The sequence below is a fragment of the Watersipora subatra genome, chromosome 9 (assembly GCF_963576615.1).
Source record: "Watersipora subatra chromosome 9, tzWatSuba1.1, whole genome shotgun sequence".
Taxonomy (NCBI): Eukaryota; Metazoa; Bryozoa; class Gymnolaemata; order Cheilostomatida; family Watersiporidae; genus Watersipora; species Watersipora subatra.
Genome location: NC_088716.1, coordinates 49133948 through 49255744, shown reverse-complemented (window position 1 = coordinate 49255744; position 121797 = coordinate 49133948). Strand labels below are relative to the sequence as shown.

Here is a 121797-nt window from a genome sequence, read left to right as displayed (position 1 = left end):
TAGGTATACCTCTATACATGTATATGTGTATAATGTATATGTGTATGTATATATGTATAGAGGTATACCTCTATACATGTATATGTGTATAATGTACATGTATATGTGTATATGTATAGAGGTATACCTCTATACATATACATATGTACACATATAGAGGTATGCCTGTCATGTGTATATGCTCATCTATGTTTATATCTGTATATATTTGTGATTTGAGCAGCTAAACCTATGACTGCTACTCTGCTCAAGTGAGGCTCCAATTCAAACTTGTACAAAATTTTAGTAGATTTTATCAGAAAGTATCAGTTTTTTTCCATCATTGGTGATTGTTTTTGATGTTTGCGGTGGTTTGACTGCCAGGATGTTTCAAGATTAATCTCGACAACAAAAATTGATCATGGTTCAAACGGTCAGAAGAAAAATACATGTGAAATGACATCATTAGTTGCTATATTTAATATCAACAATTGCGTTCAAGCTGCAGTGTTATACGTTTTTATTCTGTTGGTCTCTTTGCAACTATAGACATCATAATCACACTTTTGCTTGATCTGAGCATTCTAATAGCGATCAAGTTTTGTTGATTATAACCTTGGAATATCTTGGAACAGTCAGATCACCTCAAACATCAAAAACAATCACAGTTCATGGATAAATACCAATACATGTATTTTTCATCAAATTCAGTAAGATTTTGTGCAGGTTCATCTTAGAGGTTGTTGTAATGGAACTGACCAAGTTTCGCTACTTGCTACACAAGGAAACAAATTGCTTGAGTGCAAAGCAATAGGTGTATGTTTCTCAAACACCGTAATAATTGAACGCCATGTCGCTCTATTTTTCAACTTTTCCTCTATAGTGGGGGTCAATTAGAGGCGGCGTTCAATTAGAAGCTGGCGGTGTATTTTTCAAATGGCTCGTCAGCATTTTCGAAAGATAAATTTAGCTTCATTACAGGCGAAGCGAGTGTAGCCTATATTTTGCTCTCTTTTCTCGGTAGAGCAATATTAAACTTTTAGTGTGCAATAAATCTGTTAACTTCAAAGTTGTCAAAGATTTCTTAATAAATGTGGATCGAAAAGCATAAAATAATCGAGAAATATTTCTCTCTGCCAGTTGATATCTATTGCTTGCAATTGACCTGCGATGATATTATAGCCTGTGTCCTTCTTTGGAATTTGTTGGAATTTTCAAATTATATTTCGTTCTAAATTTGAAGACGTTTTTTTTATATCTGTATTCAGCATTGTTGAATAAAATCTCATTGCACTCACTGATATGTTTGCTACAGTTTGCAGCTAAAACTAGCTTTTTATGCACAATAGAAGTGGAGTTATGAACATCGATACATTATAAGCTGTGTTAAGATAGCCGCAAGGATGCTATTAAATAACATGCCATAAATCTGCATATTTAATTTATTTATAAGTTATACAATAATAATCTATCAAATGATACTAATCTATACATATGCATGAACAAGTGGCATAAACGAACCATACTTAAATTACATGCAGAAACAAAACTAATATTTTTAAAACAAAAATATTTCCACCGTTTGTTCGGATAGCTGCGTTCTGATGGTTGCTTTTGGCGGAACGAACATCTTCTAGTTGTCCAATACCTTCCACAAAATCTTCTGGCTTCAACTCTTTTTCTGCACTGCTCAACTAGTCGATATTGGCGCCCAAACAATTTTTTGGCACAGCTTTTTGGCAAACTTTCACTTGCTGCTTTTAGCATCATTGCAACAGGTTAAAGTTTGCTCGCTAAACCTAACCTTTGGTCCAAAACTTGCAAACCGGTTTTTATATGCATGTCCTTCAAAGTATTAAGACCGTGTTAAATAAAGAACTACCATCAGCCTGAGACAATAGTGATTTCTGTGGCATTGCTTTCAAAGTTCCATCTACTATCAGAAATTTAAACTGTTTTTATATGCATGTACTTCAAAGTATTAGGACCGCGTTAAACAAGAAGCCACTATTATCCTGAGACAATAATTATTTCTATAGCGTTGCTTTGAAAGATCATTTACCATCGTAAAGTTAAGCCGGGTTTTTTAGACTACTTCGAAGTAGAAAGACTGTGTTAAACAGATAACTACTACCAGCCTGAGACCCTTATTAATTATTTCTATTGTGTTGCTTTCAAATTTTTTACGAGAAAAATGAAAAACTTTGGAATTGAACCACGAGATAATTGATTGTTATTGATATAAACGATTTATTAACAAAACAATTTTGCAGACACTTTTCTACTAATCAGTGAATATTATGGGCTCGTAAAGATCAAATAATGTCAATGTGGTGGTCAAATGAATGTGGCCTTCAATTGGAGAGTGGCGGTATATTTTTCAACGCTTCTCTCAGGATGGCGGTCAATTGGAGGTGGTGTTCAAAATGAGGTGGCATTCAATTAGAGGTTTTACTGTACATAACAATACAGTTAAGAGCGCTGATACAATTAATTGCATAGAATGAGAGTTCCACGCACTCTACTTTCCTCTGCTTATCTGAAATCCCTATATAAGCTTTATACGCATAGAACAAGGCATAGAATATCAAAAGAGATGAGAGGCCAAGCAGAAGAATTCTTGAAACCCAAACCTTTCATCATATCCCACTGTAGTCTATGTATATATAGTAACCTATGCGTACATGTATTATTTTATAAGCCTACATCATTTACTCTTGTGTACTGCATGTAATAGTATTACTCATTTCTGTGTACAAGTATTGCTGTCTCATGGATTGCTGTCCCTGTGTTTATTACCTAGTTGTTATGTCATTCATTATGTCATACCTATTATTGTTTCGTTGTTCGAATACAAGCGGTCTTGGTGTTAAATTAGCTGGTGGACTATACGAGGATAAAAGTACTTATTACACCCGCTATTTACTATAACATTATTATATTAATGACCTGGTAGCAACAAAAGTATGAAGCCATAAAATAGTGATTAACTCTGGCAGAAAGGTTGTACCGGTATTTACGTAAGTAGCATAGTTTGATTTTGTTTTCAAATTGTACTAATCAGCTCTGTGTGTGTTTTGGCTTATGATAGACTACAGCAAAATATTTCGTTGAAGTTTGCTTACATTTTATTACACAATTTATATAACAAAATTTTATTACAAGTGCTAAGTTTAAAAAGTTAGTAGAAAATTTAAAATCGGCCTTTTACATGTGTATAACCTTAAACATTTTTTAAACTTGAAAAAATTGTAAACCGACTTTTCTCACTGGTGCTTTCAAGATTTGGTTTGCTGCTCTTTTGTCTTTTTAAACTGATGTTATGTTGACAGAAAGTAATTAAATCTCTTCTCTTGCTAACGTCTTTTTAACTTTAACGATGAAGACTCGCTGCCATGATGGGTAAGAGAGGTTATGGGCGAGCGAGCGACTCCAAGCAAGTCTGAAGTAAAACCTACGAGTCTTAATTAGCATAAGCAATAGTTTTGATTAAATAAAAGCAAAAGTATTATCATTGAACTAATAATTTCTTGTGCTATTCTTCAATGCCACTATTTGCTATTGTTCTTATTCGAGCTAACATGAAAATTAATCTTGAGTGGTCTTTTAATGTGGAGACGATTCTAATTATTGCCAAAGTGTGTGTGTGTGTGTGTGTGTGCGTGCGTGCGTGCGTGCGTGCGCGCGCGTGCGTGCGTGCGTGCGTGCGTGTGTGTGTGTGTGTGTGTGTGGTAGAAGAAGCCAGAGTTGTAAAAATCATTACAAATTACAAACACCTGTATTTTTACTGGTTAAGCTTATTTATCATTTGTGCTGATGTGCTACTTTGAAGTCCAAAAAAATTTGCATGTCAAATGTAGCCTTAAACCCTTAACCCTGAACCTTTGCCTGGCACAACCTTATCGACCGTATCCATTTCCAAAAGATCTCAACAAAGCCTTCAGCTTTGCTAGAAATCATGAAAACCAAAAAGTGATAACAAATGGAGTTAGTCAGCTCAAAAAGAATAGATGTCACTAACTATTGTAAATAGTTACACTGTTTAGTTTGTCGAGGCAGGCAACACATATCTTTGAGAATTTGCTTGTCATATTTTTACAATATAGATACAGATAAGGATCAGCAAAAAACATTCAGGAATGTAAGACTGTCTAACTATCGCTTTAAACTATTCTAATTAGCAAAATTGGTAAATGATGGTGATCAGTACAGCCAGTCGGCTGCCACCCTGCAGAGACAAAGACCGACCTGCGACCAACCTGGCTGATGAACCATCGACCTGCTTTCGAGTGATCTCTGAAAGGACGAACCTATTACCGAGCCAGTCTTCTCGACAGAGGGAAGAGCTTATTAATTCGCTTCATATATAAGGAGCCTAGATGAGCCAACCAAGGCAGAGATCTTAGAAGTCTCATTCGATGCAGTTCATTTGTATGAGCACTCTTGGCTGCATTCATATATATTTGTCAAATATGTATGTATGCAGATTAGATAGATAGGTATCTTATAGAGTTGCCTTATATACTCAGTGGTAGTTTATTGTGGGTAGCAAAGGGATGCAGTGATTTCCTTTACAATACTAAACTCTATTATTTATGAACTTTTAAGCTTATAAATTAGTTTTAAAATTAATCAAAAAAATAATTTTGTCATGTTTAGAATCAGTTCACTAGTTCTCTAGAACTTAAACAGTCACAATATAAACACCTGATGATTCTAATTTTGAAAAAAATAACTGTGATTGTTTTTAGATTTCTGTTAAATTATTAAGCAGATTTGTGGTTGAAAATTTTTTACAAGAACTAGAAAAGTTGAAATCTTTGATTTTTTTAAACAAAGGATAGCTCAGAAAACTGTCACTTGTATCCAGGCTTGTTTGAAAAAGCAGTTTCTGACAAGCATTGAGGGCAGTATACAATAACTGACAACTCCAATAAGCTGCCAGTTACACAGACCACACTCAGACAAACAACATAACAAAATTATTTCTAGTACCAGGCTTATGATTAAAATAAGTAAAACAGTAAAACAATGCTTATGAAATGATGGGAGTTACTTTACCTTCACAAAAACCTTCTGTCATGGTAAATTGCTATTACTGTCGACCAAATGTTTTCAGTATGAGCTTTTGAAATGAACAATCAATCCAAGTTCTTTTGCCTTCCGGGGCCCGGCAATCCAGACAACTGTTCGATGCAGCCATGTCTGCTCGAAGAATTACAATTTTGATCAATAGGTCGTTTTCAGCAAGTTTCCTTGCTGCCTTGCCAGTATTTACAAGTCAAGGTTTCTTTTTATATATGCTCTAAAAAGACCTACTTAGGAAGCATTTCGGGTGAATAAAACTTTCTCAGACTTATTCTCATCTAATCAAGCAATGAACCAATTATTGATTTGAAGCAGCAAAGTTCACCTGATATTATCAACTTTATTCATACCATTTTATACCACCTGCAGCACTCTGTCATACTACTTTATTACTACAACTTGATTCACTTTCCTTCATTAAATGGCCCTGCTCAAAAATATAAACTCAAGTCAAGAGTAATCTTCTCTCGTAATTTTTAGGCTTACAAATGATTACTGAATTCAATTGACAGGTATAAAACTAAGGGTGACTATACATCAGCGAATATCTAAAGACAAACATGATTGGTAAATGCAGAAATATTTGCTCTCGAAGAATTAATGTTGTGTTTCTATTATATTTATTATCGTTACATTATTGTTAAAGATAGATTAATTATTAATTTGTTTGAAAATAAGCAATGGTTTTATACACGGGTAGCGTTTTTAATTTGTTCAACTAAAATTTACAGCTTATTAGTTTATCATTTAAAACCAAATTTTTTAAAGAGTGAATTATGAGCAAATTTAATCTGTTCCAAAATTTTAATGTGAATATAACTATAATAATAAGGACAATATATATGTGTCTTCTTAAAACCAAACATTTTAAGTTGAACTTGGATGCAGAACATGATAGTAATTAGTCTGTTACTGAGCAAACAAATCCTGTAGTCTTATATAGTATGTATAGTGTGTACCGTGGCCTACCGTGTATATTACAGTATAGTAGTATATAGTATGTGTAGTGTGTATAGTGTTTACAGCATAGTCGCAATATGTATCACGAAAAACAGATAAAGAAGATGGCTATGCTACTAACCAAAACTTGTTTTAAAGACAGCTTTAACTTGTAGGGTGGCAGGTTATTATACTTGGACTTCTACCAAAACGAATGAGATTGTACTATGAAAAATGCTTCAAATTTTAAGACTATATGTCATTATGTGTAGGTAAATTTAGGTTTATACGGCTGTAGGTGACTGTACACAGTTGTATATACCGGTAGTGTTTGAGACACCACTTTAAAAACTCTTCTAGTAGAAGTCAATTTCTGTTGGAAATTACTCTCCCTATTCGGTAGATTGTAGCATCGTTCGCTCAGGCGTGACGGCACGCCACAAACAATATGACGTCTGAGAGAGCAACAATCGTAACAATAGCCTTGGTGATAGATGTAATGGAAGAAGGCTCGAGCATTTCTGTTTACTAGTAAGCGTACTCATTTGAGCTTCTAAAAGATGGCTGAATAACTGCATCGTTAGAGAGATAGTAAGTAGTACATGTCCTTTATTTACTATAATGGTTTGTATTTTGACTATAATTGATACTGCTAATGCCTTCTAACTAGCTACATTCTGAATATAACTAGTAGAATTGTATCTTTTCCAACTGAAAACATGAAAAATGAAATGGCAGAAAATCAAAGTCAAGCTGAAAAGGAACAGGATCTAAGCAGAGTTAGAAAGGAGTCAGCAAAACCTCGCTGTCATTTATGGAGCGAAAGAAAAATAGCATAATAGGCAAATCAGCTAGTACATAAACAGTTTACTAGTTAGGGAGTAAATAAGCTATTTACATAGTTTATTGATTCCTAGGCTAAACACTATTATTTCTGATCTATGTGATATCACAATAAATCTGAATAGTAGAAAGGTAAAACTGGTCTTACAGAAGTTGAAACTGATATTGATAGAGAGAGGAAAGCGGAGAAAGACAATGGGTTGGATACTAGACTCCATCAAGCATATAACTGTGGAGCCTATAATTCTTCTCTTCTACTGGTCCATACCTTACCTAGATCATGGTAACGGTGTTCTCCTCTTCAACTACTTCTGTAGAGTTGATTTCAATGAAACGTTCTGCAAATATAACATCACTTCTGATATGTATCTTGATGGACCCGAGAATCATGAAATACAAGGTCAAGTATCCAGGTAATGATGACCTACTACGTTACTAGTACTAAGTTACTAACCTTACTACGAGCACTAAGGTTGTTTGATTTCATGATATTTCAGCTCGAAGCACCTGGTGTGAGAAACTTGGAAGAGAAGAGGTGCTAGGTGCTGGTGTAGATACTACTGTAGGTGCTGGTGTAGATACTACTGTAGGTGCTAGTGTAGATACTACTGTAGGTGCTGGTGTAGATACTACTGTAGGTGCTAGTGTAGATACTACTGTAGGTACTAGTGTAGATACTACTGCAGGTGCTATTGTAGATACTACTGTAGGGGCTATTGTAGATACTACTGTAGGTACTAGTGTAGATACTACTGCAGGTGCTATTGTAGATACTACTGTAGGGGCTATTGTAGATACTACTGTAGGTGCTAGTGTAGATACTACTGTAGGTGCTAGTGTAGATACTACTGTAGGTGCTAGTGTAGATACTACTGTAGGTGCTGGTGTAGATACTACTGTAGGTGCTAGTGTAGATACTACTGTAGGTGCTATTGTAGATACTACTGTAGGTGCTATTGTAGATACTACTGTAGGTGCTATTGTAGATACTACTGTAGGGGCTATTGTAGATACTACTGTAGGTGCTAGTGTAGATACTACTGTAGGTGCTAGTGTAGATACTACTGTAGGTGCTAGTGTAGATACTACTGTAAGTGTTGGTGTATATATTATTGTAGGTGCTAGTGGAGTTATTAATGTAGGCGTTAGTGTAAATACTTACGTGGGAGCCAGTAAAACCCTGGGTAGAAAACCCTAATATAAACCCTTTACAATACTTCTTTCACAACTCATTTATAATAATGTAATACCTGACTGTTCAAGTTCTTTAGTAACAGCTGAAAATGAAGCTTCACCTTTAATGCATGGCTTAATCTAAATGTATTGGCATCTTTCAGTCAGAGGACCCAGTTTATAATATGCTTTCGATTACTTTGGCTTGATGGATTAGGATTTGGTAGATTCGGTCGCATTGCCTCATATAATGATAGATTCTCTATCACTGAACCCGTCACTTTTAAGCACTTTCAGCGTCTAATACCCCATAATCTCAGTTGGAGCTGCTTAACTGGTTAAGGAATATTTTATTGTGATTTACAGTTCATGGCTTTGCTTGTTTTCGGAATACTTTTGTTAGAGTTTTGGTGCTTTTATTTGATTTAAAGTGAAAATCAAGTAAAATTATTTGAGTTAAAATACCATTAACAAAGAGCTTTTTGAAAATCGGACAGATATGTCCAAATATTTATACTGCTAATAATACATTACTTTCTTTTCAAACTTGCAACTTTTACTTTTGTTAGAAAGAATGCGCAAATTTTATTTTTTGAGCTCTTTGATTGTCATAGTGTAATTGTTTAGAGGCATCAGATTCATCTATAACAGACTATGAAAGTGTCACAACTCAGTTTTCTATAAAATGTTTTTAACCATATGGAAGACAATAGAATAAACTGCAAAGTTCTCAAAATTAAGACCTTGAATCACTAAAATGATTACAAAGCTCTTGAAGCTCTAATCTTTTGTGATTGGCTGTAATCATTAGTGATTTTTTGCGATTGGCAGCGATTGGCTGTGAATATTTATCGCTGTTTATGATTGGCTGTGATTGCGCTAGTTCTCCCTTAACACTTTTTCAATAAAATATTCACCTTGAACTATGTCTGCTTTTATTCAGGAAACCAATAAACATTAGTTTGACACTCAGTAATATTTGTAGGCTTCTTTCAGTAAAACATCTCTGAGCTTTTCTTGGATTTTCTCTAAAAAATAGAATAGCATGCTTGCATTTTTTTAAAAAACCTAATAATTGTAAGGATATACAGTATAAAATGATCATCTACATATCTATACTTATAATAGTCTATTGAGAGATATACAGTATATACAGTATAATAGGATCATCTACATATCTATACTTATAATAGTCTATGGTAAGATATACATTATATACAGTATAATAGGATCATCTACATATCTATAGTTATAATAGTCTATTGAGAGATATACAGTATATACAGTATAAAATGATCATCTACATATCTATACTGGTAATAGTCTATTAAGAGATATACAGTATATACAGTATAATAGGATCATCTACATATCTATACTTATAATAGTCTATTGTAAGATATACAGTATATACAGTATAATATGATCATCTACATATCTATACTTATAATAGTCTATTGTAAGATATACATTATATACAGTATAATAGGATCATCTACATATCTATACTTATAATAGTCTATGGTAAGATATACAGTATATACATTATAATAGGATCATCTACATATCTATACTTATAATAGTCTATGGTAAGATATACAGTATATACAGTATAATAGGATCATCTACATATCTATACTTATAATAGTCTATTGTAAGATATACAGTATATACAGCATAATAGGATCATCTACATATCTATACTTATAATAGTCTATTGTAAGATATACAGTATATACAGTATAATAGGATCATCTACATATCTATACTTATAATAGTCTATTGTAAGATGTGCAGTATATACAGTATAATAGGATCATCTACATATCTATACTTATAATAGTCTATTGTAAGATATACAGTATATACAGTATAATAGGATCATCTACATATCTATACTGGTAATAGTCTATTGAGAGATATACAGTATATACAGTATAATAGGATCATCTACATATCTTTACTTATAATAGTCTATTGTAAGATATACAGTATATACAGTATAATAGGATCAGTTTAGGATCTTTTCCTAAACAGGATCTAAAAAGAATCTACTAATGTATACTAAAACTCTACAGAAGAGATTGCATGTAAGTTAGAGTGCAAGCGTCTAAGAATAAAACTAAAAATCACCTGTTACAACTTGGCAAGTGGTTGATTCAGAGTTTTAGCGTCATTACAAAAACCAATATGTTTGAATATTTAGTATAGAATAGTGCAGGGTTAATGTATAATTGATGTTTGCGGCAAAACGCTCTTACCACAATAATCAATATGCTGGCTTCGCTCGGGAGCATTAGTTATGCTGGCATTACATAACTATCTAATATCCATATGCCAACGTACGAAGATAAAAATTACAATAACAACTACTATTATAGTAGTTGTTATTGTAATTTTTATCTTGTAGGATTGTAGGATTATAATAATCCTTTAACTTACTCATTTTAATTGATTATGTAAAACATTTATTTACAATACATGCGTTCTTGTTTCATATGGCTATTTGATCTAGGCAGCGTCAACAACTAGGCATTATTAAATATGCCTCGGCAGCTAATGCTAGTAATCAGCTCTGATAACCTGACAAAAATTGATGCAATCAGTAATTTCAAAACGTCATTTGGTATACAAACTGCTGCTCAGTCAGATCATGCTAGGATGAAATGGCAAGATTTCAAACTAAGCTATAAGAAATATAGTCGCTATCAAAAGTTTATATTTATTGGTTTTTAAAATTTGTTAAAGTGAATATCTAATCAGTTTTAATTTTGTTCTTAATTTGCAAGCTAAAGTTTGTGTTTAGGCGTTGAGTAGTAAATTGTGCGAGTACAGCTAAAGACATGGTTACAATCCTTCATTTTTTCGTGACGTCATTTTATCGTTGTCGGCCATCTTTATAGACAATTTTTTCATTAGAAACACGAAGCTTTTGCAATGATAATTTGAAAACGACGTTTTTGTTTGCAATTTTTTATTATAGTATCAAAACAACACTTAAAAGTACTAATAAATCAAAGAAAAACGATCGTTTTCTACAAAAATGGCGACTTTTTCGTGAACGAGCGCATGTGCAAACGACTTGATGACGTCAAAAAAAACGATGGATAGGAAACTCAAGCCTAACTCAAACTAAACCTCTAACTAACTCAAACTAAACCTCTAACTAACTCAAACTAAACCTCTAACTAACTCAAACAAAACCTCTAACTAACTCAAACTAAACCTCTAACTAACTCAAACTAACCTCTAACTAACTCAAACTAACCTAAACTCAACTAATAAATTTCAGATGAGTCATGCAAGTTTGCAATATCGAATTGATATCGTGTGAATCATCTATGTATAGACAATTCGCGATATTAATATTGATATTATGTAAAAATTACTTAAAATTTTTTGTTAAGATTTATTTGTTAAGTTTATCTTAAAAAGAAACTGTTTTGTGTTCGTGATAATCAGAAACATTTATTTCATGAATAAATGTTTCTCCGTGTGTGTGGAAGGTCATGGAATGAGCTTATTATAAGACACTCATGCATTTTAGTTCCAGTATTACTCACTCTGAAAATTGTCAGGTGTGAAATAAATCGCCATTATAAAATTATATTGTTTAAACGATTGGCGATATCTCTTTAAATGGTAGCGACTTTCAAATTGTCTACCTTAAAAATCGCCTCCAAACTCTTAAATCGCCATATCATGAAGCTCCATATATAAATTAGTGTGTAGCACCACTGACCACTTTTTCTCCCACAAAAGGTTTGCTCGTGTATTCTTGATTTGGATGCTGGCTCACTCTAGGTACATTCTAGGAAACTTCCATTCTCCGATGGTAACGTCATCGGCTTGCCCTTCATCCTGCCATTTCAGGGCTATGTGACACAAAGCAATTATAACTCAGTAATCGCCTGCACAGGTGAATCAGTTGTCCAACCTCTAGAGACATTGATTTCGTGTAGGCATAATAACGTCATGACATTCACATGACCTACAAAACAGAAATATGGCTTAGCTTGAGTTTAGAGTTGTGAAGCCTTTCTAGAGAGTCAGCCACGTAAACTTCGCTTTTACCATACCTCCAGTAATTCAAAACTTGACTACTAACTAGGCAGGCCACTATTTAGTTCAAAACAAAATTGGCTTTGAGTTGAAATTGTTTAAGTTGGGTTGAATAGTACAGACCGGCTTTAATGAAGCTATCCTACCTCCATATTGATCTTACACTCCAGTACAATGATCTCCAAGTACTGATTGAGCCCTCTTCATTCCACCTGGTAGCATCATCCATCACTTCCCTTCCCTATTCATGCACGCTGAGTGAGCTGATCTCTCTGTTGCGATAAGCTTCATTGCTTACCTGAACATTGGCCATGGAATACATACATCTCTTCTAAAACCATAACATTTCTTGCTCTAATTTGACGAACTTACACAGAATTTTAGTAAATTGTATTAAAAAGTATCCTTTTTTTCTATCATTTGCAATTGTTTTCAATGTTTGATAGGGTCTGACTGACAAGATGTTTCAAGATCGACAAAACTTGACTGCGGTTATCTAACTTAGGCAACTAACAATAAGTGAAGCCAAAGCCATGCTTTGCCAAGCGTGATCAATAGATGAAGTTTCTTTTGGCGTTGTGACAATCTCATTGAGAGCCATTGAGATTGTTATGTGAGATGAGATTGTGGTGGACTAGCGTTCAGGCTCAGCCTCGGAATAGGCAAATATTGTGGGATTCACAGCATATAAAAAGTGTGCTCTTCTGCTTTTTAGGCAATAATAAGCTTTTGTCACTGCTCGCTCGCATGCTACTTTTCAGTTGTAATCATAGTTAAAAATGTTGATTTCCGGTCACCGAAAGGAATGACAAAAGAATGACTCCCATCAAAGACCAGTTTGGTAAAAATACTTCAATGTATGAACCTTCTCTTTGTACTTTTTCGCAACATTTGCTCCAATTCAGTAGTCATATGTGCGTCAGTCACATTTTAAACTATACTTTGATCTGGATTGAAGGTTCCTTGTCTATGAGAACTTTTTAATATCAACGAAATTGTGTTTTAACATTTAGAGAGCTTGTATCATAAATAAAAAACCTATATTTTATTCATTTGCAAGCATTTAGAAAAATATAAAAAATTCATTAACCAGAAGTTAAACACGACGCAAGCTTTGATTTTGCGTGTGACAATCCCTATTTGGGCATCTGGCTTTTAGAATACCAAGTACTCAGGGTACCAGCAGGTCGCTGTCAAGCCAGTCAGCATTGAAAATCTAGGTCACATGGCGTGTGTAGACCGCTATTATCTCACTATAAAAAAAAAATTTACAACTAGCACTAAGCCCAGCATTGCCTGGAACATCAGATAGCGTCAGTGAGGGGTTATGAACCCGGTTTTCAGAAAACAGGCCGAGTTTTAAAATGAAGTATTTTGATGACCTGGCAGAAGGCTCGAAGGATATGCGTGTTAATTTTGGACGAAACTGCCCAAAACTGTGGTTACGCAGACTAACACAGAATGTAAGATCTATTAATATAGATAATGAAAGTTATACTATAGGTTTGATTAGGTTATAGTTCTACCAGCTAGTAACATTAGTGATAAGGCATCAAGTCATACTCTTCTATTTATAATAATGGATATGCCGCTTCTCACATGTAATTAGTTAGAAAAAGGGGAAAATTAATTTCGGTTGGTGCCTAATCAGCGATGAATGCAGATTATTTCTTATTATTAATTAGCTCTAAGTAACTGATTAATTATAATTGATTAACCAGATTATTACTTACTTAAACTCATTATTATTAGTTTCTAGTACTCTGGCAGTCTGTTGCGCAGTGAAAGATCGTCAGTCGTTTAAATAAAGTACAGAGAATAAACATGTGCACAATAACTCTAACATGGTAGAAGGTGAATGAGTGGTACAGGTAGTAAAGTGCTAGGTTGCACAGCTGAATGGTGCTGGTTCAAATCCTGCATGATGCAATTTTTTTTCCAAACACCAGTTGACTGTCAACTTGTCTAAATGAAAACTTCTTTCTTTACCTTTCTTCTCTCTGTACCTAGCGATCGATTATTGCTCTACCATTCTTTATATCCAGAGTTTTTGGAAAACCTTTATGAAGATAACTCCGTATTAAATTACCTTTTGGCTGTTCGAAGACCCAGTTGCATAAAAGTATATTTTCTGCTCCTTTTTCTAACTTCAGGCAAATTATAATATCTGGAAAGTCGGCAATATTTTGCTGAGTAAATGATTTAATTCAAACTTCCTTAAATATTATGAAAGCAAAATATGCATTGATTTTTTAAAGTTGCTTGGCCTAAAAATGTCTGTTTCAATTGCTCTAAATGCTTGTAATGGCCATAGTTGGTCATACTTTTACCAGCTATGACCAACTATTCTGTTTGACCAATTCTATCAGCTGCTACAGAATTCAGGGTAGAAACGGCTGTCCTGGTCTGTTTATAGGTGGATAATGTATTCCAAGTTCACTATGGTGGTGCCAATGCTCTACAGCACCACAATTCTTGGAGCCATATCTGATAGGTTTCAAAGAAAGCTGCCAATGATAATGCCTGCTGCCGGAATAGGGGTTGGAGCTTTCTGGCTGATGGCATTGGCTCTTATTCCAAACATTAATGTTACATCGTAAGTGCTGCCTGTTACTCTATAGCACAATTTACACACAAGTGACGGGTGTTACACAGTGTAACAACATTACTGGTCTTTGAATTCTCTCTCCTTCTTTTATTTAGTTTTAAACTATTTGTGTTTAGCATTGCTGTTAAAATTCATTGTATTATTAGCTATACTGTTGTTTTAGTTTTAGAAAATACTTGAACAGTTGCATCCCTTTAGGTAGTTTCCAATTGGAATGTATTTTTGTATCATAATATTAATAATTATTGTTTAAAATTGGTTATGTAACTGTAATTTAAGTTATTAAACATCATACAAAAGCATTCTTTAGCTTTTGGCTGCTATTTCACCAATAGTATCATCATAACTCTCTGGCATGTTAAATAAACAATTTTGTGTCGTTTAAAGTCCAACACTCAAGTATGATAACCAAGCAGAAAGAGAAATGCTTTGGAGACATGTCAACCAAAGCCTGTTAAGGTACGGCCACACGTGACAATTTTATGGTTGATTCTGACTGAAATCACGAAATGAATGAAAAACACAGAATTATTCAGCCGAAATTCACAGAATTGTCAGAGCTGTACATGCACACCGAAATCGTCGACAAAATGCTTTTAATCTGTTTAACAAGTTATTAGTGATCACGATTTTAGCAGATTTTGCGATTGGAATAGTCCAAGACATTTATTACGACATGCAATAAAAGTACAAGTGCAATTCAACATAAAACATAGGATGCAACTGCCTAAATTGCACTATTGTTGGTTTTTTATTGTTCGGACACTATGGCTACAAATCGTTTATTTTTTAATAATAGCAGTTTTTTTATCAGCAAAAGTTCCGTTGTAAAAAGAGTTGCCATCTTTATCGCGATCAAGTCAATTGCATCGTATTTACTATGGCAAATCACATTAGGAGTTTGCTTGCGTGTAGCGTTATGTGTCTTGGACTATATAAATTGCGGAAGCTACTAGAATCATGTTCGCTAATAATTTGTTTAGCTAGTTAAAAGCATTTCGTCGACGATTTCGGTGTGCATGCACAGCTCTGACAATTCTGTGAATTTTGGCCAAATAATTCTGTGTATTTTGTTCATTTTGTGAATTCGGCCAGAACCATCGATAAAATCGTATCCTGTAGCCGTACCTTTAGACTGTAGACTAAACACAGCCTGGTAGTCTGTCTAAACATGGCAGCCTCTCTTATCCTCATCATCTTTCTACGCAAACATCCTCCTCTGCCTCACTTTCAACTTTTCATAGCCTGTTAAACTTTTCATAACCTAGTTTAACAGGCCATACTTTCAGGGCTGGTTAAGTACCATAGAGCCTCCCCTCCCAGTTCATACTCCAAGAAGAATCTGGCCTACTCGTAATAAGCCAAGCGGCTTTCCTTTCGGTCCTTCACCTCAAAATTGTTACATCACTCACTATCTCTTCCTTTGCCTATTCTTTCACCTTGCCTCAAACTCGATACTTGTTTAGGGCCAGCAATTCAGACTAGACTCAATTTTAGTAAATATTTGGACAAAACTATATCAAATGTAAAAACTTTGGTTGAGATGCTGATTTCAAAAGGCTTGCATTGATATCCAGTACTATCAAGCACCTTATGCCTATAAATAAATAAATGCTAATCTTCGAAATCAGAGCATAATAGCTTTATTTTTTATGAAAACTATTTTTGTCTATTTTATTCTTAGGTACTTCCTCGTCTCTTCATTTATATTTGGAATCACAGGCTATTTTGGTACAGCTCTGATGTCCACATCAGCATATTTAGGGGTGGGTCCATACATCTTCTACTGTATTTATATAGTCTTATTGTGGAGTCATCCCTGAACTAGACACTGCCGGTTTAGTCTTTCTTCCTACAAAACTAATAAAGATGAACTTATGCATATTTTAGTAGATTTTATCAGAAAGCGTTAGTATTTTTTGATCATTTGCGATTGTTTTCGATGTTTGAGGTGATCTGACTGCCAGGATGTTTCAAGATTAAAATTGACAAAGTTTTTGCAAATTTCAAATCCAGCCCAACTGCAGGCTCTCCATAGCACGATAATCAACGAGCTATAACTCTAAGCCGAACTATTGTGATTAAAACACATTTATAAGGTACAGAGGCAGAATAGCTTTATTCTATAAACTTTGCTATTTATAGATGAACTTGCAAAAAATCTCCGTGAATTCGATTAGAAAGTATCAGTATTTCTCTATGGGCTGCGATTGTTTTTGGTGTTTGAGCTGATCTGACTCTCAGGAGATTTCAAGATTAAAATTGACAAAACTAAATTTCAGTTGGAATACTCAAATCAAGTGAAACTGTATCTATGACGTCTATAGTTGCAAAGAGACTGATAGAATAGAGACACAAAATTCTGCAACCTGAACACAATAGCTGATATTAACTTAACTATAGCAATGATAGCAACTAGAGATGTTATTTTGCACATTTTTTTCTAACCGTTTTAACCGCGGTCAAGTTTGGTCTATTTTAATCTTGAAACATCCAGGCAATCAAATCACCTCAAACATCAAAAATAATCGCAAATAATAGAAAAATACGGATACTTTCTGATAAAATCTACTAAAATATTGTGTAAGTTCATTTTTAAACACAGTATGAATTAGTATGTTAATTCACTTATGAGGTGTCTTTAATGCGTCAGACATAGCAAGCAGTTGAAACTTGGTTCACTTGGAATGCTGTTAATACTGTATTCAAGTCACAATGCTGCCTATGCATTTGAGAAGTTATCTTTACCTACACAGCATTTTTCTTAAAATTTTCGTATCTTTACACTAATCTAGCCTCTGCCTAATCCATCAGATTTTGCATCAGCTTTATGTGGGTGAAGGTCATCACAACAAGTTGTTTGCTAAATTTAATAATTTTATTATATGTTCCAACATTTACAGTTCGTAGATTGCGGATGCTGTTCTATAATAAAACTAGTAGGTTAGCAGCCACGTGCGCCGTGTGAGATCATCATGTGTAATCACTATATCCATAATCATTTCTTACCGCAGCAAGGTGGCCGAGTGGTGTAGTAGTAGCTTTCTTGCCTTTGCATGTGAATCCCCAGGTTTGATTCGCATGTGAGGCAATCTTTGAACAGACAGACATCGTTCTTATTATAGTAAAGACTAAATGAATTCTCGGCGTTGCCCGCGTATTAAAAATCAGCTTATAAACAGTGATAGCAATGCCACACTTATAAACTCAGCTTATAAACAATGCCACTTGCCATTAGCCTGGCACATTGCCAATGGCTAATTTTAGTAAGCTAGTAATCTGCAGCTCTTACTAATACATACAATGATATATAACGATTCACCCACATACCGACATATATCGCCCAATTAATCCATCAATCCTGGGTAGCTCAATTGTTCAGCTTATCGTCTGGGGAATGGGAGATTCCGAGATTATATCTTAGGCCAAAAGGTATTTTATCTCAATCTCACAAGCATTAGAAGGAAATTGTCTTGAAAATTGCGCCATTCTGAGATCATTTGTCTACTAAATGCTTGTCTATGTTGAAGTATCAACCAAGTCTAGGAAAGCCTTTAGTAAACTTTAATGGATGGATAATTTTCTCCTGGCACAGGAGTAGCACAGGAGGATAATTTTTATCCTGGCACAACAATAACCTCTTTCAACAGCTGTAGCTGTGAAAGAAGTTATTGTTAAATCTATATATAAATTTAAGTTTTTTGTCATCAGTTGGTCTGTCATGTGTATGTCCAGTTACAGCAATGAAGTCATAGGAACAAAAAGTCGCTTCCAGCTGGCATTGAACTAAAAAAAAGGTTCTTCAGACAAGCATACTATTCACTACTCTTACAGCTTACTTGTGACACTATAGAATAACTAACACACTTGAACATTTTTAGTAGGCTTGAAGATCATGATTGCATGAGTGATCATGACATGTACTGATTATAAGTACCATTATTCATGGCTGTGGCAGTCTAGCTGTGTGGCTTAAGGGTAGTGTGTATCACTTCACACCCGTGCATCTGCAGAATGTAGGGGTTTGATTCCTGTTAGGTGTAATTTATCTAGTAACAGATATACAGCAAAAGCACAAAATAAGCACAGGACTTTAGATAATTCTTGCAGTCCGTACTCCTATGAACTTCTTGACAAAAGGTTTCAAACATACTGTAAAACCTCTAATTGAATGTCATTATGCTCTATTCTTAACCCTTCCTCTAAATAGTGGCATTCAATTAGAGGTGGCATTCAATTAGAGGTTTTACAGTAGACTCTATTCACTCTTTATTAGACATGGGTTTATCTGGTTCTGAGCACTTTGGATTAACTTAATCAAGATTAAACAGGATTACGAGTGCTAGTGGAGATTAGACAGAGTTATCGCAGGGTGACAACCGCACAAGAAACGCTGATTGGCAAACTACTAAACAACTGTCATAATTATTTCCCTACTTGCGCAATGACACAGTCATGGTAGTCAACCTATTGATGTGTGCAGGTTATAAGCTAGAGATATCGATCTCAGAAGTTTTCCCCTGTAGTTGCCAGTAACTCGACCATGTAACGTCACTCAATATTATTCAAACTAATGCCCTGCAATCCGTGCGCCGTGAGAGATCACCATAGAAATACATTGTCATAGATCGTCATATGTACGAAATATCTGCACAATTACTCTGCATTGCAGCAGGTGGTTGAATGGCTCAGTTGGTAATGCGCTTCAAGGGGAAACTGAATTTTTTGGCTCAATTTCAGTGAGATGCAATCTTTTTTCTCCAATGCTCTTAGCGCGGTTTCGGAAAGACAAACAGACAGATACAGTTCGTATTATGGTAAAGATTACTTCAGTTTTAACGTGTTTAGTTGGCCTAAAATTTGAGTTTTCAGCAAAAGTTAGAAAGTTTTAACACTTTTTGGATTCATTACAAGTTGCACCATTAAGGATTCCTCAGGTTTTTTAATTCTACTTGTGTACTCCTTACAAATTTAAGAGAATAATGATGGTTTTGGACTTGGTGTGGGTCTACAATAAACGTGATAACCAACTACATCAGGTTCCATTTACAGGAGAAAAGTTCACGCATAAGCAAAAGCTACGGTATGAAATGTACTATAATAAGGGTTGTGGCCATCCATCTTTCCAAAGCTGTGGTTAGAGATTGCTTGGTAAACCGACACTCTAACACATGGGCTAATCATCTATCTTACAGCTTGCTAGAATAATTGTGCACATAGTTATTCTCTGAGCTTTATCGGCACACCTGACGATCTCTCACAGCTCACTAGACTGCCAAGTTACTAGTCTTTTTTATAACTTTCAATGTTTTAAGTAACAATAATGAAGCGATAGATTTATAACTAGTGTGTGTGGTCTATGCTAAAACTGTTCTGTAGAATTTGTTTGCAAGAAATCGATATTACATCGATTGCTTATCGCTGAAAATGGTAAATGGAAAATTGCTCCAATTTTATGAACAGTCGTAGGGCTTCAAGAGAACTTGTGCACAAATGTTTACTAGAATTTATCAGAAAGTATCAGTATTTTCCTATCATTTACGGTTCTTTTCCATGTTTGAAGTAGTCTGATTGTGAGAGGGTTTTAATGTTAAAATTAAAAAAACTGGATCGGAGTTCAAACTTTCAGAAAAAAATATATGTGAAATTACGCCACTAGTTGTTATCGTTGCTATAGTTGATATCAGCTATTACATTCAGCTTGCAGCATGATGTGTCACTATTCTGTCGATGTTTTCGCAACTGTAGGTGTCATAATCGAACTTTTGCTTGATCTGAGCATTTTAATCGCGATCAAGCTTTATCAATTTTAATCTTGAAACATCCTGGCAGTCAGATTACTTCAAACATCAAAAACAATCGCAAATGATAGAAAAATACCTGATAAATCTGATATAATTTACTGAAATTTTATGCAAGTTTATTTTCAATGAATGCAATACTGTTCACACGTAACTTCTCCTAGGGAGACAATAGGACTTCCAACTTACAATCTTATACTACACAAACGGATTCTCGGCAACATCACGGGCAACAACTCACTTGATAGAATTCACTTGATACAATTCACTTGATAAAGCTTCTGTTGGTGTTTGGTTCAAAATGCTTCCACATTGTTCAAACTATAATGGCAAAATAGTGAAAAGTTACTGTAACATTTTCACTACTATTAGAATTCTGATAACATTGGAGATGTTATTTCATTGAGCAATTTATAGCTAGTTTGAGTATTACTGAAAATAGCAAAAGGGTACAAACTATCGCAATAAAAATATTGGCATGATTTCCTACCTTATCTAGGTACCAAAGCCTTTGTATGCCTTCTGCTCTACAACATTAGCCGGTCTACTAACTCTTTAAGGAAGCCGTCGAGACATTGATTGATGGCTATTCATTTCTACAGTTTTCTTAGCTTATAGTTCCGAGCCTGTGGCTTATTTTTCGTTTCAATGGTCAGTGCTTGTAGATAATCAACATGTCATTATAGTTGTCAGGATAGCTGTGGTCTAAATTGTTATTCTTCATAAACCCAAGTACAACGCAAGCAACTGCCACTAAAGACAAAGTATTTAAAGAAGGTTCAGATGTTAACAGAGGTGGTACTGAAATGATTTAGATATGTAACTTAATGTTCCATAAAAGTTGTTTAATAAAAATTTCCAATAACATAAAAACATTCCCTCAACAAAATGTGTAATTTTTTCCAAAACAGTCGGTGTTCCAGTCAAATACACAACAGTCACTGAGTATGTCGTGTAAGAAAAGCTATGTTGTGAAATTATTTTCCAGCAAACTACCATCTTACCAGTTATTGGCTACTCCACGTGAAAGAGTAGTGTGAGATGCTGCCCGTTTATTTCTCAATGGCCATGCCATTTTCATTGGTCATCGAAATAGAAAAGCTAAAAATTGAGTCGTCAAAAATAGTAAACATAGCAAGACAGAAAGAAAATTAACGAGTATCAGCCTCTACAGCCTTAGCTCCATGCCTTCATACGGGCTCTTATAGAGTTTATTAGAGGCTTCCAATTTGTAAGATTCTTAATTGGCTAAGTGGCTTGGCTAAAGATCTGCAAGGTGGTACAGCCTAACTAGTGTCTTCGAAACGGTATTAGGGACTAATGGCGCAAGCATAATCCTGTGATCTATCAAGATTCACTTTTAGACAGAAAGGTTGCCGTCGATTGCAAGCTTGCATACAAAACACTTGCAAGTGTTAAAACCTCTTTGATACATTGAAGGATGTTCAAGCAGACAATCAGCAAGACTTTTGGTACCATTGACCTTCTACTTGTGTCGGTAGTGCAAGAAGAAGAGGTCATTGCTCTTGTAGCATTTTTAATCAATATTATGTATACTTACTTCATGTTCTATATATTTTACTGTACTTTAAAATAGTCTCTCTGATATCGCTTAGTCGCCCCTACCAAAACAATCCCTCCAGTACATTGTTAAGTGTAGGTTTTAACTTTTCTTCATTTATTCACAGGCACACACCGCTGCAAAATCGCGCACTTGGAGAATAAGTGTATTCGAAGCTGCCTTAACATTAGGAATTGTTGCGGGAGCTTCCACGTCTGGGCTTATTATAGATCACCTTGGAGTGGCAGCGCTCTACGGCATCACAGCAGGTGTGGATACAGATACTTTTTTTAGGTTTTAATTTAAACCATTGATGTTAGTAGTCATTTTCAGTATTTATACCTGAAGCCTTCAAAGCAGGGTTGGAAAATCCCATGATTTTTTTTAGAAAAAACTTAATAAACCATGTTTTTTTAAACCGATTTTTATGACTTAAACTGGTTTTTGTGGTTTATAAAAACAAAGTGCTTCTTGCACTTTGTTTAATTAATTAGTTTGCATTAATTAAATAATTAGACAATAATTAAATAAATAATTACATTAATTTAATTACATTAATTAAATAATATATTATACAGCATGATTATATATTATATTTATGTGGTTATTTAATTACACATGGACATAAACGTTGAATGACAAAAGATAAATAAAGGAACGGATACAGAATGATGTCGTATTTACTATCTTTGAGACAATATGCTATTACAATTTGAAACCCTCTCCTTCAGCTGTTCACAAAAGTTTTTGAGGCATAGTGAGATCCAAAACTCTTGCAATGCATGTAGATGTAGATATGTTGCTAGTTACCTGATAAATGAGGAACGTATCATGGATCTCTCGATAGTAATACTTTAATTTTGTTTGATGTTTGTTAGCGGCTTAGCGCAAACCAATGATATACAGCCACCCAAAGGATAGGCGACGGCTATCATATGTGCGGGTTTAATGATTGTGCTCTGTTAGGATTGTGCTAGCCTGAGTTTCGGAGCTAACACAGTTCTCACGGGGCGGTAGCGTTGCTTTGTTAGGTTTTGGGAAACACGACTCGCTGTTATCGTGTCATTAGCTCATTCAGTCAGTAGGCCCCGCGGTGCACAATAGCAAACCTTGAATTTCTACAATGTAGGGGTAACACCTAACTAAAAAGGGTGTATATCATTGGCCCAAACTGAGCAAGAGGTTTAGGGTTTGTTGTAACTGAAGACGAGCATTGAAAATCTCGAATCATTCTTCTAATGAAAGCGGAAAGAGATGTTAACTTCAAAGCCTTGATATTGAATTGAGTAAATACTAAATCCTTTAATTTGAGGCCTATATTTGTATTAAACGAATTATGTAACACATAATATTGTAACACGTAATTTAATATTTGTCTAACATAAATATTGCCTACCATTGCCAAAAAAATTTTTAAAAAATTTATTTTTTAAAACGTAAAAACCATAAAATGTTGGGTTTTTTGACCTGATTTAAACCGTTAGTTTAAACCTAGCCAACCCTGCTTCAATAAATATGTAATCTTAAAACAAAGGCATTTTAGTGTCATTTGCTTTTAAGAGAAGGAAATTAAAAGGTATTACAATGATCTATTTTGGGAATCCAACTTCATTCCCATTTATTTATAAACAGTGACAATTTAAGTACATTCACGCATAACTAGATACCCTGTAGAGGTTGTGTAGCATTTGTTTTACCCTATTGAATATCATTGTTATTAATCTTTGTAGCAGTTGAAGAAGTGGTAATAGTGGTTGCAGTAATAGTATTATATTGGTAGTAGTGGTGGCAATAGTAGTAGTAGTAGCAATACTAGTAAAAGGTGTGACATAGTAGTAGTAGTAGTAGTAGTAGTAGTAGTAGTTATAGTGATATTAGTAGTAGTAGTAGTTATAGTGATACTAGTAGTTGTAGCAGCAGTAACAGTGGTAGTAACAGTAGTGTAATGCTAGTAGTAGTAGTAGTAGTATTACTACATGTAATTAGCTAAAGCAGTAGAAGTAGTAGCCGTGCTATACGTTTAGTAAATACCAAATGTGCTCAATCTTGTAGTCATTATTCCTAAAAAGCCTCATAACATGTTTTCAGTCTAAAAGGTTTGAATTAGCAGATAATAAAAGTAAGCTAAAACAAAAACCAAAACATTTTTAGTTTGCTTTTTGAAGTGCTATTTTATGGATCAATTAAAGCTTGATAAAAATTTTTGGAGCTGTCAGTCTTTTTATGTAGTATTCACAACTCCAAAATAGTTATTTTATATAGACTTTCATTTTTCGACTTCAATGTTTCAGTACATTAAAAATTCAGGTGATCTATGGTTAAAAAAATGTTTTTAGAACCAAAATTATATAATGTTTATTTAGTATATTTTTGATTAATTCTATAATTGAGATGTAAAATAAAAACCTCTGAAGATTTTATCAGTATTGAGAAACACTTGCATAGTTTTTTGATAAACTATGCAAGCGTAGAGAGCTCAAGTAAAGATTTAAAAAACCCAGATCATTATGCTTCGTTAATTGCTTCTTCCAATCAGTAACAACAAGCTGCCTGCCTCATAAATCTTAAAATAGTGTTTGTAGAACGGAAAAAATGAATTTTACTATACAGCTGGTAAAACTGTAGTTCTTCTTAGATTTCTTGTACACTATGATAAACACTTACCAGATAAAACGTAAAAATGAGACTTACTCTCGATTTCAAAATATTCTCGAATGCAAAACCTCAACTGATTGTGCCAACATGTAGATCTTAATACTGTTGAGTTCGCATTTCTATTTTTACTTTCACTTTTCCCAGTCCCATGCAGCGTGGGAGATTATCATGTGTAGTGAGTATGTGCATAACTATTCCATGGTGCAGCAACATTATCGACACAGTCTTCAGGGTTTCATGAGTGGGGAGCTGTTAGCAGCTGGAGTCTCCACCACCATTTTAGACCACATTATTTAATGTATGCATTGTTTTTGTGTGGTCTAGTGGGTTGTTTCTGTTGTAGGCCTGAGCATACTAGCTGTGCTGTACACAGTTATTCGTATAGTAGAGACACACACGGTTAAATACGAGCGACCTTTATGGCACGAGGCATGCGAGTTCTCACATGTCAAAGAATATATAAAAACAGTTTATAAACCGAGAGCGCAATCTCGCAGGCTCTACATTCATATCATATTTTCATCATTTGTTATCGGCACTTGCGCAGGTCAAGGTTAGTGTCTATCATTGTACTCGCTAGTCTTACTCTATGCTAGACTAGATGAATGCCCGGCGTTGCTCTGGAAATAAAAAGTTTATGCACAGAAAATCTATTTTTAATCAGCATATACAACATCTACTACTGCAACTTTTAAATAAAGGTGTTTATTTCTGTGTACGCTATAAGTTTATGCTAAATATATATATATATTTAGTTTAAATATATATATATTTATAGCATTTTGGAAAAGTCTGGGCACATATTTTTCTTATGGTACACTAGCAGTCAGTGCACTAATAAAGATTGGTAGGTGTAATAAGTATGTCCTCAATTATTCCATAGTATGACAAGTTGGCTACGTGGTGTCATGGTTAGCACACCTGTCTGCAAAACTGGTGTTTTTGAGTTTAATTTTTGTGTGAAATGATTTTTTCGTTTTTAGCATACATGTATGTATGTTAATCTCTATAACTGGACATACAACAGACAAACAAGCAATTAGATCTTTGTATATAAATTTAGGTCATATATGTATGATATTCTTTAAAATATTAGTTCCTTTTAAACTCTACAGGCTTGTATTAAATGGTGGTCACATGAGAGCCGAAACAAACTAAACGACGCAAAAAGATGTTGCTGTCAGTTGTAAACTGTTCGGCCAAAGACATTTCTGGCCGAAACGCATCATTTCAGTCCTGCTCGAAATTTTGTGGCGAACCCTTCCTCTTATTGGCTGATTAAAATCCTAGCGAGCGCACGTCACATTTCTCCTTAAGGGCATGTGAGCAAAGTTAAAAAAGAAATGGGACGATACTTTTATTTTGTTAATTAAACAACATGAAGCAATTTACAATTTACGACAAGGCTCACCCGGACTTGTGATTGTGTTGCATAAATGTAAGATGCTGCACTTAGGTTTTGCATAAATGTAAGAGAATGGTTGTGATTTTCTTTAATGTAGAATATAAGTAATGTGTCATACCCATCCTGATGAAGTATCGTTGACTGATTTATTTATGTAAAACCACAGTACTATGATAAAGACTGTTTTTGTTTGTTATGTATTCAGCATAGAAAAACATTCATATGTTAATAAAAATATAATTATGTTGATGGGAAGGGCTAGCAAAACCTTTGTATCGAGTGATTTATTTTGAGCAGCTGAACGATCTTCTAATAGATTGCTGTGTAGTTATATTTAATAATTGTTCCTCAAAGATCTTTGTTTACAATAGAAATATTTAGCTCAAATACATAAAAAGAACTACCAATGAAACACTGTCCTGTCTCTATACGTATGGTATCTAGGAAGCGAAGTGACATCGGATGCCGTGTGAAATGTGGCTCAACCGAACCGAAATAAAACAACTTCTGAACCAAACCTAAGTCGGTTCGGCGCTCGTGTGACCACGCCTTTAGGCTATTCATGATTGATCAATAATCAAATCAAAAAGTGGTTTCAGAGTACTAAGTTAACAGATGGTTAAAGGTTCACATTATTTTTTTCTTTGTCTTACCATAAAAGTATATCTGCGAGTCTGACACCTGCTGTAAGAATAACTTTCTTAGCCTTATGACTTTCTGTAAAAGATTATTGCCAATTTTATAAATAAAATTTTTTAAAAAGTTCTACACGCATATTAGGAATATTTGCTTCGATGCACAGCAAAAGACAATTCTTAAGTAGACCAGTCTGTCATACAGATATTGTAGTCTGTTAATACTTTCCTGTATACTATATAAATTGTTTGTCATATTCGGTTTAATCAAACAAATTTCTGTACTACTATATTAAACATGCAAACATAAAAATTTGTTTAAAAAGTTTAAACATGTTATCAACATTTTTGCACCCTATAAAAATATGTAGATGTTTAATTATTTGTTACATACTATACATAGTTTTTCAAAAGAAGTAAATATACAGAACTTGAGTCTGCAGGTTCTATGACACCAAATTATTTAACAAGACACAGTAAACATTTTATGTTGGCCTTCCTGATTGGCCGTTTAAAGAGAACTTCCTACCAGCTCTATTGAACCTCGGTCAATGTTTGTTTATTTATTTCTTCATTCATCTGTTTATTTGGCTATTAAATATTTCCATTTTCTTATGTTGTTTCTATCAACTCATAGTATCTAGTTTGAGAATTTGCTGCCCATTATTGGCCAACAGGTCTTTGGATAGTTTAATATGAGAATTGAAGCAAAATTGGAGTTGTCTGCTGTGTGAAAGAATTTCAATAAGCATTTGAGCTCATAGTCTGTAAAGGGTGCACAATTATCATGTAGTAATTCTATTAGAAGGGTGTTAACGATTAGTTGAGCCTGCGTTATAAATTATACACTCTCATTTCTTGCAATTGATTGATTTGGATAACAAATTAACTGGGTGGCGTCATTTCTATGTTAAAATTGCTAATACTTTTCTGAGTAAGGTAATTGGAAAACAATCTATATTTAAAAGATCTTTGTTTGAATAAAACATGCTAATGTCATGACTTTTTGTATATGTAGCAAACTGGTACATATACAAAATGTCGATATATATATATAACTATTGTATGTATATAATTATTGTATATATATAAATATATATATATCTAAAAGTCTGTGTGTAGTTCAACTTGTCCAGCTATAGCTATTAAAATATTGGAACAAAGAAAAAGTATCACAGAAGATTTGATCTCAGCTCCGTTTGCCAGGCAAATGCTTTACCATTTTAGCTACACGAGATCGATGAATTCTTTGGGAGATATATCTCGCTATGTCGGTGAAATTACGTTACCGCTCTCCATTACAGCGCAACATAATTTTATGCTTGCACTCTCGTAAGAGTGAGTAGTTAGCTCTTATTTGTAAGCTTACTCAAGTTAGCCGCTCAAATTTTAACCGAAGTAATAAATGTCATCACAATCATTCATCGCCATAGTCAATTGAACGATTGTAGTGTAGTGGTTTAGATGGCTGGTCTTGGACTTAGACAGTCCAAAATCAAAACCTCTGCAAAAAACTTGATAGCATGATTTTAATCACTATAACTGGACATATGGACAGAAAGACAAACAAACAAAAAAAACACTAGGAATTAAATATATAGGTATATATATAACTATGTGCGGTATAGAACTATAGATAACTTACATAGTTATATTTGTATACTTATATACATGTATAACTATGTATATGATTATACCTACATACTATATATGACTTTTTGTTAAAGGTTGACTTGCAACAAAATTCACATTACAATTACAGTATCTAATATCAAAAGATTCACCGTGTTTTACTCTTCTGTGTTGTAAGTGCAAAATATGTGGAAATGTGATTACAAGCTCTCAAAAGCTCAAAAACGAACAGTTGATCGCAGCCATCACAAAACCGCCGTAGATCGGAATCTGTTTATTTCTCTGACATAGTCATGAAATTTGGTTATTGTCTTGTCACGTGATGTTCTCACATGAATTAAAAGGCCAGTAAAAAGCTCAATATAAACTTATCGTAGCACTAGTTCATGACAAACATTTCGGGTTTTACCAAAGACCGCGTATCAAATATGGATGCTCGCTGCTTTACAGTTTTGTTTCAGCTTGGTCTAATCGTTTAGTCGTAATCTGATCATGTGACCCAATACTTCGCGAATAATTTCTGCAGCATTTTTCGATTATCACAGGTGACCAACAAGCTCGTCATGTTCATCAGACAATGATATGTACTCATTCGAGCTAAGGTTAAAGAATTAAACAAATTTTCACGGTAGATTAGCAGACTATATCATTGCTGAAAGTGACAGCATTACAATGACGATAAAATAGACGCGTAAGAACAATAGACATGGTTTTATTGAATGCGTGAAGTATATTTGTGAAAATATTTCGACGAATGGGGTTGCGTGAAAGTGTAAACAGAAGCCTTTTTGTACAACTACGTCCCATTTGAGCCGTTTTGGAAAAAGATTCTAATCTACAGCGGTTTCGTGATGGATGCGATTAACTGTTTGTTTTTGAGCTTTTCAGAGCTTGTAATCACATTTCCACATATTTTGCATCTACAACACAACAGAGTAAGACATGGTGAATCTTTTCATATCAAATAACGATAATGTGAATTTTGTTGCAAGTCAACCTTTAAGGGATGTTTAATATGCAGACAACGCTGATCTACTGCTGAATAACTATGTATATCTAGGTATAGCTATGTATATAGTTATACCTAGATACTATATATGACAACGCTGATCCATGAAAACATAGTGATTATGTATTTACTTGATTAGCTAGCATTATGGTAATCATCACTTTATTCAATGACTAGACAGAATCATTAGGGAGAAGTAAACAAAAGCCTTTTGAAAAATATTAAAACTATTTAAATTTCCTTTTAGAACGAAGTTCACAAAAGTTAATTTTTATTATACTCAACTGCTTTCAAAAATACTTTTTGCCATTTATCTTTTCATGTGTGTTTTAGGGTTGTATGATGTGCTCTTCCTCTATCTTACAAAGACAAGAAATTTTACCAACAGTTTATTCAGCTTATTCACTGGATCTCAGGCTCTGATCGCTTGTATAGGAAATATTGGAGTGATGTACCTGCTTAAGACACGTCTCAATCTCACAGAGCCAATTATCAATGCTATAAGTGCCTTAGGTAAATGAAATCAGCTGAATGGCCTTGACCTTGACTGATTGTTTCAGCCTCTAGATATTTATAAAATGAAGATAGCGTCTTAGCTACATAGCTAAACTAGTACTGTCAATCTTGACACTTAGCCTAAGTTTTCTGACACTGTAGGGTTTAAGCAATCTGCTATTTGAAATTTTAAATGATATTTGCATAACAATATAAGTTTACTTAGTACCCTAGGACACTTATGTATTCGCCTCATCTAACTTTCGCGTTTTTGCAGAGTCATCCTCTCGCTAAAATTTAATGTGCGAAACTAAACTATCATAACGAACGAGCGAAACCGCAAAATTAAATAGCTTTGTTCATTGATAGTCCAAGAAACAAATGGCAGCAAACGATCAAATTGCATTATCGACCTCGCCCACACCATTCTACCTGCGGTTCAAAGTTACAAACTAGTCCCAAATTGAAATTTTTTTCTTATTGGTGAACCAGGCCCGTATTCCCTGGAGCAGCTGACCGGCTGAGCCGTCCCAAATTTTTAGAAACTTTCCGCGGCTAAGTACAGTCAAACTCGGATAACTCGCCCTCGGATAAAATGTAATATTTCATCTCAAACACAAGGTTACCTCGAATGAATTTGTTTCGTCTGCTCCCACGTAGTGATAAATTGCTTCAGATAACTCGACCTCAACATCATTTATTCGAAAGGTTATTTGCCCAACGGCTATGGAGACAGTTTTTATCGCTGTAGAATATCACTTTATTCCAAGCCATAGAGACAAACATCAACTTTTAGTAGTTCTTAGGCGTCATTATTATCATCATCAGTGGCAAAATATTCTTGTTAACGACCTTTATAAAGGTTTGCAAAGTATCAAAGTTTTACTAAACATCCGCGTGGTCATGTCCTATTGAAAGCATGGAAACCACCGTGTAAACTTAAAATAAAATCGGCAAAATTGATCTTTATTAAAACGCTCAAAAGAAAAAGATGCCTTTTTTCTGAGCGTTTTAACTGCGGTCAAGTTTTGCTTATTTTAATTTAAAAACGTCCTGTCAGTCACATCACCTAAAACAAAACTAATCTTAAAAAATAGAAAAATGTTGATACTTTCCGATAAAATGTTTTAAAACTTCACACGAGAGGCCCGGCTGAGGCCCTACATAAGAAAAACCAGTTGGGGGCTTACACCGCCCCCTTCAACACCCCCGGGTGTTCATAACTAGTCGCCTAACATTAGCCGCCCCAACTTGCAACCAGTGAATACAGGCCTGCGGTGAACTGAACTTGAGGAATCTAGTTATGTTTGTTCCACTGCATTTATTTTCACATCACTATATTTCGCACTCACCAGAGCTGCGAAATTAAGGTGCAGTGAAATTTTACTCTGTATGCTACTCACGAAACTAAATACTAGCGAAATATGAGTATCCTAGGGTGTAAACAATACAAGCTAGTATTTACAATACTAGATGAGTTCCCAGCGTTGCTTGGGTAATAAAGTCTTTGTGCAGAAAAAACATTTTTATTTAACATATAACAACAGTTACTATACTAAATTTCAAATTTCATATCATAATAATAACTTGTATACAACAATACAAGTTTTGTTTTAGTCCAAAAGCTCTAGCAGGTAATATTTGATTAGGTATTTTAAGGAGCTGCTTTTACCTAAAAGTTTATTTTTACATATCCCAATCAGTTGATCGGTTGAAGGCAGCTAACAATCTTACCTATAACAAAGATTTTAAACATAATTAGCTTTGAAGTGGCATAGTGATAGCAAATCTATTAAAATATATTGTAAATTTCATTGTTGTCCGGAGAAAGAAAAGCAAATCTCTAGGCGATGTATTGCGAATGTTTCAAAACAAAATATTTAGGAAAAATCTGTTTTAGAAGCGACTACAAAATCTAACATAAAAATGTAAAAGTTTAGGGTTTAAAAGAAAAAGCGGTTTATCAAAGAATTATGCATTTCCTATCGGATGAATTATTATGTTATATTATGTTGGTTGTTAAGTACATGAATGGTACATATTGCACTATATTGTTTCTAATGTCATTAATATTGTTTTTAGGTACAGGCATCGCCTACTCCATGATTGCTGCTGACGACAATGTCGTAATCTGGTGCTCACTCATCTTTATTCTTGTCAGTGGATTAGGAGGCGGAGCTTGTAGGGGTTTTCTCTCAAAGCTTGTACCACATGGCGAGCAAGGACAGGTGTTTGCATTTGTTGCGATGGGACAATGCACTACAGCCCTCTTAGCTAGTGCAGTCTTCAACAACCTGTATCCAGTCTCATTAGGGTGTGTACTAAGCATATGACCTTATTTGGTTAGTGCGGTATGATGATGAGTTCTGTTGAATTTCAAGCAAACTCCCTATGACAGACCGCCATGTTTGTAGTGGCTTTGTACAAGTATGAAGTGTGGGCCAATGATTCTACACTGTTCAATATATTATTATATTTTCTGCAACAAATATCTATTCTATCTCATTTGTTTTAGTTTTTTTGTGAACAGTTTCACACGCGTATGATTTAGTGCAGTTATACTGAATTACTTTTGAAAAATACCTCTACTAACTTCGTTAGTTTTTGTTTAGTTTGAAATTGAAATTGAATAGTTAGAAATTGAAGCCCCAACCAGCTGTTTGCATGTCAGGCATTTTAGACTTCTAGGGCACAGCTCTTCTCTACACTGTAAATACATGTGTACCTTATACACCAATAAAGGATTTATCTTATGTTAACTAGGTGTTATTTTGGGCAGTTTTTTATTATTGTGCTGTACTATTGCTTTCTAATTTGTATTTCTAGGTTTTGGCCTGGTCTGGCACCACTGTTGACAGGGGTCTTAAACTTCATTGGTGTGCTTCTGGCACTGGCTGTCTATTTTCACCGATGGATGCATAATAACACAGACGAGAGGATGGACATAGACTCACCTGAGGGTACATCTATCGCCATGTCTAACTGTACACACTCTACCAATGATGCTGAAGGTGAGCAGTACACTAACATCTAGTTTTCTATTCTTCTAGTGAACCTGTTAAATATTGTACTTGTACCCATGAATCATTTATTGTTTGCTGTTTTCTATGGGCTTAAAGTATGGCCACACATAACGATCTTTTCGTTGGTTCTGACCGAAATCACGAAATGAACAAAGAATTATTTGACCAAAATTCACGGAATTGTCAGAGCTGTGCATGCACACCGAAATCATCGACGAAATGATTTTAAAATTGGCTAAACAAATTATTAGTGAACATGATTCTAGCAAATTTTGCAATATAGTCCGAGGAACATAACGCGACACGCAAGAAAAATACTAACACAATTTGCCATATTAAATATGATGCAATTGACTTGGTTGCGCTAAATATGGCAACTCTTTCTACAACGGAACTTTTGCTGCTAAATAAAAACTGTTATTATTAAAAAAGAAGCAATTTGTAGCCAGAGTGTCCATACGGTCAAAAACCAACAAAAGCGCAATTTAAGCAGTTGCATCGTGTACTATGTTGAATTTCACGGGTACTTTTATTGTGTGTCGTAATATGTTTCTTGGACTATACCAATTGTGAAAGCTGCTAGAATCGTGCTCAATAATAATTTGTTGATCAGATAAAAAGTATTTCGTCAACGATTTTGATGTGCTCTGACAATTCTGTGACTTTCGACCGAATAATGCAGTGTTTTTTGTTCATTTCGTAATTTTAGTCAGAACCAACGAAAAAATTGTTATGTGTGGCTGTACCTTTACTCATGATTTAATCAGTGCATGGGCTAAAAGCTTTTACAACTTGACGATTCTCGAATCAATCATTATGTATCACTACTCATCAGCACAATTATTTATTCTCTCAGCTAATTGATCTAGAATTTGAAGGGTTTATTTCGCTTCAGTATAGCTGGCGTTCAGTACAGGTTATTCTAGTTCAGACTACTATTGTGTGCATATGGTTTACCAAAGCAAAATTAGATGTAAAGTTATTGCATCTGTCAACATGGAGCAAAACGGTAATGTCACAATATATTTCAAACCAGTTTTCACTGGTAAGTCACTGTAAAACCTCTATTTGAATGCTATCGCGCTCTAGTTTTAATAGAGGGGCGTTTTATTAGAGGTGGCATTCAAATATAGGGTGGCGCTTCATTTTTCAAATGGATGAATGATTTTTTGCTGATGAAGTAAAGCAAATGTTGCCTATATTTTACACTCTCTTTTTAGCAAATCAGTATTAATACTGTCAGCCACAGCGTCTTTGCTAAACCGTTTTTCATATACGTCAAAGATTCAGACAGGGTTCAACAAGGAGCTACTTTGATTATAAAATATTGGCGTGGCACTGTTATTAATGATTTCGATTGTGTTGCTTTCAAAGTTTTAAAACAAAAACTGTAATGCTTTGAAGTTAAAAAACAGACATAACATTTTTTAAGTTTTATTAACGTTTTTTAACACTTTAAAGTTAGAATATGCCATAATAGTGGCTGCTATTCTTCGTACGGTGTTCCTCAAAAATATTCTCATCATTTATCAAAAGACTTTCAAGTCTTCATGTAAGATTGTATATCATATGGACAAATCTGAAAACATTGGATAGGATTTAGACCTTGGTGATTTTGAATCAGAATATAGTTCTGATGATTGTAACGGGCCTTCTTTTTAGGCACACTGTCACTAAAATTGTGGCAACCACAAAAGAATTGATTGTTATTACTGCAACCTAGTCGTTATTGGTACAATTTTGTTGACACTTTTCTACTGATCCCTTTCTATTACGATTTGATAAAGATCAAAGAATGTCAAAATGACATGTTTTGATCTTAACAAACGCTTTATGATATTTACGATCGGGCAATATAAATGGGGCGTTCAATCAAAGGGTGGCATTGCATTGTTCAATTTTTCTTCTATAGTGGCGCTCTATTAGAGGTGGCATTCAAATAGAGATGACGTTCAAATAGAGGTTTTACTGTAATTCAAGCTCTACCTTCTGCTAAATTGCAGCCAGAGACAAATTGTATGCTGAATAGTCTGAAAACTTGCTACCTCACCCTTATGACCTTAGTAACTTATACATGGCTTGAGATGTAAACTTGCCCCAAATTTCTGACTTAAACAAAAGTAAAAAATGTATGGTATGAAGTATCTGATAAAACTCTTACTTTTAATTACTATTGAAGATATCATGCTCTTATACACTGTATAGGTGCTTACCATAACCTGGAAGCTGAGTAATCCGTTTTTTGTTTCAGTTTTTCAAACAAAGTATACGTGTTTAAAGCAGCAACATAACAATATTAGCTAAAACATTTTAATGCTGCAAAGATATCTGCCAAATCTGTAATCTAATGTTTCATGAATATATAAACATTTAAAGTAATTTGCTATATACCTCAAATACATATATATATATATATATATATATATAAAATTGTTTCCTCACCCCGGATACCCCGTATGGGTGGTAAATTCTGCTCTAACTCGGGTCTCCTACCAGAGACCTGGGAGTTTGAGCACTCGTCTCAAGATCTTAGCTGTTCCCAATAGCGCACTTTTCTGCAACTCACCTGAGTTGATTGTTGTTGGTATTTGGGCAAGCCACATTTTATGCGCCGGTGTTATTGCGCCCAGTGCCCCAATGACTACTGGGATTACGGTTGTTCTTACATTCCAGCATTTTTCAATTTCTTCTCCAAGAGGGAGATATTTTTCTACCTTTTCTTTTTCTTTGCTGGCTATATTGTAGTCATTGGGTACTGCTATATCTATTATAGTAGCCCTCTTGTTCTCCTTGTCTACCACCACTATATCTGGTTGGTTTGCTAGGACATGCTTGTCAGTTTGGATGTAGAAGTCCCAGAGGATCTTAGCGCGGTCATTTTCATTGACCTTATCAGGAGCTTCCCACCAGTGTTGTGGTTTATTAAGGCCATACTCATCACATAGACTTCTATACACAATACCTGCGACATGATTATGTCGCTCAGTGTATGCGTTCCCTGCTAGCTGTCTGCATCCACTGATGATGTGTTGGATGGTCTCAGGTGCATCTTTGCACAGTCTGCATCTAGGATCGTCTCTAGTGTGATAGATTTTCGTTTGGAGTTGCCTTGTTGGGAGCACTTGCTCCTGGGCTGCCATGATTAGCGACTCTGTATTGGCCGTTAGGTTTCCTTTGTTCAGCCACATATATGTCTGGTGAAGATCGCCAACCTTAGATATTTGTTGGTGGTAAGCACCATGAAGAGGCTTCGTATGCCAGTCAATTTCCTCATCATCAGGGCGTAGGTCCGTTGTGAGAGCAGCCGATTGAAATTCAGCTATCAAATTATCTGAGATGGCCATGGAGGCCGCATATGCTTTGATGCTTTGCTCCTCCTCTTTCACTGTCTGCTGTACACTTTTGAGTCCCCTACCGCCATCTTTCCTATCAAGATACAATCTAATAGTATCAGATTTTGGGTGGAGTGCTCCATGCATGGTCAGCAGTTTACGAGTTGCTATATCTGTTTCTTTGATGGCTTCCTCAGTCCACTTTATTATGCCTGATGGATATCTTATTACTGGCAGTGCGTAGGTATTTATTGCCATGATTTGGTTCTTGGCATTGAGCTGGCTCCGTAAGACCTGCCGAAGGCGTTTCTTGTATTGGGTAATGGCTTTGTGACGTACCTCGGCTTCGTGGTTGATGTTGCTTTGCATAATCCCCAAGTACTTGTACCCTTCTTCTATATCTTTGATGGTACCATTTGGTATTCTTAGGCCATCTGTGAGCATAGAATGGCCTTTCTTAAGAATTAGCCTTCCACATTTCTCAATACCGAAGGTCATTCCGATGTCCTTGCTGTATACCTGAGTGAGGTGTAGTAGCGAATCAATGTTCCTTTCTTTGTTAGCGTACAGCTTGATGTCATCCATGTAGAAGAGGTGGTTTATCTTGGTGCCACTCTTAAACTGGTACCCATATTGAGTCTCCTCCAGCATATTGCTTAGAGGGTTTAGGCATATGCAGAAGAGCAGCGGTGATAAGGAGTCACCTTGATAGATGCCTCGCTTAATTTGTACACTCGCCAGCTTTTTGCCATTAGCCTCCAGTTCCGTCTTCCATTTGGTCATTGACATCTTGATGAATGCCACAAGAGCAGGGTGAACATTGTACATACTGAGGCACTCAAGTATCCAACTATGGGGAATTGAGTCATAGGCCTTTCTGTAGTCAATCCAAGCCATGGCAAGATTGGTTTGCCTTCTCCTGCTGTCTTGACAGACCGTCCGATCCACCAGTAACTGATGTTTAGCTCCTCGGGTGTTGCGCCCAATTCCTTTCTGAGCACTGGTCTGAAAGGAATTGGGCGCAACACCCGAGGAGCTCATGTGCTCTTCCAGTTTGTCTGCAACTATTCCTGAGAGCAGTTTCCAAGTGGGGGGCAAGCACATTATTGGTCGATAGTTTTTGGGAATCGGCCCCTGCTTTGGATCTTTTATCAGAAGCACAGTTCGTCCTTTGGTCATCCATTCTGGATGGTCACCTTGTTCTATTAGGCATTCCATCTGCTTAGCCATTCTAGTGTGAAGTGATGTCAATTTCTTTAACCAGAAGGCTTGAGTCATGTCATGGCCAGGTGCTGCCCTGTTCTTCATACGCTGCACTCTGCACTTAATGTCGTCTTTGCTGATGGTGAGTCCTTGCTGAGCCACAGTGTGTTGATGGTTCTCTTTAAGCCTCTTCAGCCAATTTGCAGTGGTGTTATGAGTGGTCTCTTTCTCCCAGATGTCCTTCCAGAACTTTGAAGTGCTAGATCGGGGAGGCTCAGACATTGGCCTCTGCAGTTCACCTTTGAACTGGGAATACACTCTAGATGGATTATTGATGAACAGTTTGTTCATTCTCTTGTTATCTCGCTCTTTGGTGTACCGCTTCAGTCGTGCCGAGAGTGCTACTAGCCGCTGTTTGGCAGATTCTAGAGCTTCTATTGTGGCTTCCCTTTTTGGACGCTCCAAACTGTGGTTCGATCTCTCACTGAGCCTACTAACTTTCTTGCGCAAGTTCTTGATCTTATTTTGTAGCCTCAGCTGCCAGGATGGAATGAATTGAAGCCTTGTTGGCATTGGCTTAATATCCATCTCCTCCAAGATGACGGTTGCTGTACCTTATGATGACGGTCCCTTATGATTAAGGCATTAGTCTCACTGATTGATCCAGTTGAGATCGACTCCAGTGCCATGTTAATGTCTTCTAACAGCTTCTTAGGTATGGCCTTGCTAACTCTTCGTAGTGGTACTGCTTCCATAATCATTAGCAGCTGACATCTTGTTGATGATATTTTCCGCAAGCTCTTTCACCCTTGGGTCAAGGTCCAAGTGCATGTCTTCTTCAGCCCGTGAGTCAACACATGATCGTGTATGCATGACAGTGTGTGTTGAAATGCACTCTTCGTTGGTTGAGGTTACTTGGGTGAACTTTTTCCTAATTTCATCTACCTCAAGTTCCGATATGAGGTGCCATGAGGATATGAGGATAACATTATGTTACTCCTCTGAGCTACAAGTTGCTTAGCGGTTAGTGGCAATTCAGGGCGCATGTTTATCCACAGTTGCCGCATCCTTCCCATATAGCCCCACTTCTGAGGTTCACTCATAAAGTAGCACTGCATGAGGTCCGTGTTATCAGTCCGAGTCCATTTCATCCGTTTTGAACCAGTAGCCCATTTTTCACTGCCTGGTTCAGCTACAGGCAGCGCGGACCTTGTTTGACCGGGCCACGTCCGAGCCGGCATGGCTTTGGTTATTGCACTCATCATAGAGGTTGTAGACATTATACAAGCAAGGGTCTTGTCCAAGGACCACCAGAAAAGTGCAGTTGTTGGGGTTTGAACCGAGGACCTAATGATCACGGTCCCGATACCTTACCAACTGCACTATCTGTCCTGTATGTATATATATATATTTGAGTTATATAGCAAATTACTTTAGGTCCTTTTGTGTTTTTTCATTTTGAGGATACAAGCCACGTTGTTCTTATTAAATCACTTAATTTGGTACCTGTTGTTTGGTGTCAGAACACAGACTGTTATTGTAGGTTATTAGCGTAAATTTCACTTGAATTGATTGTCCCCCTGAATTGATTACTTAGTCCATAGTTTAACCGATCTGATTAACCCTTTAACAGTCTAATGGTAGTTTAATTTCAAGGTAAGTATAGAATGCTACTCTCTAAAGTAGTGTATTTACTGTTGTCAAATATTGTCTTCATCTGAGTATTCAATGGTAACTAAGCGAAGAGTTGTCTTCTTCCGCAAGCTTGCTACGCAGTCCATATTGTGCATTTCTACCTTCTTCTATCAATAGAAGGGTATCAATGGTTATAATTTCTCCTTTTAGAAAATTTAGAAATTTTTACAGCTTGTTAAACCTGCGACATAGAAAAAAACAGGATGACATCGACTTCAGGGAAATGCTGAAAATGAAAAAATTCATTAAATAGTAAATAGCTAATGGCAGCGGCACATTTGAAAAGCAAAACTCGGCAAACTGGAACATTAAAGAGGAACTTACAGAAATTTTTAGTAGATTTTGTCAGAAAGTATCAGTATTTTTTATCATTTGCGATTGTTTGTGGTGTTTGAGGTGATCTGACTGACAGGATGTTTCAAGATTAAAATCAACAAACTTGATTGTGGTTAAAACGCTCAGATCAAGCAAAAGTGCGATTATGTCAAATTATGTGAAATCAACTATAGCAACAATAGCAACTAGTGACATAGTTTCGCACATAATTTTCTTCTGAACATTTTTAACCATAATCAACTTTTGTTTATTTTAATCTTGAAACATCCTGGCAGTCAGATCACCTAAAACATCAAAAAGAATCGCCAATGATGGAAAAATATTTATACTTTCTGATAAAATCTACTAAAGTTTTTTGAAAAGTTCGTCTCTGATGGTATATGTTAAATCAATACAAGCAAGACATAACATTAGTTTCACTTTAACTTTTCATAAGAAATTTAGGCAGGTGTTTTGTAATGAATAATGTAACCTTGACTAGACAGTATAATGGACTCTCTGAAGAGGCTCAGTGGTATCATAGCAGAAAAAACTGGGTGCAATGTCCTGTTAACACTTTATCATGTTAAAAAAGTCCTTTTAACACTTTATCATGTTAAAAAAGTTTTGTTAGCACTTTATCATGTTAACAATGTCCTGTTAACACTTTATCATGTTAAAAAAGTCCTTTTAACACTTTATCATGTTAAAAAAGTTTTGTTAGCACTTTATCATGTTAACAATGTCCTGTTAACACTTTATCATGTTAACAAAGTCTTGTTAACACTTTATCATGTTAACAAAGTCCTTTTAACACTTTATCATGTTAAAAAAGTTTTGGTAATGCTTTATCATGTTAAAAAAGTCCTGCTAACACTTTATTATGTTAACAAAGTCCTGTTAAACCTTTATCATGTTCCCATGCTAAGCTTCATCAGCTCTCCTTATTGATCTGTTGTAGTTTTTGTTAAAATAGGCATCAACAAGCCCGCATAACACATAATACAATATAAGTAACATTAGATAATTTAGTATATGATAACACAATATAATATAGTATGATATGGTATAAAACAATATAATATGATATAATATAAGAGAATATACTATAATAAAATATTCCATAATATAATGCTATGTAATATAAAATAATATTATGTTGAACAATATAATATACTATTCACTGCATTTTAATAAAATGTTATTAAATATGATGAAACTACCGAATGCCTGGCATTGCACCGGTAATGGCCAACAATTCTAGCATAACGCAAGCATAATGCTAGCTGAAATGTTTAGCGTGAAGCCATGAAAGACTGGCATGTGTATTGAGTATGTTCACAATTTATTCCATAATATAGCCAGTTATACAGTGTAGTGTATTGGATAAACGCCTGTCTACGAAACTGGAGCTTCCTAGTTCTAATTTAGTGCTCAGTGAATTTTTCATTCCTAAAACTTTGTCGCTATCCCTGGACACACAGACAGACCAACAAAAGGCAAACAAACACTGAGATTCATACATATGCATAGATTTAATGGAGATATTATGAAGAATTGAGTGAACACAAATTTTGAGCTTCATTTGAGCTTCTTCCATTTGATTCTATTTTAGCATACAGCTATTCAACATACATTTATGTACTCATCCATGCGCAAACCTTCTTATGACAACATCATGCTACGGATTAACTGCCATGTCTATCTAGTTAATCGACTGTATATCAATTTACATCGTTAATTTTTTTTTAGAAAGTTTCGATGAAGATGATATCTACAGCAAGAACTCGACTTTCAAAGATAGAGAAAATGAAGTGAAATCATCATACGGCTCAAACATAGCTAATAAAAGGCCAAACAAAGCTAATAGTATTACTATAGAAGATAACTGAATTGTCTTGTAGGGTCCTAATTATTTTTTCAATAATCTATATAGAGATTATCTATAATCTTACAAAGTAAGATTATAGATAATCTCTTTTAGTCAAACTTTCTTTGAAGTCCTTTAAATTTTGATCATGTATTTTATAGAAAGAAATTATGTATTTTATCGCAACTGATAAAATATTTTTAAACATTGTGCAAGTTTATGGTGCGACCTATTTACACTCTCTAAACAATTCTATTCTTTGTACTCGTTGATTGTTTAGTTGTAAATTTATTCCACATATAATACAGAACACGAATTTGTATAATCCAGTGGTTAACTTGTGTTGCAGTTTGTTTCAGTTGTAGACATGTGTCAATACACAATATATGGTTGTACTTGCTAGTTATTGTTGAAATAACCAACACATCTGCAGAGTATTCAATTCTCTCTGATAAATTTATGTGTAGACGAGCTATTCGAAAACACAATGCCACCCTTTATTTGAACATCACCTCTAATAAAGCGCCACTAAAGGTGAAGGGTTGAAAAATAGAACGCCACAGAGTTCAAATTGAGGTTTTACGACAATTGTACTTATCATGTCATGATCTCTCACGCAATCATGATCTTCAAGCTTACTAGAGTAAGCATATACTTCATGGTATGGCAAGCCGGCCCTGTGGCACAGTGGTTGGCACACCTGCCTGCAAAACTGGAGTTTTGGAGTTCAATACTAGTGCGAATTGGTTTTGATACTAAAACTTCATCGTTATAACTAAACAACAGACCAACAAACTCGCACTTGGATTTATATGAGTAGATTACTGCAAAATAAGTGTTACGGAGTTGATCTAGCAAACAGGATCTATAGCCCAATAGTTATGAGAACAAGAATACCTGCATTAGAACATTTTTGCTCCTTTGAGGCTGCCAAATTATACAGGTCATGAGGGAAGCCAACTAAGCTGATAGGACAACCCTCAATTTACTACCTCGACTTACATGCAATACTATTAGATTACTAACTTTCAAAAATGTTTGTTCAACTCTTGTAATAATTTTTGATTTCTGTATTTTCATATCTTCAGCATGTGATAAAAAACATCATTTTGTTGATGATCATCAATGACAATAAACAGTTATATTTATATACATATCTGCATTACTGTATAAGTGAAGTAAATGCAGAGGAAGAAAGTAATGTCAAAATATATTTTTTGTGTTGTATGTATATTTAATATAAATGTCGGGAATATATTTATATTCCGTCACACTATGTTTTTAACTAGCAGCTAAACAACAATTCTAACTTCTGCTAAATAGCAGCTAAAGACAAATTACATGCAATTGCTGGCTAATCTAAAACATTGCAATAACTAGAACTAGACTAGTGAAACCCTTGTGACTTTGAGTGACCTGAACATTGTTCAACATTGATTGTAACCCTGGCACCAGTATTTGATTTTAGAACCAAAGCAGTTACCATAATATAATCCTAGAAATTTTGAGAAGCATCTCATTTTTGCAGAGAAAACTTAAAAAATGGGCAAAAAGTTAATAATTACACATAAAAATATAAGAATTATCAAAAATATATTAATCGAATTAACTCAAAATTTGACTTGTGTAAGTTAAAGCAAGCTAAGCAGTATATCTGTATCACCACCTCTATCTCTGAACCTTTTCACCCCTCTTACTCTTCAATTCTTATGCGCCTCAAGATACAAGTAACCATAGAGCTTTTTATTGATTATCAGTTTATTGCTTTTTTGCATAATTATTATAATTTAGTTTTTAGTATTTATTTTTTTACGTTTATATAGTCCATTTTAATTTTAAATGTAATTTGCTGCAATTTTTATTAAGGTGTTATAGTGAGAATTAAACAAATTACAGAGTCTTCTGTGGGAATATTTCCTCCAACACGCAACATTTTAAAAGTAGGAAGTATATCTCAGAATAAATTAACTATGCATATAGAGGTTTCATTGTCTGATTGACTTTTATACCATGTAGTCAGTTGTAACTAGCGAGCACGCATTATAATTCTAGCGCTTATTCCATAAGCCTTCTTCAAAACTTTCGACAAGTAACTTTAAAAAGTAATTATTACAATAATCGTAATAAGCAGCCAGTAGAACTGCAGTACACTGTATTAAGATAATTTAGAGGGTCATGACAAGGTCGTCCAACTCACTAATTGATGATATAAGTTGGTGTTCCTACTGTTAAAAATAAGTTCCATTCTTTTAATATATCCTCAATATCTTTTTTTATTTGTCTTGGAGATGTTGATGTTGTTGATGTTGTTGATGATATGGGGAAACTGTAGTCAGATATAGTTTCGACCATCATCTCAGGGTCCATTTTGGAATTTGGTTTTTCCAAATAAATTCTATAATGCCCACTTTCAGACTTTCAACATTTAATGAGGAGTTCAATGTTTAGAGTTAGATGTAAAAGAATATGAAATCAGAATAGATATTACTTAATGGTACCATAAAGAGAGTGTGCTGCCACATAAATGCCTAAAATGGTTTTGCTATCTCATCTAGATCTTTCTATCCTACATAAATAGTCAAATGCCAAATTCTTTTTTGAGTTTTTGTGAATTTTTTTGATCTTTGTATATATATCCTTTGAATCTACTCTATCCTTGTGTTTTATCCATATTTATAAATCATCAGCAAGTACATGTACTAAACTACAAGAGTTCTCAATATCTGATAAATTGAGTATCATCATGTTTGACACCGTATTTGTATTTGTTTATCACCGTCAAGTCATGTGTTGTGCCTTTGAATCCTTTGGGTGAGTCTGAAACATGAACAACAAAGAAGTAGGCAGGCTGGGCTGATCATAAACAACCAATGATATGGTACAGATTAATGAGAGGTTTAGCCAGATCAATGTTTTTTTATACATCGTGAAAATCCATTATCGGTTAGACAGGCTGATATTTTCTTCACAAGGTATTATTTGATTTGCTGTTCTTCGTTATCCTTCTCTGGCTGTACATGGGTTAATGAAGGGTCGCATTGGTGTCTGTTTTCAACCCAATTTTTTATTGAATATTTGTTATTTTATTACTATTATTATTTATTTACGTTCCATTTATTATTTATTTTATTTATTATTTATTATTTATTTTATTTATTATTTATTTACATTCCATTTATTATTTATTTTATTTATTATTTATTTACATTCCATTTATTATTTATTTTATTTATTATTTATTTTATTTATTATTTATTTACATTCCATTTTTTATTTATTTTATTTATTATTTATTTTATTTATTATTTATTTACATTCCATTTATTATTTATTTTATTTATTATTTATTTTATTTATTATTTATTTACATTCCATTTATTATTTATTTTATTTATTATTTTTACTGAAATTTTTTACGATGGTAAGCATCTTATAGAGATTTGCTTCATTTAGCAAGTAACTTCTCTTAATTAACATATTCCTCATTTCAACTAACTTACAACCCGCCTCATCTACAATATAACTTACATCATCTAGCATATAACATAATTTACCCCATTTAACATACAGCCCACCTCATGCAATTTATAACTTACTTCTTTACTTGTGTTTTTTACAAGAGCATGTTTTCTTCACAAGAACACATGTAAAAAATTGCACATATGGGAGGGGAGAATCATCATATTTTAGTAAAATCTTTGTTACTTAATCTGTAACTGGCTTTGTACAATGGAAATTTAATTTTCTTTTTTGGTTCAATTATGACTGCCTAAACCCAAAACTACATAGAGCTATACATAATTCTATATATATAATTACATAAAATATATTTGTTACGTTATTGAATCATTGGCTTTGCCGTTTCCGGTTAGTGCATGCGCACGCAGTTCTGTTTTTATCCTCGAGGATGCGTTACACGTTTTTCTAATGCTCTTGTATTGTATTCCTTATTCACTTATGTACTATTGTTCGTTATTCATAATATACGTTCTACAGCATTAACTACACACATATTCAACAATGGCGACGAGGATGAGATTCGTAATTATCTCAATGTCCCCTATCGTTTTACTGTATTAGTTACCTGTATTTTTGTACTAGAACTGTTGCCTTTTTCTTGCGCAAGACACACGTTGTTGTGCATCTTTTTCTTAACAGAAATTCTCTCATAAAGCTCAACAAGCATTAATTTTGCAATGGCAGCTCAAAATTCCATTGGACGCATGGAACCATTTGATGAGTCAATTGAGTCATTCACATGTTATTTAGAGCGTTTTGATTTCTACACGGAAGCTAATAGCATTGATGATAGCAAGAAAAAGGCAACTTTTCTGAGCCTCATAGGTCCCAAGTTATATAAACTATTACGTGGTCTCGCAGCACCAGATAGACCAACAGCTAAGTCATTCGAAGAATTAACCACGCTGCTAAGTAATCATATCTCACCACCTCCACTCGAAATTGCGGAAACATATCGCTTTCATCAACGAAACCAGCTACCTGGTGAAAGCATCCATGAGTATGTTGCACAACTCAAGTTACTTGCTGAGCATTGCAATTTTGAAGGTGCGTACCGTGAACGGGTACTACGTGATAGACTGGTCTGTGGAATTTACTGCGAAAATGCTCGCCGCAAACTGTTAACTGTAGCAGACTTAAATCTTTCACGTGCCATAGAGATTGCTCGAGGTATGGAGCAGGCTGGGAAAGATGCCGAAGTCATGACACAACGACAGCCAACAGAATCTAAAGTCTGTCACATCTCTAACATGCATTCGCCTACTACCAGTGGCAAACCTTGGCCTTGTCGTTCCTGCGGGAGCACCCTTCATCCAAGAAAGCAATGCCCACACCTTCAAGCTGAATGTTTTAAATGTGGTCGGAAAGGCCATCTTCAATCTGTTTGTGAACAGAAAACTCCAAGTAAAAGACCTCAACTCCAGAAGCCTCATAGACGAGCACAAAACACACACAGTGTAATGTCAGATGCAATTACAGAGGAGCATGAAGATATAGCTCATATAAACACACTGTCTAAGGAGCACAGCCACCCACCAATCATGCTAGATACACTCATCAATGGTATCCCAGTGAAAATGGAACTTGATACAGGTGCAGGAGTGTCCACAATGCCATATCATATCTACAAAAAGATTAAAGGCTCATCGGAACTCCAACCTACATCTACTACTTTGAAACCATACGGCGCAACGCAGTCAATTAAGCCGAAAGGAGTCATCTACCCAACTGTGCATTTCAGCAAGCAAGAAAGTAAAGCAAGGATGTTTGTGCTAGATAAATCCGAGGGTGAGCAGGTCCCATTGTTTGGAAGGGAATGGTTAAACCACTTTAAATTAAACTGGTCAGAGATCAAGGCTAATCGGGTCGAGGCAACGGCACAACTGATGGACACTCTAGTTGCAAAGTACCCGTCCTTATTCAAGCAAACTTTAGGAGAAATGAAAAAGGTTGAAGCAACGCTCCGTACGCGCCCAAGTGCTATTCCTATTCGGCAAAAGCACCGAGTTGTACCATTCGCATTGCGGGCAAAAGTAGAACAAGAACTTGAATCTCTCCTAAATGAAAATGTTATCTCTCCAGTAGAACATAGTGAATGGGCAACACCTGTAGTTCCCGTCATAAAACCCAATGGTTCCATTAGGCTGTGTGGAGACTTTAAAGTTACCCTAAATCCTCAGCTAGTTGTTGACTCATATCCTATGCCATCTATAGATGACCTTCAAGAAAAAATGAGTGGCGGAAAGTTATTCTCCAAATTAGATTTGTCAAAGGCCTTTGCTCAGATCAAACTAGATGCAGCTTCAAAGCCTTTAGTTACTATCACTACACATAAAGGACTGTTCCAGTACAACCGACTCCCATACGGGGTGGCCTCAGCGCCTGCCATCCACCAGAGAGCAATGGATGACATACTGGGTAGCCTACCAAATGTCTTATGTTATCAAGACGACATATTTATTACTGGTCAGAACTATGAATCACATCTATCTACTTTGCATAGCGTTTTAGACCGTCTACAGAATTATGGGCTAAAGGTCAATAAAGAAAAGTGCTGCCTCCTACAATCATCAATTATTTATTTAGGACATCGCATAGATCAACACGGCCTGCACCCTATGGAAAGCAAGGTTAAGGCTATCAAAGAGGCTCCAACACCTACAAATATTGGTGAGCTTCGATCTTTCATAGGCTTAGTGAACTACTATCAAAAGTTTTTACCAAACTTAGCAACAGTCATGCACCCATTGCATCAACAGTTACGCAAAAATGCTCACTGGAACTGGTCTTCACAATGTCAAGAAGCCTTTGTTCAGTTAAAGCAGCTGTTGTCTACAGACTGCGTGTTGACACCATACGATGTTAACTCTCCTCTGATACTGGCCTGTGATGCCTCAGCATACGGGGTAGGGGCAGTCTTATCGCACAAACTTTCAAATGGTGAAGAAAAGCCCATAGCATTTGCTTCTCGAACATTAAGCCCAAGTGAGCGAAACTATGCCCAAATCGAACGAGAGGCACTATCAATTATCTTTGGGGTAACAAAATTCCACCTCTACTTGTATGGCCGCTCATTTACCTTGCTCACTGACCATAAGCCATTGGTTACAATTCTAGGCCCAAAAACCGGTGTTCCTCCTATTGCTGCGATGAGAATGCAAAGATGGGCCGCTATTCTAACAGCGTATACATACGACATAGAATACAAGTCATCACTCGCTCATGCGAATGCTGATGCTATGTCACGGCTTCCGCAGCCATGCAGAAGACTTCATTGTGAACAAACAAGACTATTTCACATTGAACAATATGCCCAACTACCCGTGACATTTGAGACAGTATCCATAAAAACTCAGGAGGACAAAACATTGAGCAATGTCTACAACTCAACCATACATGGTTGGCCTCCATACAGTGCCGCAAACATAGATCCATACTTTAGATGTCGACAAGAGCTCTCGACGCTAAATGGTTGCTTGATGAGAGGCATACGCCTTGTTATACCCTCTAGTTTGCGAGCCACAATACTCACCGAACTCCACCAAAGTCACTTGGGGATGGTCAAAATGAAAACAACAGCACGCAATTATGTATGGTGGCCACAAATTGATGAGGACATTGAAGCCATTGCAAGGTCTTGTCCGCAGTGCAATGCGGTTAAACACAATCCTCCATCAGATCCCCACCATTGGGCCCCTGCTGATAGTCCATGGCAGCGAATACATTTGGATTATGCCGGTCCTCTAGACAATACAATGTTCCTAATTATAGTAGATGCCTATTCCAAATGGCCGGAAGTTTTTCCCATTCGGACGTCTACTTCAGCAATCACCATAGCAACACTACGAAGAGTCTTTGCTACACATGGGTTGCCCTATACAGTGGTCACTGACAATGGACCTCAGTTCACATCAGGGGAGTTCATGCACTTCATGAAGAGCAATGGTATACGACATTTAACAACGGCACCATACCACCCACAAAGTAATGGTCAAGCCGAACGATTTGTGCAGACATTCAAACAAGCTTACAAGGCTTCGACAGAAGCAGTAAACACGAAAGTTGATAAGTTTCTCCTCAAATATCGTACATCGATTAGCATGGTAACAGGCAAGACGCCAGCAGAATTACTGATGGGCAGATGTCTGCGAACAAGACTAGATCTTCTGAAGCCATCAATTCAGGCTGCACCACTCACAAACTTCTCGCAGAAGCGTCACTTTCAGGAGGGTGATTTAGTGTGGTACAAGACGTTTCAGAGACCAGCCGTTCAGTGGCTGCAAGGGTCAGTCATGCATCTTCTGGGAAATTCCATGTATGAGATTTTAGATGCTTCCACCTCAGGTATTGTAAGGCGTCACGTTGATCAGCTACGCAAAAGAGAAACCTCTCCGTACTTGGCTGACACCTCCAATGAAATGAACAGTGAACGCGAGGTGACAAAACCCAATCACTTGCCGATGGGTCAGGAGACAGGTGTCAATATTGAAGCGGAGACGTGTCCACACGAGCAGCCCTCTTCAGGCACCGTTGACTCGATTCCATGCACCCCCATGGCACAAGAAATACTACAATCACCACAATCAACACCTACGCAAATCAGACGATCAGCGCGTGCGAAAACTGTTCCATCATATTTGTCAGATTATGAACTGTCCTAAAAAGGGGATTACAATTAGTGATGACATGTTTCTTCCCTAGGGGAAGGAGAGATGTTACGTTATTGAATCATTGGCTTTGCCGTTTCCGGTTAGTGCATGCGCACGCAGTTCTGTTTTTATCCTCGAGGATGCGTTACACGTTTTTCTAATGCTCTTGTATTGTATTCCTTATTCACTTATGTACTATTGTTCGTTATTCATAATATACGTTCTACAGCATTAACTACACACATATTCAACAATATTAAACAGTAGAACTAAAAAGTTGGCAACTTTTTATTACTATTTAGTTTCGTACAGTTCAACCAGTTCAAATGACTGCACTGATCAGTCGTTTTATGAGTGCAGTCATTGACTGCACTCATAAAACGACTGCAGTCTGATGAGTGCAGTCATTTGAACTGGTTGAACTGTACGAAACTAAATAGTAATAAAAAGTTGCCAACTTTTTAGTTCTACGGTTTAATACACTTTACATATGCTTTCCCTAGCATTGAGCACTTTTTCAGTAGAAGTTGCACCCCACAATTTCACTATATATTATTACATATATATGTTATTCCATACGTATAAATTTATATATACATATATAATTATATGTACAACTTTATATATATTTTATTAATAAAAAGACAAAGCTGTGGTAGCTTCTCTTTAGCGAAGCAGTTGCCTATTTATTTGTAACTTCATATATATACGATTATATGTATATGATTATAGATATAATATATTTGATTCCATATATTATATGATATATTATTGAAATTTATCATTTGAAATAATGCCATGCGTTGTCACGCGTTATTGAGTGTGGCTATATGTACATTTTAAAGAAAGGTGAAAAATACAGTTAACAAAGTTGACTGTTTAATGCAAATTTTCAAGATTTTATCATTAAGTTTACTATAAATTAATTTGTTAATGAGATATTAAAAGAGTAAAAGAAGAAGTTAATGCAGTTTAGTATAGAGACTATGCAGTGACCCTAAGCCTGTAGCAAGATCTGCTACATAATGACATGCATAATGACATAGGTTGACGTATATAATGACATACATAATGAAGACATACATAAACATTGCAAACACAACTCCAAAACAGAGGTAGTTTAGGCAGTAAATGGAGACTAAATGTGACACTCATATCTGAAAGTTGAAGTTAACTTAATAGTCAAGTTAGCTAGCTCAATTATTCGACTGCAAAAGTCCAGAGTTTTTGACCACTTCAATTCTCGCTTTTGTAACAATTATTATTGCCATCTAACTTGTTTTGTGAGTTTATGCAAATGCATTAATTAGATCTAGTAAAAAGGTAATAATACCTCTGTTGAACATAGAAAGCAGGTTGTAGCTACCTGAAGAATAGCGCTCAGGTCACTAGGCGTGCAGACAAATTACACAAGTACTCACTATCTTCTCCCAGAGGTGCAATAAACTCATAAACACCAATTATTTCTAGACAACGTACCTGATGTAATAATAATCACAAAGAATTGTTGGCATTATATAAAGGGTAAGCTCATTCCATAACTTGTCAGCACAGCTGTACATAGCTTGGATTGCTTCCAAAAGGCTTTGAGATACATTTTCTGTTCAACATTTACAATGATGAAGAGGCTTTAGCATAGCTGCTAATAAGGGCAGTGGTAAAAGTTTCTTTGTTTAGCAAAGGTTTACTAGTCTTAGAAGGTCTCCAACACTGCGTATAATTATTTAACTCACATGAACAGCGGTATAACCTTAGCTGAGTCAGCAGCTTCAGAGCAGTAATTAGTGTGGTGTACCTAACGCTTGCTGACATGAATGACATTGAGAATTGCAGCAAACTCGAAGGAAGAAATGACCCTTCTGAAACTAAGATGACCTTAGTGCTCAGGAGCAATGAGCACCTACAGAAAGACAACATAGACTTTTTTAAAGAAACCGATAATCGGATAAAGACACAGAGTCTAAATGGATATCTAAAAGGAAAATGGTTGGCGATGTTATTGCCGATATTTCTACTTTATATCACTATAGGAGGAATCATCTTTCACTTCATTGAACATCCATATTCGAAGAAAACAGTTGCTTCCAACTTAGACAGGATTGACAATGCTGTTGTTCTCGATTTGGACTGGATTGATATGGTTTTGGCTAACAACTCTTGCATTAATGCAGAGGAAATTGCTGTGATAAAGAAAACTATTAAGAGAAACTTTGCTGAGAATGCTGCCGAACTGCAAGAGATGAGCTGGGACATAACGAGCTCCATGTTTTTTTCAGCAACAATTGTTACAACAATTGGGTATGGTAACATCTCGCCGATGACAAGAGGTGGACGAATTTTTGCTGTTTTTTATTCTATTTTTGGTATATCACTCTTTATTCTGACATTCGGTGAGATGGGTATACGGTTGAGAGAGTTCAGTCAACGATTGTCGAAAAGGATTAGTGTGAGAATTCAAAATGAAAGACTCAAAGCCGCAGTTGGTCCTATGATTGTGTCGACAGCGGGCTACTTGATCTTTAGCATCGGTGCTGCTGTGGTTTTCTCCAAGTATGAAGGCTGGTTATTTTCAGACTCCGTGTACTACACTTTTATCACCCTAACAACAATAGGTTTAGGTGACTTTTATCCCTCATCCTCCACAGAATGGAATCATCTGGCAACTGACATTTTCTATAGAGTATTTGTTATAATCTGGATAATCGGGGGTCTTGTTTGGATGGCCTTTATCATATCGGCCATATCTAATATGCTGAGACATTCTATGATGGTAAGGAATGGTAATGATCAAACTAAGCATCGTGGGGAGATGGTTCGACCACCACCAGCAACTATTGTTCTATAAATATGAAAAACAGTTACACACAAAAATACGTGGTAAGCAGTTTTTTTTATGAACACTCGTTGACAAGAGAGCATGTTTATTCTATCTATGAAATATCATAATGATCAATGTTGAATTTATTGTTATGTTTTATGATGTAGTATTTCTACCAACCTTAATTTTAGCTTAATTCTGTGTCACCTTTTCTGCCTTACAGAACAAAATACATCATTGATAATATTTTAATATTGTAGATCAGTTTTTGCATAGAAGCTTTGCGTATATATTAGGTTTGAGCATTTGTGGTGGCTCGTTTGGAAATATGGATACTTACTACTTTCAGTTGAGACTTAGCTTTTGCTATAAGGCAGAGCAGTTGAGGGTGGTGACATAGTAGCCTAAGCAATGCTTTCAAAGTAGCCACACAGGCAAGTGGCAATCAAACAGGATACAAAAATAAAGCTTATTCAAGATGTTTTTTCACTATTGTCATGTGATGCTACTTTTGCATGTACTGAATGATGATTAAATCAAATTTCTGTGAAGGCATGAAGATATCTAACCAAAACGACATTCACAAATAGATAATTAGACAATCAAAATGGGCACAACTGAACAATTTAAGGGTGATCAAGGCTGTTTAGTTTCAACCCTCAGGGTTTTGGCTACATTGGCTCAGCTCCAAATAAGTGTATACCAATAGGAAAATTTTCAGTTAGCTGCCATGTGACCGGAATTTTTCATATAAGCTTTTTCATATGCATTATATTATATCGTAATATATTATGATATTATGTAATACAACAAAATACAATAAAAAATAATATAAGAAAATATTGTTTTAACGGTATTTTTTAAGTCTTAGCCAGCATACCAGTAAATACCAATGTCAGATTTTGTTCAAAAAAGTACTAACAAGAACTATTTTTTTATGTTAAAACTCAAGCAGATGCAGTGTTTCTTCCTTCAAAAGCCAAATATTATGTTTAAATACATGTAGTTGCAGGTTTTTGGAAATTCCAACTTGTGTCAAGGATTGCGGTATGAGCAAAAAATGGCATAGTCAAGGTGTTTGAAAAATTGAATAATCTGTGTCGTACAGCATTAAGAGCTACTAACAGTTATCAGACCCCTGGAAGAGTTCTAAAAGACAATTTAACGCAATCACGGTATATATTTAAATTTATGTAGAAGAAGCTAACAGTGGACAAATGGTCTACAGTACTTATAATTACAGTGTAAAATATAATTAGACTTTAGCTATTCATAAATTGACAGCAATGGCAGAGCAATCATTGTTTTGTATGATCAGTTGTATTTGATGATTTACTTGCTCATGAACAGACAACTCTAATAAATATGTTACAGTTCATTTTTTGCAAAAATGTAAAATCTTCCATTTGTTGTACGTTACTCTTTGGGGTTGTTTAACACTGGACACTCTAAACGAAAAAAAGTTCAGAAGGTGTTGCTACATTCGCGTTCAACTACTCCGCATGTAAGAAGAGTTGGTTCAGTATAATGACACTCTCCGTTGTATTTTATTGTGTTATGGGTGGCTGGTTAACAAAAACTAGGCAAGAGCTGATCAAAATTTACTCTTTCAATCATTCCCTTGCACTGAACCTTTCTGTTTTACGACATTCTGTTGCGTGTTAGGCATATACATCTATCTTTATAAATAGAGTTTAATGTCATTTGATCATATATAATCACTATATTACTTGTATGTGTATAACTCTATGTATGTATAGCTCTATGTATGTATAACTTTTTATTGGCATAAGTAATAATCAAAAAAATAATGTTTCTTATTATATGCCAAAAGAAAAAAAATGAAAAGAAAGAAATTAGGAATTATTGAGTGATTAAACGTGAACCTTATATGCAGGTAGTTGGCTTCTGAACTGTCTTAAAAGTGCAGACGATTTCCAGGAAACTTTTCTTTCGATTCCATTTGAGTTATTAAAAGGCTTCATTGGTTTAACTTTATCCTTACTGTTTTGTCGTTAACATTGACCATCTTATACCTACTTCTTATCGTGTATTTTTATAAATAAAATATATTCAGTATAAATGTATCAACCTGTCGGCTTAAACAGGTACTATTATTTTGCAATCGTGGAGCATGAGTAAGTTATCATACCTTGCACTCGGAGTAACTGATTGCATAGCAGATACTGGCTGTGATCAAACAGGCTAATAAAAAGCAGCTGTAAAACGTTAAACTATTAATGCTATTGTATTATCTCTATCATTGACTGCCTACAATAGAAGCAACATGTTTATATTAATTTCTAATTGGTCGCAACGGAGGACAATGATTCTTTTATTATTCAAGTTGGAACATTTAGAAATATGACAGATTCTTCAGAGTTGTCTTCCCCTAAAATTTACTCTAAATGCTGCTTATGTATTGTAGAAAACAGCTACAAAGGGTTTAGAAACTGTTATATGTTACCTACTAGGCAAAAACATCAAACTATCCAATTTGTCAGCAAAAAATTCACATATTATTTTATTTTATGCATATTGAGAAAAATAAGTGGTTTAAAAGCCTTTATTTTAATCACTAGTACCGTTTCTATGACTGCTTAAAGCCTCCTTAGCTAAGTATTGATTGGTTTTCTAAGGCTATTGAAAATGCTAGACGTTATTAAGTGGGCAGAGCAAGCGTATCTATTGATCAGTAGAAGCCGAGAGACGAGCAATCACACACCGCTGCTTGGAAGTAGCTCATGACGGTTAGTTGATAAGAATCTTGTTTATGTCAGAAAAGGATATCGGTGAGTGTATGTATGACATTTGTTGGTGTTGATTTGGTCTAAATGAGGTAGCTGTCTCGCTGACTCATACAATTGCGCAATTGTAAATGACGAAAGAGTGGTTGTATAGTAGAGGCTAGGTAACAATGGCTAGTTAACAATAGCTAGGTAACAAGCGCACTCAATTAGCTGACCCGATGGCTGACCACCAGCTCTAATAATTATACCATACATACTTGTGGATGTAATAACCAAATATAGCCAGAATAGCCTGACACTGATTAAAAATATTAGGAGAAAACAACAGTATTCCTCACTATATTACTGTACTATCATCAGAATATATTCAGTGTAGCATATACGTAAAGTGAGTCTATGGATGTGTCTATAAACGCAGCGTGTTTATAGACACATCCATAGACACTAATGTGTCTATGAGCGTGTCTATGGATGTACCTATGAATGTGTCCATAAATACATTCATAGACACAATCATAGAGGCAGCCATTTTTGTTTAACAAGAGCAAAACTATGAAGTTTCTTTTTTGAAATTGTAGCCATTTGAAAAGTGAAGATGCTTAATTTTAAAAAGTCGTTGAAGTCATGATGGATTTGCCTGCGTGTTCCATCAGACAGGTGTCAAGAGCAGACAAGTGTCGGTGCTCCATCAGACACTTGTCTGCTCAACAAGTTTGTCCTGATGAACCAACTGGTTGAGCAGACAAGTGTCTGACCGATTGTCAAGGCTTGTGCCAGACCAGTTGGAGGAAAACGACAGTTTTGGGCTGTTGGCAGATGTGACGAGGCGATCTTTTTGCCAAGTGATTCAGGTTCCCATCCTGCTACGGGACGCGAAGACAGAGGAAGTTTTCGTGGTAAGCCAGATTAGCGGAGAAGCCATTCTGGGTATACCATTTCTGGTCGATCACCAGTGTTAGCGAAGAGTTTGAGCATTCGTGGAGTTTGAGCATTCGTGGTTGATTTCTACAAACAGACACAGCAGCCTTCTGCAAAGCAAAATCGAAGTCGGGATAAAATTGTGCTTTCTTAAGATTACGTGGCATAATAAAATCTACATACAACAGTTGTCTAAACAAGGTCTTTCTGTACATTTCTATTACAGTAAACATTCGCTTCTTTACAGAAAAAAAAGTTGGTGCATATTATGTTTTAGAGAATAAAACTTCCCTAATTGTCTGCAAGGCATATACATGTATGTAACTAAAAGCCTTGAGACATTGTACAGACAAAAACTTGTGGATTATTTCAGTAAAAACTAATACAATGTTGTTGCATTTCAAACTATATACCATACTAGCTGGAAAAAAGCATGAGGAGCGAAAAAAAATTGTATTTAAATTGCTACAATTTTGATGCATGAGAGTTGTGTTCTCTTATTGTATTCAATAGGTATCAGGCTATTTTGTCTATTCTGGCTATATTTGATATTTTGTTATTTGTATCTAAATTTAAAAAAATGCTCAGATCACGCCAAATCGAATGGATGCAAGCTAGTGGCCCTAATGCCACAATCATGCTGGTAGTAACCGCCTGGGTACACACAGACACATGCACGCGCACACATTATCGTGTAGTGCAGAGACTTGTTGGGGCTACATACACGGGACAGTACTAAACAATGCCGTATGTTGACAAATAGATTGACTAATGAGAATTGGCCTCATGCCGGGAGGACAATGTTATCGTTACTGGATTTTTCAGTACAGTACTGTAGTATTATCAGAATATATTATTATAACATATATAGTCAACGATATGTGATAGCACTAGCATTTGTCCAGCTATTTGCGTTGCAATATGTGAAAAAACTATTTGCTGAAAAACTAAAAATGGTGCGTGTTGACAATAAAAACAACCAACTTCAAAAATATTTCTAGATCATAACATAGTCTAAAAATACAATTTAAAGTGTTTTATTATCAGAAAAATATCGTAAATGTTTCATTCACGGTTCCAAGTTAACTCTCATTGTAATAAAAACCTAACAGCAAGTGATAAAATTTGTTTCGCTACAACTACAATTACTACCTACACTGAGTGTCAGAATGGCATGAACTTCAGATCTTCACTTCAAGTAAACAGCTTCACTTGAAAAACCTTTTCATACAGCCATCTGTTGATAGGCTCATGGCATGGATGAGTGAGGTCTGTACTATGGATGGCAGATAATTGTAGGCTACAATCTTAACATATTCATAGATCTATCACTTCACTAAAGCTGATGTGAACTATAAGAACATATTCATATATCTATTACTTCACTAAAGCTGATGTGAACTATAAAAACATATTCATAGATCTATTACTTCACTAAAGCTGATGTGAACTATAAGAACATAGTCATAGATCTCTTACTTCACTAAAGCTGATGTGAACTATAAGAACATATTCATAGATCTATTACTTCACTAAAGCTGATGTGAACTATAAGAATATAGTCATAGATCTCTTACTTCACTAAAGCTGATGTGAACTATAAGAACATATTCATAGATCTATTACTTCACTAAAGCTGATGTGAACTATAAGAACATATTCATAGATTTATCACTTCACTAAAGCTGATATAAACTGTAAGAACATATTCATAGATCTATTACTTCACTAAAGCTGATGTGAACTATAAGAACATATTCATAGAATTATCACTTCACTAAAGCTGATATAAACTGTAAGAATATATTCATAGATCTATCACTTCACTAAAGCTGATGTGAACTGTAAGAACATATTCATAGATCTATCACTTCACTAAGGATGATGTGAACTGTAAAAATAAAAGCAAGCCTCTAACTTATAGGCCTACAATGAAAATATAATTAGCCACATCATTAAACTGAAAATACTCCCGTCTCTTGTTGACTGCTTAAACAATTAAGATACAGATATTCCTTTTACTGACGAATAGTCAGTTCTTGAGGTACTGCAGGTACTGCTTCTAAGTACTGCAGGTATGCAAACTAGTCCAAGTTAAAATGTAGAAAATTTGAAACGAATGAACACAACAGAAAGATAAATGTTTGCTTGTACACAGCTGACAACATTGCGTGTAAACAGTAAGGATTGAGAACCAGGCTAAGGAGGGATTTAGTAGCTAGGACTAGCTAGCCAGAAGCTGTAGGGGAGGAGTAGGATACGTGGGCCTCCAAAAGTGCTAATATTTTATTATCTGAATATATTCCGCCGAAAATACCAAAAAAACTTCCTATTTCATGTCGCCATGAGTTAAAGCATTTGCTACAGCACTATAATGGCATTAAACTCCTGCACAAAAACATTTGATGAAAAGTGAATTTTAAAAGTGTGACTCATGTATCCTTTCAAAGAGGATACATAGGCCGGTACGGAGGATACACAGTCCGTTGCCCTAGGATATTTAGATTTTCAGGATATTCTTATCCTTTACTACTTCTTTGACAGCTTTTCTCATCACATTCTCGGGTACCGCTTCTCTGTCTGTTCTCTTTCTTGTAAAATTGGGACATGATTATCTGAAATAATCAAAAAATCGGATAGATGGACCACCTTCCCAATCTTCCAGGTATATATCTGCATTCATGTAGGATACTTGGACCGCCAGGTTCACCTATCCTACCATGGCATGGTCCATGTATCCTCAGTCAAAGCATTAGTAATTTGATAGTTTTTGGGATTAAACAGTTTTAGATGTTTGTCAAAATGCATTGATTGGCTCATTTAACGTTCAATTTTGATATAAAATTAAAATCCATAACATCTTTTTAATAATTACAAAGACCCAACCAGCATTGATTTACTAGAAATAGTCAAAGTTTGCAAGCGTAAGGGACCTCATCTGCAGCTCTTTGTATGAATGTCGAAAAGTGTTAAAAATGGCAACCGTGGGCTCTTCGTTGATTGGCTAAAATGATCATTTTTGGAACAGAGAAAAACCTCCTACTAAGCACATCGGTAGGAAAAATAATTTACTTGAAGGCAGAAGTTCAAATTCGAGTAGCATTTTCTTTGGTCTCATGAGGAGACATAGTAAGGAAGATTTAAGTCCCGTTACAACACTGAAAAATAACTTATTTTTGTAATGCTGTTTTGTCTTCAAAGTAGGCTGCTGATAAATTATTTTGACTCCTAACCAACCTTATAGTCAAGTAAGTTGATTCTAGAGTCAATATTTTTTAGCCTATAGGCTTCAATCTTTATTGAACCTGGTGCATAAACCCTAAGCGAGAGCTCAAATTTTCAAAGAATTAGAGTCTTGCTGCTACAGAGATGGGCAACATTTAGCAGTCAAACAGTACTGCTGATGAACCACCTAAACAACTTCTTAATAAGAAAGGTACCCTCATCTAGTTGTGGCCAGTTGTTCAGCTCTGCTCTATGCCTAGTAATGCACAAGCATGCTAATGCGTACGTGCTGTCTATCAGCGGGTACCAGCGCATTAGCTAGCGTGTCATTACATTAGCCTTACGGCTTGTTATCATCGAAGCACTTGGTTTTATAGTAAGGTGAGGAATTAGTCAAAAACGCACAGGCTAAGTCACTAGAAACCAATAAGTATGAATGAATTAGCGAGCTCAAAGAAGCGCTAGTCACGGTACAGTAGGTGCGTGCTTGTCGTGTCGGCGTTTGGCAGTTATTGCTGATAAGGCTACAAACGGTAAGATCTTTTGTATGTAAAAGTCTTATCTCGTAGTTTCCTGATCGTCTATCTGCTCATCAATTATGCGCGAGAGACCTTATTGTTTGCTTTCATTCGTGCTCCCCCGTGGTTGTACATTCTTGTTTACTGGGTCGTGCATTCACTAACTGCATTCAGACTACCTGTCTTGTTGCTATATTAAAGTTTGTACCTAAAGCATTAACATCAATTTAAGTTAGACGGTTTGTCTATATTTAAATAAGTTTACATTCATTGTATCTACCTTATAAATTTGTGTTCAATATTACTGTCACTTATCTTCCAATCCAATGACCTACGGTGGCGTCATGTCTGTGTGGGCGTAAATAACTTTACTATATCAATGCTACATGCTAAGACAGCTGCGTGTGATGACAATAAACGATAGTATGCAACAAATAAAAGCAATATGCGCGTGTGACAAAATGATTAATCATGATAACAAATGCGCACGTTATGCTGCTATATAGGCCTAGTATTGTAAAAGAACCACCACATTTTGCTTTGATCTCAAGATCATTATTAATAAAACTAACATAAATCAACCTACATGTAAGTCTGCCAGTCTTCTGTATGGCCTCCTATCTCTGATTGGAAGTGTTTATGCCTCCCTTTTTCCCTGGCCATCATTGCCACAGTCAACTTCACTGGAATCATTGCCACCATCTCCATAACTCTAGATCATATTGGCCTACCACGTTTTTCATAGATATTTGGACCATCAATAGCATAACGATCAGTCTGTGACATGTCGGTGTCCACGCTGGCTAGTCTCACATCAGAGTTGGGCCTATTAACACCATCTATATCAAGTAACTTGTCTGACACAAGCTTTGTGACTGTTTCATGCCTCCATATTTTGTCATATCCTGCCCTGACGGGCTTCACAATAACCCTTTCCCCAATCTGGCAGGGATTGAATTTTGTTTCCACAGCACGACGAAGGTCTCCTCATAAACCTGCCACCATAGACTCTCCTTGTAACCTATGCTAGTATGCATGTGTGGCTGCAGCTGGGATGATGTTGGCCAAGTTAGGAGTGTTGTTATACCTGAGCATTGCGTCTCCTGGAGATTTCCCTGTCCTTGCTATCATCTGCTTTATTGTTCCATAGTTCTTTTGCAAATGGCCATTTCTGGAATACTTGTAAGTGCAACAGAATACCAGTGACATGCCTCAGTTCTTAGGAACATTTCTGATCTTACCGCTGCTAAAGCATGAACCATAGTCACACAGCAGCTCTTGAGGTAGTACTTTTTCAATGAAGATTCTGTGCAGGTGTTTGTTTGCCTAGCCTGCAGTTTCATTACTCAACGCTCTATTTTCCACAGTGTATTACAGTCAGGAATGATTTGCCATTGAAAAATGTTTTAGCTGCTGCTGTTCTCTGCCAGCTTAGATCCACATCTAATCGCCCATTCTTCCAAGTGATTGGCGCAGGGTTTATCTGTCTGCACACCTGGCAGGATTTAACAATTTCTGCATCAACCTCCCGGTCCACTAGTAACTGCATTCTGCCCACAATGCGCATTGTTTGCTCTAGTCTCCGGTGATGTTTGTTGTGTATGTAGTAAAAACTTTTTGATCCTCTTAAGTGCATAGTGCAGCAACCTTTTGCATTCTTTCCAGTTTTGGTAGCCATTTGCATCTACTTTTTGGGGACATGAGTAAGAACATCAGATATATTTTACTCTGATAGAACCAACTTTATAGACAGCGCTAGTCCATACTCTTCAATCAGCTGACTAACTATCTCGAATCTCCTTTTGATGGCCATCTCACTTAGCCCACTGACCTTTGGTCTTTTCGTGTCCTCCAAAATTGAGCGGAGCCAACCATGAACACTCGATCAATCTGTCACTAATGCTAGCTCCTTCACTTCCTACTTTAGAGCAAGGCTCACTAGATTGCTCACTCCCTTGATAGTCGCTTCAAATTCTGCTACGTTGATGTGAGCAGCATCTTTTCTCAGCCATGCACATTTTTCAACTACATGACCTATATAAAGATAACAGCCGATAGAGACAAGCTACAGGAATCACGCCACATTTTGCTGGTTTTGCTATTCTTAACTTCTCACACTCCCTTCCCTAGATCCTCATTGGCCGCTTTTTGCACCACCTCATTGATAATATGCTCTGCATAGCCTGTAATCTTCTCATCTCAGTCAACATCATTTGCAGTCCTCTTGACAAAACTACAGGCAATCCTCAGTCATCCATATACAGGGTAGTGTACAACTAATTTGCCACACACTGAGAATGGCTCTCTTTTGGTCATATTTTTTGGCAATATAGGAATCTCGGCATTACACAAACTTACCATCACCTAGATCTTTCAACCCTCAATCTATATAGTAGTCAATTCCCCTTTTGACCTCATCATCCTGTGACAGTGCTGCACTGATAATTCTAGACATAATCTCTGGGGCAGCCTTTAATCGAAACCCCATTCTCATCATTACATACAGCTGACCTTTGTGCTTCACAGTTTAAAAATGCTGAGTTTGTAAGCAGTTTCGAAACTCAAGCCATTCATCAGCCCCACCCCCATTTATCCAACTCAGCTTCATATTTACTTTTGTGTTCTTTAGGCACTGTATACTGTGCACATTGCATTCTCCAGGCACTGCCTTCTGTGCACATATGTTGCTCAATACTGGTTCACCATCCTGCCATGTCATTTATTTTGTCCATCAAATCTGCTTTAAAACTACTGTCCTTAATCTTCATTTGTGGGCCTTCACTGTCCGCAACAACAACCTCTGTTGCAATTCTTACCACCCTGGAGACGTCACTGGCTTTGCTGATACAAATACTTTTCAGACGCCTTCCCAAACATGACATTAGCACCACAAACCAGCAGTGGTGCAATCAAACAAAAAATGCGCACCAACACCCCATCAACACGCAACTCCACAGGCCCTTTTCCTCCGCATTCTGTTTTCTCACTATTCAATGTAGTCACTACTTTTCTTGCCCCTCGACCTTTCTCCACTTTCTCTGCAAACGGTTTGACTGATAACATTGTTGACAACCAGAATCCACAAGTGCCCTCAATGATAGGTTACAATATGGATTTCCTGTACAAAGGAATGGGAGCATCTCTTTTGCTACTGTTGTGCTGGAGAATCACCCGACGCTGATGCTTTCATTTGCTCTTTTCCCTGCTTGTTTGGGCCATTCCTTGCAAGGTGCAAAGTATCATTGCATACAAAGCATTTCCTCATGCCTCTCACATAATGTGGTCTACAGGTTGGATCTGGGTACTCCAAAACCAAAATTACTACACACCTCATGTCAAATAAGGCCCACCGACATCTAACAGTGATAAGGGGAAAACTAGTCAAAAAGGCTATACATAGAATAGTCGACATATTTATGAAGTCGCTATAACCAGGAGGCATATTTTGAGAGAAGCATGATCATATCAAGTGTCAATATTATTGTGAACTTTGTGGACATAACTTAACATAAATCTGTTAGATACATGTGCATTTATATTTTTGATATTATAAAACTTAGCTGTTTTGCAAGCAAAACGACTTGATAATATCCACATATACGTAGTCTAAGCATAGCCAACATACATAGATTACACATAGCCTCTAGATAGCCTACACAAGTACACATAACCTACACAGCCTATACATTGCTCACACATAACCTACACAGCCTATACATAGCTTATACATAGCCTACATACATATCCTCCCTATATAGCTACTAGTGCATCGGCTTTCATAAAGTTAACTGTAGTGCAGCTATCAGTTTGTTTTACAAGCATACACCTCTGCCTCTGTACATGTTTATTTTTCACTTGAACATTTTAAATTTGATGAAATTAAATGACCATATATCCCACAAATTTATTAACAAAAGTACAATCACATTTTGACAAGTACAAGTGAAGAGGCTGGGCAGGTTAGGTAATGTAATTTGAAAAATATCTAATAGATAAACAACAATAAATAAGGAAGTTATGTTAATTCAACTTTGACCTACTTATATTATAAGTTAGATATCTTCCATCTGGTTCCTCTAATTGCCAAACTTTCACATTGAGCTTCACGATTTATGAAAATCACCAGACGATTCGGTATTGCAAATAGACTATTCGCGATATTATTACTATGTAAAAAACAAATTGTAAATTTTTATTACCATTTTTGTATATTTTAACATAAAAAAATAGAACACAATTGTTCTGTGTTATGTTTGTGATAATTAGAAACATTTATATCATGAATGCTCGTGTATGTGGAAGGCCTTGGAATGAGCTTATTGTAAGACTAAAAGGTCCGCGCATTTTAGTTCCAGTGTCGCTCATTCTGAAAACCATCAAATGTCAGATAAATTACCATTGCACAAATACATCGTTTATATAATTGGCAATATGTCTTTAAATAAATGGTGGCTATTTTCAAATCATCTACCTTAAAAATTGCCACCAAACAATTACTTCCACACAATGGCAAAGCGACAATAAAAACCTTTGTCTATTGATTAATAATGTATTGGTTTAGTTCCTGACGTATAGGCTATTTGTTGGTGTAACTAGAAAGTTATTTGTTGGTGTGTGTGCATGCGAAAAGCTACTGTACATCAGTTTCTGTGTGAAAGGCTATCTTTTGATGAAAACACCACAATCATGATAGCAAGTAGATTTACAGAAGCATAAATGATTGAACAAGATGTTAGAATGGTTCGAGAGTCATTGTTAAGTGTTGTATATATTATATAGACAATCTGCAACAATTACCGTAAGTCCTCATGCTCAAGCCGCGCGGCTTGTGCTCAAAAACAGATGTTTCACGAAAGAAAAAATAATCTTCCAACAAGCCGCGTATGCCCACAGACCGCGGCTAATGACTGAGGTTTTGTCATCCTTGACCCCCTTCGGGAGCGAGAGTATTAAGACGGGTTTCGCTATACCCCGTCCTCTTGAATAAGAAACCAGGCTACATCATAACACGTGAAAATAATTTTCTTACTTCCAAGTTCGAATTAAAATTCCTAAACCCTTGCATCAATAACTTATTTGCCATGTCTCAGCTAGATTTTTATTGCACTGTTAGAGGGCTTCACGTTTATGGAAAGATGCCGGTCAAGAATGAAAAGGTGTTAAATACCTATGACTGTGGTGAGTTAAACATCAGCGATAAATTCTTCTTTATTCTAAAGTATTCCATAAACATTACCTTGAAAATAAACGAGTAGGTCGCCAAAACCCCGTACATAAAAGTGTATCATGACTGCGATTCTATGGTTATAGCGCGGAACTGAACAGAGACCGCATTTATCAAGAAGCCGCCCTGAGCCCCACGTAAGTTTTAAAAACTTGGCTTTAGCCGCTTATGACCTTGAACCAGAAGCCGCGCCCAACGACAGGCCGGGCGGCTTGAGCATAAGGACTTATGGTATATGTTAAATTACACATAGCACATTTATAAAAGCACATAAATTACATAATTTTTTTATTGTATATTTCAATACATCAGAGTCTTGGCTTTCGAATGAGCTATTGTTTGCCATGGTGAGACAGACATTGGTTGGTGTTTATAGGATTTCCCCAGAGCTCTACCGCGAAAACGTTTACTGACATAGTCTCAAAAATTGTGATGTCACAATTATCATATTCGTTGTTGTGTGCTCTTACCGCTTATTTATCAACTACGAAAGTGACGATAATGACGCTAGTGGCGGGCGAAGGTAGGACAATTCCAGAGAACGAATGAAGATGACAAAGGAATCAGTGTCATTAGTTCTCCATGTACATATTATTTCTATGATAGGTACCTCAGACTCCAAGAACCATACTCTATTTTCCCGATGATGTTATGCACTAGTTTTTTATTTTTAATGTGATGTTAAGGGTGGCGACTGAGACTAATTAATTTCAAGCATTGCGTGATCTCACGAAAGTGCGATTGACATTTAGTCCTAGGGACACGCAACCGCAGGTCATAATTTAATCGATGTGATTTCATTACCTTTATCAACGACAGTACATTTATTGAAGCATAATTAATTAACCCAGAACAAGTGTTTGTATTGGTCGGTGCTAACGATCGCGGGCATTGTTGATTATCTAGAATCTTAGTTTATTATTAGCGCTCTCCGGGTTTAACAGCACCGATTGTCACAGAAAAACGCAGCCTCCAATGGCAGCGAAAGAGATCGACTAAATGAGAATTATGACGCCACATTTTGAGTACCTGAACCAAGTGGTTTTTTTGCAGGACGTACTTTTGACACATCGTTTTCCATAGTTCTATTATTCTTTGTGTATTGAATATAGGCTCATTTGAAAGCCAAGCCTCTGATGTATTGAAATATATTAAAAAAATAATGTAATTTATGTGCTTTAAGTAAAAGGATTTAACCAAAACTGACTTGGCTTCAATAGTTCCTGCATTGAGCCAAATCAGATAAAGATTAACTCAAATCACTGAAAAAGAGATTGGTTTCCCATACTTGCTTATTCAAATATTTAAATAGTCAAATATTTGAATCTTCAAATATTTGAATTGTCACTGATGTGGGTAAAGCGTGCTTCTCATTCCTATTCTGGTAGCTGTTGCCCATGATTTGCTCGGTATTTGCATTCGGTAATCTATCATTGACATTCTATGACATTCCGCTGTTTGTGGTCTTGATCGGAGAAAGTGAATTTACATCCATACATAAGAGCTACTCTCTAGATGAGACGAGCCTACATGCGCAGCAAAAGAGATAGTCAATTCAAAGTATTCTATAGTTTTTACTGTATTGTCATAGATAAGTTGATTGTACGTGTGGCCATCTTGGTTCTAGCTTATTTTAAAACTAACTGCGAATTGAGTCAACCTGCAGAGTTACTTTTTGCCTATAGATAATGTATTTATAGTCTATTTGTAACCACATTTATGCTGGTACGGTTTGGCCCTGCCATGTTTGCTTAGTTTTTCAACCCATTCAGGGTAGCTTATTGTACTGAATAATAATACTAAACTATAATTTTTGCGACATTACCCCCAAGCTGGACATTTTGTACGGCTCATTGTATGTTGGCAAACATACTCACAACCGAAATCTTTTTTCTAAAGCATGGCGACGATGGAAGGAAATCACTCCGAGGAGATGCATGTGGGGAGTTTTTCTGGTCATGTGGTTCCCGGCAGCATGTTTGCTATCACCGGTTTTCTAAACAGCATCCAGATCTATCATCACTACTTTCTTGCCAGAAAGAACCAAGGTGAGTTCTTTGATGGAAACGCTTGTCATGCTACCACTAGAGCTTCACGATATGGCGATTTAATTGTTTGGTGGTGATTTTTAAGGTAGATGATTTGAAAATCGCTACCGTTTAAAGAGATATCGCCAATCTTATAAACGATTTAATTATGTAATGGTGATTTGTTTCACACCTTATGATTTTCAAAGTGAGTAATACTGGAACTAAAACACACAGTCCATCTAGTCTTATAATAAGCTCATTCCATGGCCTTCCACACACACGGGCATTCATGATATAAATGTTTCTGATTATCACAAAACACCTTTGTTTCAAGTTAAAATATGCCAATAAATAACAACAAAAGTTTACAAGTTTTTACTTAATAATATCGTCATATGTCATGAATCGGATTATTTGCAATTTTGAATCATCTGGTGATTTTTGGAAGCTCTAGTTATCACTGAAGCATTCCATGGACTTTTTATGTGTATACAACTTTGATCGTAGCAGTACAAATTGTACAAGTACGATAAGTTGGCTAACTTGGAAATGTCCAAGAATGGTTGGAATATAGCTTGTTGGTGTATGATCAAAATTGGACACGGCTTTCTTAGGCATTGAAATGCCTAGCAACATTGTTAATGCTATTGATTATCCAATCACATGCAGCTTATAGCACACTGTGTTGCTGAACATGATATGATTGGTCTTTCATACCATCCTTTGCTAACTGCAAATGTGCAAAACTATTAAGGATTGACTCATCGAGGAAACATTTTCTATCACAGATCTTCTGTGGAAAGTTTGTCCTCCAAGCAATGAAATTTGCAACTTTCAAATATATTACATGCTGCCAGCTATATATACTAATTATGTTCAAGCCTATCTGTTGTAATTCTTACCACATTGATTTATATTAACTTTCTTTCATAAAATGAAATTAAACACAACTTCAAGCAAAAACAAGCCATTAAGGCTGATTGCTGTTTAATTTTTAAAATTTATAATATATTCTAAATGAGCTAATTAGATAAAAGGTCAGCTGGCAACATTTTAAGAATTACATTACATACAATTTTCACATCTACATTGTTAAAATTTTTATTTATTTGTAACAACATATTTATGATACAGTCATACCTCGACTTACGAGTGCCCCAAAATATGAGAAAACCAAATTTTTGTCTTGAGATGGGAGAAACCTGCGAGATACGAGCCAGTTCTCGATGGCCACTAAATGGTCAAGTATGCGATAGGCTGTTGTCGAGAACAGCATAGCTCGGCCTTTCTTGTCATATCAGTTTAAAAAAAGTTTTAAAAAGTTTGGCTAATAGTTATAGTGAAAATGAGGTGAAAAGCGCCAAGCCAGAAACAGATACAAAATTAAGATAAAGAAAAAATTAAAGTTAAGAAAATCTTAATAAATTTATTTAAAATAAATTTTAAAAGTAAAGTTTAATAAAAGATAAAACTTAGCTTTAAGTGTGTGTTTAGTAAGTTAAATTCATTTAAAGGTTGACTTGCAACAAAATTCACATTACAGTTATTTGGTATCAAAAGATTCACCATGTCTTACTCTGTTGTGTTGTAGGTGTCAAATATGTGGAAATGTGATTACCAGCTCTTAAAAGCTCAAAAACGAAAAGCCTCCGTAGATTGGAATCTGTTTATTTATCTGACGTAGCCATTCCGGTTTGGTTATCGTCTTGTCACGTATGTTCTCACGTGAATTGAAAGGCCAATAAAAAGCTTAATGTAGAACTTATCATAGCACTAGTTTATGACAAACACTTCGGGTTTTACCGAAGACTCCGTATCAAATATAGATGCTCGCTACTTTACAGTTTTCTTTCCGCATTATTCAATTGTCAAGTCGTAATCTGATCACGTGACCCAATACTTCGCAAATAATTTTTGCAGCTTTTTTCGATGATCACAGGTAACCAACAGGCTCGTCATGATTATCAGACAATGATATATACTCCTTCGAGGTAAGGTTAAAAAATTAAATGAATTTTTACGGTAAATTATAAGATATCAGTGCTCAAAGTGACAGCATTACAATGACGATAAAACAGATGCGTAAAAACAATAGACATGGTTTTATTGAATGCGTGAAGTATATTTGTGAAAATATTTCGACGAATGAGGTTGCATGAAAGTGTAAACAGAAACCATCCTGTAACAACTACGTCCCATTTGAGCCGTTTTGGAAAGCGAATCCAAACTACGGTGGTCTTGTGTGGCTGCGATTAACTGTTCGTTTTTTAGCTTTTAAGAGCTTGTAATCACATTTCCATATATTTTGCACCTACAACACAACAGAGTAAGACAGGGTGAATCTTATGATACCAAATGACTGTCATGTGAATTTTGTTGCAAGTCAACCTTTAAGGTAAATACAAAGTTCATGTTATAATACATAGCGTCACAAAAGCCTAGTGTACCTAAGCAACGCTCTCCCATACTGCTGTTTGCCAGTACGTGTGTCTCGAAGGTAAGAACTTCATACCATATCGTATGTAGTAATGTTACATTTTATCGCAGATCATAACCACTAAATAGTATTTGTTGCTTTGTGAGCGTAGGTACTGAACTACAACAACTAAAAACACATTTTACCATCATAATATCCTGTTTTAGGTGGTTTTGTCATAGTATGGAAACAGGTTAATTTGTATTTAGTTGTTTTTAATAAATAATTCTTTGAGACACGAGCAATATGACATACAAGCTCAGTCCCAGAATACATTAAACTCGTATGCCGAGGGATTTCGTTTTTGCCGCAATGATTTTTATTTTAAAAGAACAAAAAGCCAGTTTTAGAGACAAAAACACTTGCAATGCAAGTTTCAAGCTGTAATATAAGGAAGTCACTTTGTTGGCAAAGCATAGACTTATGAAATATGATGTTAATGCTTAACCCTTTGGCAGAGGAAACGACCGAAATGTTGTTTACCGGTTGCGTGGGGAAACAACATTTATGTCTATTTTGGTAGACGTTTATAAAGCTGTCGCCTAGTAATGTTAAACAAAGGATATGAACACTAGTAAGTTTTAAATTTATCATCAACAAGATATCGGTCGATGATTTACAATATGAAACAATTATCTGACAGGCGTTGCTTTGTGCTAAAAGCTAAACAAACCGCGCCTCTTTGGAAAAGAATAAAAGTTGGAAAAACCAGTCAACATCGTCTCGACATTCAAAACGGTAAAATAAAAGATTATTTGATCCTGCGATCGTTAGTGATTTTTTATCTGATCAGAATAAAAATAACTCAAATGATAGAAGTGATGTAAACTTTTTGGATTTTTAATATACTTGGAATATACAGAGAAAATGATCGTTATGGGGGCTCGCGCGGCTATGTTATAGCGTTAGACTCTACCGAAAAAAAATGCTTCCAAGCATTTCATACAAGGACAATTGCACTTGGTTGTATTTTTTTTAGTAGTAAATACGTGAATGAATGTTTACGTACAAAAATTTTTGTTCATAGAAATAAATTTAAGATTTGAGCTATGCATGTTCATAAAATATCGATTTTATTGAATTATTCTAATATATATATGCGTATTATTTAAAGCCATCCAATACCTACAGTACATGCCTTGCAAAGGCACTGAATAGATAGTGTTAAATAAGTGAGTGAATGCAATCAGTTGCTCCAATGATATACAGCCCCTACACATGGGGGCTGTATATCATTGGTTACTCATAGATAAGATAGATCAGGGATGGCCAAATGATTTTGGTCATGACCACTACAGTCAAATCTGACAAATTAATGATCCACAACGAGCTGAAAATGCGCTGTTTTCTTTTTACAACATATAGACATGCAATTATTTGTGTACATCTTAAAACAAAGCATCAAATACGATTTTAAAAACTTTGTTTATATACATAATTGGACTAAAAATCAGTGAATGAATGTGCTGTAATAAATAGGTCTGATATCAGTGAGAAAAATGGTGAGTGGGCTTTGATTTCACAATACTATCAAAATGCGGTTGCCTGCTAATTACAGTGACTCTTAAAGTATATAAAGAGGAGTATCTGTGAAACTTGTTCTATGATTGTTTTTCACAAAAGTCATTGCTGAAAACAATGAATTAACAAAATCCAAAAAAAAGTTTCCAAAAATCTTTTTAAACCAAATTTTTAAAAAAATACTTCAAAAATATTTTTGACAACCAACTTGAAAGATCCACAAAAAAACTACAGAGATCTACATTCGGAGCTCGATCCGCCATTTGGCCATAGTTGAGATAGATAGTCATACTGAGGTTGTATTACATTGGTGTGATGGGAAGCTAATCGACTGCCATCAACTGAAAGTATTGACATTGCATGGTGATAGAGTGATTCATTGACACCACAGTTCACAAACAGCTCTTGCATGTAATATTAGATTTCAATACATATCAATCAAATACATAGACTAGCTTGAAGCAAAGATGTCCACTAGTTAGTGGACATCTTTGCTTGATGTAAGCAAGCAAAATGTTTGAAAGTTAGAGTAGCAAACGTTATTATATGTTAGATAAAAATAAATTATACCTAATCATACTGAAATATAATTATTTAAAAATAAAATAGACTTTTTTATTACTTTATTTATTAAATAATTTTTTATTGTAATCATAGCTAAAAAGATTATATTTAGCTATTACTTGCTAATTATTTCACATTTACATTTAACACATTTGCAGTTTCATTTTTCTTCCTAATTCATTTCAACAAAAAACTTTCATGATATGAAATTTAAAAGTTGTAGTTGTTTGAAAAACTTGCAAACATTTACAGTTGTTTTTATTTTCTCTCTTCATTAATTTCAATTACACAAAACACTTCTCATAATATGTAGTTTGAAAGTTAAAGTGGCAAATGTTATTATATGTTAAATAAAAATAAATTATACTTAATTATACTAAATTATAATTATATAAAAATAAAATAGACTTTTTATTACCTTATTTATTAAATAATTTTTCATTGTAATCATAGCTAAACAGATTATATTTAGCCATTACTTGCTAATTATTTTACATTTAAACACATTTAGAGTTTTATTTTTCTTCCTAATTTATTTCAACAAAACACTTCTTTCATGATATGAAATTTAAAAGTTGTAGTTGTTTGAAAAAGCTTGAAAACTTTTACAGTTGCTTTCTTTTTCCTCTTAATTCATTTGAACTGCTTAAAAATATTTTTTCATGATATGAAGTTTAAAAGTTAGAATGGTAAATGTTATATAAAAATAAATTTTCTGTCCAAAGACTTTTTTATTACTCTGGCAACTCGGGTAGTACAGCTCATAGTTGATGGCAGTCGATTAACTTCCCATCACACTAATGTAATACAACCCCAGTATGACTATCTATCTTACCTATGAGTAACTGATTGCATTAACTCACTTACTTAACACTATCTATTCAGTGCCTTTGCAAGTCATGTAAGTATCAGGGATTACGTGTATGTCACAATTTCCATTTCCATAATTCATTTCCATAACATTTCCATATTATTTCTATTTCCATAATTCATTTCCATATTATTTCCATAACATTTCCATAATTCATTTCAATTTCCACAACATTTCCATAATTCATTTCCATATTATTTCCATTTCCGTAACATTTCCATAATTCATTTCAATTTCCACAACATTTCCATAATTCATTTCCATATTATTTTCGTTTCCTTAACGTTTCCATAATTCATTTCCATATTATTTCCATTTCCATGACATTTCCCTACTTCATTTCCATGACATTTCCATAATTCATTTCCATATTATTTCCATTTCCACAACATTTCCCTATTTCATTTCCATAGTATTTCCATAAAATTTCCATAATTAATTTCCTTAAAATTTCCATAATTCATTTTCATATTATTTCCATTTCAATAACATTTCCATAATTCATTTTCATATTATTTCCATAACATTTCCATATTATTTCCATTTCCATAACATTTCTCTACTTCATTTCCATATTTTTTCCATTTCCATAACATTTCCATAATTCATTTCCATATTATTTCCATTTCCATAAAGTTTCCATAATTCATTTCCATATTAATTCCATTTCCATAACACTTCCATAATTCATTTCCATATTATTTTCATTTCCATAACATTTCCCTACTTCATTTCCATAGTATTTCCATATTATTTCCATAACATTTCCCTACTTCATTTCCATATTATTTCCATACCATTTCCATATTTCTAAAATAAAATTTCCATATCAATTTCTCTAAAATTATGGAAATATTTATGTTTATGGAAACGGATATGGAAAAGTAAACATTTTCTTATGTTTAGCGATCCCTGGTAGGTATTGAATTGCTTTAAATAATAAGCATATATTAGAGTAATAAACTATAATCATCATTTCTTTAATATGAGCATTAATTACTATCTTAACTGGAAATTCATGATCCTTGTTTAACCCTTCTCATGGCTGATGTTATTGATCTAGTCAATCACTACGACTGACTGACAAAAAAGGGGCGTGGCCTAAACGCTCCTTGTTGGCACCGGAAACGCTCGTGTAGTTATCACTCTAGGGGGAGATAACTCTATGGTGTCAAGACTTTCTTTTTGATATTTGCTAAGATTGCAAATCTTTGTCCATTTTCACGACTTAGAAATGTTGATAAGACTTAGTGTTGGGTCGAATTCACTCAAAAATATTCAAGTTGCAATCAGCAATGTTATTTGCTGCCGTTAATGCAGTAGTATTTTACGCTCTCAGTTAACCTTTTACAGTTGTGTAAAGTATGTTTATTAGTTGATTAGCTCTTGAACCTGTCTTGGTTTTGGAATGACTGGCTATCAATTAGCATTTATAAAATTTGTTGATGCCTGATACTCTCATACTGTTGGAAACCTACATTCAGTTGTGTTTTGGGTCAGCACAACTTGGTCAGCCAATCAGTCATGAGGATGAGTGACTATTAACGATTGACTTACAGCTAGTTAATTCGCTCAGCAGTGTAAGAAAAAGGCCATTACATTTTTTGTTGAGTTGTTATTAACCAATTTTCTCGAAAGCACACAACAATTATAAAACGCCAATCTGTCCTGGTTTAATTTTGCTTGCGTTTTCTTGGTATACTATTTGTAAGTTATTTAACAGAAAATGGCTATAAACAAAATGGCTATAAACAAAATGGCTATAAACAAAATGGCTATAAACAAAATGGCTATAAACAAAATGGCTATAAACAAAATGGCTATAAACAAAATGGCTATAAACAAAATGGCTATAAACAAAATGGCTATAAACATAATAGCTATAAAAATTGGCTATTAACATAATGGCTATAAACAAAATGGCTATAAACATAATGGCTATAAACAAAAATAGATACGTTTGCATTTCTGTGATTCACTTGCTTTTTAAAATCATCAGATTTCTTGTCATCGGCTCAGCATAAGAATTTATGTCAATATTTGTGGAAGGTTTGATAAATATCATCAATTATCATTTTAAAATACATTCATGTTTATTAGAATGTTTTTAATGTTCTATTGTAATCACTCCTTACTGCTAGATAACGCTTATAGAAAATAGGAAGTAAACAATAACTCAAACTTTTCGGCCAATTGTAAAAATACAGACAATTAAAAACTGATAGTTCTCTATAATAATATAGCAGAGAATATTTATATTTTTGTCTCGTGATAATGTATTGATATCTGCCATCTTTCCGGAATTTTTGGTAGATAAGTTTTTTAAATTACTTCAATTTTTACTTCTCTTTTTCCGCAGTATCTTTCTACTAAGTTTATGACTTGACATGATTTCTGGAAGAACTTTGTGTTTCTTTCTTATTGGTCAAACAGTATTGTTCTTCTTTCTTATTTGTCATCAGTGTTGTGTTTCTTTCTTATTTGTCATCAGTGTTGTGTTTCTTTTTTCTGGTCAAACAGCATTATGTTTCTTTTTTATTGGTCAAAGAGATCAATAGGTTATTTGCCTTGGTCAAACAGCTTGACAAGTGATTTGCTATCATGTCATGAAAAATTGAATAGATGTAAGCTAGTAGCTCTAATGTGACAGTCAAACTCTATTACTGTAACAAATTGGTTACACACACCAACGAAATGCATTACCAATGTCTCGCATCGAGATTTGCTGTTGCTACACACACCGACACTACTAAATGATGCCAAATAGATTGACCAATGAGAATTGGTCTATGTTGTAAAAGCCATGTTACTGGACTTCCCAGTACAATGTTGTAGTATCATCAGAATATTTCTATTGTAACATATATAGTCAACGATATGAGATAGCGCTAACATTTGTCTAGCTATTTGCATTGTGATATTTTGCTGAAAGACTAAAAATTGCACATGTTAACGATAAAAGCAACCAAGTTGAAAATACTCCAAGATCTAAAGAATCTTGGAGTATTTTTGGCATAATCTAAAGAAAAAAGATTTTAAAGCGTTTCATTATCAAAAAATTATCTTAAATTTTTCATTAACATTTCCAATTTAGTCTAATGGCTTTCCTATATATTTTACAAGAGAAAATATAAATGATATATAGGCCCTAAACAACAAATAATATAAATAATTGTTTATGTGAAGCCGTGTTGTCATCATCGTTCGGGCCAATCTTGGACACAACTGGCATATGTTGACAGGGAATAAACTTTAATCGAGATCGTAATAATCAACTATAAACAGATAATCGCAGAAGTTTCGGGTTTGTCTTTACCGACATAGACCAACATGTTCGTTTCAAAAATGGCGTATCGAAAATGTGTTGCTGCCGGGTCACCAACACGCTGGCTACACAAATGAGGCATTTCGCCGTTGTGTATAGCCAGGCGTTAAGGGTGTTTCATGTTCCCAATTTCAATTGTAACGGCTACCAAGTTGAAATACTACCTGATCTTATGTTTTCACATGGTGAACGAAGTGAAACAATTTGTGTTACTGGAATACTTCAAGCAATGATTTGTCTTACCGTTTTTCTGTTTGCTTTTTGTTCACGTTATGCCTTTATACTCTCTCTTATGAACTTGCTAGTTTCTACTTACCCACATTATGTTTTACCAACTTGTTCTGGCAAATTTCCGAAATGATTATTTGCCATAGCAGTTTTCTCGCTCTGTCATCTACATAGGTGACAAGACGTGATGGTCCTTTATCAGTAGGAAGCAAATAACTGCCCAAAAGAAGCTGTTTGATCAGCTAGGCAACAACAGATTGAAATGACAATGCCAAGCAGCATGCGCAGCGCAAGGGTATGCTTCAGTCTTGTGTTGGCGTGGCTTCTAACTGACCGCTAATCAAATTTTTCACTATCATATATATTTGACTAGTTGAATGCACGGGTAATAAAAAAGTCTTTGGACAGAAGATATATTTTTATTTAACATATAATAACAGGTATCATTCTAACTTTTAAACTTCCTATTATGGGACAAGTGTTTTGTGCAGTTCGAATAAATTAAGAACAAAATAAAACAACTGTAAAGGTATTTGAATGTGAAATAATTATCAGGTAATGGCTAGATCATCTATTTTACTGCAATGACTACAATAAAAAATGATTTGACACTGATACAATTATTACGAACTAAGAAAAAATGAAAATAATGAATTTGTTGAATTAATAATAACAATGACTGCATAGAAGTGGGTGTATAAAAAGGTTACTGTTGTAATTGAAGCTATCCATCCCACCAATGAATACAACGAGGCTGGTACCTCTCGATACTGGTACCAACAAAACAATGAGATATCAGACTGTTTTTGACGGATGCTTTGTCTGACCAAACGGAAAGAGAATGTAGGTGCAATTCCTGCTCGAGATAATACAACAGTCCATGTGTAAAAGCTTTAAATTTAATAGTTCTTATCAATTACCACGAGGAAGAACCAGAAATTGGAGCTGAATATAGGATTAAAAAATTAAAAATTTAAACATTTAAAAATTATAAATTAAAGCAAGTAATAAATTTTGAAATGGCTTTTTAAAACTTATAAAAATCAAAACAAACCCAAAAGGTAATATTATTTAATTAATAATAATGATAAGTGTTAATAATTGTTAACAAAGTTAACAATTGTTAACAATTAACCAATTGTTAAAATTGGTTAAAAAGTGTTAACATCAATGAGTGCATCCTCATTTAGATATAAAGATGCCATAGATAAAATGGCTAAGAATGATAAGAACGGCTTAGCCTTGTGGTTAGGTGCGTGTTTTTGCAAACTCATGATTGCAATCTTCGTGAGTTCAAATCCAGTACGAAGTGCACTTTCGTTCTTAAACTCTATCGCCGTAACTGGACAGAAGACAAACTGTGGAATTTATGTATAGATATAAGCTTAGTAATTTCAGTTTGGTGTGTCTTGTTGGTGTGTCATTGTTGGCGTGACTTGTAACTGACCGAGAATAAAATCTGGCATCGTCATATACATATATTAGATAGAATGCTTAATAATTTATACAATCAACAGTTTCAGTGTGATTGTAGAATTGCAAGTGTGATCTTGCAATCCTCCCTTACACTTGCAGGCATGCCTAGACTGTCTGGTAGTTAGTTCTCAGATAGAATTGCCTGTCAATGGTGTTATGCAAAGAGCTGAAGTTAGTATCATGTGTCACTGGCTTCTGTGATAGTGGCGTTGATAAATTGCCGAGTAGCTTTTGGTTATTGACTAGCACGCATGAATAACCAGGAAAACCATTTATTGCTGCAACAGATGGTCTAGTACTCTAGTATTTCAAGTAATAAAGCTTGATAGATAGTAATGTTATGCAGTAGACGCTCCTACAACATAGACGATCCATTCAGGGAACATGATTCACGTTATAGGGGTTTACCTTATACAAACACTAAGATACATGTAAATTGCCTAATTCATTCCAAGATCTTTCTAAACACACGTCTTTGGTCCTTCAAATAGGAAAAAGCTACACATAACTTTCTAGTTTAGTAACTGTACTATTATCGGTTTGTATTGACAACTTTTCACCTTTTTTCTGACTTTCACTTGATACATAATCCATGATCGAGATGATTTCACAGTGAGTTAAGGGAACGTACACCTTCACTGTCAATTTACATCGAGTTTTTTTAATTCTAGACAGCAGGACGATTTTGCAAAAACAATTACAAATTTTTTTTATGTCTAAAATAAAGAAAAACACCAATGTAACTTTATTATAATAATTGCGGTATATATCTGTTCGTTCGTTTATTCGTCGAAAATGTTCAAGGTTATGATAAAAGATAGCTTTCAATGATACTCAAATCAAGTGTGACAAGAAATAAAATCATGTTTTAAGGCTAACCATGAGATGCGCCTTATTCAAATCAAATTTGAGAACTTGCGTCGATTTCACACTTTCACCTTTATGTGGAGTTGTTTACACTTTCACACTTACGTGGAGTTGATTACGTAGGACGAAACAAAAGCTTTACATAAATTCTTTATGTAATGTTGGAGTGTCTACTGTACTAGTAATGCTAATAGAAGAATAGGGCATTTTAAGTAGGTTGGCTCGATAGAGAAGTAACGCTTATCTGTTGCAAAACGATCTCCTCTTTTCAAAGTAAAGAAGCGCTATTACCGTTGCTGGTCTTTCTGTGTTCTTGTCACTTTGTTGTTTGGAATTATCAACTGAGCTTCTATAGGCATTAACCACACATTAACCACAAAAGCTAAAGCAACTCGATAGCTTTCTTGTGCCAAACGCTTCATCCTTTCTCTCTTTTGCCAAGTAAATAACTTTTTAGCAAGCCAAGCTAATGATTATACGGATAAATCTGATCCTATCTGAGTTTGGCTGTGATTATATGGCGATACATTCTAGCTAATATCTAGACAAGAAAGGAATTACATTTCTTGTGAGCAGTGGTGTTCATCTGCCTTACATGTTATGTCATGTTGGCAATCTAATTAATGACAAGTTTTTGTCGCTATAGTAACATTATATATATTCCATAAACACAGTAAACTACATTCACTATAGACTAAATACTGATAACCATGGTGGTACACTATACTAAACTACATTCACTATAGACTAAATACTGATAACCATGGTGGTACACTATAGTAAACTACATTCACTATAGACTAAATACTGATAACCATGGTGGTACACTATAGTACACTACATTCACTATAGACTAAATTCTGATAACCATGGTAGTACACTATTGTAAACTACATTCACTATAGACTAAATACTGATAACCATGGTCGTACACTATAGTAAACTACATTCACTATAGACTAAATACTGATAACCATGGTGGTACGCTATAGTAAACTACATTCACTATAGACTAAATTCTGATAACCATGGTAGTACACTATTGTAAACTACATTCACTATAGACTAAATACTGATAACCATGGTCGTACACTATAGTAAACTATATTCACTATAGACTAAATACTGATAACCATGGTGGTACACTATAGTAAACTACATTCACTATAGACTCAATACTGATAACCATGGTGGTACACTATAGTAAACTACATTCACTATAGACTAAATACTGATAACCATGGTGGTACACTATAGTACACTACATTCACTGTAGACTAAATACTGATAACCATGGTAGTACACTATAGTAAACTACATTCACTATAGACTAAATACTAATACCCATGGTGGTACACTATAGTAAACTACATTCACTATAGACTAAATACTGATAACCATGGTGGTACACCATAGTAAACTACATTCACTATAGACTAAATACTGATAACCATGGTGGTACGCTATAGTAAACTACATTCACTATAGACTAAATTCTGATAACCATGGTAGTACACTATTGTAAACTACATTCACTATAGACTAAATACTGATAACCATGGTCGTACACTATAGTAAACTATATTCACTATAGACTAAATACTGATAACCATGGTGGTACACTATAGTAAACTACATTCACTATAGACTCAATACTGATAACCATGGTGGTACACTATAGTAAACTACATTCACTATAGACTAAATACTGATAACCATGGTGGTACACTATAGTACACTACATTCACTGTAGACTAAATACTGATAACCATGGTAGTACACTATAGTAAACTACATTCACTATAGACTAAATACTAATACCCATGGTGGTACACTATAGTAAACTACATTCACTATAGACTAAATACTGATAACCATGGTGGTACACCATAGTAAACTACATTCACTATAGACTAAATACTGATAACCATGGTGGTACACTATAGTAAACTACATTCACTATAGACTAAATTCTGATAACCATGGTGGTACACTATAGTACACTACATTCACTATAGACTCAATACTGACCATGGTGGCACATGATTGACCTGAATGCTATTCAGTTACACTCATGCTCTTCATTCTGAAAATTGGTTAAAATTGATTGACACATGACTTGCCTTTGAACGACCTTGTGAACAATACCCCGTTAAGTGCTGACAACTCCTTTAGCTCGTCAGCTCTTTGAGTTGTTCCACGACACATTTTAAATCACGGTGTTCTGTTTTTTTCTTTCAGACAGATACAGAGCTACTCATGCTCGCCCTCTTTGGTGTTTTCATGGTGGAAAGACGAGGCTTAAACAAATAGAAGCCATTTGCAGATTCGTTCTGGTTTTGATTGGCATCATAGGCGAGCTGGCGACCAGTTATAATTGTAAGTAACCGCCTGTTTGTTTCAAGTGTCACCAGTACCCAGTTAGTCTAGTGTGCTGTCAGAGATCATCAGGTCAGCTGACAATGCAAAGAGAATAACTAGCTGCACAATATCTTCTAATATCTAAAAGGTGCTCGATTGCCACAGGTGTTGAAGTTTCAGGCTACCATGCTCAAAGTCGCGTGTTGAATTCCAGTGCGATGCAATCTTTTTTCTCAACTTCTAACTATGGCTTCGAACAGACAGACGGGGCTCTTATTACCCTATAGTAAAGATTATTACTTTGGCAGTTCCGTGGAAGATCATCACATGTAATAACTATACACATAAATATTCCACGTTGCAGCAAAGTGATCGAGTGGCGCAGTGGCAGCACGCTTGGCTTCGAAATCAGGTGTCCGAGTTTGATTCCTGTGGGAGGCATTTTTTTTCTTAGCATATTTAGAGTGGTTTCGGACAGAGGGATTAACGGATAGACACGGCTCTTATTATAGTAAAGATTGTAGCTAGTTATTTACGAACCATCTCATTGACCATTTCAGTCCATAAAACTTCCATATTTTGCAGCTACAACTAAACAATGGACAAATAAAATGATGCATGCCGAGCACATCACAATGTTTGCTGGGTTTGGAATCTCAGCCCTTGTGGATATATTTAGCTATGATAACACACTTGGGTGTCTTCCAGAAGGTTAGTATAGTTAATCATCATGCTGTAGTCAGCCTTACCTTCTCTGTACTGTTCACACTGCAGCCTGGAGCTGCATGCTTTCCACTTCCGCCATTACCCGCTGTTTATTACAAGGTGAGACAAGTTTTTACTTGTTAAAGTTCGTTTAACAGGTTGCTGTAAGACCTTTATTCGTACGCCACGGCGCTTATTTTTCAACCCTTCCCTTACAGTACCATTTTATTAGAGGCGACGTTCAAATCGAAGGTGGTGTTGTATTTTTCAAATAGCTCGTCAGATTTTTGAGAAGCTAGATTTAACCCTATTTGGGCGAAGCGAATATCACCTTTATTTTACACTCTCGTTTGGGTTCACTCACTTTTTTGGATGCAAGAAATACGATAACTTACCTCCAACTTGTCATAGATCTCTAAATAAATATGCATTGGAAAGCTGAGAAATATCTCTACCAGTTGATATTTATGGCTTACAATTAACCTACAATTATCTTATAGCCTGCGTTGCTTTTCGTTGAAGTTTTCAATCTTTTATTTTATGCTAAATTTAAAGGCATGTTTTTTATAACTATGCTAGTTGCATGCCCCGCGTTGCCTGGGTAATAAAAAAGTCTTTGGACAGGAAATTTATTATCATTTAGCATATATACAACATTTACCATTCTAACTTTTAAACTTCATATCATGGGAGAAGTGGTTTTTGTGCAGTTTAAATGAATTAAGAGAAACAAGAAAATAACTGTAAAGGTTTTCAAACAACTGTAACTTTCAAATTTCATATCCCGAAAGAAGTGTTTCGTTGAAATAAATTACGAGGAAGAATAAAAATGTAAAGGTGTTTAAATGTAAATGTGAAATCATTAGCAAGTAATGGTTAATTATAGTCTATTTTACTACAATTAAAATCAAATATTAATTGGTATACAATTATATGATTTTAGTTCATATCAGAGGGGGCATCATCAGGCGACAATATCATATAGAGTGGTATAGAAACCCATAGTACATTAATTATCTAATGCAATCACTTTCTGGGAAAAATCATCATCATTAGAAATAGTAATAAAACACTACCCTAGGACACTTATATTTTGCTAGTATTTAGCTTCGTGAGTAGCGTACAGAGTAAAATTTCGCTGCAACTTAATTTCGCAACTCTGATGAGTGCGAAAATATAATGACGTGAAAATAAATGCAGTGGAACAAACATAATTATATTCCTCAAGTTCGGTTCGCCAGTAAGAAAAATTTTTCATTTTGGGACTAGTTTGTAATTGTGAACCGCAGGTAGATATGTATGGCCGAGATCGATAATGCAATTTGATCGCTTGCTGCCATTTGTTTCTTGGACTACTGTAAAATGGAATTCAATTACGCTGAAAATTTTAAAGTTGTCACAATTTAGCTTGTTTTTATATTAACGTATTTTAATTGTAACGATCAACAGCATTGTGTATAGGTATTAATTTTAACGTTTTCCCAAACACTCAACTGCTGCTAATAATTGCTGAACACCTTTATTACAGTAATTACAAGTTGTATACAAATACATACATGATACAGCTGCTAGTAATACTACAGCTACTAGCACAGTGTGTAGTTATTATAACTTCTTCTCTTTCTTTTTTATTAGTGTTATTTATCAGAGCTAACTCTTTCTCTATTGCCTCATCTTCTGAATCATTACAAGTTATTGAAGAGGTGTCAGTGGTGAATCCAAACCTTTCCAGAGCCATGCTGCTTGTGTAGTACTGTGAGTGTCAGTGTGTTTTATTTTCTTTCAACACGGCGGTGCTCACTGCATTGATTGATGTCCCCAACAAACAATAACGCTACTAATGCGTGTGCATTGACATCAAATCCCTATCATTATAAATCATTATTAATGGGAAAATAATCATAATTAAGTGCAAAATAATAACGTAATAAATTTTGACAGTCAAATTATTTTGTTGGTTTATCTTTTAACGATACTATAGTGGTCGTTAAAAACGTTAAAATAAATGTCGTTATAAAATTCCATTCTACAGTATCAATGAACAAAGCTATTTAATTCCGCGTTTTTGCTCGTTCGTTATGATAGTTTAGTTTCGCTCATGAAAATTTCGTGAGAGGATGACTCCGCGAAAACGCGAAAGTTAGATGAGGTGAATACATAAGTGTCCTAGGGTATGTTAACCTTAGTATCTATAGTTACCTACAATAACTTTAGTGCATTTTGTGGTTATGATTTACAAGAAATGTAACATTACAATGTACTACATGCAGAGTTCTTACCTTCAAGACAGACGTGTAGCATAAATGCTTATTCTGACTTAAATGAATTTAGCTTACTAAAAACATACTTAGAGTAAGTTTTAGTATGCATTTTAGTAAACTTTTAAGCAAAATTTTATCGCATATCCATTTGTGACACCGTTTTTATCATAGCGGAAGACGCTGAACTGAGATACAAAATTGCCAAATTTTAATCTCGAGAGAAATGTTTGTTGATACCGTTTGGCGGAAAACAAATTATCCCTAGAATGGCGAGGATGAAAAAACATCGTGTTTCATAGAGTTTTAATGAATACGTCATTTAGTGTGCACAATTGTGAAAAGGGTATACGGTGTATGATAACAGCAATAGAATTGTAAGTATAGTGTAGCTTGGTGGCTAAATGCATGGTTCGAAACTTACGATTTCTATCTTCGTGAGTTCAAATCCAGCAAGATGCGACCTTTTAGTTCCAAGATTTTAATAGCTATAGCTGGACACACCGAAGGACAGAATCACAGAATAACAGACATACAAACTGTGAGATTTAACAAAGTCGCATTAAAGTTCATTGCACTCATTGATATGTTTGCTACAGTTTTCAACCAAAACTAGCTTTTTATGTGTTATAAAACAGGAGTTAAAACAGGAGTTATAAGCCTTGATGCATTGAAAGCCGAGGTTAGATAACTGTAATGATACTATGAAACAATATGCTATAAATATGCAAATTTATTTATAAGTTATATAATAATATAATATATAATATAATAATCAATCAAATGTCACAAATATATATTCAAAAACAAGTGAAATAAACAAACCATTATTATAATGCATACAAAAACAAAAATTAGCATTTTTGAAACACAAATATTTGCATTATTTGCTCGACCAGTTGCGTTCTGATTGATGTTTTTGTTTGAACGATTTTGCCTTCTGGCTGTCCAATACCTTCCATAAGGTATTCTGGCCTCAACTCTTTTTCTGCTCTGCTAAATTAGTTGATATTAGTGTCCAAACAATTTTTTTGGCAAAGCAAAACTTTTATGCGTTGCATTTCACACAAATGCATAAACTTTTAGCTATATATGAGCACTAAGCACAACTTTTAGCCTAAATCTAGTCATTCATAATATAATAGTTATGATAATTCATAGTTACCATCGTAAATGTAAATCGTTTTTCATAAAGGTCGAAGTATCAAGACCATGTTAAACGGGGAACTACTATTAACCTGATACAGTTAATAATTGTTTCTAAGGGTTGCTTTCAAAGGTTTAAAGAAAAGCCGTAAGCTTTAGAGTTGGAAAACAGACTTCGATACGAACAGCAACCACAAAAGAATTAATGGTTTATAATGTAACCGAGTCATTATTAGCGCATTATTATCACTTGCTATTATGGGTTCGTAAAGATCAAAAAATGTCCAAGTTTTATCTTAAATCGAGGTGGTGTTCAATTAAAGGGTGGCACTGTATTTTCAACCGTTCTCCTATTATTAACGGCAGTCAAACAGAGGTGGCGCTCAAATAAAGGTCTTACGGTATGTGCAAGAGTGTATGACCAACAACAGGCAAGGAAGGGTTATATTTTGGGTAAAAATTTAACTAGCTTTAATATATTAAATCTGTATTCAATTTTTTACAGTGCATCATTGCAAAATATTTATTTATTTTATTCAGAGGGCTTTTCTGTACTAACACACTTGCATATTGGCCATGGTTGACATGATTTTATTAGAGCACATGCATGTTTAGTCAATATTTCCTTTTCTCTTCAAGCAAGGAGAAACTATAGAGTAGTTTTTAAACAATAAATTTTTATTGAAAAGTTGGATTTGCATTCTTTTGATAGTATGTTTAAATATCCCTGTTCTCATGAAGTTCTTCATTATAAAACTTGCTTAAAGCCTGTACTTGGGTATCTGGCTACAGGAAGTGACTACTTCTGTGGACTAGGAGCCGTGATGATAGAGTTTGTGCTATTCCTTTATCACTTGCATGGCAGGAACCCTCTCAACACCCACCTTCATATTATTCTCATCTACACCATCGGATTCATGGCTATTACTACCGTCACTGAGTGTATCTACAGAGATAAAGTGATTTGGTCAATTGCGAGGTAAACATAAATATTAATGTCATGTTCACGTTATGGTGAGAGTTATACCCTCTTTTTTCTGCAGACCCAGAGTTTTGCGTCATTAATAGTCACAAATGGAGGTGAGCTTTGGTCTGTAATTTACAGCGGGTTTATAAAACCTTTTTGTCACATTACAAAATATATGTTTAAACCATTACCTCTACAAATTGTTAGGCCGCTACAGATTACTATGCATGTAAAAGTGCTATATTTTCATTAGCTTTTAAAATGTGATTATGTAGCTATTGATTTTTCTATTGAAGCCAGTTAGCTATATTGTAAGTCCTTATGCTCAAGCCACGCGGCATGTCGTTGAACGCGACTTCTGTATCAAGGTAATAAGCCGCGGCTAAATCCAAGTTTTTAAAACTTACGTGAGGCTTAGGGCGGCTTCTCCATAAATGCGGTCTCTGCTCAGTTCCGCGCTATAACCATAGAACCGCAGTCATGATACACTTTTATGTACGGGATTTTGGCGACCTACTCGTTTATTTTCAGGGTCATGTTTATGGAATACTTTAGACTAACGAAGAATTTATCGCTAATGTTTAACTCACCACAGTCGTAGGTCATTAAAACCGTTTCATTTCTGACCGCATATTTTCATAAACGTGAAGCCTTCTAACAGCGCAATAAAAATTTAGCTGAGACATGACAAAAAGTTGTTGATGCAAGGGTTTAGAAATTTTAATTCGAACTTGGAAGTGAAAGAAAATTCTTTTCACATGTACTGATGTAGCCTGTTTTCTTATTCAAGAGTACTGGGTATAACGAAACCCTTCTCAACACTCTCGCTCCTGAAGGGGTCAAGGACTACAAAACCTCGGTCATTAGCCGCGGTCTGTGGGCATACGCGGCTTGTTGGAGGATTATTTTTTCTTTCGTGAGCCATCTGGTTTTGAGCACAAGCTGCGCGGCTTGAGCATGAGGACTTACGGTATATATATATATATATATATATATATATATATATATATATATACATATATATATCTATATATATATGTTTGTATGTTTATTGATTCCTCACCCCGGTTAACCCGTAAGGGTGGTAGTTTCTGCTCTAACTCGGGTCTCCTACCAGAGACCTGGGAGTTTGAGCACTCGCCTCAAGATTTTAGCTGAGTATAGTATAGAGTATAAATATGTATGCATATATATACAGTCAAACATGGATAACTTGCCCACGGATAGCTTGAACACATGGTTAATTTGAACGGTTTCTTTGGTCCGTTCCCACGTAATGATAAATTGCTATATAGATAACTCGAACTCAACACTGTTAACTCGAACTGTTTTTTGCCCAACGGCTACCGAAACGGTTGTTATCGCTTTAGAAAATCACTTTATTCCAAGCCATAGAGGTAAACCTCATCTTTTCGTAATTCATAAGCGTCGTTATTACCACTATCGGCAAAATATTTTTGTCAACGACTTTTCTAAAGGTTTGGTGAAATTTGATTTATACCAAACATCCGCTTAGCTATCGCCCTTCGGAAGCAAGGAAAGTGGTATCCGTTAAGAGGAATACTCCGAGGCAGTTCAATTAGAAGTTTTACGAGGTTTTACGGTACATTGTATATCACTCTATCACTCACGTTTTTTGAATGGATACTTATTGAACGTACATGTATTCTGTGTTTAGGTCAAACGATGAATAGTTTTCCTACGTTGATTCCGTGTTGAATCAACGTCGGAATGTTGAATGTTTAAAACGTCTTAAAAATTGTTGTAATTAAACATATACGTTGTCTTAGCTAAAAAAACTATTCATCGTTTGACCTAAACACAGAATACGTGTGTACATTCAATAAGTATCCATTCAAAAAGCGTGAATGATATACAATGTACCGTAAAACCTCGTAAAACTTCTAATTGAACTGCCTCGGAGTGTTGCTCTTAACGAATCCCAGGTAAAGTAAGGTAGTCTTTGCATAAACTTCAAGAAAAATTGGCAAAATTGATCGTGGGTAAGACGCTCAAAAGAAAAAGATGTCTTTTCTTTTGAGCATTTCAACAACGATCAAGTTTTGCCAATGTCAATCTAAAAAAACGTCCTGGCAATAACATCACCTCAAACAACAAACCAATCTCAAGTGATAGAAAAATCTCTATACTTTTTGATAAAAACGTTTTAAACTTTACATTAGAAGCATTTAATTTGAAACAAGCTATTTGTGCTTTTGATTTATATTATAGTTTGTATATGTACATGTATCTACTAATAAATAAGTAAATACATGGACTTGTGACAGTGCTCTGATAACTTGAGCGCTCTGATAATTCGAACACTTTCACTCGGTCTCGTGAAGTTCGAGTTATCCATGTTTGACTGTATATCTATATGTATCTAGCTTTATATATAGTATAAAGGTATATACTGGCAAACACGGATAATTTCATCATGGATAGCTCGAAAAAATTGTTAACTCGAAGGGATTTGTTAAGTCCGTTCGCACGCAATGATGAATTGCTTTAGATAACTCGCACTTAAGATAATTAACTCGGACAGTTTTTTGCCCAACGGCTGCCGAGACGGTTGTTGACACTTTGTAGAATATCACTTTATTCCAAGCCATAGAGATAAACATCAACTTTTCATAGTTCTTATGCGTCATTATTACCACCATCGGCAAAATATTTTTGTTAACGACTGTTCTAAAGGGTTTGGAAAAGATCTAATTTTACCAGACATCCGGATATGAAAACCTTCGGATAAACTTCAAAAGTAAAATCGGCAAAATTGATCTTGGTTAAATGGCTCAAAAGAAAAGGATGTATTTTTTTCTGAGCATTTTCACAGCGATCAAGTTTTGCCTCTTAATCTGAAAACGTCCTGGCAGTCTCATCACCTTAAACAGCAAACAAAAATCAAGCGATAGAAACATATCTATACTTTCTGATGAAATTTTTTAAAACTTTACATGAGCGACCCTTTAACTTGCAACCAGCAATCTACGCTTTTGATTTATACATAGTTTGTATATGTACATGTTTCTACTGATAAATACATGCACTTGTGACAGTGTTCTGATAACTCGAACACTTTCACTCAGTCCCATGAAGTTTGAGTTATCCATGTTTGACTATATATAGTTTGCTATATATATAGCTTTATATGCATAAAGCTTTATATATCTATATATTTCTCAAAGTCCGTGTGTCGTATGTTCATCGGAAATCCGGCTATAGATCTTAAAACCGGTAGATACGAAAAGCCGAACGCACTGAATGACTGAACAGACCGAATATCTTTTGGGAGTTGCCCTCCCTCAACTATTATCTATAAATAACATTGATTGCATTTTTTATATAATTATAATAAATATTACTATATATAGAAATAAATATATTCAATTCCAATTGAATAAAGAAGCAATTTTGGCTAGTGATTTAGCTACTAGTTCACCAATAGTTAACGATACTACTGAACAAATAAAACCTTTTGCTTCCACTAGGCATTTCCCTTTTATCTGTCAAAGGTAAGGCAAGTACTGATTGGACAATAGTGACAGCAAAAATACTTCGATTGAAATGTAATATTTTTATTCACAGCGTGCTTCACTGGTGCAAAAATAAACACAGCCTCTAAAATGTTTCTACGGAATTCATTGAGCTCTTTATTTATAGAAGTTTGAGTTACGCACCCTTATCCTTAAATAGTCACACGAGAGGGCAACTCCCAAAATATTCGGTCTGTTCAGTCATTCAGTGCGTTCGGCTTTCAGTGCGTTCGGCATCATAAATATGGCTAAATGGCATAAATGGCTTGGCATAAATATTCCGTACTGAAGAGGACTCAATCTCGGACCAAGCCGTTCACCAGTCTGGTGCCTTGACCACAAGACTACGGAAGTTGAATTACTAGCCTGCCAATATAAGTCATTACATCAGAGCAATACCTAACTGCTTTGCGTGTGACGCGGGTCATAGCATAACGTCACGAGAGGCTGTTCGCTCACATTATTAAACTGGCTAATAGCAAAACTCTCACTACTTCTCATTGTTTATAAGACAAAAAACTTTTCTCATGATATGTAGTTTGAAAGTTAGAATGGCAAATGTTGTTATAATTATGTTAAATACAAATCAATTTTCTGTCCAAATACTCTTCTATTACACGGGCAACGCCGGGTGGCACAGCTAGTACATGTATATATATATATATTTATATATATTTATTTATATATATATAGGGCATCTTTATATATAGAATATCTTTTAATCTTTACCCTTACCTTTGCACATTCACTTACAACTGTGATGCTTCGAGGAACTTGAAACATGATGTGTGGAACATGAAACATGGAGATTACTGTGGGCGTAAATTCAAATAGTCGCTCGTGTTTGAACTTGTCTATCGAAAATTTGTATATAAAAGAATCGTAAGTATAAGTTTGTCAGTATGAGCAACTCCACTATGATGCTTTTCCAAGTTGTTCACTTGTTTTCTTTACAAATAGTTTATTGTAAGTAATTTGTAGCGATGGACATCATAGTTGAGTGTTTCCTGTTAAGGTTTTAACTAGAGCTTCACGAGCTAGATGCTTTGAAAATCATCACCGTTTGAAGAGATATCACCAATCATATAAACGATGTAATCGTGTAATGGCGATTTATCTTACACCTGACGATTTTCAGAATGAGCGATATTGGAACTAAAATGCGTGAGCAGAAAATACAACCCATAGGGAAAATTATTTTAGTTTGATAAAAAGCTGATTCCATGGCCTTTCACGCATACGGGCATTCATGGAATAAATATATTTAGTTGTCACGAACACCAAACTTACACAAAGCAAGTTAAAATATACAATTAAATATTAATAAAAGTTTACAAGCTTTTTTACATAATAATAATATCAAGATATATCACGAATCGCTTATAAATAGACAATTCGTGATATATCGTGATTCGATATTACTTATTTGCGATATCGGATCGTCTGGTAATTTTTGGAAATCATTAAGCTTAGGTGAAAGTCTTCTATTAAGGTTTCAATTCATCCACCAGACGAGTAAGTTGTTGGTTCAGAAAAGATGATTTTAGTATTTGTTTGTAATTATTTTACTTTTTGTTTCGGATTTTCAAGATTTTTTTGAGAGTTGATGATGCACTTTGGTCAATTATTTGCTGTCTAGAGCAACAAAAGCAACTTTATAACATCGAACTGTTGGATTCAAGTTTAAAGTTGTTTTGACAACGTATGTCATGATGGAGCATTATCAACCCGGTGACTAAGAGTTGTCCATACATCTCTTCCTTTTGGTTGGCTAGAGTTTCTCACTTTCATTTGGAAGGATTAAAGTAAAGGCTAGCTTTGTTTTCATATCTGAGTAGAATGAATGCCTTCATATTTTAACTGCAAGTAATTTCTAATCGTAAGGGAAATGGTACTATCACATCATTGTGAAAAGGGGCTGCGTTGAATTTTAGTGGTCATTACAGACCTTGAGAACTGATGAGCCTGACTGTTGCAGGGTATACAGCATTTGGCTTCAAGGCACCTGGTTCTGGCAGATAGCTTTTATTCTTTTCAACCCGGCGAATAATTCCAAATCCACATTGGACACGGAAGATCCTGAATCTATCATGATTGCTACCTTGTATCTCGCTGGCCATATTATTCTTGGCTTTGCAGGTGATCTAGACTTTCCTTAATTTTTTTGACAACCTTGATTAGTACTGAATTGCTTTGGTTTTGTGGTTTTCAAATTGTGAAGTCCCACGATGCGATAAATCTTATTCAATTGCTCTAAGTGATACCTCTTTCCTCAGCATTGTTTATTGAGAGAGGACAACTCCTTTAGAGGTGTTTGCTGGGAGTAGGAAGCTTCTTTTCAAGCTAGAGTAAATTGAAGTTATTTTGATTTACTTTTAGTTTATATATATATATATATATGTCAACCTCAGTTCTATTATTTTAATGCACTTTAATGCACAATCCAAGTATTTTAATGTTAATGCACTTACATGTACATAGTACAGACGTAGTTTGGACTTCATCTGGTCTGAATATTCGCACTTGCAATTAACTGGGTTCGTTGCAAAAAGTCTCATGTTTTTAATTTATGAGATTTATGTATTTTAATTTTTTAAATGAAATTTTTCAATTAATGTTCTTTATTTTGTGGCGAGCATTTTGAACCGTGAAATGCCGAAACTGTGAAAGGTGAGCCCGTGATGTAGCAAGGTATTACTGTAGTTACCTGCTGCATTTGAATGGTAAAATTAGCCAATCAAACAATAATGGCTCAGTTTCAGTTACACTTTGCTGCACGCATGCTATTAAACAAAATCATCACTTAGGATAAAAAAGTGGCGGCATAAATTATAAACAACTTTTCTGTTTATTGTAGTCGTGTGGACAACTCCATCCGCCTGTTTGCAGTGCTGGATATAGATTTTCACTCCTTCGGTGTAAAATTCTTTAGTTACGGAGGCTTCATGATGATATGTTGTTACACCTTAAATTTTTATTACTTTCTGCACCAAAAAAAGCATGATCACAGCCAATTTTTCTGTCTTGGACATTGGTGTAAGCAAGTGTGCATTTGCCACAGCAGCGTTTTCATGAAGTTGTTCATATAGGGCTGTACATCTAATATTAATAACTTTGTTTGCAGTTCAGTTTGTGATTGGCTTTCTGGTCTATGTATGCCATGGTCGACCATCCACTCAGTCCCGTAACTACGTCAAGCTCTCCGACGGCGCTATGGGTAACTCTTCCACTGCCAGTAGCTCAACTACGTCTACCAATAGGAATGACAGTGACATCGAGGAGACCAATCTTTTGGAAATGGCATAATCGATTCTGCTTCCTCTAGATGCATATTTATGCATGTTGATTGTACAGTATGATTGGTTAGCGACAGAGATGGATGAGAACAGAAGAGACAGATGAGGAATGATATGATGCTCACTCGTACATGATCTGAAACTACAGTTTAATTATACACAATATCTTTGATGCTTTATACTAGCGATGTTTTTTCTGAATAGCTCCGAGTATTATTGCTCATCATAAGTTGTTCTGAAAATGTATACCAACATTATAGTTTGCGAGGTTGTATATCTGAGTAATACAATTGAAATGAGCGTCTTTTAGGTCCCATCTCCTTCTAACATCAGTATCATAGTGTTGTCAGAAATGCTTTGTTTTTAGTGGTGCATAAGTCATGGCTCAATGCTGGCACTGTTAGGGGTGGTTCAGACAATATCACCGTATGCCGGTGTTAATCATGCAATACTTCGGTGATGGTCTGTGATAGGTCAGATAGGTCTGTGATAATATTCACATCATCACAAATCCATCTGCGTTTACATTAGCGAAATTTTCGCGGCATACGGTTCTCATTATATACAATGCAGTCGAGGAAATGATAGAATACTAGTCTAGCAGCAACAGTCATAAAACAAAATATAGATCGAGCAATCTGTGATGGCCAATCAACATTGCCGAAGTGGTACGCATTGCAGACTGTCAGGGTTGCTTGGCGAACTATCGGGAAAGTTTGCTGCTGCCAAACTTTCCCGATAGTTCCACGTTGCCTAGACAATGCCTTTGGATTAGGGTGCACATAATTGACGAATAATTGCCGAGAGGACAACTCCGACATACTGTGAACCAGCCTTTGTGAAAGTGTAAAACATAAGGTCCGTGTCACGGATAGCGGACAACTAAACAAATATGAGACATAAGATTCGAAGACTGGTTAAGTATATATGTGTCTCAAAACTGGCTGTATTTACATAGATGGTAGCATTAAAATGAGCACAACCTTGTCCCTACCGCTACGATACTTATGGCCTTAAAATGTGAGAAAGAATCGCACTTCTGACAACAGCGGCAGGTGAGATGGCAGATACAAACTGGCAAAAACACTTCTGCCTGGAACTTACAGCAAAGTACGCTTATTGTAATAACTCTTGATGAAATAAGACTCTTGTGTTGAGCGTTACAATGCAAAAACTAGATAAATACAAGAGGCCAGAATAAATATGTATGCGGTGGATAAAAGCTATTGACTGAGAGCCAAAGACGTAAATAGATAACATATATTAAAAGCTAGCAATAAATTGTAATACTAAAAAAGATTCTTCGATTAAATTGAAAGTCCAAATACGCTGACAATGCAATACATAGTTTTGTTCTCCCACCGGACTGTACAGCTGCCATCAGTTGTGTTGTCCCAGAAACATGAACTCGCTGTGTGCAGCCCCGCTCCATTTTTCTGCATGATCACGCAGGTAACTGCAAGAACAAAGCTGTAATGTGCATCTGTTGTATAGAAAACTTAACCACTTCTCTGACTGAGCCACAGCCAGACAAGTCTTACATGAAGTGATCAACTCGAACATAGCAAAGATACCACAGCCATACTTGGTCTCTGAATGTTTTTAACAGTCAAACCTTGACCTACGATCACCTCTACATTCACATTTAAACAAATATTTGCCTTGATATAGAACATAATTTCAAACATGACTAATACAAACCATTGATTTATTCAGATTTTTAAGTGAAAATGATAGAAATTGAAAATAAAATGTTAAAAAAATATACATTTAGTTTAAACTGCATCTATGTAAGTTGGAGAAAGTTACGCTGAGTATATCTATCACAGACTCAATACAACCAAGTCCACAGATTGCCAAGCCTACATTTCAGTTCACTTGTTGTTAAGATAATAATAAATCACCATTTTACTGTTTTAGTTTTTACATGCGATTTAACTTGTTACATATAGTTGTTTACATAGTTTTAGATAATACAATTGTTTTAATACTCTGAGTGATCGTTGAAAACAATTTCTGTTCTTTGGAAGAGTTAAAGGAAATGTAAGAACATTTGCTTCAACATACAAAGGTTTGACATTTGGGTAAACTACCAGAAAGAATTAACTTTGGATGTCAAGGCCTGCTGGCATTTGAATTATGTTTCTGTAATTAAATCTATTATTATGCAAAATGACCATAAAAATATGAGTTCGCAATAGCAAATAAAACTAAAATGTATGTAGCTGTCAACACCACTACTTTTCAACTCGACGCTGCCTCCCAATTTCATCCTCACAAGCCATTCATGGTTCAGACTTGGTTTGACTATTATGATGAAGGTTACATAAAGTGCGTTCTCAGAGTGAACTGATAAATTTTCCTCACAGCTCCCACTTCTTTTCCACATAACAAAGTTTTAAAATTCTCATTAAGCCTTATAATGTTTGAAAAAAATCCACAATATAATTTATTTCACACCTCGTGTATTACAATTTGTCTATGACACAAATCTACATTTTGCATGAAATACTCCTAAAGTAGCATGGCAAATCTGAACAGGAGTAGGCATCAACTAGCACCTTTGTAGATGGTCAACTTACAGTAAAAAAACTTTTAGTGGTTATCGTAAAGCTTCACGATTTCAAAAGATAGACAGACAATTCGATATTGAAAATAGACGATTCGCAATGTTATTAACATGTGAAAAACTTGTAAATTTTTGTTAGCATTTTTTGTGTAGTTTACCTTAAAAAAATCGTCAGGAGTCAGACAAATCGCCATTACACGATTATATCGTTTATATGATTTTAAAATCAATTAAATACATTAAAAATAGCCGTATCATGAGGCTCTCGTTATAAGCTGTCAACATTCTTACTTCAAGAATTAGGCTAAACATATAATGAGATAATCAATGACAACCCTGCAATTGATTGCTCTGTATCTACCTGCACTCTAGGGAATGCATGCAGACTTTGACTACGTAGAACTAACTAAATAACTTCTTTCAAGATCTTTGTTAAGACCAATTTACAAAATGTAGCGCAGATCAAAGTTGTAGACCGGTGTTTACATCAATATTCAGTAAAATTAACTTCCTTCCCAAAGTGAGACCCAAACAAACATTTCAAGTGTCCCGCACTTACCAATGTACTTAAAAGGTTTGCCGAGTTTGGTGAGCTGGTTTAGACACTGTTCCACAACATTGGAAGTCCATTGGTTCACCTTATTATGCTGATAAGCATTCCCGCCAATCGCCCCTTCTATTGCCTACAATTTCATCAAAAGCCATGGCAGATCTAGCAAAAACCAGCGGAAACGAAATTCAAAAAAGTTAATTTTATTGAACTACAATATACCTGGGCCAATTATACTGAAATGTATATCTCTGGAGCCCTATCAGACATTTAGATGTAAGACCATTTTATGTCAGTAACAGGTAGACTACATGTTGACATATGAAAGTATTCCTTACAAGTGTTTGTAAATGTTTAACTGAATACATTACTGGTAGTTTGCTGGTGGCAATAATTGCCACCTTCTGAAGTTTTGTGTAGAAGTTATAACAATCTGTATTAGAAAATGACACTTGGCAATCACACATGAGTGCCAGTTACTCTATAAAAACAAGGTGTAGAGTAACATTTAAATATTTAACAGACACAAAAGTTAGTAGCGTAGTACTAAACTAAGAATGCTCTACAGATAAATGGAACAATGTAGATAAAGGATATAAATATCTTTTAGCAATGCTTTTTCTTGTGTTTACTTTCTCAATTATTCAAACTTTCAAGCGCATTTGCCAGAGTGAATGCATAAAGCGTCGATAAGATGAAAAAGGGAAAAGATAATAATTCTTTCCATTCTACATTCTGTACCTAAGTATAATTACAAAGAAATAGCTGATTGTAAACCTAAGCTGTAGTTTTTATAGCCATAAAGTGTATATGTAAGCAAATGCATAGGCCTACGGATTGGTAATGCCTATCACCAAAAATGATTATTAAGAACATAATGAATATAAATAATAGTAAATGCTAAAACTATAAAAGTTAAAATGCTTGTTATGCTAATGTTGTGCTGCACGTCTTCACAAAGGATACAAAAGAAAACGTTAGCTCACCTCCTTGATGATGTTACTGACTTCATCCACAACAAATGCTGTCTACAAAAAAGTGATATGATAAATCTTGCAATATACGAAACCTTGCATGATACGTAAATAAAAACAAAAGCGCGTATAATGGTTATGCATAAGTTTTCTCATCAAGACTTCTCAAGTAGGTCTACCAATTTATACAGAATAAGACCAAGGTATTATGTTTAATGGGTAAAGTTACAATATGACTTTCATGTATTCATTTTCAATATATAGGTCTATATACATATATATTAATAATTAGAAGTAGTAGAATTATACATATGATTCTACTACAAATGACCTATAAAAATTTAGAAGTATCAATAAAATGTGTACTTTTAAACTACGCGTTGCCATAATCAAGTTGAATGATTACTAATTTTCTAAGGAGTTAAAAAACGGACGTAATCACATAATGCCTATTTATTTAAGACCACTAGTGAATAATCTGTTCTACTTGAAGTATGTGCTTTACCTATTCAGAAATTAAAAAAAAACAAACCTCCTCGGCAGATTGATAGTCGTCCATGGCCCAAATGTGATACAAATGTTAGCCAAAAATATATCGGAGTTTACTGGCCTTGCGCAAAATATCTTGTAACCCAGTGAACGCGGACGTGAATAAACGCGATTAGGCGTTGTCACTATAGCAACATGTTTATCTGCCAATAAAAATGCTCTATTGGTTGTTCGCAGGAGTACTTTGCGGGAGTTGATTGTTCGCAAAGCGATATAATAGCATGCGCGCAATGTAACTTCCTTTTCCGTCAAAATTGTCATCATGGTAGGTAATTTATTCGTTGTCCTAACAATTTTTATCTACAACATCTGACTTCCTTTATTAGCGCATTCATTCACTGAAATTTTAATATTATGTTGGATAAATTTGTTTCTGCAAATATGGCTTTTTTTAGTCATTTCAATTAATAGAATTTATCAGGTGTTAGTTGATGCTTTTTCACATTAATCAGTCTTAATGCTTAATCGTTGTAGCCGAACAGCAGGCCAGTTAAAAAAGTCAAGAAGGGAAAAAAGGTTGCCCCGGCACCTTTGAAAAAAAGGGAGCCTAAAAAGCCACCACAAAATCCATTGTTCGAGAAGCGACCGAGGAACTTCGGAATTGGTGCGTATTTCATTTGCTGTTCCTCGTGCCTAGCTCTTGCCTTTGATTAGAACGGCAAGTGGAGACCGAAATTGGTTGGTGAATTACACTTATAGGAAGAGTATGAGGCAAATAATAAGACTGATGTTTTTGCTTTAAGTCTTACTGTTAATTATGATTATATCATCTGTATCTAACAGGGCAAGATATTCAACCAAAACGAGATTTGAGTAGATTCGTCCGATGGCCTAAGTATATCAGGTTACAAAGACAGAAGGCTGTTCTCTTGCAGAGACTCAAGGTTCCTCCCCCGATCAATCAGTTTAGAACTGCAGTGGATAGACAAACAGGTTTGCTAGTTTTCTCATGCACGTATCGTTTTGTGTGACTGGAAAGTTATATGCATTACTGTTCCCTTTTATTGTGTAATGCTAATGACATAGCAGTGGATGATTAATTTTATACTTGCTATATGAGTGTAATGATTACAGGTATACTACCAAGATCTCTGACTAACTGCGATATGAGGTTGCGTCATTTTAGCTATTTTAAAGCTTCATTGACACATTTGTTGAACTGGTTGTTACAGCCACTCAATTGTTCAAGCTTATGGACAAATATCGACCTGAAACGAGACAGGCAAAGAAAGCAAGACTGGCTCAACGATCTGAAGGACGCGTTGAAGGGAAAGCTGACAAACCAACTGATCGTACACCAGTTGTCAGGTCGGGTGTCAACACTGTTACCAAGCTTGTCGAGCAGAAGAAGGCTCAGCTTGTAGCCATCGCACATGATGTCGACCCTATTGAGGTATGACGGCCTTATGATCTGGTAAAAGCTGAGAGCGTTCGTGTCAATACATGAAAATCTGCTCTGTGAAGCTGGCAGTATCAGAGTGTCCTGTTCAGTTTATCATCATGACTGTTCGGGAAGTTTTCTCTATGACGCTGTTATTGGCGCTGTCATCATAACATCAATTATATTTTGGTAAGTGTGATGTCAAAAGATAATGTCAGGAGTTTTTCTCGATCATGTCAGCGCTCAGAATTTTACTTGGGATGGTGATGTGGTGGCAATGATGGTTGTTAGATAGTATCAGAGGTCAAGTACCAAAGCTTGAAAACTCATGTTCTGAGTTTGCCCCTACCCTATGGATTGTCCTTGGTATGTTTGTTTCCCATCCTTGAGTAATGCAAATAGTTTTTTTTCATTTGTAGATGGTGCTTTTCCTACCTGCTCTTTGTCGCAAAATGGGTGTTCCTTACTGCATCGTCAAGGGTAAAGCTAGACTCGGGCAAGTAGTGAGGCGTAAAACCTGTGCTGCTGTTTGCTTTGATAAGGTCAATCCCGAGGATAGAAGCGCTCTGAGCAAGCTTGTGGAGACATGCAAGAACAACTACAATGAGAGAGGAGAGGAGGTTTGTAGCTGTTCATAGAATATGTTATGCGATGGTCATGTTCTACAAATGTAAAAATTCTAAACAAAATTTGTACATTGTAGATTCGAAAACACTGGGGTGGAGGTATCCTTGGAGCGAAGAGTCAAGCTAGGATTGCAAAACTAGAAAAAGCGAAGGCCAAGGAGATCAAAGTCTAATATTGTGTTGGCTATGAATACTATGATTGGCAATACATGCTGTGATCATTGATAATACATTCTTGTTTAATGTTCTGTTTGTTGGCGATGCCTGTTCAATGCGGCTTGGTGATGTGTTATCTTTACAAACCGCTATGGTTTGCTTTCTGTTGAAAGCATGAGGTTGTCTAAATAGCTCATTAGACTTGTAGGTAATGTGAAGCGTCAGGCGTTTTAAGTACATTATTAATACTTGTGAAATCGCGAACATTAGCGTTGGTTTCATATTACGTCAATATTAGGAAATATTAAATGCATTAAGAGTTGTATTCTCTCTTAACGAGGAGGCAACTCGTTAAACATTGCAAAGAAGATTTAACTATCTATGGGGACTGATTACATACTGGTACGTATGTGCCTCCCTGATATAGCTCAATAATATTTAAAGCTGTGTTGGCAGCTATCACAACAGTTAGTGTACACTCAAAAATTTCTTTAGTTCGAGTAGTAGCGTTTGCAGCATAGTTGGTGCAACCGTATCACATGATATAAGGGTTGGTATTGCTCGCAAATATGTCTGACGCAGCTGCGTAACGTCATATTGAAAGATGCTGTCAAGTATGCCAACTCTTTAAATAGTAGGTTGGCAGTCTACTTTCACAGCTGGCACTCGAGATTTAACAAAGTACAAAATGCATTCCCCCTGGTAATATCAGTCACCAGCATTGGCAAGACCCTTATTTGCTTGTGGTCTGATAAGCTTTTCAATTTATTGATTGTATTGCGTAAGAAAATGTAAGCTCAGTTATAATCAGCTGCATGTGTGAATAAGATTAGCATGCTTTATTGACCTCACCATTGAACACATTGTTTACATTTCCTTTGGAGGGTTTTATTCACTATAATCGAGACCTTTTATCAGATCAATTAAAAACTGATCTGAAAGCTGCAGCTTAGATTTTTCGTATCACTTACTAATATGATCTCAAGGTCTACCATTTATGAAACCTGTTCGCTTTCACGGGTTTCAATTTTGCCACAAGGAACTAGCTCGTAAATGGCGTCTCGTGTAGCTATGACCGTGAATGATGTCTGGGAGCGCTTTGAGACTGTGAAGACGTTCGCAAAAGCAAGAAGACAAATTGACCTATCAAAGCGTGATATAGAGTTCTTACTGGAATACCGTGAGAAACATGAAGCACACAAGGAAGAGCTGGTTCGCAGGCTTTCTGAGATAGATTCCATCAAACAGATTCTACAGGCAATGGTAAACTTATTGATATCTTGTGTATCCTCTATCTTTTTTTTCACTTGGTTGTTGGTTTACAACTGTTAAACCGGATACCATTTTTACTGTCATCACAAGGTGAATGGACTTTATGTCATTATTAAAGCATGTTTCAAGTGTGACTGCTTTCTATTTCGTTGTTGTGAAATGTAGATTAGTCAAAATATTTCAACAAGTTCAACCGCTGCTTGAGACCCTGTAATACCAGTAAATATTCTCTATTGTGCTTTTCATATATCCATTTTGTACACACTTAACCACTTTAGTGCATAGTCAAATGAAAGCCATGAAACCAGAGGTGAAACAAAATACATGTACTATGCAGACTGCAGGAGCAACAGGAGAAAGCAGTTTACAAGATCTGGTAAAGCTTGCGCTTCCTGATGCAAAATCAGAAACGGTTACCAAAGTTCATCAAATGGCGATCATTACAAACATTTCAAAACTGGCTGTTAAAGATAGCATTGACAGGGTTAAGAATGGAAATAAGGTTAGTTTTAACAAATCCTCATATGTATATTTTGTAGCAGTTTTAAGCATACAGATGTAGATAATAGCTGTGAAACAGTTATATTGAAGGGACACACATGATTTGCTTGTTGGTTGAAAAATTGTTGAGGTTTATTATTCCAAATTTTCTTTTAGTCAGTCTGGTTTGAACATTTCCACGTTTGCAGTAAGGTCAAATGTAGCACTTTTGAGCATGTGCTGAAACTATGGTGGGTCATTGCTAAACAAACTGTTTGTTATCTCTTTGCAGATTCCTATTCCACGAGACAGCAATTCCACTCCAGCCTTTTATAACATAACCAAAGGCTGCAGAAAGAAGGTTCTATCTGCTGAGAAAGACTTGGAGCGGTGAGATAAGATTTGTATATCTATGTGATCAATCATATTATTTTATACTTTTTAGTGTGAAAGTTTCGGGTGAGCTGTTGTGAAGCATGGTCTGACCAGTATACAATAAGGTTAAGTGAAGATAACTCCGCTATTGTCTCCAACAGATTCTTGCCTACTCACAATCTGTAATATTGTTTTTAGTGAATAGATTGATTGTTTGTAGTGCGACTAGACTATGGCTATGGGTGAAGTCACAAACTACCAAGCAGGCTAAGGAAAAGGTTAGTGAAGGCCAAGAGAAGGGTCAAGGTCTGCATAAGACTCAGTCTTCGGGATCAGTATCATCTCTTGTTCCAGCTCCCGTTCCATCTAAAACTCCTCATCATTCTAGCTGTGAGTACAAAATATTTTTTACATGGTTGGTTAAGGTGACAATGGGCAGTGGTAGCTGTTCATTTTATTCATGAAATATTAGCTGCTCTTCTCCTTTCATCTGAACCATGTAACTATTTTGAAAGAAATTTAAACTTTGAAAGGCTGACATGTTTGCTGTTCAAATGTCGCTGCATGTCACAAGTACCTGCGCGAACTGTACCTTTCTCTTTTTTCATAAATCTATATTGTTACTTGCATCAAACACATGGCTCTCAAACTGCCTGTAACGGATAAACACTCATGCAACAGGTTCATCGCCTGCTAGAATTATCACTTATATATGAAGTATATAAGTGATAATTCTAGCAGGCGATAATATATCACTTATATATACAGAATAACCTCTTATATATGTCATTGGCAAGGCCTTTCCCATAATTTAAATAGGTTTTTTCGAACATTTTTATAGACCAATTAAAATTTATAAGTTTGCATTACTTGTCAGTTTTATGCATGTTGTTTGTATCAATTTCGTTTCCTGTTACTGTAGTACATCGATACCTGGCATGATAGTTTTCATTGTATGTTTATATGTTTTAGGCGGAGGCTTGTCCGGTAGTGTGTCGAGCAATACAAGTTATCAGTGCCATCTCTTACTCAACCGGCACCAGGCCTCTTCCTCTATAAAAGACCCTGGCTATAAAAAACTCATCAATTTAGAAGAGAAACTCAAATATTTGCTTGACCAACTGCAGTTGCATCAACTGCAAGGTAATTAAACGTACCTGCTTATAAATATTAGTCAAGATTTGCCTTTGTTATTAAGGCGATTCGACTGATCTCGTGTTCAATCATTCTTTACTACCTCCAATTTCAGCTGATCATTTGTAGTAGAGAGAAGCTTAAGATCGGCGTAGCTGTCGTTCTTCAGAAACTGATGCTCCGATATTTCTTTGATCTTTTACACAAGTAGCAACTGATAATTTAAGATTCCTTTTGTTTCAGCTTTTCAAAACTCAAAACAAGCAAATACTTCAGCAACACCTCAAACACAAGCATGCTCCATAGCGCTGCAAACTGAAGAAAAAGACTTCACCAAGTCAGTCGAGAAAATGGTTGGTAATCATACTTACTCACAGAATCTGTCAAGTTCCGAATGTCACATTTATTATTATAACAATTATATATCATAGCTTTATCACGTTGTTTCTTATAGCGAATCAAAGTACATACATATATTTAATAATATAATACTGCATACAATGTTCTGTCACGGTGCATCTATTTCGGCAAGCATTAGCCATTCTAGTGCGGAACTCTTCTAAGTTGATAACTATAACCCAGAAGTTTATTTAGATAAAAGATCGACAATTCAAGCACAAATTCTTTTGCCATATTTTTTTATTAAAGTAATTTGTTTTTGCTTTGTCAAGCATCTCAATTTTTGAGGTATTTGTTCTGTTTAGACATTATGTGTCATTATTAGACCTCACTATAAAACTGAGTTTATTTGGAACTCAACTACTTCCTACTTGCATCGTTCTGAATTTTTAGCTCGTGAAACAGATTCAAATACTTTTTTTTATCATCCCAGCAGTAAGGCTGTTGATCTCAACTAGTTATTTGCTGATTGAGCAATCTGTGTTATTACTGATACTAGGAGCACTTCGTAAGGAGACTTTCCTAGAAAGATAAGAGTGAATGCTTGGTAACGACATGTTTGCATTCAGAAACGGAATAAAATTGATATTGCTTTAGAAGATGAACTCGCGCAAAGTTTTTGTAGATTTTATCAGAAAGTATCGGTATTTTCCTATTATTTGCGATTGTTTTATTTTTGAGATGATCTGACTGCTAGGGTGTTTCAAGATTAAAATCGACAAAATTTGAAATCGAAAAAAATGGCATCTGCTTATATAGATTATAGACATCATAGTCAGCCTTTCACTTGATATGAGCGTTTTGATCATGATCAAGTTTTATCGACATTGTTCTTGAAACATCCTGACAATCAGATCATCTCAAATATCAAAAGCAATCGCAAATGATAGGAAAACATCCATTTTTTGATAAAATCTATTAAAATTTCATGCAAGTTCGTACTTAACTGAAAGATGCCCCTAGTTTATCCTCGTTTCTCTATTCGTAATTAAAGTGTGAATGTTTGTAGGAGGTCAGCAGTCAGACATCACCAGTGCCTTCTGAAGAGCTCGATTTATCATTGAGCTCCAACAGGTTAGTGAAAAGCTCATCGATGGCTACATATTTACCATGAACATTACTAGGGAATATTTTGGCACAATTATAAAAGACGATTTTCATAAGAAGTTTGTAATCTTTACTATAGTAAGAGCCATGTCTGTCTGTTTGTCCGTCGGAAGCCACATTGTGACAGTGAAAAAAAATTGCTTCGCACTGGAGATAAACTCAGACTCTCCAGTTTACAGACCAGTGTGCTAACCACTACACCACTAGGCTGCCTCACTAGTTCAAGGGATTATTATGCACATACTGGTTACTCATAGCGATCTCCCATGGTGCGTGGGACGTACTAAACGTACTAAACGGGACGCGCCAAACGTACTAGCAGTAATAATACTGTCATCTTGAGCAGCGTCTCCTACGATTCTGTCAAGTTTTGTGGAGTTATACTGATAAGACAATTTGTAATGTTGCTATAGGTGGATAAGAACTATACAGATGACAACTAGCGGTTTCCATTATTAGGTAACTACTGTGGACGTTTGGGAATTCCCAAACCGTTTTTGTAAACCAGCACAGACATAGTAACACGAATTATTATTTGTAGTGTCATGTTAGTTTGCTGTTAAAATTAACTTATGACGCCTTGAGTGTTCTGCTGACTTTTACACTTTCATGAGCAGTTAACACACTCTGTTATTCTGCATTTGTATGTCCATGCAGTATATGATGGTGCTCATAACACAGACATTACAAACAATCGGTTATTGATGTTGGTGACATTTTCATTATTTCTTTACAATTTAAAATGATATACTATGAATGATATACTATATATAGAGCTGACTTGCAGCAATTCCTGAATTTTCATCACAAAAAATTCTCTTAACAGCATTGATAAATGTTGGTCTTGTCGTAATTCGAGAATTGTTTGAGGGATCTCAGTGCTTGTATTGTAAGATACTGTTGGTTGTTGTACATCACTGTTGGCTGTCTTCATGCTCAGAAACATTCATCTAGTTATGCATTACATTTATGGTATGGAAATTATAGGTCGCCAATAACCAAGCTTTGCCCTTGTAATTATGTTGCTCTAAAAACTCAACAGCTTGCCAATATAAATGCGTCAAATTGATACGCATTACAGAAACCAAAGCTAATCAACAGTTCCATTCATTTAATAGATTGCAAGATGAAGTCTTTCTTCCAAACTCTGAGCCGACTACTCGAGGTGAATGCGTTAACCAAGGCCTGTGTTCCAACTGCAAGAGCCCATTTGAGGCAGTTTTGAAAAGAGAACATCTGCAAAAAACTTATGATGAATCAGGCAGTGACAGCAGTCATCAGCCTAGTACACTTGGCAGCAGAAAGATGCAGCAAATTGAACGACAGTTCTCATTGGCTAGCCAATTGCCTGAGAATTCAGAGTGGACGAAGGAAAATAACGACAGCGTCTGTCAAGGTATACCCTCGTATACTCTTTATGATTTTGTATTCTTAAATTAGCCTTGGCGCTTGTAATGGCTCACAGGAAGTGAGACTCCAAGTCTGTCAGTTTGGTGGCGACACGGAGTAATAAGTTGGCCACTATGCCAATAGGTTATCTTGGGACTAGTTCAAAAGGACGCTAAAACAGTGATTGGTTTATTCTGTGTTGCATTTCACTTAACGAACACGATATATTAGTTGATGAGAGATATTTGGTGCTAGGTACTGAGGATTTTCTGTTCAACATCAAGAATTTATGCATGTTAACTTTCTATATGGTACTAAAGATGAATTCCGCAAAATTTTAGTATATATTATCCGAAATTATCCGTATTTTTCATTCATTTGGGATTGTTTTTGCTGTTTGAGATGGTCCGACTGCCAGGATGTTTCAAGATTAGAATCAACTTGATCGCAGTTAAAAGATTTAGATCAAGAGAAAGTGCGATTATGACCTCTATAATTATAAAGAGACCCACACAATAGAGACGCGTAAAAATGCACCTTGAGTGCAATAGCCGATATAAACTATAGCAACTAGTGATGTCCTTGTGCATGTCTTTTTTTCTTAACGTTTCAACTTCGATCAAGTTTTGTTGATTTTAATCTTAAAACATCTTGGCGGTCAGATCGCCTCAACCAACAAAAACAATTGCGAATGATTTAAAAATACCGATACTTTCTGATAAAACCTTTTATACTTTTCAAGTAAATTTGTATTAAACATGTCCTAGCAAATCAAGCTTTTAGCAATGAACATGTTAGGTTGCACTGTTGAGGCATGTACTGTTGTCTGAGCTTTGTATAAACATGAATGGAAATTATGACTTTTTGTCAGTCCTCATCGCATCACATTTGCAGATACTCAAGCAACTGATCCCTCCACTGAAGAGGTCCAAGAATTGTTGTCTATAAAAGGCCTCTATGAGAATTTGCTAGAAAAGACTTCAACCGGTACTAAAGGTAAGGCATCCATCATTTGCGTCGTGTGCGCTTTCTTTCTCTCAATCTTGCCATTTCTATTCTTCTGTTCGCTTTAATTTAGCCATGACCTTTGCTGATTTGTTCTGCTAGCAGTAGGTGCTAGACTCGATAGGAGACGTAGTGCACCTGCAGTACAATCTAGAAGACATGATTCGGTTGCAGAACAAGAGAGAATTACAGCAATACTACCTGTGAAGTACAACACAATCAATAGCAGAGGTGATGCCTGTTTCTCAAATCAATTCTAAAACCATCTATGAGATGTTGAATTATTCACTGCGCACTGCTGATTGCATGATCTTCCTTTCCGTTGTTGCCTATTTGCTAGCTTAGTAATATACAACCAGAAGATTATTGTCTGCTTGGCACAGTATTGACAGATCAGTCCATATCAAGCCTATTTTGTAGTTGAGGTAACTTCACGCGCTGTTAGTGCTATGAGTGCCGGCTATTCTCCTGCCAAGCGTCGTACTGTGCGACACAAAAATGCCGAAACACAAACAGATAAGATTGTTGATCCTGAGAATGCCACCGCCGAGGAGCTTCTTGGTGAAGATGTTCCTGAGGTTGCTGGTCAACCCTCGTCTATGAACTATTCTCGACAAGGTAAGAACAGAAATAATACCATCTGATGCTTTATCACAAACAAACAGCATTTAAGAGTTCTTCAAACAAGATAATACTATGTGGTTATGACTTGCGGAGATGGATATCTAAGTTCTTTGGCCTTTATTATTAAAAGTATTATGGTGCAATCTAAGCCAAGCTTAGTCAATGCCTTCTTATTTATGGTTTACTCTTTAAATCCGGGGCGCGGTATAATTCAGAAAATTGCTTTTCCACTTCATCCTAAGCACGAGTAAACTTGACTATGTAGTCTCATTTTGTTTTTCTATACTTCAAGTACTGTAGGATCACAAAGTTTATGTCGCTTTGTGCATAACTTATTTTCAGTATAATTGCAAAGTTTGAATTCGATTAAGCTAATAGCCTCTTAATATATTGCCAAAATACCGAGGACGCTTCTAATCGGCGGAGGAATTAAAAATGGTTGCTAGCCGAATATTATTTTCTAATGATACACTAGTTTCAAGTTCTGCAAGCTTGAAACTTCAAAATGGTGTTCAGTTCGAAATGAATTGCACTTTTCTAAGTGCTTGCATTGGCTATGGAAAGTTGTTAGTATTGTCTAGGGTCAGGAGACCCGCTTGTGTGTACAAGATTGGCTTCAAAGTTAAATCTTAAACGTGACCAATTGCGAGAAAGTTGTTATACAATTTTAAAACTCATCGTAATTTTGAAAGTTTGCAGTTGATTTACAGTGCTACTAAATTTACCATTGAAGGGCTATGAGCCTTCTCTTCTTTGTCTGACAGAGTTTACATGCCATCTGATACGATAAGACTAGTATATTTATAAGTAACACTTGCAGTGTCAAGTGGCAAATGGAGGTCAGTAGCGAGTCCAGACAGTGTGGAAAATATTCTATGGTTGGTGTCAAGAAAACTTAAAGAAGGTGAATGGAAGATATTGTTTAGGAAGTTGATGAACAACATCGAAGAAGTCATGGTCGTACCCGAGGAGATCAATGGTGATGCTTTGTTTAATTAAGATTCTGTGTTTTTGATTTGGAAAATCTAGTTGGTAACTTATTACAGTGGCACTGAATTATTTAGCAACCATTAATACCAGAAACCTCATTTATGGTTGTTGTGTACAGAGCATGTGTCTGTATCTGATGCTAGCATTTTGATCTGAATGCATTCCTTATTCTCTTCATTGTATAATGTATAACATTCTGGTTAAACACAACGCTGACAGGCTAAAGTGTTTTAGTCTGCGCACTATTTGTTATTAATTATAATCTATAGCAGGCCATGATCGAATGTTATAAAATAGGGGTATTCTTGTTAAGAATATTCTCCTGGCTTCCAATAACTAACCAAGCCTGTGTTGTAGAGTGTATCACGGAAATCGAAGAGAAGCATGGGGTGGAAGTCATGAAAGCCGTGGCATCACTTGATAAATGGAGACAGACAAATGGTAGGTTTACCATGAATACCCTTCTGGAGTCATTGAAAGATATCAGAAGAGTAGATGTCGCTAACGATGTTCAAAGGCTCATACAAAGACCGAGTCGGGACTGCTATCGATAGCAGATTTGTAGTCTTCTAGTCTGTGAGTTAATCAATTGTTCTGGAAGATTCTCCACGAGCAAACGACAATCAAATGCATTGCTGTACCTAAAGTCAGACTTCCTATTTTCCCCTTCCACCATTGATCTCTTTTATTACATTGAGTTCTATACTATATTTAGTTTTATATTATAATAAATGCTATGTTGTTATATCACTATTACAATGAATGCTATATTGTTGTTATATCACTATTATAATGAATGCTCTACATTGGATCCTCGGACTACATGTTATAAGTTGTGCATACTTTCTATATTTTTTCATCTGGTCATTTTGATATTAATATAAGAACGATTTTTATATAGACGTCAAAGGTTTCATAGGCCGTGTAGAGCAGCTGAATGATGATGCAATGTGGCTTCGGTAATGGCTGTATGTATTAAGCAGTCTGTAAATGGAGTGAAAATGAAGCATTTGTTTTGTTGTTCTTTCAGTAAGTTAAATCAGTCTCTCCTTCATTACACCTCAATAGGAATTGGGTACCTACTGAGCTAGCCAGGAGATTGATTTTGTTTCTATAAATACTTATATCTAGGGTAGGACCGCTGGCTTTGTGTCTGAATGAGTCATCCTTAGATGGGTCTCAATTCAATATAAGTGCTCAAGTATAATGTTGTTAGATACCGTTGGATTACCCCTACAGCTGCCGCTTGGTGCCAATGTACTAATACTTCCTGAAGATGATGTAACCTTATACAAATCCCCTCCTTATACAAAGTCCTGAAGCATACTTGAGTTTGTATAATTACTGTTCAGCAGACATCACAGTTTCACTACAGAAGTTTTACTTTTTCAAAGACATCTTATCAATGTTAAAAACAATTTAAAAGTTTACTCTAATCGTCTAATTTTTATCGTAGTATACCATTTCCTGTTCAATTATACGCTGGTAATGCTGGCTCCTGTACAATACTCATACAGACATCATTGGGTTCAGTAAGGTCTTTTGATGCCATTGGCTAGTTTAACGTTTTAGTGTTTCTGTCCATTTACTAGTTTACTGAATGAGATATGCGTTTTACACATTCTGAAAGTTTATGAGAACAACAAGCTAATCACAATGATAAAACTTTTCATGCCGATAAGAAGATAGGATGGTTATTGCTTTCTCTCTCATCAGACTGCTAGTATAGCAAAGAGGAAGCATATTTTGAAATGGTGAAAAAAGCTGGTCCAATTTTAATTTAGCATGTTTGAAACTATCATTTGATTTGCGCCTATACTGCTTGGATAGCAATCAAGAAAAATATTTTTCGAACGATCTAGATATCTATCCAGTTTAAAAAAATAGACGTTGTCCAGCTGTGATGAACTTGACCAACCATATCTGAGTAACCAAACAGCTTTGCAACTAAATGCAAACAGATTTACGAAACATTTTATGAAATATTTCCTTATTGTATTTAGTTGTTACATCAGTATGGCGCCGCTTTCAGCAATCTATGAACATTCTTTTAAGGTAAACGCTGACAAACATATTAATTCCTAAGAAATTGGGTTATAGACTGCCTTGCAAACGTACTAAAAAGGCCAAGAAGATCATTGCCTGGTAAGAATATTTCTCATTGATCTCTTCTACTACAGCTGATGGAATCAACATTGCTTAAAATAAAAATTCCTCAATTAAAAATGCAGATTATGTCACAGGTCAACTTGTGTAGTATTACCCTTTCCTGTTACCATCATACAAAATAAATATTGAAAACTACTGCTCATAAATATTGATCTTTTGTTTCTTTTAAAGCTATTCAAAGTTGCTTACATTAACCTGTATTCATCAAGTTAACCAATTTAAAATAGTGGCTTTATCAGTTTTTTAAAACTAACTGATAGCTAACACAAAAATGGTTAGAGAAAAGTCATTACGTTCTGCACAGCTGTTCAGGAATGTCAAAATATCTCTAGCTGTATAAGACGTGCTTAAAACTATGTCACCCCCAGTCAGTAGCAGTGTCTGAGCTACAAGTCCATGAAGGCTAAGTGTTCAGTTTGAACATGGAAAAAATAACCATAACAGGATGAAGAGCGGTGAGTTGCAAGCGTCTCATCAGTTGTAAGATCAATCCAGTTAGCACAGCCCATGTTCTCTGCATCATCAACACTGCAGTGTGTTTCGCTCATAGACCTATTAACTATACTTATAGTTAATAGTTAGTATAGTTAATAGGTCTATGGTTTCACCATACTCACTTCCTGCAGTTATATATTCTTAATGCATGAACTTAAACAAAGTTTTAGTAGGTTTTATCAAAGTATCGATATTTTTTATCACTCATGATTGATTTTGATATTTGAGGTTATCTGACTTCCAGCATGTTTCAAGATTACCATAGACAAGACTTGATAATGGTGAAATCTCGTAAAAGAAAAATTTGTCTCCAAAAATTATGTCAGTGTTTGTGTTTTCTGTTTGTATGACGATGGCTATTGTGTGCAAGTTGCAGTGTTACCACTATTTACATATGTTTTATTTTGTTTTTGATTGTTAAAATAAAATTTCAAACACAGCTTCCGATATTTTTCTATGGATGTTTCAAATAATTTAAAGATAAGTTAGGTTGGTTATAAATTATCTTAATATTTTCTCTAAATGCTATGTAAACATATAAGCACACATATTCTTATCATTTATAAGCAACATGCACGAACGCTTATATCATTTTATGAGAAATCTGGGTATTTATTTTTAAGCGTATTAACCGGGATCAAATTTGAAGGATTTTAAATTTGAAACACTCTGGTGGTCACCTCAAACATCCAAAACAATCACAAACGATAGAAAAATGCTGATCTCTGATAAAAACCTACTAAAATTTTGTGTAAGTTCAGCCTATGAAGTTAGCTTCAGCTCCTATATAAAATATATAACTCTTTGTTCTTTGTATATTGTGTGTCTCTCACTCCTGTAGCCATGGTTACCACCAACCAGTTGCTCTCTCATTACCTTTATATTGCTGTGCTGGCTACTTTGTTACGTAACATCATATCATAAATACATTTTTGTTGACCACACGCATGTTTGATGCCGGTAACTAGGGCTATTGCATCATCAGGAAAAATGTTTCTATATATATCCATTATAAAGCTCTAGGGGGGCAGCCCCTCTAGATGTGTTTTGTTTTATTGTTATTAAAAGGCAACAATTACAAACCTTTTTATTTAGCCAATTCAAAAATTGTAAAGCTATAAACCTAGCATTGAACATTGGAAAAAATAAAATCCATTTGTTGCATCTCATTGAATTCAATTTAACATTTGCAGTCGCTGCCTTAACATTCAAAGGAACAGGATTTTTTGCTTCTAACGGATTCATATTACAGGTAATCCACTAACAATTTTATATTTTAGAATGAATTAGTTCTGAATTCTAATGAGCTAGTCGGTTTCTACAGAAACCGCGATCGGTTCTACGAGCCTGATTGGTCATATTAGCAGATAACCAGGGCTTCATAAAGCTCTCTCGACTTTTATAACTAAGTCAGCCAACTGCGAGGTCCACTTTCATAATGCTCGTTCTCTTTTAATTCGCTGTAGTGTTAGCAGCAGTTTGATTTATAAAAGCATCACTATGGCTGCTGGCCTGATATGGTTATCTCTCGTCAAAAATGTTTGTAGAGAATTTAATATGACTTTGAGGAGTAGATTATCTATTTGTTCAAAAATCAATAGACCTCTCAATAAGAGTATCAATTAATTGGTATGCAAACTAATGGCTTCCAAAAAGGTAATGTAACTGTAGCACACAAAAATGTAGCATAGCTAATTTGTCACACTCGATTCGTTATAATTTTCTCTATAATAAGAAATGCTAAGAGCATGAATCAGCTTATATTTTTTGTACAATGATATTTCAATCATCTGCAGTTCTTTGATATGCTGCAGTAAAAATCCCATGGTGAGTCAACATACCATTTTCCAGCACACTGACTCATGCTCATACGCTGATCAATCAAATGTCTGACGTAACAAGAAGTTATTTATTGGAAAAGAGCTCAGTTTGGTGGTCCTTCAAGAACGCCTGTTTTTAAGCATTACTGTTGTGCCTGCCAATAATGCTTGCAGATTCTTTACCCATTTAAATCTTGTTACGATGCCCGTGTACACATTTTTTATAATTTCTTTTGACATTTTAGTTACAAGAAACGATGGCATCGACAAAAGCTGCGGCAGCGCCAAAAGGTTCTGCGACAACCATTGAAGAGATTCATGCCCGAATGAATGACGCAATGCACAATAGCAAAGTTTCAAGAAATGTGGTCATTACAAAGAAGGAATTGCCCATCTTATTGGATTACAAGAACCAATCAGATGCCATTAAAATAAAATGTGCGTCATTGCAACAAGATTTGGACCACATTGATCGCATTATCTCCAAGCAGCAAAGCAGGGTAATATCAGTAATTAACATAGTCCATCCTCATTCCTGTGTGTTATCATTGCGGTGGAGGCAGGCTTTGGTTTTTGATACTGTCATACTATGGGCCACTATGACCTGTTATAGATGCTGATTTATAACCCATTCATCATGGCATATTCTTATCTTGTAACTTTGTAACTTTTATAGCTCTAAGTAAAAAACCTCAATTCAAAGAATAACAATATTAAGTTTTCATAGAGCGATGTCGAAGTGACACGCTGCCATATGGTACTGCCGTATGGTGCTGTCGTATGGTGCTGCAATGACAAACAGTCGTGTTACTCTCATTCTGTCGCCATTCAGTGTCGCTGTTCAGAAGCGAAACACCCGTGCGATGCGCCATGGAAGCGGCCTTAGCAACCAACAGCGTCATACTTGTGTGCACGCATGTCTTGCTTTTCTGTTGCTTCATGAGCAGAAAGATTTGTTGTTGAAATTTAAGACGCCTCACAACCATCGCTTTGCAATAGTGTCATATGGAAGCATGATCTGCTGGTCAGCCCAGCGTAGCGCTTCTACACTGGAGCACCCAGGTGTCATTACACTATCCCTGTATGGAAACTTATTATATGTATGATAACTTTGGTTGATTTTGAGGTCTTCTGTAGTTGTCTGAATTCTTGAGCTTCTTGCCTGAGAACGACTGATTATATATTTATTTTTCTGTAAAACAGTTTACTATCACCTGGTTTAGGATACCGCATGCTCGGAAAGGCATTTGAAACTGATGTTAGAGAAGTCGTCTGACAACCCTTCAGATCGGTGTATGAAGGTATTCAATCTAGTCATATACAGAGAGGCGATGAGATTGGCCGTTCAGGACTTGATAGTGAAGTCAAAGACAGCTAGTCAGGTGACCTATTACTACTATAGCGCTATTCACTGCTACTAATTCATCCTACCTCATTTAATTTAAAAGACTTGGATTTAGATTTGTGATGAATAAAATGTCAAATGCTATTCACCACACCTATTCGCTGCCCTGAGATTTTCAGACGCTTGCAAATTGAAAGCGTCAGATTGAGTTAACTTCAGAAGTGATGTAGGCAACTGTACAAGTTACTTGGGTAACTGCAGAAGTTATGTGGTTAGCTGTAGAAGTTATGTGGTTAACTGTAGAAGTAATGTGGTTGGCAGTAGAAGTTGTGATTAGCTGTAGAAGTTATGTGGTTAACTGTAGAAGTTATGTGGGTAACTGTAGAAGTTATGTGGTTAACTGTAGAAGTTATGTGGTTAACTGTAGAAGTTATGTGGTTAGTTGTAGAGTTTATGTGGTTAACTGTAGAAATGATGTGGCAGAAGTGACTTGATTAACCGCAGAAGCAATGTGGTCAACTGTAGCAAATCAGGTTTAAAACTAACCAATTTACGATGATTTATGAATTTATGATAATAAGTTGTAGTTCTTTTAGAATACATGTATTTTTAGATTACCTGCATAGATAATGTACAAAGATATGTATGTGGTGCATGCATATACTGTTTGAATTTCAATCGCTTACCACTGTTAATTGCAAACTGGTTATGCTAGTTTTGCAATGATTAGGAACACTGTTGCAGAAATAATTTGGGTGGTAGAGACCTTGTTGGCGGTGAATGTTAATTTTGTTGACAGAGTTTTGGTTTTCCAACTGATCTATCATCATATAGTAATAATGACATAAGACCGCGAACACCACAAAGCGATATAATATAATGAAATTTATGTAATTACAGCAAAGATGACTAGGGCATATGTTCAGGACAAGAAAAATTATAAACATAAATAGATTAAAAAGGAAACAGGAATTCAGTTGATAAGCACGCCCTATGTTGTATGTTGACCTTGTCTTGTCTTTTAGATACACAAACAGTCACAATATTTCATTGCGTAAATGTAAGTAGGCATATCGCATTGTTTGTAAAAAAAAGTAGCATCATGTTACAATGCCGACTAAGAAATAAGAAGCAGACAAGAATTGGCGCAGACAAGACAACTTTTCTTGGCATGAGTTCTTACTAATGTCCTGCGTGTATACATGACATAGCAAGTGCATTTAAATATGAAAAATTCTATAATTAATTATATTAGACTAAACTAACAGAAAAAAAGTAAAGTTACCACTAAAGAAAAAAAAATCTACTTATTGGAATGAAATCGCTGTCAGCTGTTCAAGGTAAGCTGGTATTGCTAAATGATTGTGGTCAAATGATAACTAATTACTCTTGTGTTATGTTTCCTACCAAAGCGATGACTGCTGCAGTGAGTATGCAGATGCTTCCACAAAGCGTTATCAAACATTTAGCCTGTGACCTTAGTTATTGTGTCATGTTTGTTGATGACAACAGCTGGCCTGTTGCCTTATAATAGATGCATAAGATTAATTCTAAAAATGGTTTTGTCAGATTCATACCGAGGTTTTTTTTTATGTTGAACCATAGTTATTGTTATAAAAATTTTGAGCATTCCAGTAAGTCCAGCAACATGTTCAGATGTATTGGAATGACTGAATAAGAAGACAATAATTAGGGCATAACGCCATTCTTTTTTTTATATAAATCTCAGAGTTTGTCTGTCGTCTCTCTGTCATTCGTCTGTCCAATTATAGCGATCAATATAAACCAAACAAGGGAGATAACTAATATCCTCCTCTGAACAGTTAATACTATTTGATGATGAACTGGATGCAAAACTATGAAAGTCCAGTACCAGTTTGTAGTTTCAAAAGATGTAGCCAAGATAAATTATCAGTTACTGACTATCCAAATGACTGCTTGATTTTTACAAGCTAGACGATGTTCATCGTCATGTACTTAGATAACATCAGTTAAATCATTTATTCGGTTTTTACAGGTGGATGTTGGTAAAATACCTACGGGTAAGCCAGGCTTCTACAACATTTTAAAGCCGCAAATGAGAAAACGGAAGTTGAATTTTGATAAAGAACTAGAAAAGTAAGTTTATAAGTTAAACTCCTTTGCTTTGATATTTACACCGACAAGAAGAATATTCCATAAACCTTCACCACCTAATGTATCATTTATCATCAATTCCCAGCCATATACATGTATTATTATTAATTTTTGTATTTATTACTAGGCTTTTATGCTTCTCGTAACATTAACAACTTATCATCATTAACAGAGACCGAGTTGTTCAGAGTAATTGATGACAGAGTAATGTTGTTCGATGGAGTTTGTATGAACAATGGCGAGAAAAGCGAGCAGACTTTAAATACTTGAAATCGATACTTTCTAGCCTTGTGATATGATTCCCTCTAAGCTTACAGTATAATACCACATTTTACAATAGTAGTGCTAATCATATTGGGCTGGGTATTGTAAGCCCTTCTGTCGTTGGCTATATGGCGTTGGTATAGTCATGTTCAAGCTCAGGTGATTATATCCTGCTGTTCACACTCATGTGATCATATGCTACTGGTATGCCCATGTTCACGCGCATGTGATCATATGCTGCTGGTATGGCCATGTTCACACTCAGGTGATCATATGCTGCTGGTATAGCCATGTTCACTCTCATGTGATCATATGCTGTCGGTATGGCCATTTCACTCTCATGTGATCATATGCTGCTGGTATGGCCATGTTCACACTCAGGTGATCATATGCTGCTGGTATAGCCATGTTCACTCTCATGTGATCATATGCTGTCGGTATGGCCATTTCACTCTCATGTGATCATATGCTGTTGGTATGGCCATGTTCACTCTCAGGTGATCATATGCTGCTGGTATGGCCATGTTCACACTCAGGTGATCATATGCTGCTGGTATGGCTATGTTCACTTGATTTTCTAGTGCAACCAAGCTGTCTCATTGGATATCAGAGCGCGCCCAATATCACTCAACAGCCACACGACAAACACGCCAAAGTCAGCGCAGAGTTGTTGCCAAAGCTCCTCGAGTCGCTGAACAAGCAGCATCTAAGGAGAGAGGTCTGTATGTAATGGTACCAGCAGGTTTCATTTAGCAACCTCCTCATACCTCACTCATACCTCTTCATACCTCCTCATACCATACCTCATACCATACCTCATACCATACCTCCTCATACCTCACTTATTTAATGATGAACTTACACAAATCTTTTGTAGATTTATCAGAAACTGTAGATCTATCATTTGTGATTGTTTTTTATGTTTGAGGTGAGCTGACTGTCAGGATGTTTCTAAACGAAAATTGATCAAACTTGATCGCTTTTAAAAGCTCAGAAGAAAAATACGTTCAAAATGACATCACTGGTTGTTATCGTTGCGATAGTTGATATCGGCTATTGTGTTCAATTTGCTGCGCTATGCACCTCTATTTTGGGTCTCATTGCAATTATAAGGGTCATAATCGCACTTTTGATTGATCGGAGCATTTTAATCGCAATTAAGTTTTACCATTTTAATCTTGAAACATTCTGGCAATCAGATCACCTCAAACATCAAAACAATCGCAAATGATAGGAAACTACCGACATTTTCTGATAAAATCTACAAAGGTTTTGTGTAAATTTACCTTTAAAGTTTCTTTGCTGACTGTAACAAGGAACACGTTTTTAAGACAACAGAAGCTAGCAGCTAAAAATGTGTAAGCCATTGCATGTTGATCAACTTCTTTTAAAAAGAATATTCGAAGTATGTTTGCAAGCCAGAAATTTTGTCAAGTATAATCTTTCAAAATATAGCGCACAGCCATATATGAATTGTCCATATCCATATTTAAATTTTTATCTGTAGAGAGCGAACTACTGGTCCAAAAGTGCAATAGCTTGTTAGACAAACACAGGGCTGTTGCGGAGGTCCCTTCCTACACTACAGATCTGAATCTAGTTGATAAACTTACTGTTCTACTTGAGGAGCTAGAGAGACTTCAGAAGCAGAGAGATGAGACTGGTAAGTGACAACTAGAGGCAAGTGATGACTAGAAATAAGTGACAACTAGAGGTAAGCGACGACTAGAGGTAAGCGATGACTAAAGGTAAGTGACGACTAGAGGTAAGTGATGACTAGAGGTAAGTGACCACTAGAGGTAAGTGACAACTAGAGGCAAGTGATGACTAGAGATAAGTGACAACTAGAGGTAAGTGACGACTGGAGTTTGTTGTTCTGCCCAGAAGTAAAAACATGGCAATGCATTACACAAAGTTCTCACGCTCAGTGCTTGAGACTGACCTTGACATGTAGAAAAAAAGTCTGCTACCCACGAGGGACCGCATTAGTCCCTCGTGGGTAACAGTCAAGCTCAGTCTCAAGCACTGAGCTTGAAAACTCTGCATAATGTAATGTTTTAAAAAAGTTGGGGCTAAAAATATTGATTTTTATCGAAAAAGATGGTAAGCACTTTTGCCCTTTAGGTTGTAAGGTTGTGTTTTCAATATCCATATAATATTCCTTATTCATGGTTTGATTTCAAAACTAGTTCTCAACCATTGATAGAAACAGTAAGAATAATGAGGCTATTTTAGAATTATATAAAACTATGCTCAATGCATATAGCAAAGGTGTCTCCATATCACTTTGGAAAACTCCTTACAATTTAATAGTGGCTCACAGCATGCGAGATAAATTAATTTGCATGTCTCTCAGGTCACTATTAAAAATTGTAGCTGGAGGTACCTATAATAAATAGTAATTGTTTGTAAAGAAAGAAATATAAATGGTATTCATATCTTATTATAATAACGGAATGCTTGCCATATAATGGCAAGCTTGTTCAGCGAAAAGCTGAAGACTTTTTTACTGGCTTAGAGGAGGGAGATGTGTCCTAATCTGATAGATAGCGTAATGAATGCACTGATTACATGTCGTTAGAAGTGGCATGTAAAAGATTCAAGAAGATCGTCTAACTTTCGGGGATCGATCAATTGGTCGTTAGTTTTTTTAATTGTTAAGTTGCACATCGATGAAGGCCAGTCCCTAATATATGTAAATCAACAAAAAATAAATAACATAAACAGCAGGTGATCAGTATGAAAGAATATAAAGAACATAATATCAGAATACTACAAAGGATAACTGTAAATTTATGGATTCAGGAAGGCTCACTGCAGCATTTCTACTTCAGATTAAATATTTATAGAGGATCTCTCCTAATCAAGTATGTGTAGGAAATTTAAAATCGTCCTCGGTATGTGTAGACAACTTTAGTCATGGCAAAGCTGTTTATCGTATAAAAGATGAAATTATCCAAAAATTTAGCGAATTCTATCTGAAAGTATCGGTATTTTTTATCATTTGTTATTGTTTTTGATGTTTGAGGTGATCTGACTGCCATGATGTTTCAAGATTAAAATCGACGAAGAAGAAAAGAAGTACATGTACGTGCAAAATGACATCACTAGTCGCTATCGTTGCTATTGTTGCTGTTATCGGCTATTGCATTCAAGTGACAGCATTAGCCTACGTGTCTCCATTCTGTTGGTCTCTTTGTAACTATAGACATCATTATTGTACTTTCACTTGATCTGAGCATTTTAATCTAGATGAAGTTTTGTCGAATTTAATCTTGAAACATCCTGGCAGTCAGATCACCCCAAACATCAAAAACAATTAAAGATGATAGAAAAATACCAGTATTTTCAGATATAATCCACTAAGGTTTTGGGTCATTTCATCTTTTATATAAACGGTTTTGCCGTGACAAGATAGAATTAAATGAAAATAAATAAAATTAGATAAAAATAGATAAAATTTTGTGCAAGTTCATTTTTAACAAAGTAATATTCAGTTAAAAGCTGTGCTGTTACCAAAATTAGCCAGCAAAAATTTGCGTGAGTTTTGTCTATACATTGGGTTTATGTCAAAAGAGGCAGCAAACGCTTTTTTATTAATCTTTACAGACTTCTGTAGACATGTTATGAGTTACGATAAGAGGCTATTCATTTATATTTTAGGTTATAGCGTAAGAACAGCTGAGACAAGAATATTACATATTACAATACAATTACAATATTACACTTGTATTTTCGCAAAGAAAAGATTAAATGATAGAAACCTGTTATAAAGTCATCACATGTTGTAATCTGCAGAAACTATATTTTACATATTTGTGTGACCGTTACTGCTAAAGTCATCATGTATTATCCTGTATAGCTATAGTTTACTATCCAGTATTACCTTGGCATTATCCTGTATAGCCGTTACTATCTTGAGTTTAGTTGTTGTTTAGTCAGTCAAACATATAGTCGTACACATCCTGAGCTCTCACCTGTCTTACATATTCAAATGACTAATAAATACGGCAAGTCACTTAACAAAAGCTTAGCAGGATCTTCTACATTTCACCTAAAAATGTATGGTTACCCAAGTGATACATCTATGTTTTTTACCTAGTATACAGTCCCCAGCCAGTTCAAGGCAATGTGAACATTTACAGGCACATCAGAGTGCTTTTCTTTGCTTACAGATCGCCAAGAAGTTATGAGCAATGCTCCTGCTAGCTGGTTGCTGGCAGATGGAGGTGATGAGGCAGACTGCGGCTTTGTGGTTCCCTTTCATCAGCCCCCCGAACACCAAATATCTCGTTCCAAGCAGACAAGCGCCAAGAAGCGCATTATGACTGCTAACTCAGAGGATATGATCTCATTGGTTGTCTGCAAACAGCTCATTAGTATTGATGGGCAGTGGAAAGACCTCTACAGGAAGCTAATGTCCACCAAATATCAAAAAAGCGATGTTGAAAGTAAGTGCCTCTATTCACCTTTTTATGATATAGAGTTCTATTTGGAGAGTCTATAGTGCTAAAAGTACTCAAGTCCCAATTTTGGCCAACTGCAGTTTTTACTGTAGAATGTTAAAGCATACACACCTAAGTCCAACAACACCAAAAGTAAGCATGTAAAATTACCTAAGTCCTGTATAAATTACAAAGGTGAACCAAAATTTGCTATACTGATGCACTAAAAGTACTGAAGTCTACGAGCAGCCAATCAGATTGAGGCTATTGGGTCATGTGATCAAACGGCTCTGTTCAGAGCATTCAACAATGACTGAGGAAATGGATGAAGCTGCTATTCCTGAACTTCTAACTTCAAGTGCTAAAAAGGGCTAGAAATTCATCTGAATGGGCTAAAAAAATGTTTAATTATGCAGGCTTTTAACCTGACAATGATGTTCTTTACATCTGCTGTTCATCTTCTTCATTGTCATCGTACATGGATAAAAGTGTATTAATCCTTTGATAAACCCAAGTCATTACACTATAAGTACCTACTCAAGTCCATAAAAAACATCGCAGCTTTTTGCAACCCAATAGTAGAAAGAGATCTCAAGAACTTACAATGTGAATGTAGTGACAGTTCTGAGCCTGATAATGTAGGCAAAGGATGGCTAGTGACCTTTCTCTGATTTCACAAGTTTTTAACTTTAACTTTGCTTTTCCGCAGTTGGCCATTTTGTGACTTAGGAACTTTTAGCACCGGGCTCTCCATTTTCTGTTATATTGTTTTATTTCCATTTTCTGCTCATTTTAATACAACAGGTGTAATGGCAATTATATCAGTCTTTTTAGACAATCATCAAACTTTAAAATGGATATCTTATTTGCAGAAGACATCAAAAGCATTACAGATGAACCTCGTTCTGAAGAAAGTCAAGCTTTTGAAGCTTTAAAGATATGGCGTCAAGCGTTTGGTCGTTCCATGAAAAC

General features: G+C 35.4%; 6 protein-coding genes across 8 annotated transcripts; 5 read left to right on the top strand and 1 right to left on the bottom strand.

The window, feature by feature from the left end:
• The first annotated feature begins 6495 nt into the window (after positions 1-6495).
• On the top strand, positions 6496-41774 carry LOC137404253 (proton-coupled folate transporter-like). 2 transcript variants are annotated; one of them, XM_068090428.1, is made up of 10 exons: positions 6496-6597; positions 7022-7262; positions 14501-14680; positions 16377-16458; positions 22182-22323; positions 25053-25262; positions 29724-29903; positions 31968-32199; positions 32712-32896; positions 41206-41773. In XM_068090428.1, the coding sequence occupies exons 2-10, from the start codon at positions 7045-7047 to the stop codon at positions 41343-41345; spliced, it is 1569 nt and encodes a 522-aa protein (XP_067946529.1). In that variant the 5' UTR covers positions 6496-6597; positions 7022-7044; the 3' UTR covers positions 41346-41773. The 2 variants fall into 2 exon arrangements, with proteins under 2 accessions (XP_067946529.1, XP_067946530.1); XM_068090429.1 differs by having other exon boundaries at positions 6498-6597; positions 7000-7262; positions 41206-41774.
• Positions 41775-51301: 9527 nt separating this feature from the next.
• LOC137405168 (potassium channel subfamily K member 16-like) lies at positions 51302-52336 on the top strand. Its single transcript, XM_068091395.1, has one exon. It carries the CDS (start codon positions 51302-51304, stop codon positions 52334-52336), a length of 1035 nt encoding a protein of 344 aa, XP_067947496.1.
• Positions 52337-59634: 7298 nt separating this feature from the next.
• On the top strand, positions 59635-92880 carry LOC137405398 (transmembrane protein 45B-like). Of its 2 annotated transcripts, none has more exons than XM_068091646.1 (7): positions 59635-59735; positions 66844-66992; positions 80544-80681; positions 81249-81374; positions 85565-85751; positions 91254-91414; positions 92400-92880. In XM_068091646.1, exons 2-7 carry the CDS (start codon positions 66845-66847, stop codon positions 92579-92581), a joined length of 942 nt encoding a protein of 313 aa, XP_067947747.1. In that variant the 5' UTR covers positions 59635-59735; position 66844; the 3' UTR covers positions 92582-92880. The 2 variants fall into 2 exon arrangements, with proteins under 2 accessions (XP_067947747.1, XP_067947748.1); XM_068091647.1 differs by having other exon boundaries at positions 66844-66996; positions 80548-80681.
• A 617-nt stretch (positions 92881-93497) lies between these two features.
• Positions 93498-97307, bottom strand: LOC137405399 (dynein light chain Tctex-type 1). The gene is made up of 4 exons (XM_068091648.1): positions 97197-97307; positions 96677-96718; positions 95700-95823; positions 93498-94027 (listed from the first exon to the last, which is right to left on the bottom strand). Exons 1-4 carry the CDS (start codon positions 97221-97223, stop codon positions 93879-93881), a joined length of 342 nt encoding a protein of 113 aa, XP_067947749.1. The 5' UTR covers positions 97224-97307; the 3' UTR covers positions 93498-93878.
• Positions 97308-97441: 134 nt separating this feature from the next.
• Positions 97442-99470, top strand: LOC137403555 (large ribosomal subunit protein eL8-like). Its single transcript, XM_068089507.1, has 6 exons — positions 97442-97478; positions 97688-97817; positions 97997-98146; positions 98386-98606; positions 99014-99214; positions 99298-99470. The coding sequence occupies exons 1-6, from the start codon at positions 97476-97478 to the stop codon at positions 99391-99393; spliced, it is 801 nt and encodes a 266-aa protein (XP_067945608.1). The 5' UTR covers positions 97442-97475; the 3' UTR covers positions 99394-99470.
• A 959-nt stretch (positions 99471-100429) lies between these two features.
• Positions 100430-108889, top strand: LOC137405167 (uncharacterized). The gene is made up of 13 exons (XM_068091394.1): positions 100430-100639; positions 100986-101150; positions 101421-101518; positions 101724-101893; positions 102476-102646; positions 102881-102990; positions 104046-104110; positions 105262-105539; positions 106427-106528; positions 106640-106768; positions 106958-107155; positions 107982-108140; positions 108509-108889. The coding sequence occupies exons 1-13, from the start codon at positions 100430-100432 to the stop codon at positions 108703-108705; spliced, it is 2052 nt and encodes a 683-aa protein (XP_067947495.1). The 3' UTR covers positions 108706-108889.
• The last annotated feature ends 12908 nt before the right edge of the window (positions 108890-121797 follow it).

Excerpts from the sequence above, each read along its gene's own strand:
- LOC137403555 (XM_068089507.1), top strand. Across the intron at positions 98,147-98,385 it reads TGCAGTGGATAGACAAACAG|CCACTCAATTGTTCAAGCTT; the intron begins GTTTGCTAGTTT and ends TGGTTGTTACAG. Across the intron at positions 98,607-99,013 it reads ATGATGTCGACCCTATTGAG|ATGGTGCTTTTCCTACCTGC; the intron begins GTATGACGGCCT and ends TTTCATTTGTAG.
- LOC137405167 (XM_068091394.1), top strand. The coding sequence starts at position 100,430 with ATGGCGTCTCGTGTAGCTATGACCGTGAATGATGTCTGGGAGCGCTTT. Across the intron at positions 101,894-102,475 it reads AACTCCTCATCATTCTAGCT|GCGGAGGCTTGTCCGGTAGT; the intron begins GTGAGTACAAAA and ends TATATGTTTTAG. Across the intron at positions 106,529-106,639 it reads GACTTCAACCGGTACTAAAG|CAGTAGGTGCTAGACTCGAT; the intron begins GTAAGGCATCCA and ends TTGTTCTGCTAG.
- LOC137404253 (XM_068090429.1), top strand. The coding sequence starts at position 7,045 with ATGGGTTGGATACTAGACTCCATCAAGCATATAACTGTGGAGCCTATA. Across the intron at positions 14,681-16,376 it reads CCAAACATTAATGTTACATC|GTACTTCCTCGTCTCTTCAT; the intron begins GTAAGTGCTGCC and ends TTTTATTCTTAG. Across the intron at positions 16,459-22,181 it reads CCACATCAGCATATTTAGGG|GCACACACCGCTGCAAAATC; the intron begins GTGGGTCCATAC and ends ATTTATTCACAG.
- LOC137405399 (XM_068091648.1), bottom strand. The coding sequence starts at position 97,223 with ATGGACGACTATCAATCTGCCGAGGAG. Across the intron at positions 96,719-97,196 it reads ACTATCAATCTGCCGAGGAG|ACAGCATTTGTTGTGGATGA; the intron begins GTTTGTTTTTTT and ends ACTTTTTTGTAG. Across the intron at positions 95,824-96,676 it reads TCAGTAACATCATCAAGGAG|GCAATAGAAGGGGCGATTGG; the intron begins GTGAGCTAACGT and ends ATGAAATTGTAG.
- LOC137405168 (XM_068091395.1), top strand. The coding sequence starts at position 51,302 with ATGAATGACATTGAGAATTGCAGCAAACTCGAAGGAAGAAATGACCCT.
- LOC137405398 (XM_068091646.1), top strand. The coding sequence starts at position 66,845 with ATGGCGACGATGGAAGGAAATCACTCCGAGGAGATGCATGTGGGGAGT. Across the intron at positions 66,993-80,543 it reads TCTTGCCAGAAAGAACCAAG|ACAGATACAGAGCTACTCAT; the intron begins GTGAGTTCTTTG and ends TTTTTCTTTCAG. Across the intron at positions 85,752-91,253 it reads GTGATTTGGTCAATTGCGAG|GGTATACAGCATTTGGCTTC; the intron begins GTAAACATAAAT and ends TGACTGTTGCAG.